This window comes from Topomyia yanbarensis, chromosome 1 (genome assembly GCF_030247195.1).
Source record: "Topomyia yanbarensis strain Yona2022 chromosome 1, ASM3024719v1, whole genome shotgun sequence".
Classification (NCBI taxonomy): Eukaryota; Metazoa; Arthropoda; class Insecta; order Diptera; family Culicidae; genus Topomyia; species Topomyia yanbarensis.
Window position 1 is genome coordinate 171,883,235 of NC_080670.1, and position 126,993 is coordinate 172,010,227.

General features: G+C 41.1%; 7 protein-coding genes across 15 annotated transcripts; 3 read left to right on the forward strand and 4 right to left on the reverse strand.

The window, feature by feature from the left end:
• Positions 1-1,326: 1,326 nt before the first annotated feature.
• Positions 1,327-3,455, reverse strand: LOC131681376 (uncharacterized). The gene is made up of 3 exons (XM_058962133.1): positions 3,073-3,455; positions 2,824-3,003; positions 1,327-2,700 (listed from the first exon to the last, which is right to left on the reverse strand). Exons 1-3 carry the CDS (start codon positions 3,438-3,440, stop codon positions 1,803-1,805), a joined length of 1,446 nt encoding a protein of 481 aa, XP_058818116.1. The 5' UTR covers positions 3,441-3,455; the 3' UTR covers positions 1,327-1,802.
• A 9,068-nt stretch (positions 3,456-12,523) lies between these two features.
• On the forward strand, positions 12,524-14,013 carry LOC131681394 (B-cell CLL/lymphoma 7 protein family member A). Its single transcript, XM_058962155.1, has 3 exons — positions 12,524-12,718; positions 12,789-13,239; positions 13,297-14,013. The coding sequence occupies exons 2-3, from the start codon at positions 12,828-12,830 to the stop codon at positions 13,413-13,415; spliced, it is 531 nt and encodes a 176-aa protein (XP_058818138.1). The 5' UTR covers positions 12,524-12,718; positions 12,789-12,827; the 3' UTR covers positions 13,416-14,013.
• On the reverse strand, positions 13,808-15,818 carry LOC131681386 (endoplasmic reticulum membrane-associated RNA degradation protein-like). The gene is made up of 3 exons (XM_058962143.1): positions 15,653-15,818; positions 14,137-15,574; positions 13,808-13,952 (listed from the first exon to the last, which is right to left on the reverse strand). Exons 1-3 carry the CDS (start codon positions 15,807-15,809, stop codon positions 13,808-13,810), a joined length of 1,740 nt encoding a protein of 579 aa, XP_058818126.1. The 5' UTR covers positions 15,810-15,818.
• A 9,405-nt stretch (positions 15,819-25,223) lies between these two features.
• On the reverse strand, positions 25,224-42,683 carry LOC131681404 (thioredoxin reductase 1, mitochondrial). Of its 4 annotated transcripts, none has more exons than XM_058962176.1 (3): positions 42,206-42,683; positions 26,893-27,113; positions 25,224-26,821 (listed from the first exon to the last, which is right to left on the reverse strand). In XM_058962176.1, exons 1-3 carry the CDS (start codon positions 42,306-42,308, stop codon positions 25,565-25,567), a joined length of 1,581 nt encoding a protein of 526 aa, XP_058818159.1. In that variant the 5' UTR covers positions 42,309-42,683; the 3' UTR covers positions 25,224-25,564. The 4 variants fall into 4 exon arrangements, with proteins under 4 accessions (XP_058818159.1, XP_058818179.1, XP_058818169.1 ...); XM_058962196.1 differs by lacking the exon at positions 42,206-42,683 and adding an exon at positions 38,839-39,132; XM_058962186.1 differs by lacking the exon at positions 42,206-42,683 and adding an exon at positions 28,999-29,309.
• Positions 38,118-42,077, forward strand: LOC131681422 (C-signal). Of its 2 annotated transcripts, XM_058962213.1 has the most exons (6): positions 38,118-38,289; positions 38,352-38,612; positions 40,151-40,330; positions 40,393-40,444; positions 40,527-40,717; positions 40,790-42,077. In XM_058962213.1, exons 3-6 carry the CDS (start codon positions 40,313-40,315, stop codon positions 41,162-41,164), a joined length of 636 nt encoding a protein of 211 aa, XP_058818196.1. In that variant the 5' UTR covers positions 38,118-38,289; positions 38,352-38,612; positions 40,151-40,312; the 3' UTR covers positions 41,165-42,077. The 2 variants fall into 2 exon arrangements, with proteins under 2 accessions (XP_058818196.1, XP_058818187.1); XM_058962204.1 differs by lacking the exon at positions 40,151-40,330 and having other exon boundaries at positions 38,122-38,289; positions 40,790-42,073.
• Positions 42,684-51,863: 9,180 nt separating the features above from the next.
• On the reverse strand, positions 51,864-66,762 carry LOC131681431 (arf-GAP with coiled-coil, ANK repeat and PH domain-containing protein 2). The gene is made up of 4 exons (XM_058962227.1): positions 66,354-66,762; positions 64,859-65,881; positions 64,572-64,793; positions 51,864-53,921 (listed from the first exon to the last, which is right to left on the reverse strand). Exons 1-4 carry the CDS (start codon positions 66,404-66,406, stop codon positions 52,511-52,513), a joined length of 2,709 nt encoding a protein of 902 aa, XP_058818210.1. The 5' UTR covers positions 66,407-66,762; the 3' UTR covers positions 51,864-52,510.
• Positions 66,763-71,238: 4,476 nt separating this feature from the next.
• LOC131681439 (phosphatidylinositol 4,5-bisphosphate 3-kinase catalytic subunit beta isoform) lies at positions 71,239-116,615 on the forward strand. 5 transcript variants are annotated; one of them, XM_058962237.1, is made up of 7 exons: positions 71,239-71,403; positions 98,556-99,283; positions 110,338-110,793; positions 110,865-111,995; positions 114,057-115,253; positions 115,325-115,444; positions 115,520-116,615. In XM_058962237.1, the coding sequence occupies exons 2-7, from the start codon at positions 99,152-99,154 to the stop codon at positions 115,646-115,648; spliced, it is 3,165 nt and encodes a 1,054-aa protein (XP_058818220.1). In that variant the 5' UTR covers positions 71,239-71,403; positions 98,556-99,151; the 3' UTR covers positions 115,649-116,615. The 5 variants fall into 5 exon arrangements, with proteins under 5 accessions (XP_058818220.1, XP_058818226.1, XP_058818250.1 ...); XM_058962243.1 differs by lacking the exon at positions 71,239-71,403 and adding an exon at positions 71,462-71,640; XM_058962267.1 differs by lacking the exon at positions 71,239-71,403 and adding an exon at positions 71,848-71,985.
• The last annotated feature ends 10,378 nt before the right edge of the window (positions 116,616-126,993 follow it).

The following is a 126,993-nucleotide window of genomic DNA, read 5'->3' on the forward strand; positions in this document are numbered from 1 at the left end:
AAAATTACGCCACTCTCGAAATTCAACAACATGTAAAATTAAAATCAAACGCAAAACTATATAATTTTTGATGCTCGTATATGTCATGGTCAGGAGACATAAATTTACACGATTTTTTCTAGGTGTGTAGCGCCAGATCCCCTTCGGCCTGGTTCTAGTCCGAGATGTGCTGGCTATCCTTCAAATTTATTTATATCTTCTCTTTTAGTTGACTTGCTAACAGCTATCTGCAAATGTGAACACCAAAAGTTCTCAGCGGGTCCAGTCGGCGGTCCGGTTCATGATGTCCTGATTATGATCTTCCGTGTGCCACAAAGCTATAAATTTAATTTCATTTTTTCCCTGTCAGTTTTGTACGCCCTCTCCTCGCTTTCTCTGATACGGTCTCTGCTACTGATGTTGGACTCAACAATCTTTTGTCTTCCTTATAAAAAGTCAACTGATTGTCTAGTGACTGTTTCTCCTTGTGTTTCAATTTTTAATCAAATGATTGCTCAAGTTAAAAAATTCAAATTGTATATATTGTCATTAAAAATATTTTTTACTGCATCTCATATAGAATTGTATTAATATTTTTTGTCTATCGATCTGAACTCCTTGTCTAAGATGTGGATGTGTCAAAATGTATTCCTATGAGTATATCTATGAAAATAATTCCAAATTTCAAACAAATCCTAATTATCATCCCATATTCTCAAGAAATTTAAAGCAAAGATATTTGTACCTGAATAAAAATATGAAATTGTTTTACATCGAGGATTTCCAACACAAGAATTTTGTGCGCAAGACACATACGTGGTTAATCTTTGGTTTGGTTTGTTCCAAACTTTCGAATGGGTAAATCCCCCCTCGGATATTTCCGAGTGGGTAGTACTACCCATACATCCACCTTTTCAGGGAAGTATGCTTCCCAACTACATCTTTGGTAATTAATCGTGTTATGGGTTCGAATTTGATACCACCGATTATTAGAATACATGTTCGAGGTTTTGGACCATTTTAATTATAAGCTAACTTACCTGTTTGCGCAGCAATTCCAAGAACTTCATGATTGTGCGCCCAGGTTTTCAGTATAAGATTATATTATTTGGTGGACTCTATCTTCGTACGTCCCGTTCCGGGACATTAAGGTCTGCAGTACTAAAAAAACTCACTGGTTGCTCGTCTTTGGGATCAACACCTTACTATTACTATTAATTACTATTTCATCTAAGTCAGGTTGGTACATATCTAAAGTAGAGTCGTTTACCCCATACATATTTAGAACAATGAGCCATTTCTTTTAACATTATATCCTACATACATAAAGAATAATTAAAGGAGTCATTTGTGACAATGATTATTTTATTTGAGTATAATAACTGTTAAACGTTAGTAAGTACTGAAAATTCAACTGTTTTTTTGTTTATTAGTTTATTACAAGTAAATCTGAAGCGCATGATGCTACTACCGTGGTCTGAGTTTGTACAGTTATTCTTTTACTGATGTTATGCGCACATTTGCTGCTTGCTCTACCAGCGATTCTCAACCTGGGGTCCGCGAAGAAGATTATTCTTTCCGGATGGGTACAAAATCTAAGTTGATTTCTGGGGGTCCGTCGTACAAAAGGTTGAGATCTGCTGATGGGATTCCCTAAACACATGAAACAATTATGTGGATTTAGAACTATTTTAAACATACTCAATGTCGAAGACGAAGATAACAGCTTAGTTACTTCAAATGAATGAGAAATATGTTTTTTTTTACTACAGGCGCATGGCCAAAGGATTAAAGCCTTACTAAATAACGTAACATTATTGTTTTTAGACATCCAGCAACTTTTTTTCGTCGAATCGTCTCAACATCGGTTTCACAATAGACTGATACAATTTTCCACTATACTGAATTCTTCTCGATTTATCTCCTTCCTCTCCATCCATCAGTGTCTCAAAAGATGGATCGAAAGAATCTGTCTTTTCCATCGTAACAATTGGAAGAATAGAAACGATCGAAACTAAAGCAAAAAATTCCATTCTCTCAATCTCAAGCTGCACATCGGCCATAGTCGGAATTCGCGGATATCCTATCGCCTTCAGCGTCTCGCTTAGAGATTGATAGTAAATTCCAACTAACTCTTCGGTTCGATCGCGCGTTTCCAAATTCGGACAGTTTGCTATGGCATAGTTAATATCAAGACCTGGACTCGAATAGTAGCAAATTTGATAGTCGACAAAAACGACATCGTCCACTTTTCCCGTTCGTGGGCTGTACTTGAACAGCATGTTATTACACCACAAGTCGCCGTGGTTTAGCACCTTGAAGCCATCGGTGAACTTCTGCGTCAGGCAAGCTTCCAACTTCGTAACGTAGACCGGCAACAGTTTCTTCAACTTTGCCACAATGGTCGGGTCAAAATCATCCCAGCTATTTTCGGCGACATCGATCAGTGTTTCCAACCCCTTCTCAAAGATCACATTTATACAATCAGTTTTCTGTTCAACCGCTGGGTTAAACATATTGAAGTGGAAGTATTTGTTCATCAAATCCATGTTGCTCTCGGCGTATGTCATCGATGCAGCGTGGAATTTGCCTATTTTCTTCATTATCAGGGCACAGTGATCAAAATCCAGTCCAGCGTGACGATTTGCCATAGTATAATTTAATGATTTCAGGTCGTGAAAAACTAGCATGCGCTCTGGGACACGCGTTGCGTAGAAGCATCTGTGGAAGAAGAAAAAATAGCCTCGGTTAATAAGATTTATAATAAATTAGGAAAAACTCCCCGTTAAAGGAAAAGCAAAAAATAAAATAAAATATATATGAATTTACTGAAACATTACTCACTTGGCAGCGAAGAATTCATTGTTAGCAATTTTAGATAATTGTGGAATAACGTTAAGGAACATTTCCGCCTCCTTCTCATACACAATCAACTCCTCAATCACTGGCCCACGTTGTCCAGCATCTGGCAAGCATTTTACCACCAAAGACAATTGCTCCAACTTTGATGCATTTGGTAACGTTCTGAAAATGATTTTTTGTCCCATTAATTTTCGAAATCACCCGCTTTTAATATGCTCTAATTCAGTTTACCGGAATTTTATATGAATACGAAATACATCACTCATATAATTATCCCCACTCGAGGTTGCCGGGGAAATTTCAAATTTTTCTACCACCAGGTTACCATTTCGGTACTCGCTGACGAGTGATTTCTTGATTAGATCCTCATTCAAATAGTCTGGAATAATAACTTGACTTGCGGCCGACATGATCTTTTTGGGTAGCGCGTGTCCCGTCCCTGCACTGGCTAAAAACGATCTATTCGGGTGCTTGGTCAGCAGCGAACTGATCCCGAATAAGTATCGCACCTTTATCAGATAGTTTATTCGCAACGATGATGAATCGAAAATGTGATTGCTCTGGTGGCACGCTTCTACGTTCTTATCAACCGACCACATTTATATCATATGTCTATGGCAACAATAAAAGTGTATGTCGTGGGCAGCCTCCCATGGAATTGCATGGTCACGGCGTTTATTTATTAAGACTGACATTTTTATTTATGAGCTTTTTATAGAAACACTCGCATAACGTAGTTCTATCTCCGGTTTTCTCGAATCATAGGAATGTATAATGTACTGCTTCAGTATTCACGTTATGCAATAGTATGCAATTTAAAACTATTTTTCCCACATTTCACCAACTGCCAGCACGCACGACAAACTAAACAGCCATTTTTCGGTGTACAAAACAATTGCGGAGCTAGTGCAACGATCCTATTGTCACTGAAAATCCTTTCCGGACAGTATTCAAACACATAGGATGTAGAGCCCATTTTCACCATTGTTATATTAGTGTCCGCTAGTTTTGTGCAACTGCAACACATTGACGCTGGTGGAAGGGTTCAAACTAGGGGGCTCGTTTCTTAGCAAATATATTGAGACCAATTTATACAGAACGGCATCTGCTGTAATAGGTTTTTTGTCCAACAACAGAAAATATTAACCACATGCAGTTACAAACATGGCAAAACTCAACTATTTCCACAGAAGAGTTTGTGCTGCAGAAATACCTGTAGAGTGGCAGAATAGTATTAAAATTACTCTCATAGTAAAAAGTGCAAATACTTAGAAACTTTACTAAGTTGCACAAGCAATCCAACGACTTTCAAATATTTCATCGTGTCCGATTCTATCATACCACTTAAGTCTTGAATCAACGAGTATTAGATAAGATGCACTGCTATTGCTCTCGATATTTGTAGAAATGAGAAACATCCCGAGCAGAACATCAAAACAAAACTACTATACATCTAAATTATTTGTGAAATTTGCGTTTCAGCCTCGTTTCATCAGAATCCGACACTAACTTAGGGACAGGGCTAAGCTAATGCCGGATTGACAGAAGCTTCAAAAACGAGAACACTTATTTGTTTTCTGAGCAAACCCCAAGTCCTGCGTGATGTCCCGCCAGAACAGGAGTTCTGATTATGCCGACGAGAATTGATTGGTTTGGCTTAGCACGCCAGTACAATATGCACTATGCTATATTTCTACCTGGTCGATTATTTATGTTTTTTGTAGGAGACGAACCAATGCGACCACTATTTATATCTATTGTGGTAGAGCAATGGCCAGGCACGTAGCCAGAGAGTGGGCTAGGGAGTTAAAGTCTCCGAAATTTTTCAAAAATGAATTTAAGAAACAACATGATTCTCGGTGACCCTTAAAAAAATTGGTATCTTGTTTTGTTTCAACAAAGTAATGGTGAAGGATGATTGCTATTTCGAACGACCGAAGACAGCGGTCACGATATCTACTCAGTATGCTGAATGTGATAAAACAGTTTCTTTCATATTGTGTGACTTGCTGTCGTGATCTGTCGGTTGATTGAGTCTCAGAAGCAAGAAGTGGTGCTTCAGCCAAATACGGATGCTATTGACTTCCAATCTTTCCGCATAAGACCGAATATCCGTGATGTGAATTATTTGCTGAAGGTGAAAATGGAGATAATGCTTACGAACATCGCCTTTAACTAGTTCTACCGTGTCAGGCATTCAGTGCTGATGTCATTAAACAAATTAGCCCAGGGCAAAACCGATCATTTTGTATAACAACTTGTAACATGTTGTTGATCCTCATATATATGAACGATGAGAAAATCAATATTCGGCTACATGATCTAATGCCACTTACTTGCACCGTGGTCATTAAAAGATTCCTGTCACATTTGGAAGAGATGGAATTCATTATAAAGAACACATCTAGGAATTAATTCCCCATATATTAAATGGTGTTTTTGTGGTGAGAATCTAGGTGGACCGACCCATTTCCTCCTACCTGACTCTGTGCACGTACAAAACATAATGCGATAGTATCACTATAGACGTTACATACACTTGCACATCCATAGTCTCCAATACCATTACCTGAAAAGCAAACAATTGCCAAATTTGTGCTTGCTGTTCACATAATATTGACTACTAAAGCTGGGTCTAGTATCTCAAAATTAAAGTCTTCACCATCAGGCCAGGTCAAGAAGCCGGCACTCGTGACCCGTAAGGGTACAAAACAAAGATTAAATCAGATATTCGGGGACATGGACATGGCAATAACCACGATGATGACAAATAAAAATGAACGACCACCAAGACGCTGTTTGTTGGCTAGAAAATTCTCAGCCTAGTAAACAGGTCCCCACGCGCAATCGCTAATCGCTCGCACGAGATCTGTTGGACACAGGGATACCAGGCGTATTTTTCAAATGTCTTCACATTTCATGAAAAAAATGTCTTCATTTGTCTTCACCGACCAGGATTATGAATCGGTTTTAGATTTTGAGCTAGAATTCTGCCAGAAATCGATCAGACAACCTAAACAAATTTGTCTTCTAAATGAAAAACCCGTCTTCACAGCATTTCAAATGTCTTAGAAATTAAGACATGTCTTCACCAAAGAGAATAGGGAAAGAGACGAAGAGTGAAAATCAGTCAAAACGGCAACACGCCCTTTATGATGATTTCAACACTAGAATTTTGGCAACCGCTTCTATAGGCAGCACTTTAAATGACTCCTATTATATTTTGAAAACAAACCGTATGTCGATCGATGGATTTGTTTATCAAACGATGTGCATTTCGAAACAAAGAGATGAAATAATTCTAAAGCTTATTTTTACTCATACATATACTCTAGAATTCACCTTACAATCACGATTGAACTAAATTCTGATGAAAATTCAAATTTCTTTTTTGATAGAAGTACAATACTTATCTCCTCCAACTCAGGCATGAGTAATGTTTATTTACATTGCACGATTGGTCTGCTCAATAAGGTATTTTTGGCTTCACACTATTCGTCTCTTTCCCTATTCTCTTTGGTCTTCACCAAAGAGAATAGGGAAAGAGACGAATAGTGTGAAGCCAAAAATACCTTATTGAGCAGACCAATCGTGCAATGTAAATAAACATTACTCATGCCTGAGTTGGAGGAGATAAGTATTGTACTTCTATCAAAAAAGAAATTTGAATTTTCATCAGAATTTAGTTCAATCGTGATTGTAAGGTGAATTCTAGAGTATATGTATGAGTAAAAATAAGCTTTAGAATTATTTCATCTCTTTGTTTCGAAATGCACATCGTTTGATAAACAAATCCATCGATCGACATACGGTTTGTTTTCAAAATATAATAGGAGTCATTTAAAGTGCTGCCTATAGAAGCGGTTGCCAAAATTCTAGTGTTGAAATCATCATAAAGGGCGTGTTGCCGTTTTGACTGATTTTCACTCTTCGTCTCTTTCCCTATTCTCTTTGGTCTTCACATCTGGCATCGCTGGTTGAACAACCATTAACTAGGGTTACCAACCGTCCTTATTTTCGAGGTTTTTGGAAAGCGTCCTTATTTTAATTCAAATGTCCTTATTTTTAGTCTCAAACCTGGGCATATACAGGGTGGTTCAACATGATGTTTTTAACAGGGCATGTCATGTTATTGTAGTTTAGTATTGTTTACCACCACAGTATGCTCACCATTTTCAAATTATTCAACTATATTTTGTAAATCAGCGATCTGCGAGAAATATGTTTTGTGCACTCCGACCATAATATGGTAGACATAATCGGCCAACTGACTCCACTATTCGCCATACAATCAAAGAGTAAAAGGTGCAGTTCTCATTATTGGATTATTAGCAAACAAATCGACCACATCCAGCACGCATTGAAGAAAATATAGCGGCGGTGACATTCCCAAGCATTAGAAACCAACATTGCTCGACTAATTAGCCAGATACCACTTGAAATTCTCGAATCCGTCCTCAAAAATTGAACCAGTCGGTTGGATTTCCTCAAGCGCCAACATGGTCAACATTTCAAAGAAATTGTCTTCAAACAATAAATGGCAAAAAATGTTCTTTCGATTGACAAATAAACATTTCGCGATTTACTCCGTTTTTTTCAAATTTTTGCGAGATCAAAAAAACGTCATGATGAATCACCCTGTATTAAATTATTCAGATCAACTTTATTCCAAGAGAATCAATTTCAATTGTCAATTTCAAATACTTCCAGCGATTGTTTGTGTTAATGGATACTCTCTGCGACTCATTCCAACCAAAAGTTCTTTTACTCAGAAGTAACCAACATTTGTTGAATAGCTCGATATGAGGCTTGGCCAAAGTGGTTATCTTCGTTCAATCTTGGCACTACACCGTTCCAATTTGTCTCGATCAAGATTCAACGTCTCAGTTCAACTACTGGAAAATAAGCCAGAATCCCGACTTTTTCAGAATTCTGGCTCAAGTGACAAATGATTCAGGCTCCAATTCCGAATAGGTTTGGCAGGGATGTCCTTAATTTGCTCTCAGTCCATTTGGTAACCCTACCATTAACGATTTATCATTTTCATTGTTTACATCATGGAAATATATTAAATACCCAAGGCTTCATTCAGCTAATGCATTGAACCGAATCAAACAATCAAATTATATAATAAAAATGTGAAAGTTTTAAAGAACACTGAGCAGAAAAACTGTCCAAAAATAAGCCCTTTATCGCTAGTGATTTGCGTCTAACAAAACTCAGATATTATGTTAGATATTGGCCAGGATAAAGTTAGTTAAATCATACGCAAATTGAATCTCTATAATAGGTTAGTGCACTGTAGTATAAACATCATGCATCTACTCAAGCGTGTTAGACAAAATCATTTCAATTTGCTGATGACAATATAGCCGAGAAGAGTTTTTTTTCGCATCATTTTAATGCAATAGTAGAGGGACATCCCCTTCGGTTGTCGGCACACTTTTGTTTTTGGCTCACAACATTACTCCAATTGAACAATATATGGGAATAAGCATACCAATGGAAATTTAGAGGCCTTAGCTAATAGCTTATGAAAATTTAATATATTCAGTCAACATGAAAAAACTTATTAACAATTCAGTAAAATGATAATTTTTTACCATTTTAAAAAATGTGGTCGGTTGTCGGCACCCTAAGAAAATTTACTAAAAATGGAATAATATGAACAAAAATCGTCAAGATTCAAAGGGACAAGAAAATTTATTCATTTCAACTACAATCAAAGGCATTATGAACATCAATTTTCATCAGAACTGCAATATGTCCATGTGAAAACTGGTGCGAATAAGACGCACTGCTAATGCACTGACGGATCGCATTCACTGCAATTGAGCGAGTTTCAGGCAGTCCATTTTTTTGCCAAAACTTTACACAAATCAGATAGTAGTTCACGCTGGCAGGTAACCAAAAAGGGGAGGGGTGCTACGGGGTAACCCCGCTATCCCACCAAATTTTCTGGTCGTGACAATCAGAGTGCTACCTAGCGGTGAAAACACGACCAGGTGGGCTTTCTTCATGTAAATGTGAAACGCTAATCCGGAAGTCGCCTTTTTGGTTTTCAAAATGGTGCCAAAGATCGACCTCTGGTATCTATTCGTAAAGCCCGTTCCAAATATACCCATATTGATTAGGTTATTGAGAGCATTTGCCACAAAAAATGGGGTGCCGACGATCGACCATATTTGGGTACCGAAACCGATTTTAGCAACCTTTTTGAAAACTGATCAAAAAAAAAATTGTGACGAAGATTTCGATGCTATTCAATGTTGAATCACCGACGAACCGACGTGTCACATGGAACAAAAAATGTGTCAGATGGTGTCCTAATTGTTTAAATTAAAATACGTTGTTACACTAGCGGCATCTGTATAATGGTTCGCGTGGTAGTCTTCGTCCATAAACAAATAATCCAAAGTGGATCGATGTTGAACCAGGTATGCTCGAACGAAAGAAACGTTCCTTTGTTAATGTTAAAGATCGTTTTTCCAGCTTTGCTTTACTTTATGTATGTAATATTTCATAAAACGTCCTTTAAAAGCAAAAACAAGTAACAGAATGCATGCATTTTCAATTAATTCTGAATATTATTTTGATGCATATTAACACTACATACGCAGCTGAGGGAATTGCACACCTTCTGTAATATCAATACACTTATCGAGATGTGTGCCCTGATTCAAACAATCAGGAGCAATCTGTCGTAATTTGACAGTAGCGATCGCGTCATTTCAAAACAATCGTTATTTTGTATGGTACGCCTTTAGAATGCCTCTGTCACCTCGGTTTGTCGGTGGTTTAATCACAAAATAGAATAAATTCAAATCGTAAATATTCAATGCGCATACTTTTTCGATCGATTTACTTCTTTCTATAACACTAAGCAAATCAAAAAAAACTTTTAAGTAGAGCTTCCCAGCAAACCACTAAGAACTAAAGTAAGCAGCATATTGACTATATACGAGCAGTCCAATGTTTATAAGCTTTGTATGGGCTTCACAAATGTTTAAAAGCTGTATATCAGCTTTGCAAATGTTTATAAGCTTCGCGAATGTTTCTAAGCATTACGAACATTAAACTATAAAATAGACCATATATGGGTATATGAAGCTATACTTTAGAGCCTAAATACCCTGTATTTGTAAGCCGTAAGCAGCAGTCAGCGATGCCGTTATAATGCCGTTAATGGTTGACATTTCTATTAAGGGGTTGTATACAAAGTTGTGGCGAAAAAGTGAGCTAAGTTCGTGATTTTTTTAAAGCGTTTTATGCATTTTTTTTTGAAAAAGCAAAGGACAAGTTGAATTAAAAAAAAAAAATGATGGTTGGCAGAGTTATGGTCAATCCCTCGTAGCGAGTTTTTAGCAGAGGTTTGCGGTGAACGCTCTTCAAGCCGAACCGCTCAACTGAAACCAAAAAAGTAAAAAGATTTTTGAAGAAAAATTTATTGTGGTGTACTTGAACGGATCGGTTTTCCAATAAAAAACATTTTCCTGTAAAACTAATCATGTTAACCAAAAAATTAAGTTTTGTGATGTTCAAAATTTTAAACAAAAATTCATGGCGAATCACAATTTTTTGGATGAAAAAGGGACCGTTCAAGTGCACGAGTATGTAAATACAAACAATCAAAAAAAAAAATTATGAAAATATCACGTTCACCGCAACGGTACTTTTCAAACAACTTAGTTCCGAGATAATTGCGTTTAAAATTTTGTGTTAACTTCATACGCGAAAGAACCAGCGCGCCGCGAACGGCTGTAGTTTTAAATCTAGTGGATGAAATTTCACCCAGATATTTTCAAAAGTATGTACTTACAGAATATTCAATAATTTGTTTTCAATTTTTTGAGTTCCAACTTTGTATATAACCCCTTAATCTAAAACAATGAAGTCCAAATCAAAACAAATATGATATGGCGCACTTTGTAAGTAAATGAAAAAGCTTATCGGCTTCAGATATTTGTCACGAACAAATTAAAAGGAACCAAATCTTTGAGCCATAAAATGATACGAAACTGTGATGGATAAATTTTAGTTTAGTATAGGAAGGGAGGTAATTTGAAAAATAAAATATTCCCAAAACTATGCTTCTGTTCGACAGTGAGTGAAATCAACTTCCAATCAAAACAAAAATCGTTCGATTTAAGAAAGACAAATATCATTCATATAACCAAATGTCCAAATGGATCAAACAGCAAGCGCACTGGAACAACTGAATCCCCATATCTTCTAGAAGCAGAAGTTCGAGCCTGGATCAAAGGCTGTATTGAAAAAAGTCAAACACATGTGGTAGATAGATCATGAAAAATAGAAAGAGTTAAAAACAACTTTTCCTCCATTTTCGTTTTGTTTTTTTTTTTTTCAACCAGTGGGTTCTACCTATTACACAAATTGTTTTGATATTCCTCCATAGGCGCGGTGGAAAAGTGGAAGTAGGCTGTATATCAGTCGAATATTTCGCCAAAAGTAGCTTTTGAACAGCACTCATGTATAATATGATGCCTATTAGCTCAGTTAACTTTGTTCTATACGCGACTATAGAAGCGAATTGATGCCATTTTTACGGCTTAGTGGTTACTTGGGTAATGATGCGGATACCATGCGTTGAGAAATAATGTCGTTGATAATGTAAAGCATGCCAAATTCTCAGCGTTCTTTGAGTGTTTGTATGTTGATGCAGGGCCGTCCTTCGACCACTCGGGGCCCCTGGGCACTATTGAACCCAGGGGCCCCATCATTGAAATAAAATAAATAGGTAAATAGATGTATATTAGTATGATTCTTCATGCCACCCTAAGACTTCCAAATTTGACCCAAGTAGACCAACAAACCATCAAAATAAATGGAGAAAATACATAGTTATAGTTTCCATCGCCAGGTGGCATTATACACGCACGATGGTTTGAGTTGAACTGAAAATTTATTAGCAAGTGACTCTATCATGCGCAGAATTTCTAAAAAAGCAAAATCCCATACACGCTAAGGTAAAGATAATAGCGTATAAAATGATAAAGCATAATATGGCAAGAATAATAAAAGACATACTGTAAAAGCCGTAGGAAAGATAAAAGAACATTTGGTCAGTGTTAAGTCAGACCGAACTAAGTCGCAAAACATCGAAAAATGAGTTAATCATTGCGCTGGTTAAAGAATTTCTTCAGCTACATTCGACTTTTGCCAGATTTCAAATATGAAACTAGAATTATGGTAAAAATTATTTTCCAATTATAACGTAAAGGATGCTGCGATGTAAACTTTAAACTCGTTTTTCTCGGAATCAATACATTGTCACTTAGTCCGGTTTGACCTAACACCGACCATTTGAAGGTTAGAAACTAGACGTTATCCGTTCTATAAGTGTTTTGGATATGCGTGTGCTAATTCTGTGTCCACCACTGTATATAGCATCGATGTGCGAAATGCTCAAAATAATCGTACTAATAATACCCTGTCATTATAGTATGATTTAAAGTTTGACATCAGGGAAAAGTCGTGGGGTGTCGGGCTTACCACCCAAGCCGAAAAAAATCCCAAAAAGGCAAAAAACGTTCCACAGTTCCCATAAGGCGACGTAACATAATTTTATATTAAATTGTGCTAGCAGCCAACCTCATAAGCGGGATGCCTTTTTTGGTTCTCAACTAACACAATCAAACATGAGAAACTTCAAGCATATGATGGAGATGGATTCAATAACGAGAACGAAGGACAACCAGTGACAGGCGCTTTGAGGAGTCCATTTTCACCTAGCGTATATTTTTCGATCGGGTAGTAAGAAAACGGAAATAAAAACAAAATAAGGTTGATAAAATTGTCTGTACGGCAATCAAAAACGATCAATTCATAATTCCGTGTGCGTTTTTCGTAATTCCAAGTGAGTTTTTCCGTGATGTTAAACCTCAAGCTTATTCTAATAATCGATTTTTTCCGTCTATCGTACTTAGGGGAATTTGCATCACTCAATCCGGGTCTTATTCTGTGTTATGGTTGGCGTGTCGTCGAAGGATAAGCCATTTCCGAACATGTCTCGCAGTGTAAGGGCCGAAACTCGGGCTAGTAAGAAAGATGATGTGAAAAAGTTCATGCTTTCAATGGACCGTGTACGTCGCTGGGAAAAGAAATGGGTCACGATCGGCGAAACGTCAATGAAAATCTTCAAGTGGGTTCCGATTTCCAGCAAGGAAAACAAAAAGGGCGGTGGTTTGCTGAAAGGTGCAACTGGTGTTGGTGGTGGCACTGTCGGGAATGGGTTGAACACATCGGTTAGCAATGCGGCTACCGTCAATAGTAACAGTAACAGCAACAGTAGCGAGAATAAGGAGAACAGCAGAAAGCCGGGAACTGACTCAAATTCTAACTCGAATTTCGCACTGACCACTGAGGATTCAAATACTTGTAGGTTTCTTTTCTATCAGTTTATTCAGTTTACTAACCACATTATTTTCCTTAAAGGTTTTTCACTTGTAAGCGATTCTCAGGGAGCGACAGAGTTTGTGTCCAATATGCCCTTCTCCGAGGACTCGAACTCACAAGGTTCGGATAGTGTGACGAAACGATTGAAAAGTGATTAGATGCACAATTTTATCCACATGTAGGATCGGAACGCTATACGATGGTCTGAGGCACGATACACTAATCCCAACTTGATTGTGCGTAAGTTATTACTTTTGTTTTGATACCAGAGCATCGTCTAAATGTGAACATAAGATTGGTTTGTACAAACGTGGCATACAGTCTTAACGATAGGATTAGGTATTCTACACAATTCGATTAAGGATAGGACTGCGTTTAAGAGGGGTTACATATCCGGGAAAGGCAATTTTTCGAGACAGTTCTCTACTATTGGGGGGACGTATTTTCATCTTTGACCTCTCACAAACACGAAAACATGTAAATTATTTATTTTAACAGTCATATTCTTACAATTTCATCTAGTGAAAGCTACATACACTTCTATACCATTTCAACACAGCAGCATCGTTAGGTTTTGCCTAGTTTTATCGTACAACTCGCGCTTAGTCGCTTCGTACAGAGGCTGCCACGCATTGCTCTTCGAGTTTAGATTTTTAGCTGCATTTTCCGTATACTTTAGAACGAACTTTAGAAATCTGCAGGATGGAGAAAAATTTGCAGATATTATAAGATACCTATTAATAATGATAAAAATAATTGAATGTTGACGCCGCAGAAATGGAAGTTTGAGAAATCCTTCAATATGGATAAGGTGCCAAGATATACGAGTGGGTGGATGCAGCCTCGTAAGAAATTCTCATAGAAATAGTAAACACCTACCGTACTACTTGCGTGGCATCAGGAAGATCTGCACATTCCATGAGACAGAAGAATATCCACTTCACTAGTTGAAGAATCAATTTCAGGCCTTGCCAAATTGTCGGGAACATTCGAAGCATATTGTCCAACGTGTTCCTTGCTCTGGAGCGCAGTTCTCGTTTAGCCAGTGCTTCCATGCGAGATGATAACGATTTATGCAAATATTCAATTGCCATCTTATGGACTATGCATATCCGCGTCAAGAATCCGACTATTTCGCTTTCCCTAGCATGGCGGTAGAAGATAGGTACATTTCTTGGTATTTCGACTGATGGCAAAAATAGGATATCGGATTCAGGTGTATCCAATGTGTCCGGAGGAATTTGAGTGGAATCGCTTCTTTCCAGTGCAATTTCACATTCCTGAAGTTTGAATTTAAGCATAGCATTGCGATGAAAAATGCTCCTATACTCAAAGTTGCTATCGTTGGTTAGCAGCAAATAGGATAAGTGTAGTATCCTATTAGCTATCGATTCATCAATTTGCAATAATTTCAGTTCGCCATGACTGAGTTTGTCTCGTATTCGAGGACCATCGAGTGCTGTTAAAAAGTCGTAAACTAGCTCTAGCAATGAGGTCGAAAAGTGATTGTATATTTTGTTGGGAGTATTGGAAGAATCGAATTCATCGAATATTGTATCCATTATTATGTAATATTCCGCAATTTTCGCCCGGTAATCTAGATCATATAATGTTCCGTACAGCTTCCTAAGGTACATCTCTAGTTGGGGTAGAGCTATACAGACAGATTGATAATACTCTCCGCTGTTGTAGAGTTTGATTGCGTGTTGCCAATTAGCTGTTAGTCCTTCCGGTATATCACTAGCATTATGTAGAGCTTTCCCGAGCAAAGTGACACAAAAACGATCTATTTTAATTTGGTTAACAAGTGCTCCCCTATATTCTGCATACTCGCGATGCTTGACGACGTAGCTTAATTTGTTCAACCGCTCCCCAATAGAAGTAAGCATAAGCAAGAGAAAATTTACGTACAGCGGACTGACATCCTGCGGGCTAGAGAAACCATGCCACACCAAATTTCTCAGATTGATACCGTTTGGTGTTCCTAGCAGTAATCGTAACAGATATACAGGTGTTTCACCTAACAGATTGACCAAAACGTCAGTCATTAGCAAATCACGGAGAAGATGCGGCGGAACTGTGCCAGTTTCTGTTTGGTAAACGTTACCAAGTGAGTACTCCACAATTGATGTTAGAATTAGCGAGCTGCTCAAGGTGTCCATTGAAGTTGAGCCCACCAGCGAAAGCATATCCAAACGATTGGTCCATGAAAGCTTTTCTTCGGAGATGACGGCAGTGGGGCAGCATATAAGGAATTGATGAATAATCGTTGTCATGGATCGACAGTAATAATATTGTAGCGGTTGACTATGGTGCACTGTGAAATGTAACACACTAAATTACTATCTCAATTGATTGGCACTTATGCCGGGGGTGTTTTTGTAAATGTTCTTACCTATTTTATCACCGAAGTATGCTTCCACTTTTGCCCAATCAATTGTACCTTCATCGGCACCACCCGCGAAATTATTAGATATTTCGGAAACATTTTTAGTCTCTATGATACACAACTTTTTGATTTCATCACTGAAAAAACTTTCGTGTGCTGTCATCACGCATGTTTATCGACAAACAGGGGAAGGAGGGGCGATATGAGCATCGAAAACTGACATAATTTTTTTAAAGACAATATTATTTTAATATATTTAATAAAGAATATTAATGAGTTTCTGAAATTTTGTGTAATTTTGAATGCGCTTTAAAAAAATGAAGGATAGTGTGCCGGGACTTGCATATCAGTCTCATATAAAAATCAGAATGTTGTTTTGTGGATAATTAAGATACTATATAAATATTTCTGTGTTACAAAAATGTAATTAAAAGCTTGTTCTTTTAGTGTAAAACCGGTGTAAAAAGCAGAAGGAAATTTCAAATTCATGCGAGCACTTTTGACGACACTCGCACGTGTACTCGCAGATTTTGCATGATTACAATTTGAATCAACGTATCATAAAATGTGTTCGTAACTACTGTTAATTAGTGTGTACTGCCGTAATACGCATATTTGTCCCATGTTCTATGGGATTCCCTATATACATGGGACAATTATGCGTATAACGGCAGTGTACTACTCTTGATGTTTTAAAAATTAGGATAGTGACCATGACAGTATGAGTATTGTTCTGTGAACTCAATTCGACCACCTAAATAGCCTTTCGGAGATTTCTCTTCAACATTAATGCCGTTGATTAATGCTATATAGGGTATATCATAAGAAAATTACTTAAGGTTCAAAGAACTTTCGGTGAGTGTCTATGAGAATTGAACGCTTGATAGTATGTGTTGGAAAAAAATGTGTTCACCTTTCCACCAGATTATCCATGTAAAACCTTTTCAAAACTAAAAGAAGAAAATCAGTCGATTTATGCAAAATAGCTGCTGGAAAAAATATCGGCATAGTTGAATGGTGCTGTTGAAAAAGTGGCTTTGATTTTTGCCACACTACCACAACGTGCTGGGGTACGCAACACAACTGCACAATGAAAAAAACACAGCCACTTTTTCAAAAGCACCATTCAGTCAAGCCGATAGTTTTTCCAGCAGCTATTTAGCATGATTTGAATCGTGATGATCTAATAAATGGACTGATTTTCTTCTTTTAGAGTTTTGAAAAGGTTTTATATGGATAATCCGGTGGCAAAGCTGAACACATTTTTTCTTACGCATACTACCAAGCGCTCAATTCCAACACATGCTCAAAAAAGGTAACTTGAGCCTTAAACTGATTTGTGCATAACATATACTGCCGTTCTGCACATAATTGTCCCATGTATATACTGCCCATAATCGCCAGTCAGTCCTATCCCTATGTTCTATGAGATTCCCTATCTACATGGGACTGACTTGCGATTATTGGCAGTATAGGGAATCCCAAAGAACATGGGACATATATACTTATACCGGCAGTATAGGACTGATATGCGGGTGCCTTTCGTCATATGGGACAAATACGTTTTAATACCGAAGTATTTTCGTATTTCACTGAGCATAGTCGCAATTTTTACAGTGGTTTCTTGAAGTTAGTAAAAATAGCAAAAATAAACGCTATTCGTGAAGCTAACTAAAAATGATGTAATATACAGCAGAGACAGGTGTCCAGGGGCTTAATGACGCCCTCCCCCAACTGCAAGTTGGGGAGGCTTGCTAGGATATGGTGGGGTAAGCCAATGTTGAGCTCTGATAAACCCTATGAGCAGATCACTCTAAGAATGTATAATAAATTTGCATCAATTTAAAGAAAAGCATTTGTACTCCCTCATAGAAAAGTCTGTTAAACAATCGTTTTACCCTGATCCCCTTCTTTTGACGTTTGGTTGGCTGTAGAGCTAGTTAAGGACGATTCAGACCATATATCAGCTTCCGTCAACGTCAACGGAACTTCACCGTTCCGTCAGGATAAGTTAAATACGTTTCTCTTTTGCTCGTTCACACGTGCCGTACGTCAAAATGTTCCGTGCCGTTGATGTTGTATGTGAATGCCTCCATTTAACTGCATGTAACTTATCCTGACGGAACGGTGCTCCATGAATGACCACGTCATACCTAGCATGCGACCTTACTGCTTGCAAAGGTAACCATGGGATCATATAGAGGTGACTAGTTACTATGGGCATAGATAGCAGCTTAGAGTTGGTACCCAAAAAGCATGAAAGAAGACTAAAAGAACAGAAATTTTAAAAAATTTTAACGGGACAAATGGGGTCAACCCGTTCGCCACAGTTGGGCTAGCGAGTTCACCGGCTCAGCAAATTGACCAAGTGCAACAGTAAATGCAACCGAACAACAGCATCAGCAGCAAGAGCGGCCCAGAGAGGCCATACCGAGCACACGCGGCGACAAACCAATAGGACGCCATGGAGCGGTAGAGTTTCAGGCGCGCACGCCGAAACCACGCACTACCGAAGAAGACCAGCAGTCTGGACTACTTAAAGTGACGAAGCTGAGGCAAGAAATCGAAGAGTCCTACGAATTCGTGAAAAGCGAGACCAACGTGTACGGACAGATCAGGGATCTAGTGATTAGCATTAAATCCGCCGAAGCAGCAGCCGAATGCGAACAGGTGACGTTACTGGAGAGACCTGAAAACGCCAAAATAACATTGAAGACCACGGAAATAGCGAAAGCAGAAGCCTATGAGACGCCGAAGGGTGATCGGTTTTCACGTGCTGTGAAAAGACTAAGTAAGGAAACACCAGGAGAGGAGCAACTGTAGAAATCCAAGAAGGTCCGTAAAAGATAGCGAAACGGTCGATAAATGGAGAGTTAATGAAGAACCGTAGAAGAGAGGAGAAAAAAACGAAAAGAAAAGGATGAAAAGAAGAAAAAGAAGATCTTCGTCCGCGCCAGGAGAGCTATCGGGGAGACGCTCTAGTCGTCAAAGCAAACAACGGCGTGACGTACGCTTCGATCCCCAAAAGGGTGAGAGAGGATCCCAAGCTGAAGCAGCTGAGGCAGAACGTGGTAAAAATCAGGCGCATTCAGAAAGGCGAGATGCTGTTCGAGCTGAAGAAAGATCCATTGATCAAGAGCTCGACCTATCGAGAACTCTTGGCAGAAGAGAGGAGAAGTGAACGTGAGAGCTTTAGTTAAAGAAGCAGTGGTCGAGTGCAGGAATCTGGACGAGATCACAACGGAAGACGAAGTGAGGAGTGCGCTAATAGAGCAACGTAACCTTGAGAAATAGCAGGTCAGGTTGAGGAAGGCGTACAGTGGCACACAGACAGCAGCTTATCGCCAACCGCAGCAAACCAATTTATCAAAGTCGGTTAGTCGGTGTGCTCGTTACGATTGATCCCTAGAGCCACTAAACAAACGGAGAGGTGTTTCAGTGCCTGGGTTTCAGCAATCAGGCAAAAAACTTTAGAGGCCCGGACAGATCTAATCTGTGCGTGGGGAGAAGGGCCACATTGCTAGAGACTGCACATATCAACCGAAATGCTTGCTCTGCACAAATGAGGGCGAAAAGGACCACGAGACGGGAGGCTTCTTATTCCCAGAGAACAAAAAGGTGAAGGCAGGCGAATGATGATGGAGATAACCCAGCTTAATCTCAATCATTGCGACATTGCACAGCAACTGTTGTGGCAGTTAACAACAGAAACGAAGTGCGACGTTGCAACTATTGCAGAGCCATATCGTGTTCCTCCCGATATTGGTAACTAGGTGGTGGTTAGTGCAGGAATGGCGTCAATCCAAGTGATGGACAATTTCCCTGTCCAAGACGTGGTGGATAGCACACACGAAGGTTTGGTGATCGCCAGGATTAATGGTGTATTCGTATGTAGCTGTTATACTTCCCCACCGTGGACACCAGAGCAGTGCAATAGGATGCTGGACGCACTAACCGACGCGTTGGCCGGACGAACGCCGGTTGTTAGAGAAGATTTTAACACTTGGTCCGTGAAGTGGGGTTGCAGACTGAATATACAGCAGTGCAACGAAGGTTCCGCTAGCACAGGACGGAGACGGCCGGAATCGACGTTACACTCTGCAGTGCGTCGCTGATGGATAACATGAATTGGCGAGTTAGTGAGCAGTACACACACAGGCAATCCACTACACCATCGGTCGGCGGAATTGCATTGTAGCGCGGAGAGTGAGGACTGGCAAGCAAAGGTGGAAAATAAAGGACTTCGATACGGATCTTTTTGTGGAAGCACTTCATGCTGACAGCTCCAATGTCCGATGAGCTGTCCGAAACATTAGCGAGGGCGTGTGACGTAACAATGTCGAGGAAAATGGAGCTGAGAAACTGCCGACGTATTGGTGGAACGAAAGGTTCAGCATCGTTCGTGCTACCTGCCAAAAAGCCAGAAGACGCGTCCAGAGAGCAAGCTCTGAGGCAGTCAGAGAATAGTGTAAGGTGATATTCCGGGGGCAAGGGCCGCTCTTAAATGCAAGATAGTCCACCTGCTACAAGGAACTGTGCAGCGAAGTATACGCTAAGCCCTGGGGCAACGCTTACTGTGTCGTGATGACCAAGATCAAGGGTAGTCGCCAGCTGAAATGTACGCTGACAAATTGAAAATTATCATGGAGGGTCTTTTCCGAAGAACGAACAACCGCATGGCAGCCTACATCGTACGTTGATACAGACGGTGAACATGCTAGAGACAACCCGAGTAAATACTTATGGGTTCACACACCATTCAGCCCCTTACAAAAACCATACATATGGTGCGTACTAAATTTCACAACCATAAAAACACCATAAAATGGCCTCAATAACCCAATAAATACACCAAAAATAATAAATATTCTATATGGTATCTACCGGACCATTGTGACTGTGTTTACATGGGTTGATCCCATTTGAATCACTATCAAAACACCATGCAGTGGGGGTAAAATTGGACCGTTGCCATGGGGGTATTATGGGCTTTACGTTTACTCGGGTCGAGTCTCCAACGACGAGTTCCTTAAAGTGGCGAAAATGCTGAAAACGAATAATGCTGCCGATCCGGAAGGTATCCCCAACATGGCACTAAAGACCGCGATCCTGGCGTTTTCGAACATGTTCAGGATAGTTCTACAGAAATGCCAGAACGAAGGCTACTTTCCTAACAGATGGAAGATCTAGAAGCTGGTGTTGCTGCCAAAACCAGAGAAACCATTAGGTGATCCAGCATCGTATCAGCCTTTACGCCTGCTGGGTACTCTTGGTAGTCTTCTGCAAAGGGTCATCCTCAACAGGCTGACGAAATACGCTGAAAGTGAGAATGGACTATCGCAGAGGCAGTTCGGATTCCGGAAAGGGATCTCAACAATGGACGCCATCCGCACAGTCATCGCGAGTGCGGAGAAAGCATTGAAGCAAAAAGAAGGGGTAATTGCTACTACGCCGTGGTTACGGCCGACGTGAACAACGCGTTCAACAGCGCTAGCTGGGCAGCTGTTGCCGTAGCACTGCACGGAATGCAGCTATCGTACTATTTGTGCAAGGTTCTGAGAAGTTACTTTGTAACCCGTCAGGGTAACAATTTAGCACTGGGTGGAAATATACCCTTTCATGCGTACTCTCTCTGTAGAGTGTATTGTTTACGAAAATTTATGCTCACCGCTGTTTCAATACCGTTCACTTTTTCTTGTAAATTTTTATATAGTTTTGCGTTTGTGAACGGTCTTGTGCGTGCAGATAGGTGTAGTAATTTTTGATTGACAATTGTAAATTAATAACATAGGGCTTAGGTAGGCCACCGCTCTCCTCTTGCGAAAATACGTGTGCACTGGTTATGCTGCTCATCGTTGACAGCGATGCGACAAGGCGGTTGGGGGTTTGAATAATCATCCTTTTTCGGGATAGTTTCCCGCCACTAGTGCCAGTGAGGTAGAGTGCGCGCGTGCGACGGCAAGTTATAACGTCGAAAAAGCCGACCCGTGGTTCGGACACACGTAAGTACGGTGTTGATTCGCCATGAGGGGATAGTTAATTGCTAAGGAGTGCTCTCGCTTTCTCGGCTAAACGAGAAGAAGTCAAAACACCGACCGTTCTCACTGTCGAACGAGCCTAGCTCTCCTCCACAGTTAATCGCCAAGGAGAACGAAGCAGGGCGGACAAAGTTTCCCCCTGGGAAGTGCACTGCGGTGACTTCCGGAATCGCTTGCGGCGAGCAAGTCGATCCGGCGAAAATTCGCCAACGTCGCTAGGGAGGTTGCTATAAAAGAGCCAAGCTCACCTCCCTAGCTAAACGCCAAGGACCGCTGCCGGAGCAGCCAACGCAATTCCGGGAGAACTCGGCCGTTGTAGTCCCGGCCGGTCGGAAGAAATCACCCGCCTTCCCGCCAACGGTAGCAGCAGATTAACGAGATCCGGCAGCGCACAGTACAGGAAGAGGAAGTAGAGGAATAAAAGTCGGTAAACTTATTAATTTATTTTGTTTGTTTATCTTTTGTTATGAAACGAAAATCCGAAGTTCTGTAGAGGCACCTAGGCCGCCCTGAAAAGAAGGGTACGCCGGGCAAACAAGAACCCGAGTAGTGGGCAAAACCCTACTTACAACTTTCAGAACCGAGTACTGGTCTACGAGACGAACATGGAGAATATGTCGATTAGATTGGAAACTAAATTTCAACGATGCGTGCGCTGAAGCATCTGGGGTGATAGTCGACAATCGGTTAAATTACAACAGCCATGTCGACTATGTATGGGAGAAGGCTGCGAGGACAACTAACGAATTGGCAAGGATCAGAGAAGAAGCATGCAGCACAAGAAGTCTCCTGGCGGGTGTCTCATCCACAATACTGAGTTATAGCGTACCAGTCTGGGTTGCCGTGCTGAACTAAAAGCGGAACCAAATGAAGTTGAAAGGCACGTTTCGCCTAATGGCTGTTCGTATCGCAAGCGCGTACAGAACGATATCGTCAGAGGCGTTATGCGTCATTGCCGGGATGATTTCCATCTGCATCACTCAGGCTGAGGACGTAGAATACTACCAGCAGTCCGAATGGACTCGATGGCCAAGCGGCAGCAAGAGGTGGACAACGTGGGTAAAGGAAGCTGAAACCATCGACTCATTCCAAATGTGTCGGTTTGGGTACATAGGAAGCATGGCGAGGTGAACTTCGATTTGACGCAGTTTTAGTCCGGGCTTGGATGCTTCCGGAAGTACCTGCATCGGTCACCCCTGTGCTTGGAGTGCGTGAACATGCGAAAGACACCGGAACACGTGGTCTTCGAATGCCCTAAGTTCGAAGAAGTTTTGAGGGGAATGCCTGGTGTGATAATTGACAATCTCGTCGAAGAGATGTGCCACAACGAGTATACCTGGGATGCAGTCAACAGAGCGGTTACGAGTATACTCTCCGAGCTTCAGAGAAACTGGCGAAGGGACCAATAAAGTAGCGCCATCGGCTAGAAAGCCGCCGTGAAACCACAAAACGGCTTTCGGGAAAAATTCCGCTGTCTGGGAACTCTGCGTCGGTGTAGACTAGGTCCACCGCCGGAGAACAGGTGACTAGTACGCGACGTATAGATTGCGGACGGTCGGATTACCAGTAAGCTCAGTGTTTTCTTAAAATGTTTCAAGCTTATCTTATTACAGTTATTGCTAAGCGCTGGTGGAGGCACGTATAGCTGAAGTTCAATAATTGCCAGAAGACCCACCCGTTGATCGGCACTTATTACGATCATAGTTTTCAATGTGGAAGAAGCGGTATGCAGTATCGCTAAAGGGATCAATGTCGCCCCTCAGCAACCGGAAGCCGAAATTTTCTTACTTTCATTCGATCCCTTTAGCAGAACACGCAATCAAAACGGTCATAGCTGTCATATAGGATATGGAGAGAGCACGCTAGAAGAGACAGTCTATACCTTCTACTTGGATGATCTCCAGGTCTACGCCAACTCGCCCGAACGACTCTAGATGTAGTCATCAAACTAGTCAAAAGGACCAGTGACGACATCGGCACGGAGAGATGCCGATCTGTTCAATTGCTATCATGGCGATAGGTGGATACTCTGGTGGCTACGAGATTAACGGAGGCGAGGTGATGCGGAACCTGATTTGTGGTGAATTGTACGAGTATCTCGGATTTCGGCAGCTATCCAGAATTTCCAATACCGACATCAAGCTTGAGCTGTAAGACAGCTTCTTGAGCCGAATAAATTGTTCCTTTAATGCTGATTTCGGTTTTACATCAGAATCGCCCTAGATTCGCTGTAATATTTACAAAATCCATACAAAAGTGACAGCTCAGAGCGAATCTAGAGTGACTAGGTACCAAAAACGAAATCAGCATAAGTCTTCCTTGAATGCGGGAAATAAGGTCAAGACAATCAACAGCTTTCTATGCTCGTGTTGACCTACAGTTTCAAAGGGAGCCGAACTGGTGGATCTTAAGAGAAATTTAACTAAGGTGTCTTGCCAAGCAGGGATGCGTTGCCTTCGATCAGCGTTCACATTGCCACGGGATGAAGGGGGACAAACTATACTCCACTTCCAGTTATTTTGCGGAGCGTTGATGCATCGACTGAGAAAATATTTTGTGGAAAATGTCAATCAACATTGACTATATCAAGCAGATTACGCTACGGATCGTGACGGAATGCCGCATTTCATCTAGTGCAAATGGATTAAACCTAAACTGAAATCTATGGACTGTGGAGGAGAAGTTTGCAGAATGGAAGTTGAAAGCTGTGCAAAGTGCCCACCTCCAGCCGTACGTCGACAAGGTTGCATCAAAGCTGTGGCTCGGCTGAGGCGAGGTGAACTCTCTACAGCAATCGAGTCCGATATGATTGTTACCCATGAGGGAATAATGCCGACGAGGAATTACAGGTGGTATATTTGGAACCATGAGGTTGACCATATATGCCGGATCAAACAAAACGAATTTGAAGGAACTTGTTAGTAGAGGAGACAAATGTATGAAAAGATCCAAAATATGTAGGTGTTTAAATTCGTATAGGTAGACCATTCGCATTTTGTAGAGTTCAGGTAGTACAAGTCGTTTAAACGGAACTTAAATTTTCAGCAACACATCAAATTATAAAGTTGACAAAGTTTGAAACATACAGACCGGTTGATATAGATGGATCCTAGATTTACTATAGGTTTTGTGGGAATCTAGAACTGAGCTTTCGTTCTTTTGCCACATGTGGGTCGCAGGTGAATTCTTTTATTTATTTAATTCTACATACAGTCTTACTCGGAATTACAACGGATTATTTTATTGAATGTGCTGTGCATTCTTAATAGCAACGGCAAAATCAAGTAGGAGTTAAATTCATTGGAACCACATTCATTAGCAAAATCAATCCGGTGTCAGATAGAAGCTGACAATCTTTGTCTTGTACAAATTCCCAAATTTGCATAAAAATGAATTTTAATGCTATATATATTCCGCATAACAAAAGATTAAGGTTGAAAGATATGTGGAATGTTATCAAATAGATGGAACCGACTTCAAATGACCAATGGATCTACAGACATCATGAGTAGTGCTTCGGAATACAAAAAAAGTGGAAATGAGTGTTCACACTGAGTGTTTTATTATCAATTTGACGCATGCACAAGTGTTTGCGTTTCACCAAAGTACACGAGATATCGCTAAATCGTTGAATCTCTACCTATTGTTATTTGATAACCATGTCTTCAATCATTTCAACTGTGATCCTATCGGTGTTGTTTTAAATTAAATTTAAATACTATCGCTCGAAAATTCGATGGTTCGTATCCGCCTGTTTATTCAACGAAATGAAAAAAGCTTGAAAAAAATATCTCAATTACATTGAGATGCAGCTTGGCCTCTAACATAATACAACAATTAACCGAACATTAAACCAGTCGAATGTGGGGGTGTTGAGAACTTAACTGCAGCACGTAGCCGGTGTAGGATCCAGCCCTGAGCTCTTGGTGATCGACAGCCGGGTGAATTCTTCCGCCACCGTTGGGTGAATTCCGACAGTATTCTTTAGGATCTTCATCGTAAGACCCGACTTAAGGGCCGCGGCAAAACCTTGAATCACTTCACCGGCAGCCGGTCCAAGAAAGTGTAAGCCTAACACCTTCTGATCGCCCTCAAGAAGCGATACGGCCTTCAAATAGCAATACCGGACACTACGCTGGGGAACGAAAAATTCCGTCGGTTTGTAGTAAGCGTGATAGACTTCTACCTTATCCTTCCCGAATTGCGCTTCGGCCGCTTCTTCACTCAGTCCAACACAACCGTACTCCAGTGGGGAAAAGACAGTAGTGGCAACATCGGCGTAATCCATAATGTCAGTTTGGTTGTTAAACAAACGTCGCGCAAGCAGTCGCCCGGCATGAATGGCTACCGGTGTCAGTTCCGGCCTTTTGTAAAGCACATCACCGACAGCGTAGATGTTTTGCACGTTGGTCTGTTCGAATGAGTCTACATCAAGCTTATCCGATTTCCCATTTTCAGCTGTCACAACTCCAGCCTGATCTAATTTAAGGTCCAGCGTGCAAGCTGTTCGACCAATTGCGAACAGAACCGTATCGTACACGTCGGAACCCTCCTCTCCATCGTCAGAAGCGTACTTCACCAACAGACGGCCATCAGCCTGTTTTTCCACTGATTTCGGTTGAGTTTTATGCAAGAATTTAATTCCTTTCTCCACCATAGCATCACCGACCATGGTAGCCATCTGTTGATCGAATCCACGCAACAGAATCGAACGCACCATCACGGTGGCATCGTAGCCAAACCCGTTCAAAAACCCAGCGCACTCCAGACCGATGTAGCCAGCACCGACCACGAGCGTCTTGCCTGGTTCTTGTGGCAAACTGAAAATATCGTCACTGCTGATACCATGCTCCAGTGCTCCCTCAATATCCGGATAACGCGGACGTCCACCGGTTGCAATAACCACGTATTTTGCGCTAAGCGTTCGTTCCGTTTGATTCTTCATCACGGCCACCACATTGTGGGCATCCTTGAAGTAACCGAAACCATTGATGTACTCAACCTTTTTGTCACGAAGATCCACCCGCGTAACCCAGTTAACCGATTTGATGTGATTCTGCACCGATTCCGTCAACGTAGCCCAGTTGTGCTTGAGCGACTCCGGTTGGGCGAAGTTCCATCCGTAAGCTTGAGAATCCTGCAAATTAGACGGTTGATTGGAAACCATATAGAAAGCTGATGTTATGAAAAAGACTAATTGAAGCTTACATGAATGGCCTCGCCGAGAAGAGCAGCTTGATGCATCAGCTTCTTTGGAATGCAACCCACATTGACGCAGGTTCCTCCGAGACCCCATTTCGTGCCGCGGGGCGATGGTTTAACGAAATCCAGTACCGCTACCTTTGCGCCGAACTGAACGGCTTCCTTGGCACAAGCCAAACCTCCGGAACCGCCACCAATGACCACCAGGTCATAGTCGAAGTTTTCTTCTGTGAAAGGGAGGGGAGAAAAATCGGAACAAATTTAGTATGGGAATTAAAGTACGATAGGGTTACATTTTAATCAGTACGTATATCCAACTTAATAATTACACCATTTATGAAATAGAGTAAATATTTAGTGTAAGATTTCTCATTCATCTCATTAGATTGTGAATACATTTGTGTCAATATCTTTGCTCCGTTTCTTAATCAGTTTGATAACAAAAGTGGCGTCTCTTTTAATCATGAAGCCTATACGTTGAGCGGACAGTTAAATAATTCCAAAGGGTAGAATGAACAGAGCAGCTAAGATTAACTAGGGAACAGTTGACCTACCTTTGTACGAAAGTATTTCTTCGTTGGGTAAACATACATTGGAAAAGTATAGCAATAAGCGTTGAAATATGACTATTTGTACATTGGGTGCAGTCGACGGACTCATCCTTCTTTTGTATATTATTGCATATCACTCATTGCTGACATGTGTTTGCTTAGCAGAGAAATCAATAGATACCTGCATGTAATATAGGATAACTCAATTACAATAAGTGCATAGGATACGATTCTGAATTTATTTCAAACGTTTCTTCAGGAAAAAATAATTGATTTGCTCATCGCAGTATAAAAAATAAGCATATTTTGGACCAGATAAAAGAGTGTCTGTTACATTACAAATTTGTAATTTTTGAGTCAACGAATTACTAAACCAAATCAATATATCGATATTATTTTCTCGTCCATAGTAAGGATGAGAGATAAAATGATCAGATATTTTCGGGGTAATCGCGACGCGTTGAAGAAACATATTAAAGATGTAGATTTCCCAAATGTTTGCACTTCTGATGATGGATTGGAAAATTTCCCACAAATTCTTGAGTTGACTCATATCAGTACTATCTACAATCGCCTGTCCCATGTAAACAGGGAATAGAACATGGGACTGATTTGCGATTAAAGACAGAGTAGGTATTCGACAAATCTACCGCTGCAATCAGAATAAATCGGCTAAGCTTTACACTGCCATTATAAGCTTAATTGTCCCATGTTCTATGGGATTCCCTATATACATGGGACAATTATGCGTAGAACGGCAGTACACGTGCATCACGTTATTCTGTCATTGTTACCATGACGCATGTTTATGAGTGTTTCGTAATTGTAATTTATTAATCGAACGAGAGTCTGGAAGATTACCCTTTATATGGACTCTGTCAATGTTCCAGCATATTGGAAAATCCTGTACATTTTTCGGGGCACCTTGCAATGGGAGACAAGTTCTTTAAATCCGGGACGATCTCGCATAATCTGGAACGTCGGATTCTAAAGACCAATGTAAAAAATATATAACTGATAGATATGCGAGGGCATTATTGGAGTAATTAAGATATTGACAGATTAAAAATCTGCATCAGACCATTCAAATATTACAATCAATCACAGATGAGCGATTTGTAATAAGCAGTGATTTTATCTGAAAAAGCAAGTCATGCTTCGTTTTGAATTTCTATCTAAAACAACCATGTGCTTCACCAGTCATTTAGCGAGGTAAACCAGATGTTTAGTACACATGAATTAGGCTACTTATACATTGCCGATCTAAGTAATTGTAATTTTATTGAATGCGGTATTCTGTCGGTATACACCTAGTATCAGGACAACGAAATAGTAGTAGCGGGGACTTAACTTCGTTGACCTTCTCTTATATTGAATTAATTGGGTATATTATTAGACATTTTTGCCTTGATCTGCATTATCGAAAACTAAACTTCGCTTGAAATGCACTCATATCGCACGACACATTAAATTTCATTACGATGCAATGTGATTATTGGCGCAACACTAAACAGCATAGCTCTACGACAATGCAACAGTATTCGTCTCAATGCGCACTTACTCACTAGCAGCCTGGTGTGTGTGCTGAGATATCTCGTAAATCGCACATTTATAAGGCTCCCAAAACGTCGTGTCACAAGCAGTGACATTTCTGATGCAATTTACTTTTTCAAACTTCGAATTATGATTATTTCACACTTTTGTCTGTGTCTGTAAAATTGAAACTTTCATGACACTTTAACTAATTACTTCAACACATTCTTGATGTGGAACAGGTTTACGAAACAATAATATTTATCACTGCTACAGTAGTTGTCAGGAAGACGTCTCGAAAACACAATCGAACAGCCACTAATCTCACGGTGTACTGCGGTGACTTCATGAGAGAATGCATTGTAGTGTGTGCGATCGGTGTATCTCACATAGGTAAATACGGATTTGTAGCGGAATGATTGTTTAAACCTAGGGTTGCCCCAACAAAGTAGACAACTGACGTAAAGTTGTTAAAATGAATACATTTCTCGACAAACATATGATTACGGCCTAAAAGCCAACTGTCAAAATCCACTTTGAATGGAAATTCCAGACAAACCATTACTAGTCGAACACAGTTCACAACAGTTTATGAAAGAGAAAACTTTTCTCTTTCGTTTACTACCAACATCTGCGATTGGCGTGTAACGGTTTGTCCGGAATTTCCATTCAAAGTGGATTGTGACAGTTGGCTTTTAGGCCGTAATCATATATTTGTCGAGATTTTTGCCTTTCCTAATAAACATCGTATGATTAAAGAGCATAACGACCTGTTCAGGGTATCATCCAAACAATATGGAATCTTTGCACTACATGTGGTAAAGTTAATGTATTTTTTTTATTAGGGTTTCTCAATAGAAAATGTGCTCAGTTTTTTGTTGGTTGCTGCGTTTTCTAATGCGTACTCCATTTTGACAATTTATCTGTCCATTGTTAATTTTGACAACTCGTCAGTAGTGTCAATTTTGACGGGCCGTCCTTTCAACCTCAAGTTTCACGACTCTCGCCTTCCTAGCTCGTGCCAATTTACGTTCTAAATTCAAACGTCAAAATTGACTTTTGTGTCCAATCATCCTTTTCGGTCATATCAATTTTATTGTGTATCTATTTATGAGATTATCAAAAGATTTATTAGATATTCTCAACTATGTAAAAGTGACTAGGAGTAACTAAAGCTTCCATTTCCCGACGGTTTCCAACTTCCCGGGATTCGGGAAAAAAAATAATAAATTTCCCGGGAATACAGGACTTGTATTTTTAAAGGTGAATGATTTTCTTGAAAACAAAAAGTTTTTAAACCCGTTTGATTGTATGTATATCTGTCCTAAAGCAGTTGTCAGAAGATGGCGATTTTATGGCCTACACATCATTCAATCATTTGATAACTCGTCAATAAGTTTACGCAACATCAACTTTTTCTTGGCAATATGTATAACCTAAATTTTGGTAATTACGATTACGATTAAGACGATATACTAAACGCAGCTACTGGAGTTACTGTATAAAATTGGAATTCGTTGTTCTGATACGATGGTATGTGATCAATTTAATGCAAAGCACCTTCTTTGGTAATTGAATGAAAAGATTGAGCTGCTTCAGGGTCTAGGGGCAGATCACTCTAAGAATGTATAACAAATTTGCTTCAGATTAGAAAAAAAATGCAATTAATTTCCATTTTCGCATCAACTTAGCAGTTTGTTTAACAAACGCCCTATGCTGATCCACTTTTTCGACGTTTTGTTGCATTTAGGGATAGTTTTTTGTAGGGTTTTGACGTCTTACACGCAACGCAAAATACATTGCACACAACGCAAAACACATTAGGAATTTCTATTTTGATGGAAAGAAATTTATTAATTTTTTGCTGATTCCTAAAAACGCATCACAAGTGATCTGCCACTAGTTCAGGGTAGTGTGCAGTTACTTCCAATCAAATGAGAAAATGTTATATGTGGAATCCATTTCCGTCACAGTAGGACCAGTATCATTTCGAATTAAGTGTGAATCAAAATCAAGCAGATAATGGACGAACTGTGCAGCAATGGAAGAAGCCTATACCATCGATTTCCTGTTACGGGCAAGTATCTGGATTGCTTGATCGTATCCCTTCAAAACTCTTGCCTGCATCCTTGAAAGCGACATTCAAAGAGTTTGGATGCGCTTGATATTGGACAGATACAACGTTATGTATTTCTTTTGATACATCCAACAATTTACAGATATTACAGTTACGGTATAACAAATAAGACGAAATATGCATTCGATGAACTGCCCAAATATTTCTGCAGACGTTCTAGAACCATTCCTTATTTTAAATAGCGTTTGCATTAAGCATGATATCATTGCAAACAATCCCAAGTTGTGAAGCAAACGCACATCGATTTTTTAAGAAAGTTACGCAATTTCCATTACTAATTTAATTGCAAGCCCTTTCATTCAAGATCTAACTGTTAAAATAAACTATAAAAGGACCTGTTAAAAAATCTGATCAGTCGGCTCATCAGTTGCAGAGATATCGTGCGCATCACTAACGCTACTGTTAGGAAATGCTTCGGTACAATGGCCGGCAAATTAATCCATTTTTGAATGAAAAAAATCAACATTCTTTAGCAGTGTTTTGAGAATGGCTTTGACTATATACCTACAAAACACGAAAACATATCAGTGAGCCTAAAGATCCACTGAGCTGCAAATCAGTTGGAAAAGCACAATCTGCATTCACTACTTACTCCAAATATTTGCCGGTAAAGATATTTCCTACAGAATTTCATTCGCAGAACCTAAATCTTTTGGAATAAAAAATCTTTTTTTCCCGGGATTCCCGAATCCCGGGAATGAGCAAACACAATTTCCCGGGAATCGGAAATTCAGAAATCCCGGTATTTCCGGGAAATAAAATCCCGGGATAGAAGCTCTGGGAGTAACGGGAGATATGGGGGATTCGAGCTTCTGCTCTTACCTGAATTCATCATGTACGATAACAAACCAATGAAACTCGGTGTAAAACCACCCGGAAAAGCATACCATCTTCTGACATTACAGTACCTTAGTAAAGTTATTGTAGATCAGTGCGATTTTCCATCAAATTTTGTAGCAAAATACCTCGCAGAAAATTGATAATTGACAGCTACATCGTTTACCAACGAAAGCGGTAGCAATTTAACCGTCGTACTTGTTTTGACTCATGTTGCTGGTGATTTGTTTTCCTCAGTACATATACCAATCGGCCAATTGAATTATAATTATCTGTATCTTCTTTATGAATCGAATATCAATGTTAAATGGCTGCTGAGTTGCCGAACCGAAATCTATTTTGACGTAGGACTACGTCTTTGTTTTCGATATAGGAGTGCACTTTGCAAATTCTACAAAAACGGCATGTAACGAAAAGTGGTCCAATTTTAAACGCATATAATTCAGCCATCTCACGATAAATTTTCAAATTTTTTACGCATATCGCCTCGAAATACTTCTAAGAATAGATTCCAGCTTGAGCTTGTGCGACCACCCCTGGCTGCTACTCCGTTATCGATCTGGACTAGCTGAAGTTGAACAGAGAATAAGAAGATATGCTTGGGAGTAGTGAAACATCTTTCAACGTGCAACTCCTGGTAATCCTAAAGTGTTTATTGTGCAATACCGGCGCCGGCCAGGCCCGAACGTAGATCGCGGAAGGAAATGTTAGTCCGATACTTGCTTTTGCTAGAGGCCGTATATACTACTTCACACTCCACAAGTATCACAGGAGGAGGATATTTTTGTTAGTAAGAGTATAGAAATTGGATCTACTTCTTCTTTACCGACGCCAGAGAGGTGACTTCACTATCTGGACTAGATATCGATCCACCAAACTCATAGACCGGGGACCATCGGGCTTTACTTCCCTTCCGAAGGAAGACGTGACCACAGATTTTTTCACCTCAGAAAAATCGCAATGACCTCGGCTGCAATTGAACCCAGGCAACTGGAATGAGTGGCGATCACGCTTACCACTCAACCACCGGCGCCGTCTACTTCTAAGAATAGATTCCAGTAGATAAACCCAAAGATTTTTGATACCACGGCATCTGGGACGGGACATGCAAAGACGGTCTTCTTTTTCCCTCCCGATATTGATGTTATTTTGCAGGGAAAAATCCGCTTGCTAAATAATTTCCAGCAAATGCCGATGATAGTGTTGTGCCGATGCGGCATAAATTTCTGCCGATGAGGTACTGATTTGCCCGAAAAAATAGAGCTCGAACATGACACGAATTGTGTTATCGTTTGTCTGAACTGTGTAAAACAACATTAACCATAACTGTTGAGCCGAATATTAAAATTACAGGTGTCGTCGGTGCATTTTGCATCTTTGTTTGTATGCATCTACATGCATCTAAGCAACATGTAAAATGTTTTCTAAAAAAAACCTTGTATATAGCCAGGATATTACGATACTACCGAGACGCTGTCCATTCCAAGAAAATGAAAATCGTCAAGAACGGTCCGGTTCGCAATGTGCAATATAGTCAAAATATCGCGCATTTACACACAGAAGATAGCGCTTCCCAAGTCCGACACGACAGATTTGTGTACGTTGCGCGCTACGCTTCTATGAATGACGTCATCATCGACTATTTAATGAACGGATTTGGCCGGACAAGCTCAGTTGCCTGTTGAACGGCAGGCGGAGCAGATCACTGCGCTGTCTGTTTTCACAGCCAGTATAGCTGAATTAAAAGTCCGTTACACTGGCTGTGGAGGTACGCTACCCAGTGCCGTCCAACACACGACTGAGCTTGTGCGTTCAAACACCATGCTTTCTTTTGTGTTGTGCTCGTTTCCAGCACACTTTTATGTACAATCTTGACCACAATGATTCGTACACAAACCACAACCCGTGCACTGCACAGGTGGACCACTGCCATGTCCATATGGGGTATTTCGAGAAAGTCGCCCTGCTCGCAACCGCTCAAAGGTGAATGATGCTAGATAAATCTTGAAAGCAATTAATTTAAATTTTATGATACACTAAATATGCGTCAATTGCATGCGCGCTTATTCGTGGACAGGAATCGACAGATTTATAATAATACTGGTATCAATTTGATGCTCGTATTGTAGCTTGGCAGGGCTTACCGACGTAAAAATGACCTCGAAATGTACCGCTAGGTCTCTGTCATTCTGAAATGAAGTTTTTTTATGTTTCGAATTCATCTCGTCAGTAACTGGATGGTGCTAGTTACTGACGAGATGAATTTGAAATACAAAAAATCAACACTTCATTAAATTAGGTTTTGTGCCCTTAATGCGCAAAATGGTTTAATCAATTTTCCCTTTTGGGAATTATGATTGCATAATGCCGGGCGTTTGGCACCATAGCCATAAGACAAGAGTTCGTTTTCGCTTTCTCATCAGCAAACCTGAGCTTCTGTTTTGCTTCCCGGGACATCACACAGAATAAGTCAGTTACTTAGACGTTCACATATGTCGTGTGAGCTGTTTAGAATTTGTTGTGTCCAACTAGTGCTAATTTGGGTGCTAGTTTAGAAACATCGTCTAACTAGACACCCATATGGTGCTAGTTACTGACGAGATGAATTAGAAACACAAAAAATCAATTTTTCCTTTTAAGAATTAAGAATGCATTCTGAAATGGGTCATTGGAAAATCGGCAGAGCTAACACCTTCTACATTTCGAAATCGAGTAGTTTGCATGAGGAAACCAGACAACGATTTTTCCATAATATCACTGTCAGCTAGTGGGATTTGAAAGGTTAATACACACACACGGAAAAATCTCTAACCCTATGTGCGTGGTTGGGAATCGAATCCAGGTGAGTTGCGTACAAGGTAATCGATTTACCAATTACGCCGTGCCCGCTTTTGTGTTTGGTAATTAAACTAACGGACTTAATAGACAAATGTTATTTGTTTTTCACACATATTGAAACCATTTCTGTTGACAAAAGAACTATCGATTATGAAAGAAATATAATAAAAGTAAAAATCGGCATTCATGTATGTTGGGGTGAAATTTAAAGTTTGTTCTAAAAATGACGCTGCATCATAGTAATTTACCCTATCGCAGATTTTTCACTACAATACACAATTGGCACTGTTGTTTTAAACATAAAATATCTTGGGACGTAGAATGATCAGGTTGTAGTGATTAATCCTTCTTGAAGTGAGATATTTGTTTAGAAAAAAATAAAGTATGAAATTCAAGGGTTGTTTCCAGTAAAGTTATAGAGCATTTGAAAAATATTGTTTTTCAAAATGATATCTTTGAAAATACTCTAGATAGCAAAAATTATGCGTGAATCAAAATTGTGTATTTTAAATTCCACTGAATAAAATTTATTGAAAAATATCACTTTTAGGAGAAATATTCACCAGTCATAGCAGTGACTGACAGACCTTTCTATTTCTGATAAATATCCCGAAAACACTATTAACGTAAACTCAGCCGTTTCAACTTAAACAACTAATCACTATTTGAGATATTATATTTTTCAATAATTGCCGAATTACTTGGAAAATACGCGAGATCCGTTTTACGGAACTTACCCAACTTGTCAAGATGATATTTAAAGTTATATTATTGAATTGACTTTTACGTGATCATTCACAAACAACTAGAAATAATGTTAAGGATATTAAATATGAAAACTGTGCCTTCAGCAAAGTTGTTAGCTACAAATTGTTCTACAATTTTGCTGAAGACAATCTTAATACATGTGCTTTCAAGAAAGTTCATAAATATATCACACTTTAAGTCACAAATTTAAAATCACAACACCATATGAAAGGGATTGTAATGACCAAAAATTCCTGAGAAAACGTCATTGACCCAAATTTAACGATTTATGCGTAATTAATAGATCAGATTTGGCAAAAAAATACTGCATGGATGTGAACATCATTCTGGAAATAAACTGTCCATGATCGCAAATCAGTCCCATAAAGATAGGAAATCCTATAGAAAACGGGACAAATATGCGATCATGGGCAGTAAACTAAAACCAAAATCATACATTTTTCCTCAAGTTTTTGGTTCTGAAGACCGGATCGTCGATCGTTCTCAAAAAAAAATGCAAGTAGCACTCAACGAGTTTTACGACAAAAAGAGATTATCAATAAAATTTAAACTAAATATAAGATAAAAGGCACTGTTAGGTGAAACCAAAATTATGTTTATGGGTTACAGATATAAATACAACAGTAGAAAAATATTCCTTTTCGTATATGATTCGAACTTGTATGGCATTCAATCTGAAGGTGTTAATTTTACCATCAGTACATGTTAATTTTACCCACGCGCCATATCTAATGAATGCAAATGCAAATGAATGCAAAAAAGATATTTCGTCAAGGCAATGCTGATTACATACAATGGTACTACAATATCTACTTATATGCTATGCATTATTTCTAGTTGCAGTTAAATTTGTTTTCTAGACATGGAGGTAAATTTTTTCACAATTTCCATCATAATGACGGGGAGGGATTGCGTAGTTGGTAAATCGATTGCCTTGTACTCAGATCACCTGGGTTTGATTCCCAAACGCGCACACAGCGTTAGATTTTTCATGAGATTTTTTAGCCTGCAAAAAGAGGTTAAAACACCTGTAATCGATTCTTTTGCATTGTTTAATGAATGATATGTAGCCAATGAAAGTTTTTAGTGTTAAAAACCTTTGGGATCATCCTACGCTTGCTAATGTTAAACGGAGTAATTATTCGAAGGATAGCACTAGCCAACCTCCTTCAACAATCGCAATCTTGTTCTGCAAAAGCTGCCATGCTGTGCAATGAATCCAGTCTTGTACGTCCACACGTTGAATTATTGCATCAATTTCCAATGTTTGGTTTATTCGTGAATCGTGTTTGAGCAGGTGCAGTTACCTTTTCTGATCCGAGGTCAACCGTCGTTTTTAGATGTTCTGCCATGTTCGCTTCCAGTTCACCCCTGGATACATCCATTCTACTCTTGGAGGTTCTATCTGATCAACGAAGCACAAAAAATGAGACCCGCTTCCAGACAATTTTGTAACTCTGAAGTGAGACTTACATAGTTAAGGCTTACTGATCTCAGACATGCTAGGTCTGCAGGACTAACGGTCCGATATTGCGCGCTTTGCAATTGAACGATCTGTAGTATGGCATGCTGTCAAGCTCTTTCAGGTGACGGTTTATCAGTAAAGCTTTAGCTTTCACTGCAGGAAGATGTAGTTTCAAGCACCTCGATCCTTATTTTTGGTTAGCTGTTGCATTTGAATTCGTGCTGGTACGCCTTTTCATATAAAGATTCCCATCATTGACGTTTGTTTAGCCGTATGAACACTGCATGGTAGTTTCAAAATTGTCCAATACAGGTCCTTTGTTGGGCTAATGTTGGGTGGCTTCCAACAAATCGTTCAACAGGCGTCCAATATTGGACCTGTGTTGGACGATTTTGAAACAATTTGCTGAGAGTGATGAGCAAGCGTTTTTAATTCTTCGCAGTTAGCGTGAAGTAATATACTTAACAAAACCGTTCACAAATGCAAATAATTTATAGAGCAAGTACTAAATTATTGCTCTAACTGGTATCAGAAAGAATAAAAGAGAACATTGTCTCTTTTTAACTACAGGTTAGTAATAAAAAACGATGAAAGTGCGCCAACAATATATAGAGCAATTACTTTGTTCGAAATTCTCTCTGGTTTCAGCGGATGTTCGTGATTCTCGTGAAGTCTAAAAATCTCCGGGTCAAAGTCTCATCAAAGGTGGCAATCCTCTCAAGCTCGTACAAACTTTTTCGGAGATTTTCTGTGGCCAAAAGCATACCTTCCTTTTTGACAAAGCTTCGTGTTCAGAAAACAGTACGTAAATGTCAGCGTGGCCATCTTCCTTACTGACCTCAGTCAGGTTTCATGCAACTTCGAAACATACATCGCGTCTTTTATGTTAAATAGTGCACCCTTGTTGCTTGTCGCGTTGATTTTTTCTATTTGTTTGGTGACATTTACCTCCACTGGACTGATCATTTTCTTTAAAACGGAAGACACGGTCTTGTCAGTCAGGTCACTCACAACTGAAGATCACTGCTTCCCGGTCTTTAACCGTTTAAAATATCACAAAAAATGTGTTTGTTACACTTATTAGAATAAAGTTGTAGTGAAACGATACTACTACTACTATAATATTACACTCAAACTAGTGCATTCATATAATTGTCTGAGGTTGGTATTGGTTAAAAGCTTTATCTACTAAACTCGAACATTCTCCGTCTACCTTCACTAATTTCTCGGCAACCAAACGTGACTTACGTACCATCCCATCTATCGCATTTAATGTACTGGGAAATAACCAGCTGCAAGTAGCTTCGGAATTTAATTGCTTTCATTCCATTCACAGGTGACATTCCCCACGGTACGACAAACTCCAAACCAGCGAGTTACGTCATCGAAGACACCCCCTTCACCGAGTGAAGTGTGTTTCGTTTAGTCATCTAGTTGCCTACCGATTACAAATTCGATTGCAATCAGGAGCATGAATTCTGTCCTCATTACCGGCTGTAATCGAGGTCTCGGCCTTGGACTAGTCAGAAGCTTTCTGAAACTTCCTTCGCCGCCACGGCACATTATCGCTACTTGTCGTAATCTACAGCAAGCCGAGGTAAGATAGAATATTACATAGGTAGCAGCGGATCCCAATCAAATATCTTAGAATGTCATGAATGAATGATGCCGTGATGATAAGCAGGGTGATTGTTTTCCGTGCAATAATTGCTCTCATTTTATCGCTTGAAGAATGTGGTACACACTTGAAACTATTTGCGCAAAGAAACGCGTTTTATTTGTGCTTCTAACAGAGCTAGACGAGACGATAATTAAACACTTACGATTTATGGGCGCCATGTTTCAATCCCTTTAGTAAGTTGTACGACTTCCTCACCGAATATGCTTGAATCAAAAAACGTGTTTCACACGGACAGATCACACAAAAATAATTTCGCACTAATATTTATCTACCACAGTATCAAATGCACAGTTGTTTACGAAATTAACGAGGCTTGACAACAAATTTTGATTTTATTCACTAGCCAACTGAGACGTTGATGTTCGTCTGTTAACAATATTCACTGCCGGTGACGTCTAAGTTCAGACTGCGCTTCCCACGAAGGGTTTTACACTAATCGTACGGTTGGAAATAAATACCGTTGAATTTATAACTGTATATGAAATGAGCTCCCGGCACGCACACATACGACCCGATCTCGATCTGGCAGCATTTGTTGGGTTCTACGGCATCGCGTTCCAGCAATGTTGCGCGATGTGGTTAGATGTTGCGTCACATAAACGATGACGGGCACTATTTTTTTGAAGATTCTAGAATTTTATTACAAATTTTAGCTAGGGTAATGAGCCCATTTTTATCTTGTTTCTATTAGCTTAGCTTAGGCCGAGTAAATAATGAATTAGTGTGACATTCTCCCTAATACGGCCCTATCGTCACGAAGATAGGATAGAGCGACAAATTAATGCAACATTAATTTAAAATTATTGACATACTTCGATGTTACATTAATTTCATATATTTTAAGTAGCTCAATGCGGAGGCTTAGCGGAATCGGTGCATAATTTTTCTATGTTTAAAACCGAAAACCTTGTGAGCATGCCTAAACAAAATTAATACGAAATTACCGCCAAACAATACCTTTTTCGCATTTTTTATTCAGCTCGTTTATTTGAGACACGTTAGTCTTGTTCGCTTATTTAATATAGAATCAAATTGAATTTCATTCATATTTATCTGTTCAAGTTCATCAACAATTCATTCTCAAAAAAAAAAAATTGATGAAAATAATAGCTGTTGCCTTTATTTTTTGGGATTTATTTTGAATCAGTGCTGTCAATAATTGCTTTATTTCCCGCCAATAAATTCAATTATATATTATATTGACATGGGGTTTTATTGGACATACGCGATAATTAAAATTTACATTTTATTCTGAATGCCGAACTGTAATAATAATTGCAATTTATATCAAAACGTTTTGATATTTAATTAACCTTAACTCACTTATAATACAATTAAACAATTAGAAAAATGCAACATTTTCACGCTGAAGGAATCACAGTACACTGATACCAACTAACTGGTGCAGCGCTGCTGCATTCCACTAATACCTATAATAATTAATGACGTTATAGTTTTCTTTCCACGTGCCCTCGTGTGCATTCGTCACGATGACTATACCATTTCTACGGTTGAATGTACACATGGTGATTTTCCTCTATGACGTGAAAATAATCTACCAACCTGGCGTATGACTGTTATCTATTTAAATTTGATCAGTTCGCTTCGGCAGCTGCATGCTACGCACTTTTCGGGTATAGCTAATACAGCAAAGCATTTTCGAAGAACTAATAACCCTTTTGCTTCTCCACTACAGGAACTCAACTCGCTGGCACAGCAGCATTCTAACTTACATATTCTCCAAATCGGTAAGACTGTGGCCGCCTGAAGCAGCTCATCCTAAAGACTACTAGCTAATCGCTGAAATCACACGTTTTTTTGTCTCTGCAGATTTGAAGGATATAGACAAGTACGACCAATTCGTCGGCCAGGTGGAATCCATTGTCCAAGATAACGGTCTGAACGTGTTGTTCAACAATGCCGGCATATCGCCCAAATCAACACGGCTCGGTTTCGTCAAAGGCGACGATCTGGTGGAAACTTTCGTGACTAATACCGTCGCACCGATTATGCTGACCAAGGTAAAGTAAGCAAGCATCGCTATACCTTATCTCTTCGGAAGCATGCACGTGTTAATCGATTGCTGATTTTAGGCGCTGGTTCCGCTGTTGAAAAAGGCAGCTGAAGTGAACGCTTCGGTACCGATTGGACCGCAAAAAGCGTGCATCGTCAATATGAGCTCCATTCTCGGTTCAATCGAAGCTAACTCGGATGGGGGATTGTACGCATACCGAACGTCCAAGTCGGCATTGAATGCCGCCACCAAATCAATGAGTATTGATTTGAAGCCTAACAACATCATGGCCGTGGTATTACATCCTGGTTGGGTACGTACCGATATGGGCGGCTCAAAGGCTCCGTTGTCCGTAGAGCAGAGTTGCGCCAAGATGGTGCAGACTGTTATGGGGTTGAGCGATGTGCATAACGGAACATTTTTGCAGTACGACGGTAAACAGTTGCAGTGGTAGAAATGGTGCAAGTTCTATTGGACGCGTTGTTGTTCAGAGCAATATTGTAAATATATGGGTTATGTATGAATGGGGAAAAATATAAATAAATTTAGGTGAAAATTTTTAATTTAATTTGAACGAAGTTTGAAGACAGTAAGATAATGTTTGAGGCTAGAGCCTAGTTTTTTTTTTCAAAAGCTTTAGGACCGATTTCTTCACCCTCGCTTAACTTTTAAACTAGGTTCACCAGTACGTTTACAAACAATTATAGGATTAGTTTTCGAGGTTTTGAGAGCTGCATAAATGTGCCTAAGACGGACACGTTAAGGTTAAATAGCAAATTGTACGCAAATCGTGATTTGAGATCATATTCAATCTATATTAACTTATACTAATAAAATTTAAAACAGAAAGATGTTCAAAATGGTTGTGAAAGAGGCACAAAATGGTTATTTCAAAACTGGGATAAGAAAGACGGACTCCTGGCACGGGTAAGATGGACATGCGGTATTGGTAAAGATAAACCTAGGACAAGGGCAGAGTGAGACGCTTCGCGATTAATAAATTTTGTTTACAATTTTGGTACATCCCAATGCTGTGATACTAAAAAATAGTCCGAGAGTATGCAATTTGACAGCATTCTGATTTGTACTCACGTAATAAATATGTTCATCTTTCCCTACCCTGCTGTGTCCATCATACCCAGCATGATACCAAATTTAAAAAATTCTTTTTAAATTATGATCGACCTATTGATATTTGTTTTTTTTTACCAGTCAAGTGCTTAATACATGGCAAGTTAGAAATATTTCCCCACATCAACGGTTTTGTGGCGTCAAAAACTTATCCATTAGCAAGTTCTCGAAAAAAACATGGTGTTGTTTAAATATCTGACAATGCGCACATTAGATAATATCAGTATCTTTCAGAACCATTTAAAGCCGTCTAAAATGATATAGTATCAGTACATTTTAACTGATTTTTCCCGTTTTTTTTCGAAACGCAACGTCCATCTTACCCGCAGTGTCCATCTTAGTCTACTTTTCCCTTGTGACTCACCACCTCGATATCTGCTTGCCGATACGTGCCTCGATCTTGCAGTCCACGCTAGCTGTATCGCTGCCATAATTACCCGAGAGAGCCATTGTGTACAAGCGTACATTCCACGCACTGAATGATGATCCCGTCAGTTGCAAGTACGCCAGTTTTATAGAATATTCGGGAAAGTCCTGTTCGCGTCGCGCAAAATTTTTGAGGGCTATATAAACAATCGACTCCGATTGATCAAAAACAGTTAAATTCTTAAGCGAAAGATTATCAACAGAAAAGTGTAGATAATAAACTATTACTATTACGCTACGTCCACGATCTATGTTATACAATTTCTCTGCGACGGCGATTATTCCGATAACAAATTACAAAGGAAGCATCAGCACCAGCAACAAAAATTGAAGCAGACATTTAACGGACTCGTCGCTTACTGCTCAACTGAATAAAGATTTTTGAATCCAACTTGCTACATACGAATTACCAATCGAAAATTTATTCTACTTCACTCCCATCATACTTTGATTAACGGGTCAATGTCGACAGCATTACAATTACTACACTGTAAATAATCTACACTTTTTATCGAAGAGATTCGACACATAAAGTTTAAGGCTCAAGTCGCACTGAAAATTTAAAAGCTTTTCATTTGCTCTCTAATAAAATTACGCTTGAAAATTAAGTGTACCATCCCATGACATGGTCGACTGCCATCGCAATTAAATTTCAAGTGTCTCTTATTACATCGTAAATGTTTTGCTTATCATTATAAAAATTGCACACTTTCTTTTGAAGAAATTGGACACATAAGATATAAGTTTCAAACCACACTGAAAATTCGAAAGCTTTCTATTTACCTTTCAATACAATTTCACTTTAAAATTAGGTGCACTACCATATGACATGAACAACTGTCATAATATTTAATTTTCATGTGTCATCGTATTAAATCTTAAATGTTTTGCCTATGAGATCAATGTTCTCAACACTTGCGGCAACATTAAGTGTAGAAACACTTACAGCCGATTTCTTCATTGGATGAAAACCGGTTTTCGCTGAAAACCAGTTTTCAGGTTGCTGGTGACCAATTAGCCGAAAACTGGTTTTCAACGAAAACCTGTTTTCATCCAAGTGAAGAAATTGGCCGTTAAATAAAAGTTCGATTTTCCCCAAAACAAAACCGAAGCAACATGGCTGCGCACATTTCATTATAGATTCAGGATGGTAAGTAAATTCATCTCAAATGTATGTTTGCATTATTGATACGTATACGCTTGTATTTGCAGGAAATGGATATAAACAAGACCCTTGTGTTTCTTCAAAACAAGAGATTTGTATCAAAAAGAGAAAAGTTAGCGGTAAAATGCGAGTGTTCATTGTAATATAATTTTAAACATAAAACATTACAAATTTACTGACATATTCTTTCTTTTTTACAGAACGCCAGCTTGGCATTCATCTTCTAGTCTCCCAAATGGTCAAACTTATGCAGGAAGTGGCTTTTTTAGTGTATTTTTTTATTCAAATAAAATAAGATTCAACTGAACTGACAAATCTTTAATGTATCAGTTATTCATAAAAATGATGTATCCATTTGAAAATTAACATTTTACACATGCTTTTTATATGCAATGACATAATATTTAAATCGAGGCAAACTTGAATTCTATATGAATTTCAATCAATAACCATTTGGCAGGCACTTGATTTGAATACGCCATGCATATGAAATTTAAGTGTGGAATCTGTTGGAATTAACATGTTTACGAAGAAGTGTGTTATTAAGTGCCTTACACATGAGACCTAAGTGTCAAGTCAGTTGCGGCAAAAGTAAATGATAAAAACTTGAGTTTAATGTGCAGTTTTTTTGCAGTGTAGAAATGTCTTCGATTTCTGATGGATGCGAGAAACCAAAACCACGCAGCCATTCAAATCTGTCAGCATTAGGGTGACCAAACAACGTGGTTTTCAACTGACTGTCCTGACCCACATATTTTTAGGCAGGCTGGCGGACGAAATTTTGATTTCGTCCGCCACGGCATGTAAAGGTCAGGTTAAAAACAAAACAATACAGCTCTTTTCTGGGACTTGTATTTTCGAAGTTTCTATACTGGGGTCACGTATCAAAAATTCCTGCTGACAAATTGCCCAGTTTTTAAATGTGAATAACTTTCGTTGAACCGAACGAAATCGCAATATTTTTACACTATCTGATCGGAAATATGTGTAGGGAGCTTTAACCCGTCACTGGATGGAAAACTACCCAAATTTTATTATACACTCTGTAGTGTATTTATTTATGCGACATATCTCACCGCCGTTCAGTATGCTCGTTCATGTTTTTCGTAGTGTGATGAGCCATTTATCGCCCTACCCATTTGAAGCCGTTGGTAAGAGCAGCGTCTGCCATCCCAACAAACAACTATAGCTGAACAAACCTTTGATACAAGACAATAAGCTGAACAAGCAATTCACCCTTATTCTTATTTACGACGAACGCGAGATTCGTTCGAAAGTGATTAGTGCGAATAGTAAGTCCATTTGATTTTGCTGTCGTAAACGGGAATACAAACCACTTTCGAACGACTCTCGCGTTCGTCGTAAACAAGAATAAGGGTGATTATCCAGCTACATTGTTTGTTGGGATCTTTGTTCAACGTATTGAGTCAAATGGTAGCGCAACAATAGGGGCACTCGGTTCGAGTTTTCGTTGCGCCCAAACACGAGAATTTCATTATTTTTAGCGCATTTTGTTATTATCTTGGTTCTTAACAACGAAGCAAAGTTGTTGATGTCAATTTGTACACATTCCATTGTTTGGAGGCCGAGTAATTAATGGATTAGTGAGGCACCCTGCTTAGTATGGTGAAAATAAGCTCTATATGTTTTTCTTTTTCATATACATGAAAGTTGTATGCTTATGTTTGTCAATAAATAACAAGGTTACATAGGCTACAAGTCCCCTCATGCTGTGGAACCGGTTTATATGGTGTTTGTTTCGGTCGAGCTGCAAGCGGCCATCGTGAAAAAAAGCTTCGGGCTGTGGTGAAAAAACGAAGTCGTGCTCGATAGTTCCGTGTGAAATTTGTAATTTGAGAACTAGTGCATTGACTTCGGATCGCCGATCGCTTCCTCGGCTTGATATGCCTCGACTCTTGATGTTCAGTTCTTACCCTCTTGCAATCCCGGTTGACGAAACTATAGAAAAGCTGGAAAACTTCCAAGGCGGAACCAAAGAGAGAGAGAGAGAAGAGGAGAAACGATGGCTGCTAAACCGTGTTCAACTTGAAGAAAATTCGGATATTCGCACTATTGAAAATATCTTTTGTTTGCTTGTTCATCTTTTTTTGTTTGCTGTGAGTACGAAAATCAGACAGTCTATATGGAAGTACCTAGGCCGCCCTGTCATCTACAGTCGGCCGCACAAATAATTATTAAAGCCCAAGTAGTGGGAAACAGCTACTTGCACAGTAGTGAAGGGACAACCAACTTGGATTCACGCCAGGACGTTTGGTAGTGACTCACTTGTTGTGTCTAGCATCCTACACAATATGAAACGTTGCGCTCAAATACGGAGAAGAGCGGCCCTTCTTTGAGTCGAACTTTGCATGAATACTTAACGTAATATCATCGACAATAAGTAGACCCAATAAATAAACCGTAGTCGAGCAGGTGACGAAGTCCCGAAGTCCTATCAGAAGCAAGACAGAGCCAGCGCCACCAAAAACGTAACGGACAGTCCTTCACTACTCGGATCTTTGAGCATCTCGGACACCGAACAACCACAAAACAGCGTGCTTCGAGCGTCCCGCGTTATGTCCGCCTACCTCTACCTCGACTACAGGACAGTAATTGGGAATACCAATAAACGACAAAAAAATCAACAGCAACGTGTAGACCCTGACCGAATACACGACGCTTACACCCAGCGGCAATCTCAAATGACAGGGATCGCGACGGTCTCTGCCATCTTGCTGGACCACTGAGCAGGCGATTAACCCGCCTAACCTCAAAAGTGACACCGGAAATAGAAAAAGAAAGCAGACAACTCCACTGTAACGAGAACCGGTTCAGGTCTCCCGATACCCCCGCACTCGCAACCGGGAAATATATACTCACCAACAGCAACGAGTACGATGAAACCTTAACCCGGTTCCCGGTTGCTCTTGTAACCCATACTTTTTAGTTAGTTTCTTATGCTTATACAAGACCATCCAGGAATCCATTAATCTTCTCAATGTTCTAGTTATTTTCCGTCTGCCTACTTCCGCTACGAGGCTGAACACCGACGTCACCCTAGTAACAATTGAGGTTTCTTGAAGCCCTTCTTAATACTAATAACGCACTTGTAGTGTTCTATAAAACTAGAAATGCTACTTGGACAGAGAGGTGACTCCAATATGTGGACTAGATATCGACCCATCAACTCATGGACCGGGAACCGACGGTTTTACTTCCATAGGCGTGACCACAGATTTTTTGGACCTCAGAAAAAATTCAACGACCTCGACTGGGATTGTACCACCCAACCACCGATGCCGTCGATCCATTTGTCATCAATGGTGACGCGGGTTCCGGCCCTGACCGGGGATGGTCTATTGCAAAGAAGCACCCAACAAATCGATCATCACCCAACAGCAGCAGGGAACTAATCCCTGGCAAGGCGGTATTCTTACCGAAGATCCCATCAGTCTAACCGGCAAGAACACGAGCGCCCGCTGGCCCCGTCCGGGAAAGATCCGCCCCGCTGCAATGCGACCCGGCGGCTGCTGGTGCGAAAGACCCGATGTCTCCCCAGGTAAACTCGTTGTACAGAATAATTCACAACAGCGTCCGTCAGAGGTTGTGGAAACCCCTCCACGTCTCTCAAACAAGCTTTGAATGGAATAGCGGTCTGTGGAGAAGGTGGCAGCGGAAATGAACCTACCATTGTCTACACTTCACTTCAACTGTGAGAATGCCTAAGTGACCTGCCAAACATCATTGCCCATCTGTTTGGACCGGCAGGAGACGCATATACGGGATCAGATGAACCTGGCATCATGGTTTAAACAGCGGTATTCGTGGGAGGCCGCCAGTGGGGATAACATCTACCAGACAGTGGGTCTGACCGCCCGGGTCAATGTGCCATCCCGATTTATACTTTGAATACCGAACTAATAGCCGTCGCTAGGAGGATCGAATATCCAGCCCAGTGCACCGTCGTATCCCTCTATATTCCCGGCGGGGTACTCGGAATGTGGGCTGCAAACTTCAGCGGCTCATTGACCAAGTTGAGACCCCATGAATAATCATGGGTTATGTAAACGGGTACCACACGATGTAGGGTTCACGTAGATGCAATAGGAGAGGAAGCGACATTACTGAAGTAGTCGAAAATGACGACGCCGTTATTCTCAACGACGGCAGTTCGATATTTCTCCGTGGACAGATTGAACCGACTATCGACGTCACTATTTGCTCGGATGTGCTGGCAGCATTTAGTGGATTGACTGATCTCGCTGACCCAGCAACAATGACCACTTTCCTATCCAAGTTACGTACTGCCAAAAACCACTTGCTAAAATCCGCTGAAGGCCTACGATCGGGCTATGAGGAGACCGTCGACGATCTAATAAATCGGAACCAGTCAAACCCCGGACGAGCTCACCAGCTTATTTAACCGGGCCGTTACCTGCATCCCCAGGACAGGTGGGCACCCTCCTCGACAGGTGGTACTTAGAGGTCGAGAGAGCCATAAGGGCACGCCAGTCTGCGCTGCAGGTACCGAAGAACACTTCTATGGACGATCCGCACCGAAGCCAGAGAACTGATAAGTTCAGAAACGAAAAGCGTTTGAATCAGCTGGATCCGTTTTCTGGAAGGAATCTCCCCAGACTCCTCGACATAAGAGCGGCGGAGAGTTAATCGTGGCTGTGTTATTGCCGTTACCGGGTGCACGACGATCGGCAACGAGCTACACAGGCGCTTCTTTTCGCTGTCTGCAGACGTCGCTCTCCCATCTGCGTTCATGCGAATCAAGCAAAGGAGTGAGACCAGCTTCGTGAGTTTTGAATCCTACTCAGGCCAAGTCTTTCGCCGGAAGTGAGCTTTGTGTGGTATCAGAATCGGTACACGGAGAGTCTGCCGGATTGGATGACGTTGGCTACCATCTACTACGACATTCCCCGCCGGTAGCCAAACGGGCGAAATTGAACAGTATTAATCGAGTTTGGAGTGGCTAGCTCTCCATCCCAAAACGAGGTCAGAGGAATAGAACGCTGGACGATTCCCGCCCCATCAGTCTGCTCCCTTGCTTCGCTAAGACGATCAATCGAATGGTCAACACTGTTGACTCAACAGACGGTTGATGGAGCTACTGGAGGAGGGTAAATTTTTGGATCAACAACTTCGACAGCTTTGGAGAGTTGGTACGATATACTATAACCGACGGCTGGCATGCCGACATCGCTATATTCTACGTGGTGAAGGCATATGGTCGGTATTAAGTCAGACCGGACTAAGTCGCAAAACATCAAAAAATGAGATAATGATAGCACTGGATAAAGAATATCGTCAACTACATTCGTTTGCTTTTGACTTTTGCTAGATTTGAAATATGTAACAATAAACAAGAATTATGGCAAAAATTAATTTTCAATCATAATGTAAAGGATGCTGCGATTCAAACTTTAAACTCGTTTTTCTCGAATTAATATTTTGTCACTTAGTCCGATCTAACTTAACACCGACCATATAATACCGTGTGGTGTCACGGTGTACTGCAACAGCTGGCCAACTGGAAGACACCGGAAACATGAACTCCCTGAGCGACTATCTGTCAAACCGTACCTTCCGCGTGGAAATCGAAGGTGCCCGATCTGACGCCTTTTCGAAGGACAAGGTGATCCTCCAGGGATCGGTCCTCGTCGTCACACTATTCCTGGTACCCATGAACAAAGAGTTCATCAGCCTGGCGGCGGGGATCTATACTTTTATTTACGCCAATAACATCGTGCTGGTCGCGATTGGAAGGATCGTCGGACGAACTCGTCGTAAGCTTAAAGCCGTCTGAAGTGGGTCGATGGGCTATATCAGTCGGCTTTGACATGTCACCCGATCCTGGGGATAACCGTGGACCGTCGCTTTACTTTCGCGCCACATTTTCGACGGGTCAAAGATGACTGCCGGAGCCGGTTGCAACTAATTAATACAATCTGGTTGGAATAAGAGTAAGCGGAATTAAGAAAAGGTTCTCCCTTCGCCTTCCGGGGCCATGCTCGGGGTTCACAGCTGAGGCGTCGGCTATCGCGCTTGCTACGATTCAGAAACCGGAAGATACACCCGTTGTTTTGCTGTCGGAATCTGCCAGCCATTTCCGTTCTCGAGTCGGGGTAATCCAGCCACCCTTTCATCCAGGTTATCGAAGCCGAATATGACCCATTCACAATTTGCTGAGTCCCCGTTCACTGTAGGATCGACGGCAATAAAAGAGTTGATCGCCTAGCGGGCAAGGGGAGACACGCCCACCGATGTGTCACCCGACTTGACCCAGCAACATTTTTGTTTCCACTGAACTGACGTGACATTGACTTGTTGTCATACGGGGGGCTTATTGATTGGCGATTAGAGTCAGCCGGTGAAGACATTAATTGCAAAGACTGTCTACACTATTGCTAACGCTAGATTCATGCTTACTTTTAGATCTTGTACAGAATTTAAACGTATGCGCTACAGGAATTCATCAATATTTTGAGCCTCCTATACTACGGGACAATTCGCACTGCTTCTGGCCTGCTTGCCAGTATGCCTGCTGAAGTAACCTGCGTGAAGTCCGAAATTCTTCCCCCTCGTTGGGCGGTTGCACTCATCGCCGCCAGGAGCGCATTGGAATGTTTGGAGCGTACAGCCGGATAGGACTGCTTCCTACTATAGACAGTCAACGAGATTTACCGGAAATACACAGACGTTGATCTGCCACCGATCGCCCGTTTACACCGAGTTCGCGACCAGGCCTGGCACGACCGTGGACCCAACCTGGACACAAGTTTGTCTATATAATTGATAGTCGGCGCCGCCGGTGGGGAAGCCAGAAGTAAATACAACCGACTGATGGCCACCAGGTATAGAAATCACGTGCGGATATTCACTGAAGGCTCCGGTTGAAATAAGAGTAAGCGGAATTAAGAAAAGGTTCTCCCTTCGCCTTCCGGGGCCATGCTCGGTGTTCACTGCTGAGGCGTCGGCTATCGCGCTTGCTACGATTCAGAAACCGGAAGATACACCCGTTGTTGTGCTGTTGGAACCTGTCAGCCATTTCCGTTCTCAAGGCGGGGTAATCCAGCCACCCTTTCATCCAGGCTATCGAAGCCGAATATGACCCACTCACAATTTGCTGGGTCCCCGATCACCGTAGCATCGACGGCAATAAAAGAGTTGATCGCCTAGTGGGCAAGGGGAGACACGCCCACCGATGTGTCACCCGACTTGACCCGGCCGCTGATATACTGGGCCAGCTGGTGGCAGTACTGGGCACCTTCAGCGCGTCAGAAGGCTCACTCGACTGCTGGACAGATCGGACCGATAGAAGAGAACTCCGAGCACTGTCGTGGTTCAGAGAACTGTCCGGAGTTCGACGACCTCTGGTAGCACTATAAATTACCGCTTTCCGTCAGAGAGATCCTCACCAACGGCCCCGCCCGGGTGAAAGTGATGTTACCCTTTCTTAAGGACGCGGAACTACTTGACCATCTGTGACAGAACTGACCGCAACGCTTATCCAGGAACAACATACCAGCAACAATACTCGTGTAATAATAATTTATAAATCATCAATCCGATGTCAATTACTTTTTCTTTTATTCTGAATGGCCTATAAGGTTAAAAACTTTCAAATAAAATAAATACACTCAAAAAGGGAAGTATCGTCACTTTCGAATCCATCATCCATCGCTTCCTTCAGAATAATCGTCTTCCTCTTCTTATCCCGATTCCACCAAAACGTTTTTTAGTTTCGCCTTTAATTTTACCTCTGGTCCAGTCTTGCCTGACTTCAATGGGAATGTTGCTGCGCCTTATATCATTGTGAATATCAGGGATCCGTTTTACGCAGTCACGTCGCGACTGTGCGAATAGGGCCTCAGTTCGTCAAATGAAGCAGGCTCTCCAACCAGAAGACGAGGTACCAATTGAAGATAGTAATCTGAGTTCGGGTTTATATTGCTACCGTTATCTCCACTCCCAATGGACGAGCGATCGGGCCTCTGGAACCATTGACCTCTTCGGCAATAGCTTCGCCAACTAAAGGACTGTATTCCCCGTACGTAGTGTGTAAGGCTTTATGGAACTGATGAATAAAGTGTAACCATCCTACTGTGTAGACATTTAGGTAGTAGAAAGGATTTCACATGAGAAATGTTGTAACTGCTTGTTTTCCTTTATAATGTCTATATTTATAGTAAATTTTTAAATAAGGTAAATATTATGTACTGTTTTCTGTCTAGGGTACTCAGTGGATTGTTACATTTGGATCCGTGTCAGTGATGAAGCATAATGTGCAGGGCACAGTTTTCAGGCCGCGGTTTTTTGGAGAACTACAACGTACGGATCACTTATTTAGTAGTTATTCGGGTATCCAACTTGCAATATAAAATGATAAAAGTTCTGTCGATCAACACCCCTGTATTGTTCGTGTACCCCGCCTCTATTACATATAGTTTTTTCCATAAAAAGCATAAATTCGAACAAATACTGTTCAATAAATAGTTTAACGGTTCAGTTGTTTTCTTTTCAAGAGATTCCCGCAGGCATTTTGTTGGAAATCGATTTCCCAACAGGATGTGAAACTTAACAAATATATTCAACGACTTCATTTACATTGTCAATAGAATTTCGTGCTCATTGGTTTAATATATAATAATAGAGATGCTAGCTTTAACCAGTATTGTTTAAATTATGTAGATTATATAGCGCAAGTTTGGCGTTTTAAGGCTAAATATTATTTAAAAGATAATGTTCTAAAACTGAAATGGAGGATTGGTTCATTTTCCGGCAATATAGTGGAATGATCGGGTGAGAAAATGTTGCTGAAACGAAACAACGTTTTGATAGATCGAACAATCACTAAAAATATCTCTTGGAGACAGTAAATACTGCTGAAGAATTGAGGAAGCGGCAAACTTTCTAGCTAATTTTTAAACTTTTGCATCATAATCGATATCACGTGATCCATATTCCTAAATGCTATAAGTACAGATTCACCAGGGACTGTTTTTCAGTCCTACGCGTTGTTTCGGAAGCTCATAGGCTTATTTCACAACTCAACCAATCAAACACAACCTAGTTCCCGTCCCCTTCGGCATCCAGATCGGTGACGGTTGTCGTTCTCGCTGGGATAACCGTGGAGGTACTGCTAGTGGAAGACGAAGCAATCGAACTGATACTGGCATCGGCCGGTGTCCCTCCTGGCGTAAGGTTTGATCGATTTCGTTGCAGCCGCTGCGGTTGAATGCTAGTCAGGTGAGAGAAATCGTTCATCACAGCAGCATAGGTGGAGTCTCCACCGGAATAATTGTCACCGTCTTCACCGGGACCGATTTCGTCGTTCAGCTGAGCTAATCTAAGCAGTGTTACGATGTCGGCATCGGTTTTTTCAACGGCAATATCAATCGGTAGTTTACCATCGATGCTCACGATATCATATTTGGCCTTATGTTTGAGTAGCAGATATGCTTGAGCGGTGGAACTGTGCTCCGTTGCTAAATGTAGAGCAGTATATCCGTTGCGATCGATTGCATTAATGTTGCAGCCGTTGAGGAGTAGAAATTCACAGGACATAACTGAACCTGACAGGATTGCAGCATGCAAAGCAGTTCTGTCAAGCTCATCAGGGTTCCGCCAGTTCTTGTCCGCTCCCAAAGCCATTGCTTGACACATTACTGGCAAGTTATGTCCGCATGCTGCCTTGTACAGAAGAAAATTTGGATTTAGTTTTTCAAATTCCTCACACTCCATGATGGCGTTATCCTCTTCGCCACTGGTAGATTCTTGGTCCGAGTTGAGCAGTAATAGATTCTCATCTGTCAGATTGTGGTTGTTTTCGATAATATTCTCTCCGATCAGTAAAATATCGGAAAACTTTTTTGGAATGTTCAGGTTCACATCTTTCTCATCCGCATCCGGATCAATATCAGCCTGTGCGCTGCTTAATGAGGTTTCGCCATCCGCGTCATCCTTTTTCTTTCGCAGCAGCTTGCGATAACTCCTTCGTCTCAACTTTTTGATACTCCACTTTTCCGGATATTTCGAGCTATCATTGTCCAAACTTTTGAATGACAGCGTTGAGGAGGAAGTACTTGTCGGTGTAGGATCCAGTCCTAAAGCGCTACTACTATCCAACGGCAGCACGAACATTCGATCGATATATTTGGCCTTTATCCAAGCTTCGCGGACCGATATTTCACAATTATCCGTGGCTCGATCAAACCGATTAACTTTGGCGCAATTTGCTTCGTAAACTCGATTAATAACATCGTTGCCCAGTTCAATCATAACCCGAAGAATCTCCGGCTCCCACATATCCAACGTTAGCGAACGTACCTTACTGTAGTGCACTCCCAAGCTACGGTGCACTCCCGAGCACGCGATGCACAGCGTTATTCCAAGGTTGATAGATGCCCATTTCGGATCCGCATTTCCACAGTCGCAGCACCGAGAGTTGCCCGGAATCTTGAGAATCTGAGTCCAATTGCTGAAAAATAAACCGTAATTTTGATTATTTAGCAGAAGCATGAAGGTAACTCTCATAGTACAAACACTACACAGGCATGCGATTGTAGGTAACCAAATCGAGATTTATGACGTTTCGCAGGGATTATAAAATTGCATGTGTCTTAACCATATAGAACAACAATTTCTTCTACAAGCAGGCACCGACTGTTAACCAATTCTACAAGTTTCAGTTTCATTATTTAGATTCGTATTGTAAATAGTAAATTGAAATTGGCTCAAAACAAAACAAGAAAAACTGCCGCTTGTTAGCCGGACATACTTAATTGACCCCCTTCGACATTAGTCTGGCCTTACCAAACCGTAGCGCGTGTGGCGTCATGAATACTGTCGAATAGGAGTTGAGAGCAGCATAAAGCATCATCTGATGTTGTTCAAAATTGATTATAATCCAAGACTAACTTGGATTCTTCATCCAGCCTAGCAGAATTCTCTCCACTCAAGATTTATGTTACTGCCAAGAAAACTTTCCATTCTCTATGGGCTACTTCATTTCAACAATAATAAATTAAGCGCTGTTTCACACGAATTTTTCCGGAATTCTGATTGTTCACACAACAGTATACCAGCACTATCTACATAACCCATCAATTGTTCTTTAACGGTCGTCTCTAAATCTTTCTGGTAGATCGGTAGCATATGTATCGGCCTGTGATCTTCTGTTCGTAATGCATTTGGAACTATAATTACGACCGCCGTCTTCCACGCTTCCAGAAAAAAACACCATGCCGGAATGACTCGTTAATAACTCATAATAGTTCAATTCAGCAATTATGTCAATCGCATCGACCAGCACCCGCTTAGTAACATTGTCGGTCCCCGACCAATTTTTAAGGTCCGATACAATTTCCTTAAGTTTAAGCATACTGATAGGCTTGAAAACACAAAACTGATTTACGATTATATCACTTTCCTCCATTAGTCGCCCTGTAGATGGTGGAATGGCTTCGTGAATCTCTTCATCTCTCTTGATAAAAAAAAACTAGTTATGTTTTCTGCTTAACTTAACGTCAGAATACACCTCGTTCAAATAATCAAAAACAATTACGTAATTTGAATTTTTCATCTCCTGGTTTGATAAACATTTGCAGAGGTTTTTGAAGTCGCCAGCACATTCATTTATTTCTTGTTGAACTGAACTTTTTTTTTGCTAAACGAAGTTCACGCCCATAGTTGTTGCGGTCTTGTGGAAAATCCAGCCTGCGAGCTCTCGGAGCTTTTTGTTTCTTTAAATAATCTATACGTACTGTCTCTTTTCGATTTTATCGATGTCAAATGAGGTCCAAATCATTTATTTGGTTTAGAAGAATAGAGTTCGTTAATTTGAAAAAAATGTCTCCGTTTTTCATATGTTTTGAAAGCGGGTGTTCTTGAGAGTACAATCATACTGTTTTTAAACATCAATTATGATTTACTTTTAAATAAAAAAAAACAATTCAATTCATTTAACAAACTGACAGTTGTCCTACTAAATTACGTATCTACAAACAAGTTCGTTCGCCTTATTGTTAACCGGGACAGCACCGCACGCAGCTTGATCTGGTACATTTGCAATCCGCTAGCAACTTGCAATTCCATGTTTTATTTGCAAACTATAGTGAGTCCTATAAGCAACCTATAAAGTCGTACTAGTCTCATGGGTTTGGATATGTTATTGTCCTAAAAGAAAACGAACTAAAAATGTTTTTTCAATACTTAGTCTTGGAAATTTAAAAAAACCTGTTTTAATCCACCTAACGGTGCAATTCTGGCTTTCTCATTTCTTCAAACTATGACTCCATGACCGATTATGTTCAATATAATTGTGGAAATGTCTATTACATTCTTAACCCTAGAACGCTGCACTTACGTTTTCCACCCTAGAACGTTGCACTGGGGTATAAAGGTACCCCACGCGTTTGATCGCATTTTTCGCAGGTAAAAATGCAAACAAAAGAAGTGTATAATACATCACTTTCATCGTTTTTAAATTTCGAAAACAGCTGTGTAAGTGAAAGTAAGGAATTTATTGAATCAATGATACATAAATTGGTTTGAACAAAATAAAAAATGAAAAAATCGCTTACCACAATTTTGCGAATTTTGAACCGACTTGAAGAAAAAACAAATGATTCTAAAAGTTCAAAGAATGGTCTTGAAACGGTACAAAATGGAATTTCGATATTTTTGAAAAAGTGCAATTATTTTGAAGAGCGAAAGTTTAAAAATCGTGTTTTGGAAAATACCGCGAAATGTACCCCACGCCAACTTTGACACCTGCTTCCACAAAGGCTATAAGCAAACCACCTTTTTCTACTCTTACTAGGAACTCTAAATTGAATTATGGTGAGGGTCCCAGGTCGGTAAATGCCGAATTCTCGTTTTCACACGGGTCCAAAGAAGGTGTGGGGTACATTTGTACCCCAGTGCAACGTCCTAGGGTTCCTGTCAGTCGAAAGAAAATTAGGTTGACGATTTTCAGAGTGATTGCATAACCTTTCTATATGAGAAAAGCAAAGGCAAAAAATTGCCAAAATGCAAAAAAGTCAATCTTGGTCGACTGTTTTTTCGAGATTTCGTCAAATTTCGACGTTCCATGCATTTTAAAGACATTTGGCATCAAAAATATAAATTCGATTTTTAAATTTTCTTATTCAGTTCCTACTTCTGTGAACTCAGGAACCGTCGTAGATGCATATCGAAAAATATGAATTTTATCATTGACGTAATTGCAAGCATGATAGAATTTAACAAACCGTAATTCACGAAATGACGAAATATAACCGTGCACCGTTTAATTTCACATGAAACATATACATTACATGCGTAATGACATAAAATTACACTATCTGTCATTCAGAACAAACGTGATTTACGAAATATAACGTCATGTAAAATTAAAATCAAACTTAAAAGTAAGTCATTTTTTATGCTCGTATATGCCGGGGTCAGGATATGTGAATTTACACGATTTTTTCTAGGTGTATGGCCAATGTCAAATAATTGTGACTTCAAGAAGCATCACTCCTAAGACCCAACGAAATCGTAAGCCTCTTTTTTGTCGTTTTATCAGTGAGAGAATCGAAGCCCCGAAAACATTCGATTATTTATATTTCAAATTATATGTTAATTGAAACTAGAGAACAGTAACCGGCCGGGCCTCTGAGATTTCTTGTCTTTTTGTAGGTTAAAGTCGTAACTTCGGAAACGGATTCAAATCGACGGGTAGTCGTTTCACGCATTTTGGAGATATTTGGCATCGAAAGTACGATGCTACGATTTCTGAAACTTCATGTAGTCCCCTTAAGAAAAAAAATTGTTCCGGCTTATGTGGGAATTTCATATGTGACCGGAGGGTTCGATCTATATTTCCGGAACTATATAACCGAACCGCACGAAATTTTATAGACATGTATGGCGATTATATAGCTTTCGGGGGATGGTTGGGACGATCTTCACAACTTAGTCCCAGATCTAAGTTGTGAAGATCGTCCGAACCATCCCCGATAAACTGATGTAAGTTTGTTAATTTTTATAGGTGGCGATTCTTCCGGGGCACTTCCGGAACTGTCTATGATGGTCAATGCGGTCGACGAGACTTCGGTTAACCGTCAGTGACCTAGAACGGCTAATGCAAGTTGTTTGACACAAAGATATATTCATTTAGCGAAATTTTTACCTTTTTGCCTTCATCGAGGTATCATTTTGAGTCGGAATTTTCTATGTGACCGCATGCCACAACCCGCAACGCTGGAGCCGTAAGTCGGATCAGAATTAAATTTAATAGCAGTTTACGGGGTAGTAAAGCTTTCATTTAAATTTGGTTTGATCGGTCTAGCCATCTCCGAGAAACCGATGTAATTATTATTCTTGGATACTTCCGCCTGGGCTTCCGGATCCGTCGATGGTGGTCAATGTGACCAAAGAGACTTTGAATGACTGTTAGTGACATAGAACTACAAATCCAAGCAGTTGTGGTCACATTTTTGGAAAAAATTCACCTTTATACATTAATCGCAGTATCCGTTGAAATCGGGATTTTCTGCGTGATCGTACTCATCATCCTGTAGTTCAGGAACTAGAAGTCAAATCCAAAAAAAAATTCAATTGCAGCCGATGGCAACGTTGTACCTTTCATTTAAGACTAAGTTTGTGATAATCGGTTCCGAAAATTCCGAACTAACCGGTAAAACTAACCGCAGAACACGCGATCAACACGGTGGATGAATGGATGAGCCTGGAGCTCGCTCATCATAAGACGGAGGTAGTTATCGTCAACAACCGCAAGTTGGCACAACATGCAGTTATCCATGTGGGAGAAGTTGCGATCACTTCACAGCGAAGTCTGAAGTCTCTCGGAGTCATTATAGGCGAAAAGCTGACCTTCGGCAGCCATGTCGACTATACATACAAGAGAGCATCGACTGCTGTTGCAGCTCTATCGAGGATGATGTCCAACAGCTCAAAGGTGTGCGCCAGTAGACGTAGGTTACTGGCAGGCGTTGCCGTATCTATCCTCAGGTACGGCGGCCCGTCATGGTCAAGAGTACTGAGGGTAACCAGTTACCTACAGAAACTGGAGAGCACCTACCGTGTGATGTGCCTCAGAGTGATATCTGCCTACCGCACGGTATCACACGATGCATCCAGCGTGATAGCGAGCACGATGCCAGTCGGGCTGGTCATTCGGGAAGATGAAGAGTGCTTCGAGCTACGTGGAAATAGAGGAGCCCGCGAGCGCACCAGGGTGACCTTGGTCGCCAGATGGCAGCGTGAGTGGGATAACTCTTCGAAAGGTAGGTGGACCCACAGGCTGATACCTAACATATCGAGCTGGGTGGGAAGACCCCATGGGGAAGTTCACTTCCACCTGACACAATTCCTGTCAGGCCATGGCTGTTTCCGACAGTACCGCCACAGGTTCGGGCACGCGGAGGTCCCAGCCTGCCCGGACTGCCCAGGTGTAGACGAAACAGCCGAACACATACTGTTCGTATGTCCTCGGTTCGACGTTGAAAGAAGAGCAATGCTTGACGTCTGTGGCTGGGACACAACCCCTGATACACTTATTCAGCGGATGTGTCAATCGGTGGAGAAGTGGAACTCTCGGCTGCTACAACCCAGATTGCCTGTAGGCTACAGGTAATCTGGCGAACCGAGCAACAGACGACGGGCACGGCTAACTAGTGATTGGTTAGTTGGAGCGAAAAAGGCCGATCGCAAAAAAGGGAGTGAATGGTCTGTTCATGCTGAGGTAGGTTTGGCGCAGCGACTGGCAACCGCGTAAAGGGTAAACCCAGCCACCCCGAAGCAAGGCAGAAGAGCGAGTGTATAGGCGTATAAGTGGACTGCCTCATGCCAAGATGGGAGGGTCGTAGCGTAGTATGTTGGAATTTAGCTATCGATGCCTCGTGGCGTGGCAGAGGAGTGAAAGGGTGAGCATCCAAGTCAATCTCACACGGTATGTTAAGGGTGAGCACAAAAGTCAGCCTCACATGGTATGGTAGAGGCTAGCACAAAAGTAAGCCTAGCAAGGAATGAAAAAGGCGAGCATACAAGTCAGCCTCGCAAGGAACGAAAAAGGTGAGCACAAAAGTCAGCCTCATGTGGAGTGTTTGAGAGTGAATCAAGGTGCGTGTTTTGTTTCACACACTTATCAAACCACCGGACACCATGCACATCACAGCTCCAGTAGTACGATGCAAAATAACCGATAACTGTGCACACCACAGCCACCAGCGCTAGGTAGGGCCGCCGACAGACAACACCACAGCTGCCAGCGCACGACGTATGATCCACCAGGTACTGTGCACGTCACAGTCACCAGTAGCATACACGATGAATTTCGTATAGCTGTGCACACCACAGTTACAGCGGAAAAACACCTCACTTAGAATGGAAACTTCAAATTTAATTCTTTACTTATCAAGGATGAAACGCTGGTCGCCCTGTTGACCAAATCGTTCGTTTCAATCCTCACACCAGCCGCACAGGTACGACGCCGATGGTAATATCAGCAATACCAGACACACCACGTTCTCTAATCGTCTCGATAGTTCGCGACGAAAGAGGAAGTTAAAAAAAACAGCACGCTCGCTGGGTGGGGCTCTCGCTGACCGATGCTGAGTAATACACTTTCTCGCAAGCTGCTTCTGGTCGCCGTGTTGACCAGGCTGGCTCTACTCTGCTGCTCGATGGATTTTCTCTCTCGCGAATGAAAGATTGTTTTTTCTTTTGCCTTTATTCTTGATGTTTACTTGTTAATGGCACAACACTGAATGAATAGGGAATCGCATCTCGCGGGTTTATATAATGGCTCGTTCACTGCTCTAGCCAATCAGCGCACGCCACTATGACGCGTTGCTCGATCGTTCTGGAAGCGTCCATCGCGTACAGTGCGATAGAGAGAGCACCCAAGTAAGCCTCATACAGGACGTATGAACCGAGTAATACCGAGAGGTAGTTCCTGGGAGGAACGATGACGGAGCCCAATGGAGTTTAGTCGGTATTAATGGCAGCGTCACCATTCGAGCCCGACATGCCCCCAGTACACCCCGTGCGGTAGCTTGGACACCTACCAATAGCACGTGTACTGGGCTAGGACGTAAAGGTCTTCTCCATTGTAAAAAAAAACACTCAAGCGTTTGCGAGCGTAAACTTTGCGACGTTTAACAGTACAGGGAATGGTAAACCTGACTTCCGAGCATCGATGTGTGAACATATACGTTTGAAGAATTGGTACGTGTACGTTCACGACGGTATGAACTTCCCGGATAGCTACCAAATGGCAATCAACAGAGTTTAGAAAAATGGTTGGCAAAAGATTCCGAGCTGTGTAGAAAGATCAACGACCAAATCGAGAGCTACGACTAGAAGCAGTATCATCGGAAGAGATGACTAATACAAACCCTAAGCGAGTTTGGTATCTCCCGTTAGGGCTGGCGACGAACTCCAAGAAACCTAATAAAATCCGAGTGGTGTGCGATGCGGCTGCGAAGGCTGATGGGGTTAGGTTCAACGACATGCTTCTCAAAAGCCCGGATTTACTAAAATCGCTAATTAAGGTTTTGCTTCGATTCAGTGAAGGTAAGATAGGAATGTGCTCAGATAATCGCAAAACTTCCAGAGAATTCTTTTCCGGGAGGAACATAGGTGGTCGCAGTGCTTTGTATGACTTCAGATCAACGCTGTTATGTTCGGGACAAGCAGCTCTCCGTACACAGCTTAATTCGTTTAAAACAAAAATGCACTCGAACAAGCGGAATCACATCCCAGACCGGCAAACGCAATAATCTACAACCGTTTCGTGGATGACCTCGTTGACACTGTCAACTCAGTAGAGGAAGCAGTAATACTTGTCAAACAACTACAATTTCTGCGTGCAACAGAGGGCTTGGAATTCGGTAACTCCCAGGATGTTCTCAACCGTTTTGAGGAAACGCCGGACAGCAAGTGTAGGTTCCTTCAACAGGTCAATTCAGCTTCGATTGGACTGGGTTATAGACGTTTTTGGCAGTAGCCGAACGCGTGTTCCCAGATGCTAGCGTAGCCGCATGCGCGAATGTAGATTATTGGAGAATGACACATAACAGCGGTATCTGATGTTCGTTAGTAGCAGTAAAAACTAAAGTCACATCACGTCATGCACTCTTAATCCCGCTCCTGGAGCTACAAGCTGCCATGATGGCAGCGCGCTTGTTGCACAATGTTTCATTGTTTCTTCCCAAATCGGTGAAATTCTATCGCTCACCAGCGTAGATGAGTGGTACGACATCCCTTCATCAAGTGGAATTCAGTACCATCATCCGATCCAGGGAATCGTTGGTTCCAAGGTGGATTCCTACTAATATCTAAAGATGAGTGGCCAAAGTAATCGACAAAGGTGGATGCGTCAACCGAAGAAATTGAAATGGTAGCTGTATTCTAAAAGACTAAGGAGATAGTAGAAATCGATTTTTTTTTATTTTGATTATAGAGGTTTTAACCTTAAGGTCATTCGCCTCTTCGGGTTAGAAAAAATTCTTATGAAAAATTTCTAACCCTATGTGCGGGGTTGGGACTCGAACCCCGGTGTGCTGCGTACAAGGCAATCGATTTACCAACTACGCTACGCCCACCCCCAAATCGAAAACTTCTCAAGTTGCAGTCGTTTAGTTCGAACAATGGTCTATGTCAACGATTCTCAACCTGGGGTCCGCGGACCTTTAGGGGGCCGTGAAGTAGTTACCAGAGGTCCGCGAAGAAGATTATTTATCTCGGAAGGAGCTTTGGATAGCACAATGGATGTTAAGCCGTGATGATCTGCAACAACTCTGGGTGATTACGAAGGGGTCCGCGGGTTGAGAACCGCTGTTATGTGTTCTTCGAGTGATAGGGAATCGGAAGCAGACAAGGAGTAGTGAACATCGATGATAAATTCCAGACTAAGACGATTTCGTAAAGGTCGAGAAAACTCTATGGTCTCAGGCACAAGACGTACAGCGAAGAAATTCATTAACTAAACAACGGTTGCAGCGTTGAAAAACCGAGTTCACTGCGTTCGCTGCTCCCATAGTCGCGTTGGAAACACACCGCATGTTCAATTTCCGGCAAAGTATCCTGTAGTATTGCCTTGGGATTACTGTATTGCCTTTCTTGTGGTGAACGTCTTTTACCGACGGGTTGGTCACGCCAACGGGGAAACGCTATTCCACGAACTACGGCGAAGATTCTATATACCGAAGCTTCAGACGCTCACACGCAAAGTTATCAGAAGTTGTCCGCATTGCAAGGTACAGAAAGCTGCTCCAGCGCCACCGCGAATGACACCACTTCCGGAGGAGCGCTTAACCCCATTCGTTCGGCCGTTTACGTACGTCGGCGTCGACTACCTTCAAAGCCAAAGAGGGGCGCAGCCTGGTGAAAAGGTAGATTTGCTTATTACCCTGTCTTAAAGTACGGACAGTTCATCTGGAGCTAGCGAACAGTTCCTTATCTACCTCCTGCGTAATAGCCTTTGAGGTATACGTATCCAGATGGGGTGTGCCGCTGGAGGTTTAATCCGATAACCGCAGCCAATCACCTGCTATAGGAGGAACAAAAAAAATTGGAGACCTGCACTAACACGTTCACCAGCGCACATACGATTATACTGGAAGCCAAAGGTACGTCCAATAACCACGAAGGCAACTCCAAATCAGCATTAGGGATTGTCTGCATCATTTCTCGCTACATGCAGCATCCCGCAAGGAAGCCACCTTAGCCCAGTAATATTACTCTCCAATCTTACTACAAAGATCCCGCCTTTTCTTCATCGATAACATGAAGATTTTTCGACGGATACGGGATTCAATCGATGCTAAATTTCTTCAAAGTGAACTGAATAACTTCAGTACGTGGTTGGAACTAAACTATCGTACTACCAGAACGGAGTTAAAGGGACCGGTACTGTCCAACGCCGGTTCATACGATTTGCTATTCTCCCCGATTGCAAGTGCCGAGCTACAAAAACTGTGTCAGTTAATACATCTCGATACTCTCAGCACCCGGAGGGGCTGCTCTCGAGCCCTATGCGTCTCGGACTTAGTGTCTACCAGAGTAGAATGCTCTGCAATTCTGGAACGCTTGGATCTTCAAGCACGTACTCGAGGAACACATTATAACTCTCGTGCCTGACTTCCTTTCAGGAGAATCGACTACGGACGTCACTGCGCTGTAACCGGACTTCAACGAGTATCTACCAGGGTGTGGTTCAGTTTTCGTCAGCGACATAATCGCTTTTAGATCGTTTGTAGATAACTCTGTGTCTTACATATATTAAGTAAAATCTTGCTTTCATTGGTGTGCTTTCCAGAATTGCTGAAATTCCGGAAAACTACTAGTTGTTAGCCATTTCCAATACTCTGCAACAGGTTATCATTCTCCTTTGCCTCCAATCCAAGGGCACTGTTTCTTATTGACGTTGTATTATCGGTGAATTCTTGAATGTCATCCATCAGCTTCTTTATCGCTTCCATGAACGTTTTTTTTTTGTGGATCTGTGAGTAAATTGTTTTGTGTTGCTGAAGTTATTGCTGCTTTTGTCTGTTTTTATTGAAGTGGAGGCTTCAATAGACCCCACTAGATTTAATCTTAAACTAGCTCAGTACAAAACCCAACTCTCATTAGAGTTCCTGTTACTCGCCCTGACACTTACCACCACACGTTTCGCTTATGGCAGAAGTTCAGCTCTCTTATATTCGGCGTGCAGCCGTCGTCATTAATGTGTTTTAAATCAGAAACACCAATCGTGTCTTCGTTTTTGGCGCTATCGTCATTCCTGGTACTAAGTTAGTGTCGGATTCTGATGAGACGAAAAGCAAATTCCATAACTTGTGCCCTTCACTCGCAAAAATAGTTTTGCCCAATTTTCTCCTCAGCGGAAATTTTTTTTTCTATTTCATATCTTAGGGAGAATCATAGTAAAAACTAACAGCTGAAAGACATCGTTTAGGAAATGTCAAATGTGTACCGTTGCAATAGAGGATATACTAAGGTTTGCTCCAAATATAATCTAGCACTATCTGAACAGTACTATCACAAACATCTTGTCCTCGATATCCCTAGACTTCGTTACCCACAATACAGTCAATATCCACGCATGAAAAATACTTACATTCGTTTAGCACCCTTCTTTCGCTCGCCGCTATTTCCTCCAGCAAACCCGTCACCTCCCGGACTGCCGGGACTCGTTTCGTTTGTGGGAGATTGGCTCTGAATACCACGCATGTCGTTGCTGTAAGGACTATGGTACTGAATAGCCGAATCGATTCCCTTCTGCAATGCTTTGAACCACGCATGCAACATCGCTTCCGAGTCAGCTTGCAGAATATGCGACCTGGAAACCAACAGAAATGTCAATAGTGACTATCCTTATACCCTGTTCTTCGCTGGCAAGCATACTTGGTCGGCGAGATCACTTCGAAGCAGAACCGCCTGTCCGAATCGGACAGCAATCTAACCGTACACAGTCGCAAATCCTCTTCCATGACCGTTGGCAGCTCTTCGCCCGTTCTTTTCCGATAGAACAGCTGATTATCTCTCATACAGAACCAACGCCGATTCCACGTTTTAAAAGCGTTCGAGGTTCTCTTAAACAAGTACCCTTCCATGTGATTCAACGGTCGATTGGTGTAAGACTGTGAGGCCCGCTGATCGGAAGATTCGCCGGCAGAGGAAACACTTGAAACCACGGAATGTGCGCCCACCAAGCTTTTCTCTGTTCTGTCGTCCTGTAACTCGCTGACGCACGTGTGTCGATTTTGCATCTGCTTGTCCAGAAGATTGTACTCCCCTCGCATTACACTGATCTCTTCATCAAGAGTTTTGAAAAATCCACCGAAATCTTCACACAGATCGGATCCCTGGTGGAAATAGGTACTGCAAGCTTGGATGTAGCTTAACAAAGTTGATAAAATTTCGTGTCGCTTCCTATTCTGTAGCATCGTGATATAATTAACATAGTCAAGAGAGGCGTGATTAAAGCACGATTTCGTTGCTGAGAGTAGGTTTTCCGCTTCGACAATATCGACCGCACGGTTTTTGCTGACTTGAGAATTTTTATAGACGGCTGCATCTAAATTTTCCGAAACTTTGGTAAATATCTGCTTGTAGTCTTTAACTTCCTTGACGTCCTTCTTGAGAAAGCTAGTCAAGTTCTTCAGCACCGTTCGGTTGGCCTGGTCCAACAAGGTTGTGTGAAATTTGTTCATTTCCTGCAGACAGTGTATAAGTTTTGCTAACGCATTGGTGGACGATTTATCGTCCTGGAAGTGTTTCTGCAGATCCCATAGCGATGTGGCAAAAGCACTCTGATTGCGGATGTACTCTTTGCCGCTGTCCACCGCTAGGCTGCACATTTTGATGATTTTCTCCAACTTTTGCTCCAAATGGTCGATGTCGGCTTCCTCTTGATCCAGACGAAGTCTAAAAGAGGGAAAAAAGTAATTATTAATAAATGGTAAAAGTTTCTGTAGCCACGAAACATGTTTTAAATTGATATTTAAGGAGCATCAGTCGTTCGCTTGTGAACAAAGGTTGTGTTCTTTATTAGATTCAACGTCTATGTGGGGCTAAGTCAGCTGCCATATACTGATGATACTAAGCCGTAATATTAATCTCAACATACTACAGATTGACAAAACGCATCAGCGCATCGAAGACGTGTTCTCAGTTCGAGTTGAATCGAGTGCTATTTCTGGAACTCGAATAATTTCAGAACAACACGTAATGTGCCGGATAGTCGTCTAAGACCCAACTAAGGATGAGTTTAAAAGGTAATACGAATCTCATCTACGTTTGCAGAATCAGCATAAAGTGTTGCATGTTACACATGAACCCACCCACACGGATTAGTCATCTTTTGTTGTAGCAAAGTTGTATCTGCCCAAATACATACCTGAACTTTGGAGAATCCTTTAAACACTCACTGAAATCGATTTTACACGTCATATTGCGATCGGGGTAAATTTACAAAATGTTCAGGAAAAGAAAACAAGTAATAATTCTTCAACCCAAAACATGAGCATGCAAGCAACTCGAAGATGAGCGAGACAAATTTAACCTGGAACTATGTGGAACGCAACAAAAGCGAGTTTATGGAATTTATAGTTACACTGAGCTTAATCCATAATTCTAATGGTTTCAATTTTCCACTATACGGTAGATAACGTAAATAATATACAGATGGGGGATAAAATGCAAAAAACTTTCACCAATCGTATACTAATTGATTGTACTAAATGCAATGACGAGTTACGATATGATATGTGTATCGCGATTTTCGTAGTTCGTGCTGTCAAAAGCAAATGACCGTGATACATAGCGGGATACGAGGCGTGTTTTTATGAATGAGTCATCTTTATGCAAAGGTTGGAAAGAACATACATGTTTGGTAGTGTTCGTGGCATTGAAATAAACCCGCTGCTTTGCTGCTACGTCATGAATATACCAAACACGGAAAACTTTATTTCTCGACAAACATATTATTAGGGCTTAAAAGACAACTGTCAAAATTCTCTTTGAAAGGAAATTCCGGACAAACCGTTACTGGCCAAGTACAGAAAATAGCAGTAAACGATAAATAAATTTTTTCTCTTTTATTTACTGCCAACATCAGTGATTTGCGAGTTACGGTTTGTTCGAAATTGCCATTCAAAGTAAATTTTGTCAATTTCCTTTTTTCCTTCCCAAGTTGATCTCGATGCCAGGAGCATATCACTTGTGATGCATTTTTAAAAATCAGCTAGATTAAATGCATTTCTTTCCATCAAAATAGAAATTCGTAATGTAATGTATTCCAACCTATCTATTATTTCACAAAAATGGATAGTTCGTGGGAATCGAGTACTGATACACAACCATGCACGGCCAGGCCCCATACAAAACTGACTCAAACATCACTTCGTTAAAAGTTTAATAACTTCTTTTAACAAAGCCGGATTCACTAGCAGTCTTCGACAAAGTTGTAGACAATTAAATTATCTTTCTTAATTTCACTTACAGTGATAATACGATGCATACAGTGCCACCTAACGGCAAGAATACGAGTTAGTGGGTTTTCTCCACGTAAATTGTCGAAAAATCCCATACAAACTTCAGGCACGTTGGTCCAGTAGCTAGACTTGTCCGATTTGCTTCAAATTTGGTGCAACTACTCCTGGTGGGACTAGGAATCGACTCAGGAGTGGGCCGTTTGAGTTTTCAAAAATTCATTTTTTTCTGGGCATTCTAATGGGTTCCCAAGTCGAAAAAAAATCTTGTCCAATCGGTTAGGTTTCGAGAGCCGTTATTTCGTGCATGATTTCAACTTCTTTGTATTGACTAAAGTAGTTGATTATCACAAGCAAATAGTCACCCGACGGTAATGGATCAAGAAAGTCGATGGCGACGTCAATCCAAGGAGCATCTGGTAGTTTTCTTCTTTCCATTGATTCTGGTCTTTCTGGCTGACTCACCAGACGACAACCTTCGCAGTTATTCACGATGCGCGCAATCGATTCGCCCATTCCAAGCCAAGCCGTCTCTCATGCCCAAGATTCAACATCCTGTCTTAATTTTTTTTTCGGATAATCGATCTAGGACCTCTTACTATCAAGTCGCCGTCTTTTCCAACCTCATTCCTGAATGCATGGTATTCTGGTTGCAGTTGAAAATCGAAATAGTGAACTTGCGCCTTTCGGTTTTTCTCCTATTTTCAGCTTACGCAACTAAAGCGCAACTGGTGTAGATGATGCGCAACTTGATTCTCTAACATGTACACAAGATGCGCATTAGTTGTCCACTCTGTAAATAGGGAAAAAAGTAAAAGGCGCAAGTTCAATATTTCGATTCTCAACTGCAACCAGAATATGGTTGAATTAACTCAGAAGTGTAATTCCAAGTACCACGATCCAAATATTCCCGCAATTCAGAAAGGTTTTCATCGCAGGCAGACTTCTCTTCTAACCCATCCACAGCTAACGTTGTCAACTCGAATACACTTCTAACGTACACATCTGAATGAGGATCAAACGCGTTCGTATCGGTTGATCGTGATAGACGAGATAGCGGATTTGCTATATTAGATTTTCCTTTCCGGTAGATGACTACATAACTGAACGATTGGAGTCGCAGGACCTCACGCTCGATTCGAAGGCATGGGGAAGAGTTAGGAGAGAAAATAGCTTCCAATGGCCAATGTCTCCAATTCAAAATGAATACCCATCCAATAAATTTGATATCTCTTGACTGCCCACACCAGGGCCAATGCTTCCTTCTCACTCTGGGCGTATCTGCGCTCAGTATCAGTGAGACTCTTGCTAGCGTACATAACCACTTTAGGTTGGTCTTCTAGGAACTGAAGGAAAACTGCGCCTAGACCCACTGTAAGTAGTAAGTAGAAGATCAAAATGAGGTAGTGTGTTGATTTAGCTTATCGAGCATATCAGATGGTCAAACGCTGTTTGCTCTTCGTGTCCCCATTTAAACGGAGTTTGATTTTTTGCCAATTATCTAGTGGAAAGGAAACCGTGGCAAGATTTGATATAAACGCACTGATGTTATTAACTGAGCCGAGAAAACTGCGAACTTCCTCAGCATTAACCGGAGACCGAAGGTTATTGCCTCGATTTTTTCTTCAGAAGGAGTCATTCCGTTCATATCAAACCGATGTTTCAGAAAATCAATTTCTGTCACTTTGAATTCGTATATTGCTTAATTAAGCAGAATGCCATAATCTTGCAATTTCCTTAAATCGCATTGGAGTGCCTCATCATGTTCTTGTTGGGATTTATCCACCACAATAATATCATCGATAAAATTGATTGCATTGTCACATAACTTTTTGGAACATTTCCGGAGCGCAAGATATTCCAAATACTAATATCTTGTATCTGAAAAATTATTTGTGTGTAATGAATGTCGTCAATGGTTTGCTTTCGTCATCTAGCGCTGACTGATAGAACGCATCTTTTATATCCGATCTGAAAAAAATATTTCGCATCGTTGAGCTTCCAGCCGATATCCGCGATGGTAGGAAGTATCGCAATATCGCTCAGTTCACTTGCCTCATATCGACGCATAAGCGTATGTCTCCCGTGTCTTTAACAACAACCATAATTGGGGATATTTATCGACTGAGCTCTGAAACTCGTTCGATCATATCTTTTGCGAGGAGTTCTTTTAATTTGTCCTCCACCCGCTCTAGCGTAGCAAACGGTAGTCTCCGCAAACGCTGCGCCACAGGTTTGATCGATTTATTAATCGGAACGTGGATTTTTATTCGTCGAATGCTCGGAAATGATCTTACTGCATCGACATGTTTAACGTATTCCTGTTGGCTTGGAAGCCATTTTGTTCGTCTTTCCGCCAAAGGCACATTTAAAAACAAAAACGAGGGAATGTTCGAAAATAGTTTGCTCTTGTCCATCCTTGAATAGAAACAATATCGTTCAATTACAGCTTTTCCGAAATATTTGTTTTACCTTTCTTGTAATTTTTTTCCTATCAAGCTTTTTATTATATATAATGTGATAATATATAATAGAAATCTAGTTCAATATTTTCTATTTACAGGCTGGCAATCGTGAACTGATCCGGGCCAGTTTTGGCCTGCGTGGTCGATCATCAAAAAATATAAAAACGAGGATAAAAGGCAACAAATGTCACGAGAATGTTCGGCGGAACATGAACATGTATCAAGTAAGTAGAAGTATGAATCAATATTGCCACAACTGCTAACGGTTTTGTTTGCTAACTTTTTATTTCACTATTTTTCTAGTTGACAAGATTTTACTCTGTCGCCGGACAATGGTGTGCGTTTCATTTTGGACAAGACTTCGAGTTCCCATATGCGATGTGCTTCCGGAATCGATTATAACGTGGAGAAGAGATATTGTGTAAGCATCTATATACTGCGATTCAAACATTAATAAAAATAAATACAAGACAAAAATTGATTACTTTTAAATCTCATTTATTGTGGAAATCAAAAAATAAATAAAATCATTGTTATAAAAAATGTAAAACAAGGTCTTGGCATCCAAAATCTACAACAAAAATCGTTATAAGTGGTTTTAGAATGCATGGAAAAACTTTTCACTGTTACATCGCTTAATAACCCCTTTTTATGTAAAAATTGGTTTTACAACGAAATTGATTGTAGAAATCTAGAGAAAATTTACAATAGGACGTGAGTAACAATGAGAGATTCTCTTTGGGGTCTTTCTCTTCTGTTCATTACTCGGCCATTTCAACATTTACTACTCTACTCTTTGCATAATATTCTAGTAAAAACCGTCGGCTTTCGATATGTACTGGATAATTAGTGCAAAGTGTTGTAGTGACGTCGTAATAAACGAAAGAGAAAGTAAACAAAGAGAGGGTCTCAATGTTACTTACGTCCTATTGAAAATTTTCCCTATTAATAATAAATTTGATTGTATTTTAATCGTACATTTTGCATCATATCTGATTCTTTCACATCGTTTTTCATTGTGATGTAACAATGAAAATCGTTGTAATTCCATTATACATTTTTATTCGGGTGGTAATAACCATAATACTTATTGTTCTGTGATTGTACAGTAAATACAGTTCCAAGTACAGTTCTTTATTTCGATTTAGGATAAAACGAGCTCATTCGAAAATTTCACAAAATTGCTTCGATTGTGTGTTCCGTGTCTTGCATGCAACACCCCTCATTTCCTTACTAACACAACAAAACATGACGTTCGTCATCATCTGCAAGTACAATCATTGAAGTTCCGTGTCATTTACCGTGGTATTGGTATGTGGAAAGAAAAAGTATTTTTCTGTCTAAAGAAGTCGGATGGCCAATTTTTCATCGACGGTGATTTTTTCAAAAATTCGCTCCTAATTAATGCCTAATGTGTTCAAATTGTGTATCAACGTGAGGCTATATCAAACACTACTGCCGATGAATAGAATTTAGGCTGAAATCCATCCTGGTAAGCGAGAAATCCTGTCTGTCTAGTCTAAAAATAATAAGCCAACGAAGATCAAAGATACTGGGGGTCTTTGCCACGAAAAGTGCACCATTTTGCCAGCACAATTAAATAGCAGAGAGCAGTGCAAACTTGCTAGTGATAAGCTGAAACTGTTGTTACAATAACCGCATTTCGAGGCGACATTGTTTATGGAAAACAGGTTAATTTGATGATTATATTACGTGTGCAACAAGCAAGGTAAGCTGATTCCTCTTTTGACTATACGGACCACCCCAGAAGAGGGTGTAAAAGAAACGAAAGAGTAACGCCATTACCAAACCAAGTCTGGGGGTTTCTGTCGGGTGTATGTTGGTAAGCGCAGCCGTACATCGTTGGTATGTTTGAGGAGGAAATTGGCAAAACAATAACAACAAAAATCTTGTTAGAGCCATGCACATATCGTTGGTCTAGTAGTTGGTATGTCTAGTTCCACACAGCATAATGATACGGGCAAAAAATGTGAGAGCGGCAACAAGACAAGATTTAACTGCCGAATTGATCCGGTTTCAGGCAATGGCAGGAGGGGTGGCGGACGAATAGAAGGTAAACATGATTCCAGTTATATCCTGCATCCAGTGCGCGCGAAATGCGAGGCGTACCGCAAGCACGATGGATCGGTCAGTAGTCTTTAAAAAGTGAAGTGAGAAGGTATGAAAATTGTGAAGTGGATAGCGAAATTGCGTTTTTCGATTGGGATAACTGAATAGCATCAGATTCTAGATTAATTAAATAATTTTGTATTAACGTTGAATGTCGTCGGACTGTTTAAAAGTGAATAACGGTATATAAATTTAGTATGATGTTAGGATCGAGCATTCCAATAATGATGCTTACCGCCTTTGAAATGACGCAAAAAATGGAAATGTTAGTCAACATCAAAATATTTAATGATCTGTTTGGCTTTAAAAAATAGTGAACCAACGCGCATATTACAAACTTCCAGTTTCAGTGCGGTGTAGCACTATGACTGTATTGGTGGTGTAAGAGGAACTATACATCACAAACATACGCAGGCAGACGAGTCAAGAGAAAAGGTATATGAAACAAGAATCGAAAAACGTAAATGATTCGCCAATGCAAAGTCAATGACTTGACGATGATGGAGAGGCACTATACTTCCTGTTAGTTTTGTTTTGCACCTAACCGTCTCCAGGTTCTGAGCCAAAACGTCGATGAACTTCTATTGTAGCTTCGATTTATATAGCGTACCATATAGTGGAGAAGAGGACGTATACTTTTGCTTGTGGGGTGGTTGAAAACATAACATATTAATAAACTACTTATTACACTACCATGACTGGAAAAGGAATTGTTTTTATAGTGGATAATTGAAGAAGAATTAAAGTACTTTTATTGCATCGATTTTTCGACGTCAACGTTGTTGTTACATGATAAAACGAATTTGGATTTTCCGTTTTTGCCCCATATCGATATGGCACACGTAAATGAAAGCAAACATTTTTTTTTGCTAGTCACGACAGGTATTACTTTTGAACTCGTGCAACAGTTTCGCACGTCGGATGAGTTGTTTATTCTCTGTTTACGTGCTATGACGCAATATATTTGTCTGGCAAGCTGAATTTCGCGAATTTCTGCTCAAGTACGTACAAACTTTGATGCAGAAAACGGCGAGCTAGCTAGCTAGCACTCATGGCTGTACATATAGTCAACTTCAGGCTGACCGACAACAGCATACTGTTTGGCAGGTGGGAACCGTCAATGCGTCGCGCGTGTACCCGATGACGTGCGTCAGAGATAGCCTCTTATGGTACACGTGCCGCAAATAAAATATGGTTCATGGCACTAGAAGATAGTAAGGCAGGAGGGGGGCTGTCTTCAAACTGGAATGATGTTTTATTTTTTATCGACCCTGATAACGTAGTAAACAAATCTGGTGGCAGTAGTGGATCGATTTTCCGTGGAATTGCCTGTATTCGCATCCTATGGGTTTTTCTATCCGTGTGTGACTAGCTTGATTCGGTCAGTAGTAGTGCTTTGCTTTGCAGAAGGACTCAGGCGAAAGAACACAACTGACTAACATTTGTTTTTGTATTTGGATAAAAGCACTTTCATTTGCCAGTGTATTTGTTTTCACCAACTGGACTTAAGCAGTTTTCCTAGGAACTAAAAATACTTATCTAAGGCACTCATGGAATGTAATTGTTTAATCATTGGGTAAATTAAAAAACGATAATCTAATTTTTTGCCAAAAAAACTACTTTTACCAGGAAAATCTATAACACCGTTATAATTTGTGTTGACAAGATCACTTCTTTTTACAAGAATCAAATTAATATAATTCTACAAATAACACAAATAATATTATTCCCTCCCCTAGGTTGATGGATTTGACGGTACATATTTCAAACATTAACAGCATATTTCGTGCATCAGTGCCAAAGAACCTTTGACAGACAACTGCTTTAAGATGGTTATTGTATTACATCCTCAATAGTGATGCATCGAGGAGACCGAGGGGCTTATGGGCCTTTTTATGTTTTGTGTTTGTTCAGGCCCTGCACCAGCCCTAACTAACGATGTCGGCGAGTCAACACAAGCTCGTAGACGTTCACCATCAACATCGTCTTCGTCAGCGACGATCACCATATCTGCTGGGGTTCTAATAAATTACCGCACTAGGCAATTTTATCGCCGAGAAAATGTTGTCAGAAAGACTAGTCATCCTCAACGACGGATCGCATTGACCTCTGCTCTGAAACTAGCGTCGAAATTTACTTGGCGAACTCTACCGAACACCCATAACAGTGACCATTTTCCCATCCTCGTTTTCACTCAAGGACTGTCACATATTCCAACGAAAAGACAAATGGATCTACGACCAAGCGGATTGGACAACTTACGAACGTATGACCGCCAGTGCTATTCGACCGGGTGTCGAAATATCAATCGACTGTTGTGCTGACCATTTTATTAAAGCAGCAAACGCCGCGATACCCCGTACAATCGGTAAAGTCAGTCCAAAAGCGGTTCCATAGTGGTGTCCGAAGGTCGTCAAAACTAGAAGAAAAACACTGATAGCACTAAGGCATCTTCAGGCAGAAGACCCACGGAAATCTGATGCATTAAAACGCCTTTAAAAGACGCGGGCAGCCGTAAGAAAGTCGATCGATGACGCCAAACAACGATCGCGGTAGGAATTCGTCGCGAGGATATCTTTAGGTTTCAATGCGGCGGAGATGTGGTTGACAGTGAACAGGTTGAGAGGGAAACGTCAGCATCGACAAACTGTCATCAAGCGGTCCAGTGTCTACACAGATAAGGCGGAAGAAGTAGCTGAAGAACTGGCACAACATTACAGCAAAAGATTCGCAACCTCCAGCTTTGCTCCGTTGTTCCCAAGAGAGAAGAAAAAGGCCGAACGAAACCTCGTAAATTTTTCGCCAAATGCCAATGATAATTACAACACCGACTTCACTCTGAACGAGCTACTATGGGCACTTGATAAGGGGCAACTGCATCGGTTATCCAATGCTTCAGCGACTACCATTGTCGGTGAAAACTGCATTTTTGGAATTCTTCGACAGAATATGGCGCAGTGGCGTATTTTCATCCTGTTGGCGAACCGGAATTATCGAACCAATCCCAAAACCAAACTTGAGTATCGCGGGTTCCGCTGCATTCCATCCAATCACATTAAAGAGCAGTATGGCGAAGGTTTTCGAACGAATAATCAATCGGCAGTTGACTATCGAACTAGAATTGAACGGCCGTATTGACAAACAATAACACACATTTCAGTCCGGTCGGAGTGCTGACACATACCTTGCGGAGTTAGAGAGGTCATTACCCGACCGTGACGAGCACTGTTTGATAGCGTCACTTCTTGTCAAAGGCTTACGATACCACCCGCAGGTATGTCATCTTACGAACACTGCAGAAATGGCAATAAGCGGTAGAATGATCAACGCGCTGAACAGAAGGCTGGCAGAAAGGTCGTTCTAGATTAATGTAGAAGGTTACTTATCGTCCGCGCACCCGCTGGAAAACGGTGTACCACAAGGTGTAGTGCTCTGGGTTACGCTATTTCTCGTGGCTATTCAACTCATCTTTCGCGTGGTGCCGAATACTGTAAAGATCTTGTTGTACGCCAACGATATCCTACTCGTAGTTTGGGGGAAAGAAAGACCAACCGCTTTATCGAAAACTTCAGTCAGCCGTAAATGCTGTCCACGAATGTGTGAGAAGTGCTGAATTTACGATATCTGCAACGAAATCCAACATATTCTATTGCAGCCCGAGTGCTCGCCGTTCATCCGATCAAGCAATCACAACAGATCAAGTTGATATACCGACAGAATCATGCCTGAAAATTGTCAGGATCGATCGATCACTCAACTTCATAACACACCCCAAATTGACGAAGAAGGCATGCGAATTTAGGCTGCGCATGCTGAAGATGATCGGTGCCAAACAACCTCGTGGCCAACGCTCTTCTTTACTGCAAATCGGATCCACAATTATTACTTCGCGACTTTTGTATGACATCGAACTCGTTAGTAGGGGTGAAAATGCTGTCATCAAAACCTGGCACCTGCATACAACAAGATGATCAGATATGCATCTGGAGCATACGTCACCAATGCGATCATAGACATTATGGCCGAAACAGGCACTCTACCGTTAGATCTCCGCATTCTCAAACTGTAACACAATTAGCCATCACAATATTGGGCAATAGCAGGGAGTATGCTGACCTTCCCCTGGTAAAGCGAGCTTTAGAACGTCTAACAGAAATAGTCGGAACGTCTCTTCCAAACATCTACACCCGAACGCGACCATCTGATCGAAAATGGTAAAATCGCACGCCCCAGATCATTTGGGACATCAAGAAGCGCGTAAAAGCTGGGGACCCTCCGGGAGTTGTTCGTCCAGTTGTTCAAGAGCTCCTGACAAGTCGTTTCAGCCGTGCACCAATCGTCTACACTGATGGCTTGAAAGACGATACCGCAGTAGGCGTGGGAGTATTTGGAGGACACTTCCAACAGTCACTTGGCCTTCAACTGCAACGCAGTGTCGTCTCGGCTGAGACATTCGAAATAAAAACAGCGCTAATTTTGAAGATTTGTTGAGTACAAACATATCTGTAATTTTACTGGGATCCATTCCTTCCGGCAATCAAGTATCTCTTTCCAAACAATTTGTAGGAAACGGCCGCAAGATACGCAACAGTGCGAGATGAGGGACGAGATTCGACGATTGCGGCAGCAATCCGATGATAAAGCGTTTCAAAGCTCTGACGCTTTTTTCAAAAGCTACTGAGATGCTAAAGGCGGGATTACCTCACTGATTGTCGTCAGTTTTAAGAAAGACGGTTCAGCAAGGTGTGTCACCTCGTGAATCCATCAGTGAACTTTAGTCACTAGTATATGAAAAACAAAGGGCTCTGCAGACCGATCTGAAAAATTTGCGTTTGATGGACGCATCCGATTCACTTGATGCACCAGTGATTCTTCGACCAACACTGGCGCCCAGTCCCATCAATTTGGGATCAAGGGAGGATTAGCGTATCAACAAAATCTACGCTCATCACTTCAAATCGAGAAACAGACTACCGAATTCACAACCCCGTACCTAACTCAGAACCAGCCTTACGTTCCTGAATTGATTGAACAGCTGGCGGGACCATCCTATACGAACTTTTCGATATTTATCAACGCGGGAAACGGATCGATGGCAGCCCGAAGAAATTACTCACTGATCGGAAGTTTGCTGGAACTGATAAAGGAACATGACTAAATGAATTCTTAGACACGGTAACGAATTACGCCGAGTAGGAACAAATGTGCGAAGATGAATATTGGGCGGTTTTTTTTACGATGGAGAAGACCTTTACGTCCTAGCCCAGTACACGTGCTATTGGTAGGGTCCAATCTACCACACGGGGTGCACTGGGGGCGTGTCGGGCTCGAATGGTGACGCTGCCATTAATACCGACTAAACTCCATTGGGCTCCGCCATCATTCCTCCCAGGAACTACCTCTCGGTATTACTTCTGGGGGGATGGCTGTACTAAATGTACTCATTCACTCTCACTCACGCGATCATACGTCCTGTATGAGGCTTACTTGGGTGCTCTCTCTATCGCACTTTGATTCACTCTCAAACACTCCCACATGAGGCTGACTTTTGTGCTCACCTTTTTCGTTACTTGCGAGGCTGACTTGTGTGCTCACCTTACTCATTCCTTGCTAGGCTTACTTTTGTGCTCGCCCCACCCATACCATGGGAGGCTGACTTGGGTGCTCACCCTATCACCTGATTCACTCTCAATCGTGCCACTCTATTGTACCTCTGTCACTCCCCCTGCACAGTGGGACGAGCCCGGACTTAAGTCCACATATGAAGGTTATGCGATATTCTCACTAGTATTTTTCTCGTATCAGCTGAGCCATCAGAGACATTTTCGCGAGATTTTAGGTAATTTGAATGCAAAATGAATTTTTGACTGCTTTTTCAAGGGCATAACTCATGTGTTTTTTGCATTATTTGACCATAGGAACTATATACGGTTATTCTCGTTTTTCAAAGAAACGGTTGATTTTATGAATTGCATTACTTCACCAAAATTATCCGTGTGATAAAATTACATCGTAAAATCGCCAAAAATAAGTCACTAGTTGGTTTACTTAGTGTTTAGATAACTGTTTGTCATGATTTTTCATTGAATTCGAACTTCTAAAGCGATAACAACAACGACGCCCGTGAATGCCCGCGATCACACTATGCTCATTCGAAAGCTTTTCATTTTCTCTTTAAAATGAGCCTATGCTAGTTTTGCGAAAACTTGCGATAAGCAGTCAAAATTTGAAAAAACTGTGAATGGAGACGCATGGTTATTACTGATATTTAATTTGAATATTCACTTTATGACTAGGATAATGACACTAATTTATGCACAACTTTCAAATAGCATTTAGAGCATGATCTACAAGGGTTTTACTAGTGATCAAGAGTAAGGAGCCAAGTGGGAAGTATGGTTCTTCAAGTGGTAAAGGAATTAAGAATGTTTAAAATTCAGTAAATATTTTCAACCATCTGAAATGTGTCATAAAATGTTTCATGAACTATTTTTGCTAACTTACGCAATAACTGTCAAATTGAGTGAACACAGTTGAGTTCTAGTCATTTGGTGCAGGCACGTAGCCAGAGGGGGGGCTAGGGGGCTAAAGCCCCCCCCGAAATTTTTCAAAAATAAATTTAAAAAAACGGTGACTTTTAAGAAAACTTGTTGCTTATTTGGTTTGAACAAATTATTGAGAAAAAGTTAAAGAAGGCTATTTCTAACCACCGAAGGCAATGGTCACGAAATTCAGTGTGCTTTATGCTTTTGCTCGAGCCAGTGCGAAGCGAACAACAAAAAAGTAACTTTTATATTGTGTGCCTTGTCTGAAGAATACAAGAGACTGTTACTTTAATTGTAGCTGTAATAATCTGTCGAGATTAGTGATTAGCAGAAGCAAGAATTGGTGCTCCAGCCAAATGCGGTGATTATAAAATTATTGATCATTCGCATCCTGAAGGTGTAAATAGAGATTAGACTTTCGGAAACCGGCTCTATCCAGTTCTACCATGGCAGGCATTTAGCGCTCAACAAATTAGTGCAGACGAAACCATTCATTTCGCACAACTTAAAGCACAAGGTTGTGTGTGACAATGCTATAATTAAGATCCTTCTGTATATGGACTATGAGAAAATGAATGTTCCGCTACAAGATCGGATACCGCTTACTCGCAGATTAATGTCACATTTGGGAGAAATGGAATCTATTTGGAAGGGCAATTATTGAGGACGAAAAGCAAGGAAGATATTCGCGAACATAAAGGCAGCAACTACGATGATGACACGGAAATGTACAATAGCGAGATAGAAATGAACTACTCCCCCCCAAGACATAGTTGGTGAGGAAAAAAATATTTCCTCGCCTCGTAAACAGGTTTCCACGTGCAATGGCTAAGCGCTTGCGCGAGATCTGTAGGACAACCACATAAACTCGTTATATTATTTTTATTGTTTACATAAGGAAATATATAAAAGACCCACGACCCAGTTTGTTATTTTTAAATGATAAGTTTTTGAATTGCACACAATTTTGAATTTCTGTATTAGGTCAGTGCACACTGTACACTCTGTTCTCTGTACACTACTCTGCGCTACACAAAAAGTATTTCAATTTATCTGAGAACGATTGAGCCGAGAATAGAATTTTCATTTCGCGTCATTTTAACGCAATACCATTTTTATTAACGCTTCATTTCATTGTTACGAGTAATTCGTTCCGTACTAATACACTGTTAATCCGTAAATCCGTGATATCTTCGACAAACGTGCAAAAAAAATTCTTTTAAAAGTGGACCGGGCAAAAAGTGGTAAAATAATAGGCAATCACGAAGAGGGACTAAAATGTTGGGACTGATTGAATCTATAAGTCAATAAGTTGGGATAACAGTTTCGATTTCATGTCTTAAGTATGTGACAGTCTTTCGTTCCGTTTTTGCTCGTCATGGAATAAAATGAGAGAGATAATCTTAAATAAGAGAGCAAAGAGAGGAAAAAATCAACCAATCTAAATCGACTCAAGATCACTCTTCTATCTTTACTATACACTCAACACGAGTTCTTTCCGAATTGCGCTCTGATCTTCTCATTTCGTCTTCGTTGCGTTAGGTGCAACAACTTTAATTGAAACTTTTCCCAAATAGTGATAAAACAAACATGTAATCAGACAAACATTACAACTTTCTTCAAGAAATCATACATCTCTTCCAATCTTGATGATGATTGAAAAAAATCAAGAGCTAATTATTTTTATTCACAAACAAACCTATTACTAAACAGATTAGTGTTCATATTTGTTTAATGAATTGGCAAAGAGTTTTGCAAAAGTTTTACAGGAAACGGATAATTTGCTGTAATTTAAAACAGACAACTCAAAGAAAGCCTCGGCAAATTAGGTGCAAGTGCGATGTGTTCTCTTCCATGTGTCGGAAGCAAGTGATGCTGAAATTATTATCTATGTTTATAGTCTCTAGTTATTTTGGTGGTGTCATCAATGTTATATTTACCAAATTTTATGTAAATTAGAAGCATTGAGTAATCAGTGCTAAGTAATTTTCTTTCGATTTGTGAATAGATTCTGAGCAGTTTCGCTCAGTAGATTAAATTCTGGGTAGTTTCCATTAGTAGATTAAATCATTGAAATATATATTTGACATTGTCCAAAACCCCACGAATTCCGAAATAAAACCTTCAAATAAATAAATAAAACCAAAATGTTCAAATATAATATTTACTTAATCTAGGTAATCTTCTCAAGTTACAACGGTTTTGCAAGATTGTCAAAAGTCAATAGAGCTAAGGCATTCTTGCTTTGTAGTGAAATCAGTAGTTTTTGCACTCACTTTACATTTTGACTTTTACTATAGTTTTAGGGATCTAGGAAAATCAGTCTACGATATTTTTAATTCATAAGTACAATGATATAAAAAGTACCTAAAAAGAATCAACTTAAATAGATAAAAAGATAGTTATTCTGAGTTGCCTGATAATGTTGTCGAAGATAGTCTTTAACCCATTACCTATGAGAGTCAAATGAAAAAACATGTGTTTTTTTCAGGATTGTTTTGATTACGACATGATCAGTATCATTTAAATTGAAAATTTCATAAAGTCGAGTTAACGCAAACTTCGGATGAAGTCAAAGAGCTAGTAATAGTAGAAAGAAACCTGATCATGAAAATAGGAGTTGAACCTATTTTCTGCATCTACAAATCGCCTGCCTTATCAGAAGATTTGAAGCAAATTTCGACATTCACTTTGTTCGGACATTCTTTGCAACGGTAAACTTTGATTTCACACTGATATATTCCTATTCATGGGGACAACCTTGACGTTGGTTTCGTTCTTCTGATTAGCAAATGCGTGTTAAGTTTCGTGAGACGGGTTTTTGGATATTTTTCTACTCATTCCAATTTAGCGTCTTCTACAAATTGTAAAGGTGTATCGAATGTGTAGCATTTTCAAGCAGCGTAGCATGCAGCGTAGCATTTTCAAGCAGCCCTTAATACTTTGAGCTCTTGACTATTCATTTTTGTAACTAGAGAAATTTCTAACTTGTAAATCAAGAATAATCAAATTTAATTCGTCGATGCACTATAGCCTTTCTTGTAACAGGCAACATATTATTAGGGTTTTTAGTGTCTATTGTCTTATTTTTGGAATTTTTTTCACTAAGAACTTTTCATAATTACGTTCAGTTTCCAGTGATTGTTTCAAGTCATCAGAAGTAATACATTTATGCAATAATTTTTAAGCCCCTCCCGAAACAAAATCCTGGCTACGGGCCTGATTTGGTGAGACAATTTTTTCCGAGTTTGCATAGCACTGATTTAGCTTAAGGGTATGCGATATTGTCCAAATAAAATAAGACCATTTTTAAATGAACCATATGCGCGAAAAAAGGATTTTGGATTTATTTTAATTTAAGGTATAAAAAAAGCAATCTAAGCAACTTAAAACACACCTGCGAAAACAAAATCGTTAACCATCTTGTTGATTAGTGAATGTAAATCAATATTCCACTAAGACGCTCAAAATATTTGTTTTGAAAATGAAAAAAAATGTAGTTTTCATACCAAGTAACCCACTAATGAATTAAACGTTCCAAAATTAGACAATCACATCTTATTTGATCCTTATAAATAATATAGTCATTTCTAAAGCCCCATTATGAGATGTCAATCAATTCGTTTCAATACGGAAAATAAATTTCAAAATTACAATTGAAAGAAATCTTTATAAAAGACAAAATATTTACTTTTGAGCCACTCTATTAAGTAGTAAAGTTAATTTCTATTTTCTATAACCAACATAGAAATTCAGCGCACAAAAATGTCTTTAAAAAAAATTTGAACCTTCACAACAAAATAATTATTTTTGAGCCACCCTAATGTATAATGATTTTTTTTTTGCAAATGTTAATATCAAAAAACGATTTAGCACACGAAAATTAATATACACAAATTTTAAGAACGATTTAGAAAAACAAATATTTTTGAGACACCCTAATGAATAGTAAATGTTCATTTTTGAAATGTTTTAATATCGAAAACGAATTCAGCGTACCAAAATTACATAAAAACGTCCTATATGAACCGATACGGAAAAGTTTGGTCTTTAGTCCACCTTTTGTTCTAAGTCGTGCCACTGTGCCCTGGCATCCCATGTGGGATATTTTTCTTAGGCCCCACTTCTGACATACCATGCGAGGCTGACTTGTGTGCTCACCTTTTTTATTCCTTGCTAGGCTGACTTTTGTGCTAGCCTCTACCAACCTGTGAGGCTGACTTTTATGCTCACCCTTAACATGTCGTGTGAGACTGACTTGGATGCTCACCCTTTCACTCCTCTGCCACGCCACGAGGCATCGATAGCTAAGTTCCAACATACTAGCTACGACCCTCCCGTCTTGGCATGAGGCAGTCCACTTATACGCCTATACACTCACTCTTCTGTCTTGCTTCGGGGTGGCTGGGTTTACCCCTTACGCGGTTGCCAGTCGCTGCGCCAAACCTGCCTCGGCATGAACAGACCATTCACTTCCTTTTTTGCGCTTGGCCTTTTTCGCTCCAGCTAACCAATCACTAGTTAACCGTACCCGTCGTCTGTTGCTCGGTTCGCCAGATTACCTGTAGCCTACTGGCAATCTGGATGGTAGCAGCCGAGACTGCGTTCCACTTCTCCACCGATTGACACATCCGCTGAATAAGGGTACCAGGGGTTGTGTCCCAGCCACAGACGTCAAGCATTGCTCTTCTTTCGACGTCGAACCGATGACATACGAACAGTATGTGTTCGGCAGTTTCATCTACACCTGGGCAGTCCGGGCAGACTGGAACCTCCGCGTGCCCGAACCTGTGGAGGTACTGTCGGAAACAGCCATGGCCTGACAGGAATTGTGTCAGGTGGAAGTGAACTTCCCCATGGGGTCTTCCCACCCAGCTCGATATGCTAGGTATCAGCCGGTGGGTCCACCTACCTTTCGAGGAGTTGTCCCACTCACGCTGCCATCTGGCGACCGAGGTCACCCTGGTGCGCTCGCGGGCTCCCCTATTTCCACGTAGCTCAAAGCACTACTCATCTTCCCGAATGACCAGCCCGACTGGCATCATGCTCGCTATCACGCAGGATGCATCGTGTGATACCGTGCGGTAGACAGATATCACTCTGAGGCACATCACGCGGTAGGTGCTCTCCAGTTTCTGTAGGTAACTGGTTACCCTCAGTGCTCTTGACCATGACGGGCCGCCGTACCTGAGGATAGATACGGCAACGCCTGCCAGTAACCTACGTCTACTGGCGCACACCTTTGAGCTGTTGGACATCATCCTCGATAGAGCCGCAACAGCAGTCGATGCTCTCTTGCATGTATAGTCGACATGGCTGCCGAAGGTCAGCTTGTCGTCTATAATGACTCCGAGAGACTTCAGACTTCGCTGTGAAGTGATCGCGACTTCTCCCACATGGATAACTGCATGTTGTGCCGACTTGCGGTTGTTGACGATAACTACCTCCGTCTTATGATGAGCGAGCTCCAGGCCTCTCGCGCTCATCCGTTCCTCCACCGTGCTGATCGCGTGTTCTGCGGTTAGTTCTACCTCAGGAATTGACTCCCCGTAGACCTCCAAGGTTACGTCGTCAGCAAAGCCGACGATCTTGACCCCAGGAGGGAACTTCAGTCTCAGAACCCCGTCATACATGAGGTTCCATAGCACCGGGCCTAGGATCGAGCCATATTGAGCAGTTTACCCAGGGCGAAATACCTGTCTACTATAGACTTGAAGGAGGTCGTCGCAAATATACCGTTTTCAGTGTTCCCAGCACGAGTATGTTCCAATTTACTCGTTTACTTTTTGGTTTCGTCAAGCCGCGCTACTCTGGCGCGACTGATGGACCAGATTCTAGGACGAGGTAAATCTGAATCTTACGTTTTCGTTTATTTAGATGACATCACCGTGGTAAGCAAAACGTTCGAGCATCACCTACAACTGCTCAAAGCGGTGGCCGATTGTCTTGTAAGAGGCAATCTAACGATTAATTTGGAAAAATACCCCCCCCCCCCCCCCCCCCCGAACTAAAGTTTTTTGGTTATTGGTCCTGAGACTCAAGGTCAACCCTTACGAAATTATACCGATTCTCGACTACGAGAGACCGTTTACTGCGACCAAGCTTAGTCATTTGCTCGGTATGTGCGGTTATTATGGTTTTTCAACTTTTAAATTGTTCCTCCAAGAGGTAGCAGTGTGGCAAGCGGAATACATTCTGGATTTTCTACTTGGCAATGTGGTTCCCTCACTGAAATTCCAAGGCCAAGTCAGGATCATCGATAAACATCCAGAGTGCTGCGGGTCGTATTGCGTCGGGAACCTCGCGCGCAGCAGAAGTTTTTTTGAAAGCGTCATACCTTCATCATCATCGTCGCCAGGGACGAAACCTCCATCGGAAACTGAAGCTGAACTACACGAACTCCAGTTAGTTCCAGCAAATCTGCTAGCACGGGTAGTTCTTTTGCGGAAGTACCCCCGAGTGAAGCATCCTATCACGGTTCTAGTGGGCAGTTACCAGAACCGAGAAAGAAAAGAGTGGCTGCTGCACATCATAACTGTGATTGTGATTGAAAATACGTGGATATCGTATTGAAGATGGATTGTGTTGGATCTTGCATTCATTGGTGAGCTCGTTCCAAATAAATTTACTTTTCAGGTACCGCCATCGAGGGCTACTTCGCGTCAAAATTAATGAAAGATATTTGTATGCTAAGGAAGGCTGATACTATTTCTAAACGAAAAACCTAATTCTTCTGAATGGAAAATTTCAAGACATTTGAAGATCTCAATGTTGTTGGATTTGTGACCCAAACAATGAATTGTTGAATAATTTTTATTTGTCAATTTAGGTGAGTTGAAACACCTTGTTTCAACTTTCTTAGATGATGAAATTCGGGTCTTGAGATAGTTTCTTGAGTGGTTTAGCGTTCTTATGCACTGATCAATTTTCTAAGTTTATTGGTTCAAGATCATTGAAAGCCATGGAAACTGCCACTATTTACATTGTTCACTCCATTTGGCACCAGAAATTTTGAGCATAGTGACACTGTTTCAGTATGAACCAAACACTACTGCTATAGATATCAAACTTCCTGAATTCAAAAGTCTGTATCACTTATAGTCATAAGCAGTATCTCTGGACATATCAGCGATTTTGAGCGATCCAGAGAGCTTTGGGGGAAGCTATTGAAATATAATACATACTACAAACTAATAATATACAACCGAACCAAAGAAAGCTAGGTATCGAACTTCGTGATACTGCATTTCTAGATAACCATTGGTTAGATGAATTATCTTAGAATCATCGCTGTTAGGGTCAGTACCGAAGTCTCGACGCATGGGCTCGAAATCAATAATTATTTATTGTTGCATACGACCCTTTTAGTACAACGTTGATCAAAGCAAATTTTCTGAAAAGATTTTTTACAAATACATTCCAGATTCAAATTGGAAGCGCTCACGCGCACAGCTCAGCATCCCTAAACATCTGAACCAAATGGTGCGGTTTAACGTGCTGATCAATGTCAGTCCACAGAAACAACATGAACAGCGGATCGAAACTACTACGATTCAAGCAGCAAGGAACGCGGAAAGGAACGTGAAAAGGAAGCGGAGTTACCCGAGTTCGAACGGAAGAAGATCCGATTCCGTGGCTAAAATGGTCAGTGGACCATAGGAGTTCCAGCGACTTCGAGGAAGATTGTCGGGGTTTTCCCGGAAGAATAAGATAAGACGGCGATCGAACCTCTTCGACGGTCAGAGATCTAGGAAAGCAAAAGTGCACGGGGATTTTATTGCCACCCGAATAAGAAAAAAATAAGACGTTTGATATTTTTCAAAACAATTGTCAACTTATGCACGTAACTACACTGTAAAAATATTAGTAGATCATTTTAGTAGATTATTAAATTGTTGATATATCTGAATTTACTAATTATACTGGTATAATGAGGGTACACGTATAACTGAGCGGGGCTGGCCGACGGGAAAATAGCATCGGAATGTAACGCTAGGTCTCTGTCATTCTGAAATGGGTCATTGGAAAATCGGTGGAGTTAACACCTACTACATACCAAAGTTAAGTTGCGTGCATGGGGTGATTGTACCATATGCAGGATTTTTTCGTTTCATGCCACTGCCGGCCAGTGGGCTTCAGAAGATTAACATGCACATACACATCTGTTCAAACATTTCACAGCATTGTTCTGCTTCAATCGAAATTCTTCCTTCTTCGCAAAACAGGGTGATGTTTTATAGCAATCAAAATTGGATGATCCGATCAAAACTTATCGAGCGAAAAACAAAACCTGTTCCACAAACGGAGACACTCCCCTAACTAGCGAGCCTAATCTACTCACGTTGCTTTCTCAGTACAGCGATTTTTAGGCGCCTTTGGTTTCCAATTTCAACATCCAATAAATACCTATATCATGTGACGGATTTTGTTATTGTTTGAACACCACGATAACGCAACACAAATTGACGCACGTTGGTTTCGCCTGATGATGAGACGACTGAAATTGGTATTCCGCGATAAAAACAACAGTTGCGATCATTATGATTTTTCGATAACAACAACATAGGGTAGAAGATCCCTTATACATCGCAGTATTTTATTAGTGATGGAACTCGCTAAAGTGACGTTCCGTGGAATCCATACAGTAACAAAACGTACGTGGAAAATGTGAAATAGTTGTCGGAAATAAAAAAAAACGAAGGGTCGAATTGAGCATCTCCATTTTCACATTACCGTTACTGCCGCTCTACGCATAATTGTCCCATGTATATTGGGAATCCCATATACGGGACAGTTATGCGTATAGCGGCAGATTAGAGCTTATGTGGTAAACAGAAATAGCAAACGCCATTCGAACTAATGTGTTCTAATGGGGAGGACGAATAAAACAGTTAAGATGAGTTAGGGAACAGTAACCCTACATATGGGATTTTAATCAAATGGCTTCTGACACGGGCACGTGGTCGTCATATATACTTACTTGCATTTACTATTTATATTGTCAACATAATTCAACTTATTTTTGTATAAGGATTTGACAGAAATGGTATTTCACCCTAAAAAGGAACGCAACTATCTCCTCTTCTTTTTTTACATATTATTGCAAATTTGCAGTGTAGCTTTACAGACAAAACCAAACTAGAAGAGCCGTATGGGACTATAATAATAAATTACGTATTGCAAAAATTGCCTAAAATTGACTCGCTCTTGTAAAAATTTGTCACAATCTTCTCTACGTTAGGTAACAAAATCCTTAAAAAGTCGCTTATCATAGTGATTGCATAGCCTTTCTATAGGAGAAAGGCAAAAATGTTTTTTCTTTAGTAAAAACATCTTACGTAACATACTTGCTTATTCACCCTCCCCCATATGTCATAACATGTCACAGTTTGTCGCAATCCCTTTCCCCTAAAAGCGTTACGTAATTTATTTATGGTCCCTATGTTATCGGATGTTTGAAGTACCTCAACTAGAAATTGGCAGTCCATCCCCCTTTAAAATGTTGTCTCATCACATTTTTCCTGGAAACGAACCATTTCCTGCCTGATGCGTACTTTCTCTGGAATGTTGTTACTCGTGTTTGGTCGGGGCGCAGTGTATTTACCAATGTTTGGAATAATGACCACCGATTATCAGCCAGTGATAACGAGTTGACACAGCGCTCTACTTGTTTTGGCTGATTGTGACAGAACATAAGTGAACGAACGCGTATACGGGGGAACCCAGCCGATGCGTTGGATGGCGTATCAAGCACAGTGGCGAGTAGAGACGACGTTCGTCGTTTCATTCATAAATTGCTTGCCTGGTAGACGCACGTATAGCATTATTTCTGTCTGTCTCTGGTGAGATTTTTTTTTGTGGTGGAAGAAGTTATGTCATTTGTGCTATCGCGTCAAACTTAATTTGAACCGTTCAATCAAAACGCGTGTGATGATTGTGTCGTTAGTCAAATCCACTGATCAACAACGCAATTGCTGCCAGGGATCAGGTGATCGTTCAGCGTAAGTTCAAATATAATTATTTCTTCTGTTACTCTGAAGCAATACACTCATTGATGAATAGGATTCTGAATTAGTTCGGTGTAACAATGCAATACAAGTTTTAATGGTTTGACTATCTATTGCTTTAAATCGTTCCATAGGATGACTGAAGTTATCAATTCTTTCGTAGATCTCATGTACGTCCTAAAGTCAATTTGAAGGACCATTCGATCATTTGAAGAGTGGAAAACAAAATAACAAACCGAAATTTTATTTATAGTGCGTGATTTGCGAGAATAAATCGGCGGTGCTTTCTCTCAGTGCGTGGTCGGCTTGAAATAGCGACGCACAGAGGAGTAACTAGAACAAATTCCTGGCCAATAACCAAAATATTTTTTTCGATTTTTTATTCAGTTAAAAAAATTTACTTACCTAGAAGCATACTGTATAATATGGCAGAATAAAGAGTATGCCAATTGTTGCTAAAGAATTTTTGCATGGATGCAAAATGGTGATATTTTAAGAGGTTTTTAATCATTTTCTTTATAATCATTCTATATTTAAAATCGCTTTCTAATGATGATGACTGTATTAAATACGACAATATTATAACAAGCTTGAAAAAAACCGAAAATAGTAGCGTTACTGTGTATTGGACCAACTTTAAAAATACCTAAATACCGCAATAAATAATTTTGGCCAGGGTTCGACCCACTTACTCCTCTGTGCGATGGCCTGTAATCATGTACCTAATATATTGTATATGTAAAAAAATACTGTACGGCATCCATTAAGGCGCAATGTAAACAGTATTAATAATAGAAGATAGTACCTACCAGTTGTTTCTGCAGTAGATATCGAAATTCTCACACACTCACACGAGAAGATCTACCTGTATAGGATTAGATAGAACTTTTTGTCTTCACATGAGAATTTTGATCCAATATGATAAGCGGAGAACGAGTTAGTTTTTTTTTTGAGAAATACAAAGTCCATTAGAACCAAAACAAAACAAATTAGTTTTATAATATGCGTTATAAACACCAACGTATTATTTTGTTTAATGAATCCGAAGGACAAGTGTGAGTTGCAGTTTCTTTTTTACTTGAAACTATGATTTTTCATTTTTGGAATGGTAAATTGAACCGGATACTTACTCATAGGAGTGTTTGTTTTGATACCTGCAGCCTTATGCTGCGTGACGTGTGACGACTAATCTCACCTCACTCTATGTATATGATTTTTCTCGCCCGATTCTGACGAGTCACTGCGGGTGACGTGAGACGCCCATACAACGACCATGGGAAATCTCACCTCACCCATGTCAACTTTCAGAATCGCGTGAGAAAAGTCACGCAGAATGAGGTGAGATTAGTCACGTCACATGCCGCACAAAACAAGATCGCTGCAGTTGGTTTGTATGTTTTAAGAATATGTAACATTGACGGCACCATATCGTAGTATTATAACACAGTTTACAGCTTTTTTGAAAAGAGTGGTTGTCGAGAGACCGTTGTAGGGTAAAGAGCCTATTTTAGCTCTGTTAGGAATGGTGCGGCTAAGAATCGATGGAATGCGTATAAATCGGCATAAGCGGCTTTGTTTTGTTCCTTAAAATCCATCTAGTAACTACAATGGACTGAAAATGGTGAACTACTTCTGTTTGATCGCAACAAAAACTTGAATTGAATGCCCGTACAATCGTTTGGGCCATTGCGTCGAATAAAGATACCAGACGCTGCTCTAACCAACGGTTTCAAAGGGTGCCAACGGGTACAGGGCAAAAATAGACTCATTATCCTACTACATCACCGGGTACTACCTTCTGTTCCGAAAGACTTTGCCGTCGTTACATAGTGTACAGTACAAGTGTGAATGTGTTTTCATGTAAAAAATGTAAAAAATCAATTGTCCGAGGGACACGATAGATTTCGAATTTTCAAAATTTAAATATATGTAAATGCATTTTGCCAATTTACCGGAAAAATCGCATATTTGACAGCCCTGTCACTAGAAATTAGGAGACGGAAATGGCACTTACTCACGGTTTTAGCAAACATTATTTTCTTTTGTCTGCTGCCTAGGCGATAGACAATATAAAATCATATTTTCCAAAACCGTCAAAAAATGCCATCTCCGTCTACTGAAAACGAATTGGTTTTTATCGCCCTAAACTATTTTTTTATAGATTCATTGAACAACATCCCGTGAATTGATTGTAGAGTAAATAGCACCAGAGATAAAATGAAAAGAAAATGAAGGCTTTCAACAATTTGCCAAAACGAGAGGGACCGAAGGGGGTTCAATAGATACAAAATTTGTATTTTTTTCGATCACTTTACGCGGAATGACCCAATGGGTCATTGACCCATGTTATACTTTACATAGGTCTCTACACTTTCAAAATTAAAAGGCCCAATCCTAATTTAAGAAATGATTTTTTTAGAAAAACTTGTAAACTATGGATTCGAAGTTATTTTGAACCGCTGGACCGTTTATTACTCACCCTGAAGATCAGGAAGGTTTAAGGTGGGTGTGTAATGTCTGTGACATAACCCGAGTGTCGTTACTAAGCTTAGATCTGTTAAATGTTCCAATTATTCTTATTAAGATAATTATGGTGGTTCTGCGAAGGATTTTTAATGGGTGATACACTGGATTTGAAGATCGTTAGATGTTGCTGACTTCCGTCCTCTATGTTGAGCTTCATCTATTGTTTATCAATGCGTTTCTGACATGCAGAGTTACAAATATTCAAATTCGTTGAATGGAAATTGATCATATTAAACCGCAATCATTTTCAATATTCAGTAGCGCTACTGAAAATCTCATCCATGCAGATTTTCCCTCGTCTTCGATTATTACACGAAGCAAACGTGCAGCAACGAATCAAATCAAAAAAAGAGCTTCGATTATTTTTAACTCTGCTGACATGACTGGTGTAAATTTTAAAATTTTAATTTTTCTGAATAGTTTGAAACCGCTGATAAGGGCTCTTTCGTTTACTAAAGAGAATATTCTCCGGGTGGGACGTATTTGTTCCGAATAGCCCCAGTTACTAACACGGTGCTTCACAAACGAAATAATGTAGTCAGTTCACGGAGGCGACCGCATCCTAATAGTCTCCTCTCCCGGTGTTGATGTGCACTCTCCCAGAAAGAAGGTATCCGAAAGTTTGAATAGCAGCATTAGACTGAAATCACAATTCTTTCTGTTCAAGATTTGCCTCTCGATACTTGGCGGAAACCAATCACGAACGAGCTTCGGTCGGATGTTTTTAAATAATGGTCTCTGCTATTAGCACGCAACGACACAAACTAATTGAAAGGTCATCCACCTGCCGTGCACAGCTTATAAATGTTGTTTCCTCGGTATTATACCGTCTTTCGAGAATATGCTCTGTCCGTTTCAAACAGTTCAATACGAATGATAACAGAAACAAACCTGTAGCGATCTATATTTAAAACTTTTCATTATTTTAGTATTCTGTTGGTGCATATTGACGGCTCTGGCCGAGATGGACTGGAAATATTTGCTTTTTCGGAGCCGTTTTCGGAAGATTGTTCAAAACTCTGTTTCTTTATTATTGCATGACCAACATTTTCCCACATTTAATACAACATTTCGACAAAATGTCAAAGAAATTGATTAATTCCATTCACTACAGCAAAAGATACTATCGTTTCAAAGCTTACACGGCATTTCTTCTGAAATTTCGAAAACGGGCCCCTATATTGAAAGGTAAGTCGTTAATCATGACAAAAAGATAGGTGTGTAATGTCTGGGACCATAACCCGTGCATCTTGATTATATTGCGGGCTGGCAATTGAAATCTAAGAGATGCCCTTACACGAGTAATATTGTTGTAAACACTTAGGATTATTAATAGTGCGATCTAAAAAGTGATTGATTAAACATCCTACCCAAGCAAAGCTTTAATTACTGGGTTTAATGAGTTATGAACGGCAAATTGGTGGGTAATATATCCAGAAAAACTATTTAATTACCGAACTACTCGCGAAACACAATATTGGGATCAGTTTTTGGGTTGTTTATAGAAGTCATACATACTTCGAAATTTAATGCAACATCGGTGCTCCTTTCCCATTGATTGATGCAAACAGTATAAGGAAAGTTTTTAATGTTCAAAAAACCTACCTCTTGTTTATTTCTAAACTTTCTAAAATCTATTGGTGAGACTGGAAGGATTTATTGTTTTTTCATGTTGAGAAGATTCGTTTATTAGAAACTAAATTTCAACAAGTCAGTAAGTACGTTGATGAATATAAAGGTCGATGCTTCCAAACTTTTCGATCTGGTTAGTATTTGTACTTTTTATGCGGTGTCCGAATGCTAAACATGTATCGGACTAACATTCCTTTCTTCACTAGCCGATCCGGCAGGTGCCAGAATGCAGGGTCGTAGCAGGTACTGGAATGCAATCCAAAAAGATTTCACAATGTTAAACTTCATCTTATTACCAACGTCTTTTTTCAATTGATAGTTTAGCAATATTAATTGATCCTGGTTAGGGTTCGTAGTGCCGACCCATTTTGGCGATAGCCGGTACTGCGGTGCTGAAGCCCCCATTATCGGTAGTACCGGGAAAGTACCGGTACTCGATTTTTTTTTCAAAAGGAGAAACGCTTCAAAGCGAAATTGAATGCTAGAACTGATATCTCATTGCAGCAGAAAGTATTTTTCGAATGCAGCACCTTCTTTTATTTTGAGATCTAGGCCACTTTGAATTCAATAACTGCTAAGCGACTTCAACAGATGGTAAATGTAACATACCCTATTATCAAAAGCAAATCGAAGCGTGAATGAAAATCCGTATACGTTGGTCGGATTTTCTCTTGGCATTATCGGTTTGCTGAAAATTGATTTCGACTTTTATGCAAGTCTCCCAGTTTCCTGTAAACTACGGAGTTTTGCTGATTTTTCCGATCACCAAAAATTACGAATCACTCCATTCGAAGCAGTTTGCTAACTCTAAAATTGTAAGCTACAAAATCGCTGTTCGTTCTTTTATAGATAAAGATTTAAGTTCAAGCCAAATACAGACATGACTTAAACCACAGCCTTATTACGCACCACGCAATGAATATTTGGAACCAATCAGAATGTCGCTAATAAAAAAATCAAAATAAAATAAAATGTGAATGTGAAAATTAGCAGAAGAAAGTTGAAATTTTATTTCGATCAAATAGTGTAGGAATTTAAACATATCGCTCAGTACAACGGGAGTTAGTAATATTTAATTTCTAGAATTATTATGATGATGGCCTCACCGCATTTTCCAACAAAGGCACAAGCTGAACGATTTATCTAGAAGGTAATTTAATATAATTAAAAGCCACCGGGTAGACCGATATTTGGAAACGTCCCGCTATAGATTCTACATATTTGCATATTTTCCATTGAAAATTTTGCATGGTTCCGAAGACACCGGTACTGGTTTTTGTTCAGTACCGGTATTACGGCACCAATAATGGGTCGGAATTCCCGGGATTTTCCGTAACGGTATTATCGGTACCACAACTCTAATCCTGATTAACCCATTATTTCATACGCAAAACCATCTAGCGTTTAATGCGTATTTGCTGGAGAATTTCGCCATATAAGTTGTATTTTTACATCATTACATCTCGAACTTTTTTGGTAAGACAGCTGATGCTTCTTGCCATCTTATTTATATTTTTTATCCGTGTGTAGTTGTGCCAAATTGCGATTAAAAAGTAAGTTTGTTGGAATTAGTGCTAATAATTATATGACAAAACGTTGCCACAGGTGTAAAAGAAGTGTTGTCTATTGGAAAATCCGAAATTTGTAATTTTTTGTTTCCCATAATCTTTGATACCTTTTATTAAGGAAATGAAGATATCACTTCATTTGTGTGGTACTCGGGCTACTTATTCATATTCTTGTCAAGTGCTATATTTCTTGCCTTTCTCACCTTTTGTTTCGTCATCTTAATGCCAATTTGCTCATAATATCCATTATTTTTTTTATTTCTCTAATATATTGTAGTAAGAAAAGTTAAATTTGAATTTTTGCTGCCAGTTAAACGATATATCCGAACTAACACCAAATTGGCGCAAGTTAGATACTAAACCCACAATGTTGCATATTGTAGTACACGAGTCGTTCGTCCATCGAACCTCTCTTGAATAAATTTCTAATGCTATTTTGTCTTTTGCTTTGTTGCTTTCTTGTCGATTATATTGATTCCCATTACCCATACACACGCTTGCGCGAAAACTGAGAAGCACACGGGGGTATATAAAGGCCCACACGGTCATAGAAGCGCATTTGTTCATGGGAAATTACAAACGCACTGGTATACGAGACATACAAACGCTCAAGCACTTCACTATAATATAAACCGGGTCACAAATGCGAATACGCAATTACAATAATCCACGCAAGCCCACGCGCGCGATCTCGAAATGGTAAGAACGCCTTGACGCCTAAGTGGATGTGTTAGCTCTTACCTCTAGTATGTCTTCAGTTGCACTATTTATTTATTTATTTTTTGAGAGTGGAACTGTAGAGCTGGATTCTCGGAAGGGTTCCCTGTCAGAATCATTCACTACAACTGGGGATGAAATGGGAAATGTCACCCATCAAAAACACTGCTTAAGGCCAATTTCAGCGGACCGTGATTCGTGATGTGATATTAATTGTACGGTTCACATGTTGAGATGTGAAAATTTTATGTTCGCGTGGAAACGAGCGTTTATATATTCGCGCTTGACACCATATGTATTTATAAATTTATAAGTGTTAAAACGTTTACTTGATTACCTAGGCGTTTTTGTGTTTGCGAGATTACATGCGTAGCTGTGCGTCGATGATCGCGAAGGGTTCGAACATTTGTATGTTAATCGCGTGGATATTTGAATGTCGCGTGTGTTAGTGTGCATACGTTATTTCTCGTGACTCAATTCAAGTGTATAACCGTGTACCATCTTCCATATTCGCGTAGGCTTTTGAATGTTCGTGCGAACCGCGAGTCTGATGTTTAACGTTGAGTGTACGGTTCAGAAGCTAGAAGCGAATCAGTTCTCCCCATATTATAGTTCACGGTAATCTAACCCTGAAACTTTTTTAGATCGAGGGTAGGAGCTTCAGGACGACACTGATTAGAGGATCTCCTACTTTAGGCCTGAAATCGAGCTTTTTTTAAGGGAATAAATAGTAAAGTATCTACTGAATAGATCTCATTTTTTATCCTGGAGCTGACTTATAAATTTTTGTTTTGAATGCCAGGCTACCTTCAAACGCCATTGATTACATTACTGTTGAAACTGCTGCCAAGTAAGACTTTTCATACAAGTATTGGTTCAATCTAAATATATATATTTTTTTAAATTATTCAATAAACATACCACTATGTTTTCTCGTGTACGATTCGCAAAATTTCCATTGTTCCGTTTTTAAATTCTAATGTGTCCAAAAATGTCGTAAATAAATAAAAACTAACAAATTGTTGCATAAATTTTACAATTCGCAAAATAAAACTCACGAGAAAACATCAGTAGCGGATACAGGGGGTTCGCCCCCTTCCCCGAATTTTTATTAATTTGTTGGAAAATTTTAAATAGCTTGTTTTATGTTAGTTTCAAAACAGTTTGTTTTATATTAGTTTGGAAAACATAGCGGTATGTTTATTGAATAATTAAAAAAATGCGATCGGATTAAATCTTAAAAGACTTGTTCGGCAGCAGTTGTAACATTAATGACGCTTGAAGGTCGCCAATGTTTTTTTCTGGTATACAAATTAAAAGCTTAAAATAAAAATTTTAAATCTGTTTACTACCCATGATCGCATATTTGTCCCGTTTTCTATGGGATTTCCTATCTTTATGGAACAGATTTGCGATCATGGGCAGTTTAGTAGACATTTTCCAATTTATTCCAAAAATAGCGCAATTTCGGGCCTGAAGAATAGACGATCTCATTAATGATTGCGTTGGAACAAACGTTTGTATAATCGCGCTTGAGACCGTGTTTATAAATCCGTAAGTGCTCACGCTCATCGCTGGGCCTTTTTATGATTGCACGACCATGAGCGTGAATGATCACGTTTGTGACCGGGTTTGTATTATCGTGAAAGTCTGGAGCGTTTTTATGTTATTGTACCCATTGTTATTGGGTGTTTGTATGTTGTTTATGCTAGCGCGTTTATTATTTGCGTGTATTAATGCCGTCACATAACCGTGTGGTCGTTTGCACTGCACAGAGTATATTCATTTTGGTTGGTTCAGTTTGATAAGCCAGGAACTAATATCAGAAATTTAATATGCAGGGGAAATACGTATTGTTTGGTCTAATTAGGATAATGGCTGATGTCTCTTGTTATCAACCAATAAGTGATCTCTGATTAAATGGGGATTTTAAAGAGTTAGAGACGGGCATAAGTATTTTTTTACTAAGATGTGACGGGTTGGTACTGGGCTTGTGGCCTTTGTCTGGCATGGTCCATTCTCGTTGGTACGGATATTTTCATGACGGGTTGATGGACGTATGTTCCTACTTACGAGTGAATTGATCACTTTGCTTAAGTGGGGACACATGTGGGCCCCCCTAGCTGTCGACTCTTTTGACCGTGGGTATGTTGGTTGGTTCAGTGAAGGATGGGAGAATGATGATTATTTTTTGCGAGATTAGTGTGATTTGTTCGAGGTGATTGCTCAGTGGTTCAAATGTGCATTCGGTTGGAGCAGATTGAGTCGTTCGAAGAATTGATCGTCTCCGAGAGCAGAGGCGAATATCACAAGTATATAATGGAGATTAAAATAATTGCCACTATTCGAGCATATTTTAGTAGAGTACATCATAACAACTACCAATATCGACTAGACCAGCCCAAGGAGTATTAAATTGTGTTGCAAGGTTGAGTAGAGATATATAGTGCAGTGAAAAGAGGGGACGAGCATAGCGTAGTTGGTAAATCGATTGCCTTATACGCAGGTCAGCTGGGTTCGATTCCCAACCTCCGCACATAGGGTTAGAGATTTTTCTAATGAGTTTTCTCTAACCCGAAAAAGAGGCGAATGACCCTAAGGTTAAAACCTATACAATAAAAAAAAGTGAAATAGTATATGCGAGTAAGGACCAATACTGTTAGCATATTTTATCTTATTTATTTATAGTCGATTGATCCGCTTCAGACCTACGAGACGAAAGCGGAAAATAGGAACAAGACAGAAGCGGTTTCAATTCGAAATTTGTTTAATCTAGAAAATGACGACTCAAACGCACTAACTGGAGAACATTTTATAACAAACCAGAGGACACGATTACACACTTTTTGAGACAAATATATGTAAAAATTTCTCCTCCGCCTGAAGAACGGTGTGTATATGGCAGACAGTCGCCACTTCGTCCGATTTAGCAAGATATGTCTCGCGGGACGGACCAAGAACTATGGGCATGCCTTCAGTTATACTACATTCACACTACAGAGTTAAAATATGTTGTAATAATTGGCAACAAGAAAAACGTCATCAAGATAGCGTTAAAACACGTTTTAACTCGTAGTGTGAACGTAATATTAAGGGTTCAAATCGTCCCTTGCCTAATCTAGAATTATGCCGCTACACTCGCCTGTTGAAGTTGACTATTGTTATACGAGGCCAATATTGAACAAACTCTCGTCTCAGTCCTGGCGCAACGATGCGTAATCAGGAGAGCAATTTTTTCCTTAAAACAGGCTTTATAGTAACCTGACGATTGAATGTTTAAAGCCGCCAATTGATCACATAATGAACGCTTGCCACATGGACATCATCTTGGTAAACATCAGTAGTATAGTATAATTTTTTATACTCCGATGTTCTGGAAGAGCAAAAAAACTTAAACAAGAAAAAGAACTCAACGAGTTGTTTGTTCCAACACTGAACAAAAAATTGAATCAAACAAAAGCCTCTCAAAATGCTATCACGTAGAAAATAACCATATTTTTTTACTTTCTATATTTACAGTTATTTCCCGCACCAGAGTGAACCACTTGCGATAACAATTGAAACCTAAACTACTAAAATAATTGCGGTTACTACAAACGCCCACAAGGACCACTATCTAAGTTTGCGCCGACAAAAGAGAAGAGAGGCACATTGGTGCGTGTGAGATAACTGCAGTAAGAGCAGAACGGTTATTAGAAAGGAAATACCGTTACAAAGCAGCAGTCATCTTCCCTCGTTTGAGCCTTCGAAAAACCGAAAAATACCGGTACGCTCCCGCGCGTGCGCGAGGTAGTTACAGAGGTTGTTTTGCTGCACGATTTGGTAAACAAGTTGTTTTTGATACGGGTGTGTAAATAATCCGACAGTGAACAATAATAAGCAAAAGAAGAGGCGGGAAGCGCTTTGCATTGTTGAAAAAAAAATATTGCGCCAGTTGTCATCGCAACGCCGCTGGACGAAGAGTGAGTAAGTGAGCTTTTGTGTCAAGTGCCACCTATGCAATCCCTGCGATTAACGGTGAGGTGTGAATAAAATTTTGAAATTCCGGAAAATCGGACCGAACCAGCTTTTGGTCCAGAAATCGATGATAAGTGGTAAATTGTGAAATCAATGCAATGGGTGTAGCTTTCAACTTCGACTTCTGGTCCAATCCGGACGAAGTGACTGAGGTGACATTTTTTCTGCCGAATGGAGTTCTGATTATACTGAAGTATTCGATTTACGCTACGCTGCAGGATCTAAAGACGGTAAGTTTTTCTTCTTCGTATACTTCTTACTAAGTTAAGAATAGCTTAGGACTCCGTAGACTGATAATTTCTGCTTGGTCAACCTATGATCTTCGACCTTGTTTACCTTACATGCTAATTCGAATTTGACCTTCATTACTGAACAAAAGATTTGCGAGAAGGTGCAAACCGTTATCTTGAGGAAAGTGTGTGTGTGCGAACCACACACTTTTTAGTGCATGATTGATGGTGAGTAGTGGCAACTCATCAAAACAGATCTGATTCGCCATTTAATTTCGGAGACTGTGAATACGTCCTTGGTAGATTGTCAACAAAAACAAACCTTGTAATGTTCGAACCCCTAATGGTCTATTTATCAAATCAGAGCTGGCTTACTAGGAACTGTTTTTGAACAACGTTGGGTCGCCAGTATAGTATTCCACCTTTCGAGCGAGAATTCTATTTAATTTATAAAGCCGTTTAACCCTTCATGGATGAACAAATAAGTGAAAATGCACGATTAACCATCAAAATAACAGCACTTATACTAATCGATTTCATGTCCGGAATCTCAACTAAAAGGTCAAATTAAACTATTTTCAACCGATCTACCTACCTTGTTTCGCTTAGCATGAGTCAGTCCAGTCGCTGTATACCGATGACTGATGACGCACTCCGGTTTTCTTAGTACGGCATCGTCGTCGTATGTAGGACATACGAATGATGGCATCGAAATTTACTTGGAAATCCAACAAAACAACATTCCACACACATATGTTGTTAGGTATTTCCGAGCGGCGGCTGCAGTGCGTGCGCACAAGCAATCAAAACAACCCCAACGGCACATGCATTTACGCGACATCGTTCGTCTTTTCATGTGCTAATGGAATGAATGGGTCTCTGCCGCTCTTCCAAAGATTGGTACTGGCTGAGTGAGTCGTCGTAGCGAACGAACGAGCGCCAGAGCGAGTTCAAGTGGGAGGTTTATTCACACTTTACTACAACCGCCAGCATCATCATCATCATCATCCATCATCATCGTCATCGTCATGAATGAGTCAAACACCTTAAAGGTTGCCTTCACGTTTGCGGTACTGGCGGTCATGTGCCTTTGTTTTTCATTCATTTACATCATCCACATCGAGAAATAGTTGCTGAAGCTGGCAAACATCGCTGGCGCTGTTTTCCCTAGACTTGGGTACCAGCTCCTAGTGAGCGAAAATATTATTATGAAAATATGTCATTACACACAGATCAAGGTGTTAGTGTTCCATCTGGCATTGTTTTGTTTGTACGATTTGTGAAGGCGGGACATATAATTCGCAAAACTTGATACCTCGTTAATATTCTGGGGAAAATAAATTAAATGTTTCGTTTGTTATTGCTTTTCACTGGAAACCGTAGGGGTATGTTTAATGTAGGACACAGTTTTACTGACCGTGATTCTAGCGTTTCCATTTCCCGACAGTTTTCAGCTTCCCAGGATTGGCGAAATAGAATCTCTCGAAATGATTTATTATCGCACATGATGCTATAGGGGAAAGTACGCTGTTATGGAAACTGCATGTGCGAGTCGAATTTGTAGTGACACCTTTCGGTGTCCGTCTTCATCTACTTTCCCCTTAGGATATATTGCAATGAATTGTCTGAACTTGTTCGAACTGGTTCGTGAACTGAACGCGCAAAACATATATGAAACTGTCATTTGCTACATAAATCATCACAATTCCGCGAGCTTAAATATTATTACGTTTTGCCCTCGCGGTGAATGGCCTTCTTCTTCTGCTTTGGCTGTTTGAAAAAAAAACCGAAAAGCGGTACATCGATTGTGCTACGTTGTCGGTGAGTTATCCAGTCTAGACAGTCATAAAACTCATCCCTCAAATCATCGTTTTCTTGTCGTTTGTTGGCTCGGAGACGTTGATCAACCTATAATTGAAGAGCTTGCCATTTATTCTCGAAAGAGGGATACGGTCACAAAAAGGTTCCCTACTTTGGCCGCATCCTATTCAGACAATACATTTAGACTGCTTCTGGTAAAAGGTCTTGATTTGATAATTACCCAATTGTATGCAATGAGATTCAATAGACTATAGACTTTACCAGCTGAGTTCGAAACTAAATATCAAAGTTTGTCCGACTTCGGGAACATTACCAATTATGTTGGATGATTGATTATGTTGGATATTGAAGTTTCTTAACCTGAGCGAATGTCTGTCTGTCAGATCTTGCTGACGCTGATTGCTGCTGCGTGTTAAGATCCTTTTCCTTGGCGGTGAAACATTAGCTGGCTTATCCGTCGCAGTTTGGGGGTCATTCAGTCTGCTTCATCTCGCGTTATCGTTCACGTGATCAGCGTTGTTTGCTTATAGGTTACGCTATCCTTCGGTGATTTGCATTCAATGGTCATGTAAGAAGGTAGTGGTTTAGTCACTCGCATTCTTAAAAAACGAACGTCGTTGGGAATATCAGTGAAAAAAATTATCCAAGTGTCATTCGTTTCCGTATTGTGATATTATTCGTTTGATGTAATCTTCCTTAGTATGCGATGCCAGATCATGGATACGAACTTCCACCATGTCATTTTCCATATATACGGGGATCTTGATTCTGATGTTATCTCATTCGACCTTGAATTGCATGTTGTTTTTTGCAATGAAGTTTTATGCCTGTGCCAAACTTCTAAACGTGATCAAAACACAGCTCTTGACGTAAATGTACATAATTTCCGCTACTTCCATTTTAAGTTTAACTAGTTGTTCAACCTCCTGAACTATGGGTCTAATACAAGTTTTATTAAAGTCGATCGAAATTGTGTTATCCCGTAGCACGGGCACTTTTGTTTCTTTTGGCAGACTCATTCCACAGCGCAGACGGAGGCAACGATACAATAGTGTTTGTGCACTGGATACAGAACAAAGCGCTGACTTGCTTCACTGATGCCTACAGCATAGCATAGAGGTCAGAAGATAGATTGTTGTTCTTTAGTATTGTTATTCACCAGACGCCAATCCCGTACAGTATTGCCATCTAGTGTTTTTTATAATTTGACACAATTGGGAATACTGTTACAACAGAACGGAGCAAAAAATACTCTTGATAGTTCGTAAAGAGCATACGAGCCATGCTCATCCAAAAACGTCTGATGTATCTGCAACAGCCGCCTTACAGAAGAATACCTGTTGGTTAATTACTGAAATTCTAAAATTTGCGAACATACCACCAGCTGCACTTCTCCGCCAAGGAGATTCTCGCAAATGATCCGATAAACAAGTAAACGCTTGTGTTAGTGCTAAAAATAGCGGACTCTACGATCAATGGTGGGATCAACGTCAAGAAGGCTCTAACTGCAACCAGCAAAGCCCCTTTATCAGCCTTGATCTGTGAACGGTTCTTCAAGCACAGGGGAACCACCAGCGATAAGGGGAAACCTAGCCTAACTCGATCAGAAACACATAACAGAAATATTTCAAAACTATACCTCGCATTGTTACTTGCTATAAATTTTTGTTATTTTAACTACTAACGAGACCTAATTTATAACACAATATGTTACAGAAATTGTGTTCTGTTATAATCTTGTTATACACATCAGTGTCGAAATCTACGAGGGCCCCGCCACATCCACCGTTCTTCGAGACGACTGGGATTTTCAAACGCTTTGCTTCCGACAGCGATCGCTTCGCTGTTTTGTCTTTCAGGTAGTGCTCCTTAATGAAGACCGCAACTTCCGGTAAACATGTATTCTTCCTCGTTGATCGCAAGTTGCGCACAAAAGATCGGCTTTAACAATTCTTTCTGACTGATTGTCAGCCACAAGAGAACCTTCTCTTTTGAAGCTTCGCGTGGGAGACGTACTTTACGTCGTTGTTCATCTCCTTCCTAGGAAACGTGAAATAGTCAGTCCCCTGCCAGTTATTGACGTTGAGCGTCAGGTATGTCTCGTCGTCCATGATCACAACCCGGGAAGAAAAATCCTCGACGAGTACCTTCAGTCTTTGCTTTCGGGTGGCCGCTTCCTCATGACGATGATCATGGTGGCTGAATACTTCTTTACCGTCTGGCCACCTTACCCTCCGTCTTCCACTACAGCGCTTGCTGCACCTTCCGGTCACGCAAAATCGTCGAACGGCCGGAACACGCCTTGCACTCGATCCTGCCACCTTTCTCCAGGAGTGGAGCAGGTGGTAATTGCGTATGGAAGACGTGGAATCCCTAATCCACACAGTAGCAACCATCTACCAATCGGTTCAGGGCCGGTGAGGTCATACGAATATATTAAATGTTTCGAATGACCTCACATAAAATATTGATTGAAAGAGCTACGCGCCCGCGATATTCGGTGATTCTAGACACCACGATTCAAGCTCACGCTAAATTCGTACTAGACGCCGGAGACGATCTTTTATCCTATTATGGGACAAGAATGTATGACTCCGGATATAAAGAATACCTGAAGATCGAAATGGCCGGCGATTTCATAAAGTACACGGCGTTGGACAAGACAATAAATAGCTCGATGACAGTCGAAAAGCGCGTTTTGGAGCTGGTTCGTCGGCGAATTATCGAGAGAAATATCGATGAGCATTTTTTGGGGTACTGCCCGACGTATGTACCGCACAAAAAACCTATCGCATTGCAGGATCTACCAGATACAAATTCAATTTGTTTGGTCCAGAATCTGACTGAAATTCCTTGATGGTAACATTGTCTCTCAGGATTGGAGGCAACTAAAGGCCATCGTTATTCCGAAATCAGGAAAACAATTCTCCGATCACAACTCGTATCGACCAATTGCAATACTTTTGTGTATTCGGAAGTTTGCCTATTTCGCCCCAACAATTGGGTCAAAGCAAATGGCTTAATATTAGATAGATAATTTTACTTTCGCGAAATCAAAAGGACGAACTATTGCCTTGCGTTGCACTTAATGAAATTCTAATTCTAAGCTGCACCAGAATAGTCTTTTAACGATTTTAAACAACTTCAGCTTCTATTAATGAGTGTAACGATCAATTTAGTCTTGACATTCAAAGATCTTGGGATTTGGTTTGACTCTAGAAATACGTGGGGATGTCTGTATATAGTACCTGTATCTAGTATCTGGGGATGTGGGCATCTAAAACAGAAATGCTAATATATGGTCAATTTTCTTATGACAATAACTGGAACATGGCGAAGTGCCTACCAAGGAGATCTGATCATTCAGTTGTGTTGCGAACATACTCATCACACTGTAAAGAATCCAGTATCGTTGTTCGTGTATTGTTGTGGGTTGCATGCACTCAACCCATACGATGAGTCTCGAAATACTGGCGGGTAATATCCCACTGAAAAATCGACTTGGAGTCTTATATCGATTGCTCATCCAATGCAATATCTCGAACCCACTGGTGATAGAGAATTTCGAGAGGCATGTCGACATTGCTCAGACCCATTTTATATCCGCATACTTTGACTACATGGCACAGAACTCCAATCCTTCTGCATATAATCCCAACCGTATCATTCTGATTCAACTGTGTTCTTTGACACATACATGAAGGAAGAGATTCATGAAACCTTGGACCACCTATACCCACTAATGTTCCCAAAGTCTTTTATATAACAGCCGTGTGGCATCCAGTGGTGGCTGAAATCTTTTGCAGTATTTCAGCAAAGAAGTGACCCACAGGGTTTCTGTTTCCTATGTCGTAAGAGGCGACTAACAACAGTTGTGCTGTCAAATGGTGAGATAACATCGTACTCACAAGTTTGCTATCTCATGCCTTCACGTGAGTCTATCGATGACATTTGATCGTTGACCGGCGTCGGCTGGGTGCTAACAGCCTTCTACTGTAGCATCGGAATGAAAGGGTGCCAACTGACGGGCCTCAAAACCCGTACCGTTAAATTTATACCCCAATCTAAGGTGTGACGAGACCCGTGCCGAGGGATGAATGGCGGGGGAGGGGGCGGCATCAACGCTTCGAACCCCAACTTTACGTAAAACAAGGACTGGGATCCAAAGTGTTGACAAATACCAAGCCGTGCACGGAGCCTGTGGGGCACCAGGGCGCACCCCACACTATTTTTGCCCTTACCCTGTCTAGCGGGGCTCTGACAGGGTTGACTTCTTTTCCCTAGCTATTCGTGGGCATAAAACGGAAAACACTAAGAACACTGTAAACATAAGTTTGGCGATGGAGGTGGTGAACCCCTTTGCCAAAGGGGGTTTGGCGAAGTCTCCTCCCAGAGAGGGGGGGAGGACAGCGGAGCGACGGTGGCTGCAACCAACAGCACCAGAGTCTCTAGTGGTGATAGGGGATAGCCCTATCAACACGCTCGGCGGGTCACTACCCGCGATGCGGGTGGTAGTCAAGCAACTCGATATCATCGAGTTTACAAGCGGAAAGCAGAACATCAGCAAGGAACTGAAACAGAACCCGCTGGAGCTCCGCCAGGCTGTTCGAGCCGCAATACAAGAACAGGACGCTTATATCAGGCGTATGGCGGGAAGAGAGACGGCCGATAAAGGCGCCTAAACTGAGGCCTTCACCTTCCTTGGAGGAGGTACTATGGCCTACGAGGCGACTTATTTCGCCTTGACGGCCAAAGAGTGCAAGACTGCGCTTAAGCCGAAGCGGCCCAGGCAGTCACCAGGCGAAGGTGCACAAAACAACGCCAAACGACGTGCAATTACAAAGGTCAAACGTCGTTTGAACGGTGCAGACCGGGGTGCAAAGGATCCCGAAACGCGTCGACCCGAGAAGGTGACTTGAAGGCAAAAGGCACCAACCGGGCGCAAAGTGCCGGACCACAAGTGGTACCAACCAGCAGGTGCCATCAGCACAAGGACGCGAAAATCCCTGGCAGCTGATCAGCAGGGATAAGCGGAAGTCAAACGCACCTAGACCCGCAAAGGTCAAGGGCAGAGGAGAGACTCTGTTGGTGAAAACCGACAATGACAAGTATGTCGACGTCCTCAAATCGATGTAGGCGGTCGAAAGCCTCTCGGCTCTAGGACAGGATGTGCGTTAGACGTACCAAGACCGGCGAAATGATCTTGGTGCTGAAACGAGGTGCGCAAACTGGTGGGGCGGCGTACAAGAAGTTGACTCAAGAGGTCTTGGATGACGGTGCTCAGGTGAGGTCGTTGGGTGCGGAAGGGACCCTCCAAAACAAGCAACTGGATGAGGTTACGAACGCAGACGACGTCGTCGCTGTCGTCATGGAGCAGTGTGGCGCAGAGTTTGAGCAGACCTCTGTACGCCTAAGAGTGGGACACGCTGGTAGCCTATTTCAGGCTATCGGTTGCGGAACCCAAAAAGGCAATCGAGTGAGGGAAGCTGAAGATCGGCTGGTCAGCATGCCCAGTAAGCATACCCCAGCCGCCTTCAGTGGACAGATGCTATCTGTGTATAGAGTCCGGCCAAAAGTCATGCGACTACAAGGGTCCAGACAGAAGTAAGTTGTGTCGTCGCTGTGGTGAGGAGGGACACAAGTTGCAGAAATGCGATACGGTACCAAAATGCCTTATTTGCGCCAGTAAGAAGCAAAACCGTAATTCGTGTCCCTTCGGTGTAAGCCAGTAAGAAGAAGCCGTGCAAGTAACACAGCTGAATCTTAACAACTGTGCATCTGCCCAGTGGAGTGGGCCAGCCGCTGTACAAATAGCAGGGGCCAAGCGCTACTGGAGGCGCTTGCGAAACTAGACGCAGTGTTAGTCAATGATGGTTCCACTAGCACATTCCGTAGGAATGAGGTCGAGTCATGCATTGACGTAACGTTTGTCAGCCCGGGTCTGGTTCCAGGCATGGACTAGAGGGTAGACGGCTACACCCAGCAATTCGCTTAAGGATCAACTATGGTGTGCAGCATCCGAGGGCGGGTGATCCCTGCCAGGTACGCGGGTGGAAGATCAACAACTTCGACAGCGAAGCTTTCACCGCGGCCTTGGGACAGGAGGCCAACTTAGCCTATCAACTTAGTGATAAAGACCGCCGAGATAGCGATCCAACGGAAATGACGAGGTGTTCGATACTGTGCGTTAGTGACACTTGATGTGAAGAACGCATTCAACAGCGTAAGCTGGGATGCCATCGCGCTCTCGTTACACCGGCTTAGCCTGCCGATGGGTCTGTGCCGGATCTTGGAAAGCTACTTTCAGAACCGTGTGGCATGGCTGCAATATTTCTAACATCGTTAGTTGTAACTTTAGAAGAGCCGACTATAACAGCATTGTTGACTTCCTGTCGAATAATCACTGGAACGAAATTCTCGACAATGATGATGTCAACGTTGTAGTTCAGACCCTTTTCCAATATTATGAGCTATGCTATCGATTGCTATTAAGTCAAAAGATGCGGCCTTTAATCTAGGCCTAGGTGCCTGTGCCGTGGCAAACTATCCAGTTGAGACGATTAAAAGCGACTAAAAGAGCTGATCGGAGAAGTACTCAAAGTTCGGGGGCTACGTGCTGCGACAACATTACGTGCATGTTAACCGAGTGCATGGAAAGAAATTTATGCGTTGTCATGCCAATTACTTGCGAAACGTCCAACGTAAGTTGAAGTTCAAACCTAAAACATTCTGGAAGCATGTAAATGAGCAAAGTAAAGAATCCGGGTTGCCTTCAACGATGGGCTATGGAGGGCGTATGAGCTCTATGTGACAGGAGATTTGCCTACTATTCTCTGAAAAACTCGCTAGTATTTTTTCCAATGAGAAACTAACACCGACCCAGGTTTTATGTACGGAACTTAATGTACCTTAATGTACCAGTCTTTAAACTCTATCAACATCGGCAATAATATGGTATAACTGGCGATTGGTAAAGTTAAGGCTCCAACCTCGGCAGGCCCAGATGATGTACCAACTATTATTCATAAAAAATGTTCTGTCGATCTAATTGAACCTAGTTTGTTTCATTTGTCACTAACAACTGAAGTATTTCTCGACCTCCGAAAATCCTCTTTCATGTTTTCAGTTCACAAAAAGGCGAAAATTAAGTTGACAACTACTGTGATATTACAACGCTAAGCGCAGTTCCTAAGCTGTTAGAAATGATTGTGTTGGAACTCATTTTAGTCACAGCAAACAGTATATCTCCGAGACTCAACATTGACCATGTTCGATGGCCTTCAAACTGATGTAATCTATAAGGACCTTTAAACTATTTTCGATAAGATTAATCACGCTATTGCAGATAGACTTGGCTTTGGTATTAATATTCTTCATTAGATGCAATCGCATCTCGGTAATCGTCGTCTAGCTGTCAAAATAGGTGATTGTGTACCCGAATAGTTCTACGTTTCTTCTGGTATTACGCAAGGCAGCCACCTCAATGCTTTGATTGTTCACCTGTATTTGAACGACGTTAACTTTTGTTTAGAAGAACGACGGATGTCATTTGCTGATGACATCAAGTTATACCACAGAATCGGTAATACTGATGACGCAGCTTTGCTTCAACGCCAACTGGTAACCTTTGCGGAGTAGTGCAAAATCAACCGAATGACCCTAAAACCTATGAAATGCACAGTGATTACGTTCTCGAGGAAAAAATGCCAATTCGATTCGAATATTGACTACCAGAATTCACGATTGACAGAGCGATTTGTGTCAAAGATCTTGGAGTTTTTTTTGCAATGAGAAACTATTGCCCCAAAGGCACTACGCTGTTTGGGGCGCGTAATTAGAATATCTAAGCACTTTTCAGATACTTACTACTTGAAATCTCTCTAACGCTCTATTGCTTACTTTTTTGATCAACGCTCGAATATTGTTTAGTTGTCTGATATCCCATCGCTTTTCTCCATCCATCTTCTCCAAGCTTGTGTGCACTCCAGCTAACGGAGTTGGAAGGTAAGAGTTTCCGGATGAGGATATCTGCAGTGAAAAAATTGCATGAGTAGTCTGTTCGACAACCTCACCTTAAACCTGAAAATTGCTTCTCTGGAGTACAATTGAATAAGAGTTTTAATAATGTTGATCCCATAGTGTTTCGTAATTTGACCATTACATTACAGGTAAACCAATTTCCCGCGTTCTGATTCTGAACATTAGTCACACTTTCAAACTATAATCCAGCAATCGATCCAGTACGGTGACTCCCAATACAGGTCATCGCGTGTACGACGAAGGCGTAAACAAATATTGGCGAGTAAATATACGCCTATATGAATGAGTAGGTAACGTAAAGTTCGAAATAGGCTATCCATCAGTTCATCCACACGAGGCCGGATAAAAATAAAGCAAAAGTCGATCATAATGGTGTTGTTTGTTTGGCTGCCAGCACTATATATGTAGCTAGGTAGGTAGGTGTGTGCAATAGTGTGCCGCTAGCACGTTGTTGTTTACTGGCGTGCGATACGTCGACCTGAACGTGGATTGATCCTCGGAAAGTGAAGTTGTGTGACCTTTTCTAGATCATGCGTAGATAGAGCCGGATTTATGTAGGTCGATGACTCTTTTGTTCTAGTCGTCGTTAGAATGCTCGTACGAAAACTTTTTTTAACGAAGAGGAGTTTTGCTTCGTGGCATGTTTTGCCTAAATTAGATGCAACAACTGATATCACATTTAGTTGACTTATTTCTATCCATGATGGTTGCTAATTTTTTCGAAGAAATATTAACGTATTGTTTGCTCATTCAAATAAACTACGCGTGCATTATTGATATCAATATACCAAAATATTAATAACTACCATGCATAGTTAAGCTAAAATAACCTTTTGTTGTTCTTTAAAAAACTCTATGATTATTATTATTACATTATTTGCATTATCTACTCAATAAAAATCGATGCGCACGTCGTGAAATTATTATCTTCTACTGCTACAACAATTGCCCGATGTTCGGATTTGTCGATACGACACGCTAATGAATACTAACCGAGTCGCATCGGTATTCACCAAAATGTTTACCCTTAGTGAGAAACATAGCCAAGAGACATTATCGTCAGAATCATGTCCATTCATGAAATTTATGTTAGGGTAAAGTTAAGGTGTCTTCGAGTATCTCGTTATCTATAAACAAAACTGTAATATTTACAACGTTATTTATTTTCTTCTTGTTCAATTATCTAATTACAGGACGTATGGGAGGAAGCGGAACGCTACCCACTGTACTGCCATCTGGGCGACAAGTCGATGTACTTTTTCAGCACCATGAGCAGCGCCAACAACAACAGCTATGAGCTGAGCGACGAAACCAAACGGCTTATCGATGTGGCACCGGTGTTTTGCATGTTCCGTTTCGTGGAGAAGCAGGTGTCGGTAAACAACAAACTGATCAACAACATTACCACGCTGCTCGGGAAGACTCTGTCGGAGAAAACGTTGAAAAATCCGGAAGTGAACGACTTTCGAACGAAGATGTGTTACCTTGGAGAGGAAATAGCTACTAAGCGTGCCACAATGAACCTTATGGAGCGGATCATCTACCAGTATCCTCCGAAGCTAGTCAACAGTGCGCATATTCCGGAGTTGGTGAAGAAGCGAATAACTAACGGGGACATTTGTGTAGTTGCAAAGAGCGCCGACATGCAGGTAATTGTTACTTCCCAATTCATGGATCTACGACAAATTTGTTATTTCAAACGAAATTTTAATTTTTGCAGGTCACGGTCAAAATTCCTTGCAAAGCCACACCGGACGAAGTGCTCAAACGCATTTTGGAGAAAAAGCAAATCTCCGTAAACACGCGAAACGAAAACAGTTCCGACTTTATACTGAAAGTTTGCGGTCGCGAGGAATACATGTTCGGGGATCACCCTATCATCAATTTCCAGTACGTACAGGATTCACTGTCTCGCGAAGAAACGCCCACGTTTGTTCCAAAGTTGCTGCGTAGCGTAGAAATTTTCAAAGACAACATCTATGAAATCCCGGAGGAGATTACCCAGAGATCGAACAGTACCGGTAGCAAGCCGGCATCGCATACGTTGCGAAAAGTGAAGCACATCACTAGCTGGGACATCGAGGCACACTTTCAGTGTACGGTGCACAGCATAGCCGATCTAAATTGTGACGCCAATCGAAATGTTGAGGTTGGAATTCAGCTCGGACTGTTTCACGGGGGTAAATCACTTTGCGAATCGATGCGAACGCAGCTGGTATCGGTGAACGAAGGCAGTGCCACCTGGAATGAGACTATCAAATTTGATATCGCCGTAAAAAATGTTCCTAGAATGGCAAGACTGTGTCTGGTGATTTACGAAAATGTACGGACAGCGAAAGGGGTAGGCGTGAGAGCACGGCGAACAAAGGATGGCTTTATGAATCCTATCGCGTGGGTTAACACTATGCTGTACGATTACAAAAATCAGTTGAAGGCTGGAGCAGTTACTTTGTACACTTGGACGTACGCAGAAGATTTGCAATCGGAGGATGTGCTACACCCTCTTGGGACGGTAGAACCAAACCCTCGACGAGACGAGTGTTCGTCCATTATCCTCAGCTTCCACAACTATAACCAGCAGAATAAGATCATTGTTTATCCCTCGGAAGATCAGTTGCTGGATCATGCGAACAAGATGAGGCGAATCAATAGGCATTTAAACCGGGACAGTGCAGAGGAGGTGCGCCCGATCAAGGAGATTTTGATGCAGTACCTGCACAATGAACGGCTGAACGATATGCACGAGCAGGATCGTAACGCTATCTGGGCGAAACGAAGAGAATGCATGACGCTGGAACCGGATGGGTTGCCCTGTTTGCTGTACTGCGTGGAGTGGAACAACAGGAATGAGGTATGTGAAACTGTGAGTTGAAGTGGGTTTTTTTCTAGTTTGAAGCCGGTGCGAGTATATCATATGCAAGCTTTCTTTTGAGAAATTTCGCCATCGATTCTTTAACCCTCAAAAATGCAAGGGGTCTCAGAGGCCCTGCTGATTACAGTTCTCTAGTTCCGGTGAACTTGTGATTTGAAATACAAATTTTCGAGCGTTTTCGGGCTTTCTAGTCTCTCACTGATAAAAGGACAAAAAAAGCTTTTGATTTAACTGGGTTTTAGGAGCGATGCTTGTTGAAGTCACAATTTTAGCTTGCCTAAAATTGTCTTCATTTTCTCTCTTCCATCTGCACCTCAGCGGATATCACTCGAAAACACCAAAAGCGCGTTGGTCCTCCACCAATCCGTGGTGGACAACCGGTTTGATGAGCATTTTGCAGATGATTAACTTCATGTGGTAGCGTACGTTATGCGATCGCCGAATTTTTCTAATCCCAAAGTAAGCACGATTAGAATTGCTAGATTGCTAGAATGCATCTCTGAATTTTGTCTATCGTCGGTCACCAGTGAGCTCAAATACTCGAACTCTTCCATCACCTCGAAATCATCACCCTTCATCAATATACTACTTTGGCGCATTTATGACCAGTTAACTTTCCACGTTTTGCTTCATACTTCAGTCGGATGTATGTCTCCACCATCGTATCAATGGCCTAAAGGCCCAATAATCTATTCGGCCTACTGACCGTTCGGCCAAATGGCCTTCAGCCTAATGATACTTTCGGCCTAATGCAGTCGGCCTAACGGCATTCGGCTGAACGACATTCGGCCTACCGGATTTCGGTCTATTGAGCCAGCACCTTCATATTTGCTGCCTAATCTACAGCGAGAAAGATGACGTAAATATGCTAAACATTACTTTCAAAGGTTCCAGTCAAATTCTTTCAAAGGTTCCAATCAAATCGTCCTTCATTGAAAGCTGATTATTCGTTAAAATGTTTCAGTTCCAAAGACTTTATTTCTCACCCTGTTTGGTGCATTCAACCTAGTGTGCCTCGCGCTAATGAAAATTCGGGCTTATGTCCTTCGGTCGGATGACCCTTGGACTATTGACCCAGTATCGTTCTAACCTACCACAAAATACCGAAACCCGAAAAGACCTAATCAGAAATTCAGCCATATTCATTATTGTGCTATCTTTTACGGTGTTTTCCTTCTTTTTAACATGAGCTGTACTTTTGAATTTAATCTAAACCAATTTAATTAAATTAAGAAGAAACTAATGCAATTTTCAGCAATAAATTCAAGCTATGATATGCACTAGTTCATCAATAACACCATGGGTTACTACAATGCAGGGGCGAATCAAGAAAAAAGTTTGGGGAGGGGTTCGAAATTTAGATTTTTAAATAAATATTGTACAATACGTAATACATTAAAACCTCATTCAATGAAAATCAGTTTTGGTGGTCAAATTGGGTTTGAAAAGCTTGAGTTTAAAACAAATATAAAAATGAACCTAATTTCAAATTTCTCAACAAGGTGAAAATTTTTGGGAGGGATTCGGATCCCCAGGACCCTTTCCTGGATCGGCCCTTGCTTTAATGTCCTTTTAATGATTCGGCCTTTTGTGCTTCGGCATTATGTGATTCGACCTTTCGTAATACTCCCCCATTGAGCGACGAATTGTTACCGTATGCTGTCTTCGTTTTCACTATTGCACTATTGCGCAAAACTACCGAGTGATACAGTGCCAATTTGCAGTCGAATATCTGTTCCAGATAATCGTGGGAAGTGGTGCTAGTTGTAACTTTCTGCTCCGACAGTATTATTTAGTGGAAGATAACAAAGTTCCAAATATTAATTGTATTTCTTTGTTGTACTTCGATCGCGATGTGTCGAACGAGCTATACAAAGAAACAAAACGCCAAAAGCATATGTTTTCATGCACAACACTATTACGAACATTTGTAGACAACAGTACTAGCATGTCAATAACTCGATTGAGTGCAAATTTACTGGATCTAACAGCTAGACACTGCTTCATTCACTAATCCACCATGAAATATTCCATTTCCAGGTAGCCGAAATAACCTCACTACTGCAGGAATGGCCCATCCTCCCCCTGGAACGTGCCCTCGAACTGCTCGACTACGCCTACGCTGATCAGTACGTGCGACGGTATGCCGTCAAATGCCTCCGCACCATCCAGGATAGCGAGCTGCTGCTGTACCTGCTGCAGCTGGTGCAAGCGATGAAACACGAATCCTACCTGTACTGTGATCTGGTCGATTTTCTGTTGCAGCGGGCCCTGCACAATCAGCATATAGGGCACTTTTTCTTCTGGCATTTACGTTCGGAGATTCAAGTACCCTCCGTACAGGTCCGCTTCGGGTTGATCTTGGAGGCGTACTTGAAGGGCAGCCAGGAACACGTGGCGATTTTGCTGAAACAGATGCACCTATTGCGAAAGTTACAGGCGAGTTCCGAGTTGGTTAAGAAAGGAAACAAAGAGAAGGGAAAGACACTTCTGATGGAATATCTGCAGGAGCGGTCGGTCGGTGAAGCAATGTCCGATGTCATCAGCCCACTCAATCCGAGTTTTCGATGCAAAACTGTACGGGCGGAAAAATGTAAAGTGATGGATTCCAAAATGCGACCACTGTGGATAGTCTACCAGAATTCGGACATCAATGGTGATGATATAAATATGATTTTTAAAAATGGTGACGACTTGCGACAGGACATGCTAACTTTGCAGATGCTGAGAATTATGGATCGGATCTGGAAGACCAACGGGTATGATTTTCGAATGAATCCTTATAGCTGCATTAGCACAGACCGACGATTGGGAATCATCGAGGTGGTTCTAAATGCTGAAACTATTGCCAATATACAGAAGGAGAAAGGTATGTTCTCGGCAACTTCCCCGTTTAAGAAAGGATCCCTGCTAGCCTGGTTAAAGGAGCACAACCATACGGAGGAAATGCTAGCCAAGGCAGTGCAAGAATTTACACTGAGCTGCGCAGGCTATTGCGTTGCAACGTACGTCCTGGGGGTAGCCGATCGGCACTCGGATAATATCATGGTGAAAAAGACTGGTCAGCTGTTTCACATAGACTTTGGCCACATTTTAGGACATTTCAAGGAGAAATTTGGCTTCCGCCGAGAACGGGTACCATTTGTACTGACGCATGATTTTGTGTACGTGATTAACAAAGGCCGAACAGATCGGGAAGCGCAAGAGTTTCGCCAATTTCAGCATCTTTGTGAAGAGGTAAGGGAATAAGTTCCGGTAAAAAATACGAAAACGTTTGTTCATTGTTTTGTTTTCATCTTTCTGTACAGGCATTTCTAATTCTAAGAAAGCATGGTTGCTTAATACTGTCATTGTTTGCTATGATGATCTCAACTGGTCTACCGGAGCTATCATCGGAGAAAGATCTCATCTATTTGCGGGAAACTTTGGTAAGCATTCTTTCGTGTGTTTAATGATTTCCATGTTCTGGCAGAAAATAACAATTTCTCTCCTCACGCGTGCAGGTACTCGATCGACCCGAAGAGGAAGCTCGCGAACACTTCCGATCAAAGTTCAGCGAAGCGCTGGCCAACTCTTGGAAAACGTCACTAAACTGGGCTTCTCATAATTTCTCCAAAAACAATAAACAGTGACAGTTGCGTTATAATCTCACCATGTAAGAAACGGAGAACGTGTGGCACTGAAAAGCAGCTCGGAATTAGCACACTACATCATCGTTGGGGTGGCCGAAGAGCCGAACCGATGAATGCGCGGTAGCTTTGGCTTGATTTGGTTGCTCTTAGCCGGGACGCGGGAACGAGCTGCTGGCCTCCCTCGTTTCCCGTCTTGCTTTACTTGCAAAATCTCGCATTTTATTGCTCATATCTCATTAGCATCGATAGGTCGCCTGGTTGCGAACAGTGGAACACTAGAGAAAGCAGAGCTACCTAGTAATTTTAACACTAATTTTATCGTTTAGCAACACTTGTTATCGGTATGTAATCATGTATATTTTTAATTTAGTAGAAAAAAATTATATCGAAACTATATTCTGATTTGTGCATTAATGTTTTCGATTTTTGTACAGTAACTAATGCATGGCTGATAAATTAACGTAGCTTGTATTAGTAAGATATTTCAATTGTTTGGTCTATTTAGCATATTATCTAAACTAATCAGTGAGAGAGATAAACATTATGCATTAGCAAATATAAATGAGGTCCCGACAGGAGCTTTGCAAAAATAAATCACCACACAGATATTGAAACTAGTAAAAAAAGATAAATAATGAACCTAATAACAGCTATGCAAGGACTGATAGTGCGAAGGATTAAATTAATTTAAATGTAAATTATGTACCTAGGAATGATCACTAATGCAAATGGTAGCGAAACGCAATTACACTAGCAAATCATTTATACTAATTTGATTAAATCATGAGTTTAAAAAAGTAGATAATTCGAAATAAAAGGAAGAACTTTGTCTTTAGCCTTTAGACTAGCAGTAACCACCATAGTGAATAAGTAGGGACAGCCGTTGTCTAGCAAATGACTTGAAAATGCACCTTATTCTGTGAGGAAACCGTAGAAAGGAATTCGAATAAATTCTGTCTTAAAATTAGTCTATTGTATTTTATTTTGGTGTGCAATAGGCCCGTGCAAAAATGACTTTCCCTGACGGTGGTTCATCTCAAGGAGAGATGGATGTCGAAACAAAATCGGCTCCCCGGCTCAAAGTATATCTAAGCTCGGCCAACGGACCCTTCGTGATCTTCTTTCGGACCAAAAACAATAAGTGTTTGAAACTATTGCAGATTTCTCGAGTTCTGACGGATCGGTATTCGGCCGTGACAGAAATATCGAAAATTCGCCCTGATAGGCTTCGGGTGGTTGTAAACAGTTTCAGACAAATGATATTGCTGGCTACGGGTCTTTTACGAAGGAGTACAGAGTGTATATTCCTGCTAATAGGGTTGAAGTCTGTGGGGTCGTCTCCGATTCGAGCCTGAGCTGCTGAAATATGGGACTGGCTGTTTCAAAGACACCATGCTTAAGCCAGTGTAGATACTGGAGTGCAAACGTTTGCATTTAGCATCAGTCGCAGCTGACGGGAAGAAAATATACGCCAACTCAGACTCTTATCGGGTAACTTTCGCCGGTTCTGCCCTACCCAACTACCTCCTCTTTGACAAGGTTCGTCTACCTGTTCGCCTCTGTGTGCCGCGGGTCATGAACTATACTAATTGCAAACAATTGGGACACACAGCCTCCCATTGTAGCAATAAAGCCCGTTGTGGGAAATGCGATGGGAATCATGCGGATGATTCCTATGTGGAAAGGATGTCGAAAAGTGTCTCTACTGTGGGGGCAACCCGACATGTCCAGCGTACAAACAGCGCGAGGAAAATCTTAAGCGTTCCCTTCAGGAACGCTTCCACCAGTCTTTTGCAGAAATGCTAAAGATAACTACCCCGTCGGAACCTAACATCTATATTGGCTTGTCTGCTGACGAAGGCGACTGTGATGAACCCCAGGAGGGAACATCTTCTGTGCTGCCTAGAAGCAATAGAAAAAGGAGGAACATTTCCTCTCCCAAGCTTCGTTGTAAAAGCCAGTGTGTGTCTCCTAAAGGTCCCCCAAAAATAACTGTTCGGGGAAGTACTGGTACAAATCCAAAGCAAGTCACTCCCGGTCTCAAAAATCTTAGCTCAGAAAAAGAGTTTCCAGCACTTCCAGGAACATCAAAAACCCCAAGTGTTCCCATATCTCCGACAGAGAAAGAAACCAGCGCTGGCTTAATACATTTCTCTGACGTTGTGGACCGTATTCTTACAGCATTAAATATTTCTGTCCTCCTTAAAAGCATCTTGATAAGCTTTCTCCCCGCAGTAAAAACATTCTTGATGCAGTTCACTGTGAAATGGCCCCTCCTTTCAGCGATTGTATTCTTCGATGGCGTCACGGATTTAATCACTGTTCTACAGTGGAATTGCAGAAGCATTATCCCGAAAATCAATTTCTTTTAAAATCTTACTAAATAACTTGAAATGCGATCCATTTGAACTATGCGAAACATTGCTTACTTCAGAAATAGACCTACACTTCTACGATTTTAATATTATTCGCTTGGATCGAGATGAATCTTACGGAGGAGTATTTTTGGGGATCAAAAAGTGCTATTCTTTCAATTGAATCGACCTGCCCTCGGCACCAAGCATTGATGTTGTTGCTCGCCAAACCAGAATTAAAGGCAAAGACCTTTGCATTGCTTCCACCTATATCCCCCCTAGAGCCTCAGTTAGCCACCGACGGCTTAGCTATATTGCGGAACTCCTCCCCGCACCGCGGCTAGTTTTAGGTGATTTTAACTCTCACTCCACTGGCTTCGGTATATTCAATCAAAACCTCATCGCCTCATTCAACCAATGTCCCGGCTCGAGATGTACTGGCAAACCGCGATCTCCTCTATATGTCCCTCGTATACACCTTCCTAAAAACTATCAATATTCAGATTCAACTGCCCCTATTTTTTTCTTGCCATTCTCAGAAGTGCCCTATTCCGTCTATACCGTACATTAGATGGTTTGATGCGACTCCAAGACGACACATAATATCTCTAGCAATCCCCAACAAACACGAGACCTACATCACACGTGCAACGCGGTGTGTTACCGACCCGCATCTGAGCCGTACTACGATATCGTCTGGAGGAACCCCTTCCGACTCGAGGCGACGTTCCAATACATAATGCATCCTGATAAGTACCGTCCGAGTCTGTAATCATTACCGCTGATTCCCGATGCTGGAACTTGAAAGTTAATATCCTTCTCCCCCTGTCAGCTTTGTCCACCCTCTCTCCCTTGTCTCTGATACACAGATGTAGGACTTCAAGACCAGGATCATCCCCTAGTCATCTACAGTTGGCCATTTGAAATGACGAAGAGCTGAACAAATTGCTCTACGGGGTACCTAGTGTATTGAGCATATTGGCACACACGTTTCATATTTCGGATGTACGTTATATGTTTTTATCATTCAGGCATCTGACAATATGCTTCTGTAGGTATTTTTAAAGCATGGACGGAGTCAATACAATGTGCTTACTTCAAGGCGAGGGTTAGCTGGAGATTTTGGTAGATGCAGAGACTGAGTTATGTTAGTGCAGTAACCAAGAGAACGCACTGAATGGTTTTTCAAGGGTTTTTTTTTAAATTTTTATCACAGGATTACCAGCATTATTATTTTATACCGATTAGAGCATGTTCAGCAGCGTAGTATTTTATATAGGTGTTTCAAAGTTAAATTGTTACGGCAACAATCACATCCTCAGTACAGCGTTTTGATTTGTTATTGTGAACAGTTTTGTTTCGAACTTTAAAACTTCCCTCAACATGGCCGCAAGGTGTAGAATTTCGCGAGTTTACTGACTATGGTGCAGGAGCCACAAGTCATCATTTTTGGAAACCGACAGTGCCGAGTGTAACAGGACCTCATTCCATAGCGCATCATACGGCTGCCTAACGATGTTCGAAACACACTGTTATGTTGAGCCAGTTGAACCGCAAACTTCGTTTGTTGCTGACCATACCGCTCGACCTATTTATAATGCTGATAATGATTCTCCGCTACCACTCCCTGTTCTCAATACTCAACCAGTAACCCAGCTTCCTTCCAATAGCTTGACTGTTTATTATCAGAATGTCAGAGGTATGCGAACCAAAACAAATGACTCACATTTCGCTCACGGGCTGCGACTACGACGTGATAGTGTTGACATACTTCGATCGGACATCTCAAACTCAGAGTTCTCATCGTCGTATTCAATTTTTCGCTGTGATCGCAATATATCAACAATCACACTAACCCGTGATGGTGGTGTCCTTGTTGCTGTGAAAACATCACCAAAGTGCAAATCAGTCTCCCTGGACGATTGCGAGAAATTATAACAAGTTGTTATTCGTTTGCAGCTAGCACACCGATCTGTGTATATAGGTGGAATTTATTTGCGACCGATCTCTGATCCAACTTTGTACATCACTCATTCATCGGCAGTGCGACAAATAATAGATCTAGCGTCAGATTCTGACTCCATAATCGTTTTGGGTGATTATAATCTTCCAAACCTCATCTGGACTCTCGACGAAGATTTAAACACATTGCTTCCCATTAATGCATCGTCGGAGCAGGAAATCGTTCTCACAGAGTCGTTGCTATCCGCTGGTTTACATCAAGTAAATGAATTACTGAATGTGAATGGTAGGCTTCTCGATTTCTTGCATGTGGCAGCTCTATGGCCGTACTCCGAGCAGCGAAAACAGCGGAGCACGTTTACACATTCAGAGATCTTGCAGCGCATCCAACCCAAGTTGACATGTTGTAGTTGCATCAGCTTTTCGAATGTTTTGGCATCAGTTTCAATAATGGCAGACATCGGATTATCTGTGTGTTTTTCGTTTCGCACAATTCGTATCACCGTCAGGTTGGCAGACTGAGGAAAATTATTTTGCTGAAGTAGTTTTTCCACGAAGTTTTCCGCAGTGATGTCGTCAGTAAAACCAGCAACTTTTACTCTGGGTTTTAGAGCTTTCTGGACGTCGGCGTTATACTTCTCAGACAGATTCGCTTTCACTGTACTGAGCAATTTAAGCGCTGATTCACGGGAGTCACATCTAACAGTTCGGTAATATACCTCTTTGACACCCAATGAAACTGGGTCAAGCTTGCCTTGAATTTCCTGCTTTGTAACAGTCGCAACTTGCTGCGCGATTGGTTTAATGATGACTGTTCGCTCTCGCTTCACAATTGCATTGGACTTAGCTGGATGTGTTTCTGCAAAGTTACACAGGGGTGCGCTTTTAAGCGTATTCTCATTGCCAAGGTTATCACTGCTAGGTGGAACAGTCAAAAATCGACGTTTGCCCGACCGAAGTTGACCTACTTCCATGGAGTCGCAATTAGAGTTTGACTGTTTGTGCACCGGAAGATCACCTGCAGTCATGACGGCAGCTTTCCTCTTTCTAATTGATGCGGGGTGGCCCACATTGGCTTGAACGACGTCAGCATATGAACGAACATTTAAGTTTTCGCCGGAGTTAACATTCACGGGCCCTTGTTTGCTAGACTGGAAAAGGTCCGCAAGTTGCTGCTTGATCCCGCTTTCGATTCTACTCACGCATTCATTCAACAACTTGTTGGTCAGCTCATGTTGTGCCTTCTGCAGTTCAGCAACCGCTCGGAAATGCTTCTTCCGAAACAGAAACCGCGAGAACAAAGAAAACCTTCAACGCATCGAGACGTTTTATAAGGAACGTCAGATCGCTAGTTACAGTGATTACATAAACCGTATACAATCAAATCTCAAATCGAATCCCTCATCATTCTGGAATTTCGTTAGAAGTCGTAGAAAAGGTAATCAAATGCCATCCACCGTTTTCTACGATGTGAAGGTCGCTGATTCTCCAAAAGACTCTGCCAATCTATTTGCCGAATTCTTTAAAAGTGTTTTCAATACAGAAGCGCCCACACATTCATCTAATACCTGGAACCGCATTGTTAATTATGATCTGAATCTCCCATCATTAACAGTCGGCCAAGAAGAAGTTTACGCCGCACTCACGAAAGTTGATACTTCTAAAGGCGCTGGAGTCGATGGTCTGCCGCCACTTTTCGTAAAGGAATGTGCTAATGCTTTGTCACTTCCCATAGTGCACATCTTCAATCTATCACTTTCGGAGGCAACATTTCCGGAAGCCTGGAAAACGGATGACGAAAGCCCAATCCAATCCTCAAAACAGGTGATATTCACAACGTATAAAAATATCGTGGAATTTCCATCCTAAACTGCATCGCAAAAGTATTTGAAGCCATAGTTCACAAGGCCTTGTATCGCGCGTCACAACCAATCATCTCTGAGTTTCAGCACGGTTTTGTGAAACAACGGTCGACAACAACTAATCTCAAGTGTTTTGTGAACAAAGTTATGCATGAGATCGAGAAACGGCGATAAGTTGACGCGATTTACATAGATTTCTCAAAAGAATTTGACAAAGTTCCACATGATCTAGCAATTGAGAAGCTGAAACGACTCGGATTTCCTTCTTGGGCAACTGGATGGCTGCATTCATACCTGTCGCATCGTGCATGTTAGACTGAATACTTCAAACTCAGATTCATTTCAATTAACTTCTGGAGTTCCCCAAGGCAGTATACTGGGACCGCTCATCTTTATACTGTTTGTGAATGATCTATACCTTCATTTAAACTGCGACAAAGTATTGTATGCTGACGATCTAAAAATGTATAAAACTATCTGCTCTGCTGAACATTGTACAGATCTACAATTGGACATTGATTTGTTATCGCGATGGTGTAAAGAGAATGAAATGGAGGTGAACATCAAGAAAGGCAAATCAATCTGATTCACTCGGCGTCTCTCATCGATTAAGCATGAATACACTCTGAACAACCAAATTCTGGAGCCTAGTAGTAAAATTCACCAACACGATGCGCTTCAATGATCATCTAGCGCTGACAACCGCTAAGGCATATGCAGTACTGGGATTCATCCGTCGTAACACGTCTCAGTTCAACGATATATGCACATTAAAGGCACTTTTCTGTTCTTTGGAACGAAGTATATTAGAATACGCAGCTCCTGTCTGGACTCCATTGCAATGCACACTGTCACTTCGAATTGAAAGGGTCCAAAAAGCTTTCTTCGCTACGCTTTGAGGCAGCTTCCATGGAGAGATCCCCTCATTCACCTGATTAAAAGGGCCGATGCCGACTCATTGACCTTCAAACATTGTTTTCTCGACGAATCAGCTTCCAGCGACTACTGGTATTCGATTTATTGTTAGGCAACATAAATTGCTCGATGTTGTTGCAAGCTCTAAATATCAGTGTTCCTAGTTGTCCGCTGCGCAAACACGCCTTTCCTTTCGTACCAACCGCTCGGCTCATTTGTCAGAGCATTCAATAATGTTTATTTTGCCTTTACTACGACATTACAAAATCAAAGAACAGAATTAGAAATTTAAGTTAATCTAGGAGTAGTCTGTATGATGTAATATCAAAGACGAGTAAATAAATAATTATAAGACCTCAGAAAAATCTCAACGACCTCGGCTGGAATTGAACCCAGGCCAACTGGAATGAGTGGCGGTCACGCTTACTACTCAACCACCGGCGCCGTCATTAATCGATTTAGAAATACGTAAACCTAAAAATTGTTTACATAAGTTTATTAGCACATTTTTAAATATTTAATCGGGAAATGAAATTTCATATTTCGTAGAAGAGCGGAATATATCCTTTGGTGAGTGTAGACTTCCTCATCACAGTCCTCAATATGGAGCTATTGGTTTTTAATATATATTCCGAACAGATCACCCAATCTTTACTACATAGATCAGCCAAATAATGGCAGTTTTCGATTGAACGGATAATAGCATAGCTTTTACATAGTTGGCAATTGTAATCGGTAAATAGCAAGATACAACGAGCTAGTCATGATTGTTTCTTTCGATATCAGCAAAACATTCAGTGTAATCTCAAGTCGCACCCAAAAAGTTTCTGGAAATATGTGAATGAGCAACGCAAGGAATCCGGATTGCCGTCATCTATGACTTTCAACGGCCGCACAGCTACCACATCCCAAGATATGTGCAGACTTTTCTCGGAGAAATTCGCGAATGTGTTCACAGATGAGGCCTTAACAGTTGATCAAATTGAACTCGCTGTTAGTCAAGTTCCGGTCGTGAGCCAAACTCTAAGCGCTATCGATGTCAATGAAACAATGATTACCAGAGCTTGTTCTCGGTTAAAATCGTCTTTCAATCCGGGACCCGATGGCTTCCCTTCAGTACTTTTGAAAAGGCACATTGACGTTTTAGCGACTCCACTTCTTCGCATCTTTAGAGCATCTATTGCCGGTGGCATTTTTCCATTCTGCTGCAAGTCCGCGAACATGTTCCCAGTCCATAAAAAGGGTAATAAGCGAGACGTCAATAATTACCGTGGAATTACTTCATTGAGTGCTGTCTCGAAGTTGTTCGAGCTGGTGATTATGGAACCTCTTCAGGCGCACTACAAGCAGTACCTAAGTGACGATCAACATGGCTTCACGTCTGGGCGTTCGACAACGACTAACCTGATTTGCCTAACATCCTACATAACAGAGAGTATGGAACGTCGCACTCAAATCGATGTTATCTACACAGACCTATCTGCCGCTTTTGACAAAGTGAACCATGACATAACAATCGCTAAAATGGAGAGATTTGGAATTAACGGTAGTTTGTTGCAGTTATTTCGATCCTACCTTTCAGGTCGAGAAATAGTGGTTGTCATTGGAGATTGTCAGGCACCCACATTTACTTCTACGTCAGGAGTAACCCAGGGAAGTCACTTGGGACCGCTGATGTTTCTGCTTTACTTTAACGACGTCCATCTAGTTCTGAAGACTCCACGCCTGTCCTTCGCAGACGATCTCAAGATGCTTCTTCTCATCCGCTCTACTGAAGATTGTAGATTACTGCAACGACAGTTTGAAACCTTCGCTGACTGGTGTAACACGAACCGTATGTGTGTATATCCAAAGAAGTGCTCGGTGATATCGTTCTCACGAAAAAAAAGACCCGGTTTGTTTTAACTACCGTCTACTGGATACTGAAATCGAACGCGTTAGTCAGGTGAAGGATCTAGGAGTGATACTAGATTCGCAACTCACGTTTAAACAACATGTCTCATATACAGTTAGCAAAGCATCTCGAATGCTGGGATGCATCTTCAGGATTGCGAAACTTTTTACGGACATTTATTGTCTCAAATCGCTGTACTGCTCTTTGTCGCTGTCAATCCTGGAGTACTGTTGCGAAGTTTGGAGCCCAAACTATAACAACGGTGTTGACAGAATTGAGTCCGTGGAACCCCTGCTTGTTCGAAGGAATACAGCAAGGGTTTTGTTCGTTGCTGATACTTTGCGAGGTCATCTGGATTGCCCAGCAATCTTGGAACAAATTAATATAAATGTCACACCTCGAACAACGCGTAACAACCTTGTGCTCAGATTGCCATTTCGACGCACTAATTATAGCATGCACGGAGCCATTACTGGTCTACAACGGATCTTCAACCGAGTCGCATCAGCTTTCGACTTCAATTTGTCTCGCCCAACTCTACGTCTACGATTTTCCAGAACCTTTAACGGACCCGTTAATTTCGGCTGATTCCTTCATTGCTGTTTTTTATATTTTTTTCACTGTATTGTTATTATTTTTACTGTATTATTTTTTTATTAAGTTTGTAACGATTTGACTGTTAGCCATAAGTTTAGCATTAAGACATCATTGGGGCTTTGAATTGCCTGTTGGTGTATATATGACAAATACAAATTCAAATACAAGTGATTAATTGAAATAATCGAGTAGTTTAAAAGTGTAGCAGATGGCCTGGTTTTGTATTAGGTTTCAGAATTTTATTATTGTTGAGGGGCCATTAAGGTTCAACTGAGGACGCTTAAATAAGCGGCCATCTTAGAAAACGGAAAAAGCAGTTTTTTCTCACACCGTTGGGAAAATCTTCATGAAAATGAATCAATGTATTCGGGGCATTGGTAGAGTACTACTGATTCTTTCTCATGAAGATTTTTCCGACGGTGTGAGAAAAAAAAACTATTTTTTTCGTTTTCCAAGATATCTGCTTTTTCAAGTTTTCTCAGTTGAACCTTAATTAGGGAGGGTGTGTAACAGATTATCGCATGTAGGAGCAGGAGAGCAGGGGAGACTGGGGCTACTTGACGATGTTGTGTGTAAAATTGGAGCCTTGAGTGTAAAATTGAACGCATTTTCGCTTGATGCCCTCCATCAAAGTCTTTACAGTGTCATTCGGTACCAGTTTCTAAGTTTTTTCCATTTTCTTAACATGTCCTTCTCGTCTTTGACTGTCTTCTTGCTCTTCCGAAGTTCCCGACAGTTTGGCGGATTCATGTCCTTTGGAACAAAATGGACAGAATTGGCCTCATACCACTCCAGGACACTTTTAGAATAGTGGCATGATGCCAAATCTGGCCAAAATAGCGGAGCTTCGTCGTGCTGCTGCAAGAACGGCAAAAGGCGCTTCTCGAGGCACTCAGATTTGTAGATCTCGCCATTTACTGTGCCCTTTGTCACGAAAGGCTCACTCCTCAGTCCGCAAGAGCAGATGGCCTGCCAAATGAGATATTTGGAGGAGAACTTCGTCAATTTTCTTCTTCTTAAATTTGTCGTCCACATAGAACTTGCTCTTGCCGGTGAAAAACTCCAACCCCGGAATTTGCTTAAAATCGGCTTTTATATACGTTTCGTCGTCCATCACACAGCAGCCATATTTTGTCAGCATCTTCTCGTAGAGCTTCCGTGCCCGAGTTTTAGCTGTCGATTGTGGCCGCTCATCGCGGTTTGGGAAGTTCTGTACCTTGTATGTATGTAGTCCAGCTCTCTTCTTTGCATTCTGTACGTAGCTCTGCGACATGCCGATCTTTTTAGCCAAATCACGGCTTGAGACGTTGGGATTTACCTTAATCATCCGCTTCACCTTTCCCTCCGTCTTTTTGTTCTCCGGTCCTGGTTTTCTTCCAGCTCCTTTGCCGTGGTCCAACTTCAACCGCTCCTGGAACTGCTTCAACACTCTGGAGACGGTTGAATGGTGAATGTTCAACATTTTTCCCAACTGCCGATGCGACAGCTCAGGAAATTCCAGGTGTTTGGAAAAAAATTGTTCTCTCGACTCGCGTTGGTTCACCTCCATTTTCGTTGAATCGAAAAACACGACTTCGAGTTTGACAGCATGTAAACAATACACATCAATGAGAAAGTGTGCAAAATTTGGTTGACTTTTACCCAATGGTAAAAAAGTTATGCCCTGTTGAATGTGTCGCAATTCGTGTTCGTATTTCATGTTCGCCCTTTACCCCGGCATTTGGACTTAAACACGTATTCTATATTCATAAGCAAGTTTCC

Bases quoted from the DNA above. Each gene is read 5' to 3' on its own strand.
- LOC131681376 (XM_058962133.1), bottom strand. From the start codon at position 3,440: ATGTGGTCGGTTGATAAGAACGTAGAAGCGTGCCACCAGAGCAATCAC. The intron at 3,004-3,072 runs GTAAACTGAATT...AATCATTTTCAG, and splicing joins CGTATTCATATAAAATTCCG to AACGTTACCAAATGCATCAA. The intron at 2,701-2,823 runs GTGAGTAATGTT...CTTCTTCCACAG, and splicing joins AATGAATTCTTCGCTGCCAA to ATGCTTCTACGCAACGCGTG.
- LOC131681394 (XM_058962155.1), top strand. From the start codon at position 12,828: ATGGTTGGCGTGTCGTCGAAGGATAAGCCATTTCCGAACATGTCTCGC. The intron at 13,240-13,296 runs GTAGGTTTCTTT...TTTTCCTTAAAG, and splicing joins CACTGAGGATTCAAATACTT to GTTTTTCACTTGTAAGCGAT.
- LOC131681386 (XM_058962143.1), bottom strand. From the start codon at position 15,809: ATGACAGCACACGAAAGTTTTTTCAGTGATGAAATCAAAAAGTTGTGT. The intron at 15,575-15,652 runs GTAAGAACATTT...TACATTTCACAG, and splicing joins ATACTTCGGTGATAAAATAG to TGCACCATAGTCAACCGCTA. The intron at 13,953-14,136 runs GTAGGTGTTTAC...TCCATCCTGCAG, and splicing joins GATGCCACGCAAGTAGTACG to ATTTCTAAAGTTCGTTCTAA.
- LOC131681404 (XM_058962167.1), bottom strand. From the start codon at position 27,546: ATGAGTCCGTCGACTGCACCCAATGTACAAATAGTCATATTTCAACGC. The intron at 27,114-27,440 runs GTAGGTCAACTG...TCCCTTTCACAG, and splicing joins AGAAATACTTTCGTACAAAG to AAGAAAACTTCGACTATGAC. The intron at 26,822-26,892 runs GTAAGCTTCAAT...TCTAATTTGCAG, and splicing joins TTCTCGGCGAGGCCATTCAT to GATTCTCAAGCTTACGGATG.
- LOC131681422 (XM_058962204.1), top strand. From the start codon at position 38,487: ATGAATTCTGTCCTCATTACCGGCTGTAATCGAGGTCTCGGCCTTGGA. The intron at 38,613-40,392 runs GTAAGATAGAAT...TCTCCACTACAG, and splicing joins GTAATCTACAGCAAGCCGAG to GAACTCAACTCGCTGGCACA. The intron at 40,445-40,526 runs GTAAGACTGTGG...TTGTCTCTGCAG, and splicing joins CTTACATATTCTCCAAATCG to ATTTGAAGGATATAGACAAG.
- LOC131681431 (XM_058962227.1), bottom strand. From the start codon at position 66,406: ATGACGTGTAAAATCGATTTCAGTGAGTGTTTAAAGGATTCTCCAAAG. The intron at 65,882-66,353 runs GTATGTATTTGG...TCCCTCTTTTAG, and splicing joins AAGGATTCTCCAAAGTTCAG to ACTTCGTCTGGATCAAGAGG. The intron at 53,922-64,571 runs GTAAGTATTTTT...TTTATTTTTCAG, and splicing joins AAGAAGGGTGCTAAACGAAT to CAATTGGACTCAGATTCTCA.
- LOC131681439 (XM_058962237.1), top strand. From the start codon at position 99,152: ATGGGTGTAGCTTTCAACTTCGACTTCTGGTCCAATCCGGACGAAGTG. The intron at 99,284-110,337 runs GTAAGTTTTTCT...ATCTAATTACAG, and splicing joins CGCTGCAGGATCTAAAGACG to GACGTATGGGAGGAAGCGGA. The intron at 111,996-114,056 runs GTATGTGAAACT...TTCCATTTCCAG, and splicing joins AGTGGAACAACAGGAATGAG to GTAGCCGAAATAACCTCACT.